At 42.0% G+C, this 144,179-nt stretch overlaps 3 protein-coding genes, 4 long non-coding RNA genes and 1 pseudogene across 9 annotated transcripts; 3 read left to right on the top strand and 5 right to left on the bottom strand.

The window, feature by feature from the left end:
• Positions 1 to 2,777: 2,777 nt before the first annotated feature.
• Positions 2,778 to 9,976, top strand: LOC100698112 (uncharacterized). Its single transcript, XM_013267297.2, has one exon. It carries the CDS (start codon positions 2,807 to 2,809, stop codon positions 6,977 to 6,979), a length of 4,173 nt encoding a protein of 1,390 aa, XP_013122751.2. The 5' UTR covers positions 2,778 to 2,806; the 3' UTR covers positions 6,980 to 9,976.
• A 37,244-nt stretch (positions 9,977 to 47,220) lies between these two features.
• Positions 47,221 to 48,754, bottom strand: LOC100694741 (interferon-inducible GTPase 5-like). Its single transcript, XM_003460229.2, has 3 exons — positions 48,217 to 48,754; positions 47,718 to 48,074; positions 47,221 to 47,231 (listed from the first exon to the last, which is right to left on the bottom strand). The coding sequence occupies exons 1-3, from the start codon at positions 48,752 to 48,754 to the stop codon at positions 47,221 to 47,223; spliced, it is 906 nt and encodes a 301-aa protein (XP_003460277.2).
• A 21,181-nt stretch (positions 48,755 to 69,935) lies between these two features.
• LOC112843184 (uncharacterized) lies at positions 69,936 to 71,381 on the top strand. The gene is made up of 2 exons (XR_003215367.1): positions 69,936 to 70,810; positions 71,182 to 71,381. It is a non-coding gene; the product is annotated as an uncharacterized LOC112843184 (long non-coding RNA).
• A 7,547-nt stretch (positions 71,382 to 78,928) lies between these two features.
• LOC112843178 (uncharacterized) lies at positions 78,929 to 87,178 on the bottom strand. Of its 2 annotated transcripts, none has more exons than XR_003215360.1 (3): positions 87,134 to 87,178; positions 84,044 to 84,107; positions 78,929 to 79,270 (listed from the first exon to the last, which is right to left on the bottom strand). XR_003215360.1 is itself a non-coding variant. In XM_025901210.1 (3 exons), exons 1-3 carry the CDS (start codon positions 87,001 to 87,003, stop codon positions 79,061 to 79,063), a joined length of 714 nt encoding a protein of 237 aa, XP_025756995.1. In that variant the 5' UTR covers positions 87,004 to 87,126; the 3' UTR covers positions 78,933 to 79,060. The 2 variants fall into 2 exon arrangements, 1 of the variants encoding a protein (XP_025756995.1); XM_025901210.1 differs by lacking the exon at positions 87,134 to 87,178 and adding an exon at positions 86,564 to 87,126 and having other exon boundaries at positions 78,933 to 79,270.
• Positions 79,234 to 82,683, top strand: LOC109195831 (uncharacterized). 2 transcript variants are annotated; one of them, XR_003215361.1, is made up of 4 exons: positions 79,234 to 79,272; positions 81,275 to 81,402; positions 81,493 to 81,587; positions 82,149 to 82,683. It is a non-coding gene; the product is annotated as an uncharacterized LOC109195831 (long non-coding RNA). The 2 variants fall into 2 exon arrangements; XR_002057302.2 differs by lacking the exon at positions 79,234 to 79,272 and having other exon boundaries at positions 81,192 to 81,402.
• LOC112843180 (uncharacterized) lies at positions 85,286 to 86,557 on the bottom strand. The gene is made up of 2 exons (XR_003215363.1): positions 85,874 to 86,557; positions 85,286 to 85,765 (listed from the first exon to the last, which is right to left on the bottom strand). It is a non-coding gene; the product is annotated as an uncharacterized LOC112843180 (long non-coding RNA).
• A 5,848-nt stretch (positions 87,179 to 93,026) lies between the features above and the next one.
• LOC112843179 (uncharacterized) lies at positions 93,027 to 95,460 on the bottom strand. The gene is made up of 2 exons (XR_003215362.1): positions 94,392 to 95,460; positions 93,027 to 93,167 (listed from the first exon to the last, which is right to left on the bottom strand). It is a non-coding gene; the product is annotated as an uncharacterized LOC112843179 (long non-coding RNA).
• A 36,951-nt stretch (positions 95,461 to 132,411) lies between these two features.
• On the bottom strand, positions 132,412 to 134,088 carry LOC109195910 (C-C chemokine receptor type 6-like; annotated as a pseudogene).
• Positions 134,089 to 144,179: the final 10,091 nt, after the last annotated feature.

Genomic DNA, 144,179 nt, shown 5'->3' with positions numbered 1-144,179 from the left:
TGCACAGTAATTTTGGGGTTGTCAAGGGGTTGGCTGTGACGACTGCTGACATAAAAACTGAATTGTGAGTCCTGAAGTTCACCGTTGTGTGTGTGTCACCAAGCAGGAAAAGAGGAAGTGACTGTTTGAGCTGTGAGACGGCCTCTGTGACTGAACAGGGAAGCGTCCGGGGGTAACTCGGTGGGAGGAGCCGACAGCAGCCATTTTGAAGAGGTGAGTGCTGTCTTGCAGGGAGAGACACAAAATGGCGGACACCTCGGTCAGCGGGCACAGGCGTTACAAACCACTGAAGGATCAGGTGGAACAGCTGAAAAAGGCCATACGGATGGCCTGCCCAGGTTCATCTAAAGAAGCAGAAAAGGAATGTCAAGCCATGGAAGCTGAGGTATGCAAACTTTTTCAATCCCAACAGAAAGGGCCAGATGATAGGGTGTCCCTGGACCTTGTGCTTAAAACTGAAGGGGAAAGGTGTGAAACAAAATTGAAGAGTTTACAGGAGGAATGTGGAGGCCGTTCAGTAAACAGGAAAACAAAAAAGGAAATGAAGGCCCTGAAGGCAATGCATGGAAATTGCTGTAAGTGGATGATGATGTGCAATGCAGTGCCATCCTGGATGAAGGAGCAAGTGGAGAAGACGGAATCTGGAAAGGAGGTGGATGAGAAGATGAAGGGAACAGAGGACATGGTGAGTATAATGAAAACTTTGCGTCAGTTGCAGGAAGACAACAAAAAGATGGAGGATCAGATGACAAAACTCACCTCAAAGGAGGAAGACGCAAACAGGCACCACACACCAAAAATATACCCGTGGATCCCACAAATGCCCAGTGCCCCGCCTCAGGCTCTTGGAGTTGAAGCCCCGCCACCCTACGCGATGCCTATGATGACCTTTGAGGGAGGACGAGTGCGTGGCCCAGATGGACAAACTGGCATTGTGCTTGGGGGAATCGCAGATGTCAAATACACAGGCACAATCACAACCACCCAACAAGGAGAGACAATGATAGGGGGACAACCAACCCCAGGGGAGGCAGGGACACTGATAGTTTCAGCTGCAGGTGGGGTCTCGACCTCGCCACACGATGACGTGACCGTGCAGGACTCAGGAAAGATTGGGAGCCACGGAGAGCCTCACAGCGAGGCTCCACTCACACCTCCACACGAGGATATGGGATCACCAGACGACGTGGTCAGGAGGCCATCATTTGTTGATTTGCCAACCCCAAAAAGAGAAGGACAGCTCCAGACAGGTAGGTCACTTCCTGTGAGGAAAGACCGTTGGGAAGGAGAAGTACATGGGTTCATGCATGAGGACAGAGACGCCATACTAGCAGTCTTGGACACACTGACCTCGGTGAAGCAGAAAGCCCTGAGAAAGCTCGCGGAGGAAGAAATCACAGCCCGTGGGAGTGCATCAGAAGAAGAGGACTCAGAACAGGAAGACATCATAGAAGGCGCTTCCTCTGACCCAGGCACCAGTATCAAACTGCGTAACAGGAGAGTGAGCAGAGATTCAGGCACAAGAAGGAAATCCAGTGGCAGAGGACAACGCCAATCCGTGTTTGACGTCCCAAGGGGCTTGGAAAAACCCAAGAAGAGCAAGGAAGTGAAGTTCAGGGATGAAGCCACACCCACAAGTTTGATTTTGCCACTGATAATGGGCCCCAAACACGAACCAATCTATCGCGCATACAAGGTAAGAGACCTGGACGCATTGGTCAAACAACTACCACCTATCACAGAGGGAGGAGCAAGATGGCTGAGGAAACTGAACATGTTGACAGAAGGAGAGGAGATTGCCGTGGGAGACTTCCGCGGGATCGCTGGGAGGTGTATGCTTGGGTGTGGCCTGGCTGACGTGGAAGAAATCGCCGGAACGACCCATCACGCCAACGACGTGCCATATCGTGACGTGCAGAGTGACCTAGCGGACGCAGTTCGTGAGAAGTACCCGACCCCAAACACTGGAGCCATTCCTAAAATAATTTGGGATCCACAACACACACCTAGTGAGTTTTTAGCAAGAGCAAAGGAGCAGTGGATGTCAGAAACGGGAATACACCCCGGAAGGGAAGGAGAAAGTCGGGCGTGGTTTCGTGCTGCGGTCCTTGCAGGACTGCCCAAGCAAGTGAGAACTGATCTGGAAAAGAACCCAGACTTTGCTGTTGCAGACTCCACCCAATGGGAGAGGCATGTCACGCACAGATTGATGCTGGAACAGGATGACGTGAATAAACAGAAGAGGGAGTTGGAGGAAGCGCAGGCGCTGCTGTTAAAACTACAACTGATAGAGGCGAGAGATAAAGCAGGCGAGAAAAAGAAAGAAACCAAGGAAGCTGCAAAGAAACTAATGGTGGTAAAGCCCCAGCCTGCTCCCGTGCCTGAATGGCCAGATTTGGATCCCGACGTCTACCCTGATGACCGCTGGCCCGTCAATGCACCAAGGCAGCGACAACCCGTGGGGAATTGGGGAGCTGTTAGACCGTATAGAGGGCGTGGTGGATCCGCACGGGGAGGACAAAGGGCTCGTGCGACGGGGAATCCCAGTAACACGTCTTGGAATGTTTGTTACAGATGTGGAGCGGACGGGCATTGGGCTCGGAATTGTCCTGGACCGGCCCAAAACACCCAACAGTGTGACTACCGAACCCAGGCACGCGGAGCCCCCAGAGGAAGAGGTGCATACAGAGGAGGGCATCAAGCCCCAAACCCAAGTGCAGCGCCAGTCGCTCAGTATCCAGTGGCGGACTGGAACTGGGGGGAGGAGGAATACTGACGGGGCCCTGAAAAACCCGACAGCGTGGGGATGGCAGATCCCATGCTGTCAATGACCGTGGAAGGAACACCATTGACCTTCCTGGTGGACACTGGAGCAACTTACTCAACACTGAGAACCACACCAAACAGTGCAACACTCTCCAGCCACACTGTGACAGTGGTTGGTTTTTCCGGGGTTCCGATGACTCTGCCACTAACTGATCCAGCCCTGACAAAGCTGGGAAAACAAACTTTGAAACACCAATATGTGGTGTCACCACAAGTGCCTGTAAATCTCATGGGCAGGGACCTGCTCGTGAAGCTGGGAGCCACTATCATGTGTTCTGCAGATGGGCTTACTGTCAGTCTTCCAGGAGGAAAAGACTTCCCGTGCCTGGGGACATTTTCAAAGAACCAATATCTGCTCCAAGACTCTGAACAAGCTACAGCCGACATATACTGGGGAAGGCTAGTAGAAGACGGCATTCTCAGACAATATCAGCTGTGGAAACCCTGGATAATGAGCCTGGCCGTCTACACCCCGCCGCGTGATCCATACCACGTCACTCTTTTTTATGATAGGGACGACGATGACACGTACCGAGAAAGCTTTCAATCTGACCTTGATGGTCAAATTTGGAACGTGCGTAGCCACAACATCTATGTTGGCCCGGAAGGAGTAGCAGCGGCTGTGAAATTGACGGAGGAACAACTGCCTTGGTACGAGATGGGATCAGATTCAGCTCCTCATGTCACATTGGCGGTCCACGTAGGTCATCAGGCTAGAGAAATGGGACCGATGGTCAAGCGGGCGCTGGATAACGCTTGGTGGCAAAGTACTCAGATTCCAAATGTATGGTATGCGCCAAAATGCAAAACGTACCGAATCACCTGTCTGTCTAATGATGCAGTGGTTCTGGAACATCAGGAAATCTCAAGAACACACGGCAGGGAAAGAACTGACCATCCTGATGCAGTCGCCGCGCTTTCACAACTGCCTGACACTCTGTGGTCTACGGGGCCCACTGACGTCGGCCTCGCTGCCTGTTCACCTGTCCTGTTTCAGCTGAAGTCTGAGGCGCCAATTAATAGACCACAATACAGACACAAACCAGAGGCTGAGGAAGGAATTGCAGAAACCATTGAAGGGCTGCTGGAAGTAGGTGTGCTTGAGCCTTCACAGTCGTTTTGGAACACACCTATTTTGCCAGTGGAAAAACACGGGACAGGAAAGTACAGGATGGCACATGACCTCAGGGCAATTAATGCCATACTGCGCACTGACACTGTGCCTGTGCCAAACCCATACACGGCGTTAACCGCCATTTCATGGGACCAAAAGTGGTTTACATGTATTGATCTTGCTAATGCTTTCTTTTGTCTCCCTCTACATGAGTCACTTAGGGACATTTTTTCATTCACATACAGAGGCCAGAAATACAGATACACACGCCTGCCACAAGGCTTCGCCTTGTCCCCAGGTATCTTCAATCAGGTGCTGAAAGATGCATTGTCACCATGCCACCTGCCTGAAGGTTGTACACTAATACAGTATGTAGATGATCTTCTCATTGCAGCCCCGTCAGCATCGGCCTGCACAGCAGCATCGCTCGTGGTCCTGAACCGATTGGCAGAATGTGGGTTCAAAGTGAGCAAAGAAAAACTGCAGTTGGTCCGACCGGAAGTAACATTTCTGGGCCGAGTCATCGCACACAGGTCAGTGGGTTTGATGAACACACACAGAGACCAAATTCTGACACACCCACAACCAAGAACTGTGAAAGAGCTCCTTTCCTTCCTGGGTTTGACAGGGTACAGCAGACAGTTCATTCCTAACTATGCAGGCAAAACGGCCCCTTTAAGGGACCTGATAAAGAAGGTTGGCGTTCGAAACCTTAAGGCTGAATTGCCATGGACGCCACCCACAGAAACAGCATTCATTTCACTGAAGCAGGATCTGTCAAGAGCCACAGACCTTGCTACACCTAACTATGACGAACCATTTTACCTTGATGTTTCTGAAACACATGGGATTGTAAATGGGGTGTTGTTTCAGAAAAAAGGAGGAGGCAGAGATGTGCTTATGTATGTCAGCATAAGACTAAATCCAACAGAGGCCAGGCATCCCACATGCACACAACACGCAGCTGGGGTAGCAAAAATCATCCAGAAAACAGCACATGTAGTGAGAGAACATCCACTTAAAGTGCTCACCACACACAGTGTAGTAGCGTACGTGAACTCACAAGCCTTTACCATGACACCACTGACACAGCAGAGGTTGAGCAAAGTCCTAGACGCTCCAAACTTGACATTCACACATGAGGGAATTAACATGGCAGACTTGATGGGGTCAGGGGAACCACACGACTGTGCCAAAAAAGCTGAAGCTGAAGAGAAAGTGAGAGAAGACCTGAAAGCGGAGCCCATTCCCGGAGCCGAGGACTGGTTCACAGACGGCTGCTGTCACCGGGATGAAGAAGGACTGAAAGCAGGCTACGCTGTGGTCTGCAGAAGAGGAAACCAGTATGAGGTGAAAGAAGCTGGAAGAATTGAGGGTCAACAGTCAGCACAGAGAGCTGAAGTAATAGCCCTGACTCGAGCCCTCAGACTGTCTAAGGACATGAAGGTGAACATTTACACTGATTCAGCTTATGCTTTTGGGGCAGCTCACGTGGAACTTGCCCAATGGAAAAGAGCAGGTTTCAGAACGGCAACCAATGCCCCAATAAGCCATAAGAAGGAAATGGAGGAACTGGAAGAAGCTCTGAATGACCCAGACGAGGTGAGTATCATAAAATGCAAAGCACACTCTCAAGAAAAAACAATGGTGGCCAAAGGGAACCAGAAAGCAGATGAAGCTGCAAAAGAAGCTGCCGGCTACAAAGGACGAAGGCAGATGGTGGCAGTTATCGCTGAAGAAGAGACAAACACGGACGTGTGGGAAGAAACCAGAAAAGCCCAGGAAGAGGCCACCCCAGAGGAAAAGGAGGTGTGGCAGGCCCGAGGAGCCCGGAAAGAAGGAGGTCTATGGAGAGGACCCCACGGGCGACCGGTTCTGACAGCTAAACTGGCTGAAAGGAAGGTAAGGGAAGCGCATGGGCTTGGTCATGTAGGAGTGACACAGATGGAGAGAAACTTGTGTCACTGGTGGCACCCTCACTTGAGAGACATGATAAAAGAAAAAGCCAGAACGTGTCTGATTTGTGGGGCACACAATCCAAAACCAGCGGTGAAGCCAGAACCAGGTAAGTTTCTCATGCCAGAGAGACCGGGAGAAGAGATTGTGATTGATTTCACCGACATGGTAGATCCAGGTCCGGGAGGGACCAGGTATTTGTTGGTATGTGTGGATGCTCTGACCGGCTGGCCAGAGGCATGGGCGACAAAGAGAGAGGATGCAAAAAGTGTGATTAAATGTCTGATTAACCACTACATTCCAAGGCATGGGTTCCCTAAGAGAATTAGATCAGATAACGGCACCCATTTTAGAAATCAGGATTTAGCAGAGGTGGAGAGAATGTTGGGGGTTCAGCATAAGTTTGGGACAGTGTATCATCCACAGTCCCAGGGGAAAGTAGAAAGAATGAATCTAAATTTGAAGAACAAATTAGCTAAGATCTGCGCGCAGACAGGGTTGAACTGGGTTGCGGCCCTGCCAATTGCTTTGATGACTATAAGATGCTCTGTTAACCAATCAACAGGTTTCACACCCTACGAGCTGCTGACAGGAAGGCAGTTTCCGGCGCCCTGGACAGTGGTCCCGGAGGAGCAGCCCAGAAAAAGTAACAGGTCCCATGCTGAATATTTTAATGAGTTGAAAGCTCTTGTGTCCAGTTTCACAACACAGGTTACCTCTGGAGGACCCACAGCAGAAAAGGAGGTCCCAGATGCAAAAGCAGTGTGGCTGAAAGTCATCAAGAGGAAGTGGAAGGAACCGCGCTGGACCGGTCCGTACGAGGTGACGGCCAGGACGAGCACAGCGGTTCGGCTTAAAGGGAAAGGCGACACCTGGTTCCATTGGACGCAGTGCGCTGCAGCAGACGAGAGTTTGGTGGAGAAGAACTCAGCTTCACCAGACACGGGTGGTAAAAATCAGAGGCAGAATAAATCCTCTCACCTGTGCAACGGGCCGACCAGTAGTCCACCTGGAAGGCCGAAGCAAGAAGAACAGCCCAGGAGGAGATCGCCACGTCAACACAAAGGAGTGGTAACAAATTAAGGAGAAAGAAAGGCGCACTAGTTTATGCTAAAAGTACAAATTTCACACAATACAATGCACCCACACGAATCAGAGACACGTAATGGGACACGTGAAGAGAAGAAATTGGTAAAAATGCTTCTCACAACCACATGTTTGTTAGGTCAGATAGTGTTAGTTCTGGCCGTGTGTTTTCTTGTGTATTTTTTGCAGACCGCCCTGGGGAACCTGTCCGAGCACGGCGGCCAGTCCAGCCCACCACCAACTGAGAAACTGGATACGGAGATGTGGCCATTGAAAAGACCAAAGCGTGAGGTCTCGGGTAAGAGGGATGGGTGTCTCAGCGCATTTAATGGCATAGAACTGGACTACGTTAAAGGGTCCACAAGCTCATACACGTTTGATTTGTGTGGAGTGATTAATTGTAACGGAGCAAACAGCAGCTGGAGGGGATATGATGTGTGGGTTTGTAGTCATCCTGATATTTGTACCCGGGGAGGGAACCCTCACTCCACCCGGGGAATCCGCCCTGTTCTGGCGTCATACACGGCAGGGCAGTGGTGCATTCCTGGGTGGGGCAATGTGGTAGCTTGGACAGGAGTAGGGTGGCAGCCACATGTCCCTGAAGGATTGAAAGGAATAGCAATTCAGAGGGATTTCTCTGCTTCCCAGAACCCTATCACTCTTTCTCTGGGACCTTGGAACGCTCTGCCCAGGTCAGGTAGTCCGGGAGGCGTGTTCTACCTGGTGATAGGGGCAGATGTGTCAGGGACAGACCCGACAGGGGTGATCAGAGTGAATCTAGTCAACCCAAAGCCCAAACCGGTCATAAAAACTCCTGTCACAAATACTACAGGGAATTGGGGAAACGAGTCGTTAACTGTAGCACGTGAAGAGCAAAAGAGAAGAGTCCTGATGGTGGATTACACTAGGCTGAAGCCACAGGATTTGATTGAACGCGCCACTGGTTTCAGTGACAGTAACCTATGGCTGGACTGGGTGGCTCAAAATGCTAAAGAACAACAGGTATCTAACTGTGTTGCTTGTGCTTCAGCTAGGCCGCGGTTGTTTACAGAACCCGCACCACTGTACCCAGAGGACAAGTGGGGCTATGACTGCATGCTGCGACTGACAAGGGAGGCGGTGAGCACTGGCAACTGTACAATCTTGTCCAGTCTTTTTCCACCTATAGACAAGCAGACACAGGTAGGACCATTCATAAGTAAAAAAGATAACTACACGTGCTTTAATTTTTCTACAAATAGGATGAGATACAATCTGGGAGAGATCGATCCTAGTTGGTGCTCCGTGACACTCACAGGGAGGACCACTAACAATAGGACTGACCCCAGCACCTTAATTGGAAATTGGGCCAGAAGTGGGTTATATTATTATTGTGGGCAGAAAACTCTGTTGGTTCGTGTTCCAATGGGAAGTGTCGGGACATGCGCTATGGTGAGATTGGGAGCTCCACTGATTCTAATAGGAAACAAAGTAAAAGCCATACCACAAAGAAATACACGCACATTGGCAGCTAGACGCAAGAGACACATTCTGAGGAAGAGAGGGACCCAGGGGACTCATGCATACGACCCCAGAATGGACTCACCCACCTGGATTGACTCAATAGGAGTGCCCAGGGGAGTCCCAAATGAGTATAAGTTAGTGGATCAAATAGCCGCTGGTTTTGAAAACTTGCCAATAATCTCTGCTCTTTTCCCAGTGACCCCAAACAAGAATGTGGATAGAATAAACTATGTTCATTATAATGTGCTGAGACTCTCAAACCTAACCAGGGACGCCATGGAGGGATTAGTGGAGCAATTGGGCCCGACCTCACTGATGGGGGTCCAAAATCGTATGGCCCTGGACATGTTGTTGGCAGAAAGAGGAGGGGTCTGTGCCATGTTCGGCGATCAGTGCTGCACCTTCATCCCCAACAACACTGCCCCAGATGGCTCAGTAACCCGAGCACTGGAGGGCCTTAGAACCCTGTCCAGGACCATGCATGAAGACTCAGGGATTGAGAATCCCCTTGAGGGCTGGATGACATCCGTGTTCGGGCAGTGGAAGGGGTTTGTGATTTCTGCAATGCTTTCTATTGCTGTCTTTCTAGGGATTTTGGTCACCTGTGGGTGCTGCCTCATTCCTTGTGTGAGAAGATTGTTGGAAAAGGTAATCGCGAGGGCAGTGGACCCTGGGGAAGTGACCCCGGTGTCCATGATGCCATTGATAGAAGCAGTTGAGGAGACCGAGGAGTGATACAGCACCCGGTATGGTGACCTCTTGTGGTCAAGAGGTCAAAAGGAGGAATTGTGGAATTAAAAGAAACTGCTTTACTGCTACAATATATATCTCATAGCATTAGCATTGCATTAATAACATCACATATAGCTTTAAGATAGTAGGGAGACATTTAACACACTGACACCATATTAACCTTTATTACAGGTGCAGTTATAACCATTTTTATGTTGTTATATCCTTATACACAATGCATATTTGTGCTTGTTTCGAGTTGATGTTCCATCCAAAAGGTTTTAAGCTTCACTGGTGAGAGTGTCCAGGTGATACATGTTGGAGGGAGATGAGAACATAGTAGGTTAATTGCATACATGCTTACAACACACATATATATCACATATAATCTAGACACAGATCTGAGTAGAGGCCTGAATGTATTTAGCAAACCTGTAGCACTAGACTCTGCTTAACAACAGGTGACAAGAAGAAGAAGACCAGCCCATGGCGACCCAGAGGCCAAAGACCATCGCCTTATTTGCCAGGAAGAGGAACTTCTGTGTTTGCATGTATTTCTTAGAATAGATTATTGTCCGTACAAGTTGCAAATAATGTTCTTAGGAAGCAAAATATGTGCTTGTAAACGCATGAGGGGGCGTCATAATACCCTGACAGTATAAAAGCATTTTGAAATGTATTTTGGGTGAAGATCCTTGCTGATGTGTGCAGTAATCATCTTCCCACGCGTGTGCAAATAAATCATTGTTTTTGACCATCCTTCTGGACTGTCTTGGTTTTGTATTCTTCACTCAATTTTGGACCCGTAACAACATCAACACCCTATATCAGGTGTGCATAATTATTAGGCAGCTTCCTTTCCTTTGGCAAAATGGGTCAAAAGAAGGACTTGACAGGCTCAGAAAAGTCAAAAATAGTGAGATATCTTGCAGAGGGATGCGGCAGTCTTAAAATTGCAAAGCTTCTGAAGCGTGATCATCAAACAATCAAGCGTTTCATTCAAAATAGTCAACAGGGTCGCAAGAAGCGTGTGGAAAAACCAAGGCGCAAAATAACTGCCCACGAACTGAGAAAAGTCAAGCGTGCAGCTGCCAAGATGCCACTTGCCACCAGTTTGGCCATATTTCAGAGCTGCAACATCACTGGAGTGCCCAAAAGCACAAGGTGTGCAATACTCAGAGACATGGCCAAGGTAAGAAAGGCTGAAAGACGACCACCACTGAACAAGACACACAAGCTGAAACGTCAAGACTGGGCCAAGAAATATCTCAAGACTGATTTTTCTAAGGTTTTATGGACTGATGAAATGAGAGTGAGTCTTGATGGGCCAGATGGATGGGCCCGTGGCTGGATTGGTAAAGGGCAGAGAGCTCCAGTCCCACTCAGACGCCAGCAAGGTGGAGGTGGAGTACTGGTTTGGGCTGGTATCATCAAAGATGAGCTTGTGGGGCCTTTTCGGGTTGAGGATGGAGTCAAGCTCAACTCCCAGTCCTGCTGCCAGTTTCTGGAAGACACCTTCTTCAAGCAGTGGTACAGGAAGAAGTCTGCATCCTTCAAGAAAAACATGATTTTCATGCAGGACAATGCTCCATCACACGCGTCCAAGTACTCCACAGCGTGGCTGGCAAGAAAGGGTATAAAAGAAGAAAAACTAATGACATGGCCTCCTTGTTCACCTGATCTGAACCCCATTGAGAACCTGTGGTCCATCATCAAATGTGAGATTTACAAGGAGGGAAAACAGTACACCTCTCTGAACAGTGTCTGGGAGGCTGTGGTTGCTGCTGCACGCAATGTTGATGGTGAACAGATCAAAACACTGACAGAATCCATGGATGGCAGGCTTTTGAGTGTCCTTGCAAAGAAAGGTGGCTATATTGGTGGCTGATTTGTTTTTGTTTTGTTTTTGAATGTCAGAAATGTATATTTGTGAATGTGGAGCTGTTATATTGGTTTCACTGGTAAAAATAAATAATTGAAATGGGTATATATTTGTTTTTTGTTAAGTTGCCTAATAATTATGCACAGTAATAGTCACCTGCACACACAGATATCCCCCTAAAATAGCTAAAACTAAACACAAACTAAAAACTACTTCCGAAAACATTCAGCTTTGATATTAATGTGTTTTTTGGGTTCATTGAGAACATGGTTGTTGTTCAATAATAAAATTATTCCTCAAAAATACAACTTGCCTAATAATTCTGCACTCCCTGTATGAGAGTAAGAAAGAAAAGTATATCTTTGTGTCCACCTTTCTCTGTTAATGCCCTACCTGGCCCCCCTGGCAAAAGCTTTGCTAGATCCGCCCCTGCACAGTTACCAGCTGTCAGCTAAATAAAAAAAGGAGCTTGGTGTTTATTTCTCTCAGAAACAGTTCATAACTTCCCTTCAACTCATTCATGTCACCTAAAAAAAAGGTAAACCTGTTTCTCCATCACCAGTTCAGCTCTGATGATTCAGTAAGGTCATCTCCTGGTTTCGACCAGCCGCTTCTACAGCTGTGGCTCCAGCAAACATCAGCTGATACTAGAAATTAAAATCAAATGAATTCTAACAACAGCTGATCAAGCTTAAACGTGCTGCTGTTGTTTAGCGCGATAAACAAACAAGAGAGAAAAGCCGATCATTGATCAGTTTCATGACTGAAGTTTCAACAGGCGAGAGAATGACAGGGGAGGCTGTCATAAAGTTCAACATCAGTAACTTAGCGCGCACACAGCTGTATAGAAACTCCATCGTGCTAGCTACCACGCAGTACGAGTTATTATAACTGATTGTAAAAAGTCAGCACAACGAAAATAAACTACACCTAAACTCGGTTTATATCTGACCCAAATAGAGTTCAGGTCATAACTTCTTACCTGAAATTCAGTTCACCTCACGCTCCGACCGGCAGCCGCCTGCTTCTCCTGCCTTCGGTTTCCCTGATCCACGATCTACCACCGGTCGATCGGCGGTCACCTCGCCGCCTCGTTCCCCGCATGTTCTTTCTGACACACACCGGTGGATAGCTGCCCTCGGTTGTAGCTCCGCGTCAGCGACTACCAAACAATTCAGTTATTTTTTCCACATCGACCAGCGTCTGGACAATCCACCGCCTTTCACTGTTTGTACCGTTACTAAAAAAAAACCCCTCATCGGCTCATAAAAACGAAAAATAAGTCCAGCTATGACCCTGAGTCAAAAAGACAGCCAGCTCGGGTTAGCTAGCTACCTGTCTAGCTCTTTGCAGGCACCGAAAACATCAGAGCTAATATGGGATGTCTTGGTAACACGAGCAGATATTTGAAGTTTACATCTGGCCAATCCACCACCTTTCACTGTTTATACCGTTACTAAAATGAATAAATAAATAAATCATCGGTCCATATAAACGAAAAATAAGTCCAGCTAAAACACATACTGTCGGCGAGCGACCGGGTGCTGACACGAGTTTCACCCGCCTCAATATAAGCCAAGCCTGGGTGCTTTTTCACGAAGGGTCGCTAGCGGTGCTAGCTAACTATGCTAGCGGCGCTAGCTAGCTAGCTAGCCGGCTATCAGCAACACATAAGAGAACTGCTGCTAAATAAACTACACCTAAACTCGGTTTATATCTGACCCAAATAGAGTGCAGGTCATAACTTCTTACCTGAAATTCAGTTCACCTCACGCTCCTGCCTTCGCTTTCCCTGATCCACGATTGACCTCCGCGTTAGCAAACACCTGTCGATCGGCGGTCGCGGCATGTCCTTTCTGTCATACACCGGTGGATAGCTGCCCACTGTTGTAGCTCCGCATTATAGCACCACCAAACAACTCAGTTATTTTTTCCACATCCAGCTGTAACTCCGATTCTGTGCGAGCATTTGCGAGAGACCGGGGAGGTGAAACGACAGAGAGAGTCCCCTCGCTATCCATTTGCAGCCAAGTGCGGCAGCTAGCTAGGTAGCCGGCTAGCTGTCAGGCAGGACCAACGTCGTCAGAGCACTGTCGCTAAATATGGGATGTCTTGATAAAACAAGCAGATATTTGAAGTTTACACACCTACATTCTCGCCTGAAAATATCTTAAAAGTTTATTTTGTGACCTAGAAACACGAATAAAAGACATATAAAACGAAGTGGTGGCCGCCATTGTTCACTCTGTAGAGGCGTGCTATGAATTGTGGGATATGGAGTTTTCAACACAAGGATAAATCTTTTCGGCTGTACTACTCCCGGTATACCACTAGAGAGAGCCAAGACACCACAAATGAAGTCTGTTTATTTGGCGCCAAAAGATGAATTGGCCTAAATTTGTACTAAAATATTAATATTTAAAAACTATAAAAGTCATAAACACCAAAAGTCACAACATAATAGTCCAGCTCCAGCCGCACAAAATGATCTAACATATGTAATCCTAATGTCAAAACTGTTTGGCAGAGGAGCGCGGGAAAATTTTCACTAAAATATTAATATTTTAAAAACTATAAAATTCATAAACACCAAAAGTCATAGCACACCATTCCAGATCCAGCCGCACAAAATGAGGTAACATATATGAAGCTTTTCTCAAAACTGCGGGGCGTGATACGTGCCGAAATTTAGGCGGAAGATGGAGAATAATAATAACTAGAAAAATTTGCATTTCCTGCGAAAATGCAGTGTGGATGCTGGAACGCTGAAGCTGTCTGCTGAAACTAGCTGAAAAAGCTGAAAAGTTGCAGAAATTGTAAAAACTTTGCAGAAGCAAAGGAACGTTGCTAAAATGTAGTAACTTAGCAGAACTGCAATATCTTAGAGGAAACATAATACTTGGCAGAAATACAATAGCATAGCAGAACTTAGCAGAAATATTGTAACTTACCAGAAACACGATAACTTCCCAAAAATACAAGAATTTCGGAGAAATAGTATAAGATAACAGAAAGAATATATTTAGCCAAACATTCTTAAACATTACAGAAATACTACTCTATAGCAGAAATGATATATTTAGAAAGAAAAATATAATATAGTAGAAATACTATGATTTAGCAGAAATCCTACAATATAGCTCAGTAACAATGATTTAGAACAGATACTATGATTGAGCAGAATAGTAATAACTTAAGTGAAAATATTGGAAAGGTAAAATGACAAGCTGAATAAAAAGGAACATGGTTAAGTTTGCTCAAAACTAACTTTTGTTCACCTGTGAAAAAATAAAGTAAAAATACATTTAGAAATACAAATAAGAACAGCCAACAGATACACACAAAATTAAATATGGATACACAAATCAACAAATACACACAAAATCAAATATGGATACACAAATGTACAGAGAGAGACACACACACAGGGTCTATGCCAGTCAACCAGTCTGAATATATTATATTTTTATCCAACAATGAGATGCTGCCCCAAAAAGGGCTTTGTGTGTGTCTTTCTCTCTCTCTCTCTCTCTCTCTCTCTCTCTCTCTCTCTCTCACACACACACACACACACACACACACACACACACTCAGGCTCACACACACACACATACACTCTCAAACACTCACACCCACACTCAGGCTCACACACACACGCGCGCACATCAGCAAGTGAACAGGGGCTGTTAACAGCATGTTTCTAGGTCAGTCAAACAGCTGTGAGATTCTCAATTTGAATCCACCAATCATAGGGGCTGTGTGCTTTTTCCTGCCAAAACTGGTGCACCAAGTGCAGGCTTTTACAGCACAGAGAGAGACAGGATTTTTGCAGTCTATTTCTCATAGTGAGGACTCCCCTCAAACAAACAGCCATAAATTCCTAACCGTAGGGGCTACAACGGTCAATCTTAGACCGTTGTGTTCAGAAGACATGGGAGAATCTTGAAATGTTGACCATTTAAAATAAAAATATGAAACATCATAGATATAGGACATAGATGATTGGTTGTCTTAGAAGCCATGATTGCCCCAATATGCAAATTTGAATGTGCAAGGCCTAAGATATGATTGGCTGGCTGGGAAGCCATGAAGGCAACAATATGCAAATTTGAATGTGCAAGCCCTCGGATATGATTGGTTGTCTTAGAAGCCATATAAAAAGCAGTAAAACTGTACTATGATTTGGTAGAAAAACTATAATTAATCAAAAATACTATATTTGGCAGAAATACTATGTTGTAGCAGAAACACTATATTTAGCACAAATCTGATGAAATAGAAGAAATAGTATGATTTAGCAGAAATGCTGTATTTAGCACAAATACTGGAAAGCAGCAGAAATGCTATGACTTAGCACAATAGTAATAATCTAAATAGAAAAATTGGAAAAGCAAAATGGACAGCTGAAAAAATCCTGAACATGCTAAGGGTCCCTCAAATGTAATTGTTAAATGAAAAAAAAACCAGCAAAAAAAAGTATAACAGTCATACAACCACAAATATGTACACATATGGTAACACACATGCACAGACAGACACACACAGGATCAAATTCAGTCAACCAGTCTAACTATATTGAATTTAAATCACACACACACACACACACACACACACACACACACACACACAAGATCCAATTCAGTCAACCAGTCTAAATATATTGAATTTGAATCTTACAATGAGATCATCCCATAAAAAGGCTTTCTCTCTCTCTCTCTCTCTCTCCCTCTCTCTCTCTGTCACACACACACACACGCACACACAAGATCCAATTCAGTCAACCAGTCTAAATATATTGAATTTGAATCTTACAATGAGATCATCCCATAAAGAGGCTTTCTCTCTCTCTCTCTCTTTCTCTCTCCCTCTCTCTCTCTGTCACACACACACACACACACACACACAAGATCCAATTCAGTCAACCAGTCTAAATATATTGAATTTGAATCTTACAATGAGATCATCCCATAAAAAGGCTTTCTCTCTCTCTCTCTCTGTCACACACACACACACACACACACACACACACACAAGATCCAATTCAGTCAACCAGTCTAAATATATTGAATTTTAATCTTACAATGAGATCATCCCATAAAGAGGCTTTCTCTCTCTCTCTCTCTCTCTCTCTCTCTCTCTCTCTGTCACACACACACACACACACACACACACACACACACACACACACACACACACACACACACAAACACACACACAGGGAGAGAGAAGTAAGTTTCTAGCTCAGTCAAGCAGCCTGGGAGCTGCTGAATTTGAATCCACCAATCAGAGAGCCTGTGCACTTTTTCCCGCCAAAACAGGTGCACGCAGCACAGAGAGACACAGGACTTTTGCAGTCTATTTCTCATAATGACGACTCCCCTCAAACAAATGACCATAATTTCCTAACCGTAGGGGCTAGAACGGTCATTCTTACACTGTTTTGTTCAGAAGAGATGGGGGAATCTTAAAGTGTTGACACTTTATCATTAAAATATGAATTATTGAAGATATTTGACTTCTAATGCACCATAACTGAGTATAGGTAAGCGAAAACTGCCTTGGCTTGCCCTCAAACAACGCTTTCTAACTCTAAATCTATTTGGAGTATTGATATAATTCTTTCACCGTAAGAGACAGCAGGCTTTGGTGAACAATCATGGAAATTTTCAGGTCTCTGTGGAAATCCATCAAAAAGATATGACGAGAGAAAAAGGTGCCTCATTTCCAGAGTTTGAAATCTGAAGAAATCTGAGCGAGGGACAAATTTCCTACCCTCAAACAAACCCAATTCATGGCCAAATGGTAATAGATGAGAAAAAAATTCTTGAATTGTGAGCGTCAGGAGTGTCTGAAGATATATTGGCACAAGCCTCATGTCTTAACTTCGCTTCGTTAAGAAGATATGACGATTCGAAAATGCCTCTCATTAGAGAAATCCAGCGGTGATTTTGAACAAACTCTCCATTGACTTTCTATGGAGAGTTTTCAGACTTTGTGTTGGTCTGAGGAGATTTGCCAAAATTCTATAAATCCCACAACAATGATAGTGACATTTTCTGAAAGCCAGCAAAAATACCTACGTTTTGATGTATAATTTGTGGAAGTTAAGTGAAAATTCAGCAAGTAGCAAGAAGTTGTTCGGACATGAAGAGAAAACTGCGAAACTTACAGTGGCACACTGGAAGCCAAGTGCATAGCAACCATAACAACGCATGTATTTTGTGAAAAATCAAAAAAAAGAAACTCAAAACTTAAAGAGGGATAAGATGAAAACGGTAACAGATATGAAAAAGCTGAATCATTCATGAATAGCCCAATAATTTGTGAACATTTTAAAATTTGAATGGTTGTTCTAGGTGAAAGTATGACAAAGTAGATAAGTTTCAAAAACAAGCAAGATTTAGCAGAATTGTGGAAGTTTCCCATTCATTTCAAGGGGACAAATTAAAGGAAAAAAACGTAATATTTTAAAAAGTATAATACCAAAAAATACCAAAAGTCATAGCGCACATTAGCAGAAATAGCAGAATAGTTTAAAATTTGAACGGTAAAAATCGGTTGAAAATTGTGGAAGTAGATAAGTGCCAAAAAAGTACAAAAAGTTGCAACTAGAATAATAATAATAAAGTATAATAATAAAGAATAAAGAGAAACAGGAACTCAATAGTGTGGATGCATAAAGCATCCACACAACTAGAAAAATTTGCATTTCCTGCGAAAATGCTGTGTGGATGCCTTAACGCTGAAGCTGTCTGCTGAAAAACTGAAAAAGCTGAAAAGTTGCAAAAAGTTGTATGGTGGTGAAAAAAGAATGTCACCCTGAGCAGGATTCGTACCTGGCCCTACCAGGTGCAAAGCAGCTACTCATCTCACTGTGCCAAATTCACTCTCACAAGATAAGAGATGGAGAGACTGACAATTATGGTGAAATGAGCAGAAACTGCTGAGAATTGCGCTGATAAGAGGTGAAATGGTTGAAAATTTTGCAGAAAAGAGGTGAATCAGCAGAATTTCTGCAGAAAAGAGGCAAAGAAGCAGAACGTTGCGCTGAATAGAGGTGAATCAGCAGAATTTCTGCTGAAAAGATGTTTTTGCTGAAAATAGCTGAAAAAGCTGGGAAACTGAAAATTTTGCTGGAAAGGGGTGAAAAAGCTGAAATTGAGTTAAAAAGGTTTCTCTGCGTAAAACAGGTTTCTGCTTAAAAGTTAAGATTTGTGCTGGAAACAGGTGTTCAAATCCCATGACCAGGATTTGAACCTGACCCTTCTGTTCTCAAGGCAGCTACTCATCTCACTGAACTAAACTTGTTCCGACAAACACAAGAGATGGAGAAACTGACAATTTTGCTAAATGAGCAGAGGCCGCTGAGTTTTGTGCTGAGAAGAAGTGAAAAGCTGAAAAATTTGCAGAAAAGAGGTGAATCAGCAGAATTTCTGCAGAAAAGATGGAAAGAAGAATATTGCGCTGAAAAGAGGTAAATCAGCAGAATTTCTGCTGAAAAGACGGAAAGAAGCAATCACAGTACCTGCTCATCTCACTGAGCCAAAGCAGTTGTTGTCCCACCAAGAGATATGATGAGAGAAATTCTTCTGAAAGAGCAGAACAGGCTGAAAATTTTCAGCTACTCATTGAGTAAAACTGGTTCTCACATAACTGAAAAAAGGTGAAAAAGCTGAAAATTCTGATAAAAACAGCAGAAGTGGCTGACATTTGTGCTGATAAGAGGTGAAAACGCAAACTTTCTGCTGAAAAGAGGCAAAACAACCTGTTTCTGCTCAAATTCACCAATCAGAGGTACTGCCTCTGTCTGCTTCATCAGGTGGGTACTTGTATGTATTTCTGCCATGGAGCGTTAACAAGAATCTGAGGTCCATATTAGAAAAGCTGCAAAAATCATAAAACTTGCGCTGAAAAGAGATGAATCAGCAGAATTTCTGCAGAAAAGAGGCAAAGAAGCAGAAACTTGCGCTGAAAAGAGATGAATCAGCAGAGTTTCTGCTCAAAAGAGTTGTCTTTTTTCTGAATACAGCCAAAAAAGCTGGAATTTGTGCTGAAAAGGGGTGAAAAAAATGAAAAATTTGCTGAAAAGGGGTGAAGAAGCTGAAGAAGCTAAAGTATACTAAATCAAAGTATTTGTGCCAAAACATAGTGTTTCTGCCATATTGTGGTACTACTACATTACAACATGAATACGGATTAAAGATGAAAGAAACTGGCAACAAATTCCTCCACTACAAACCAGTCTGATACCACTTCTTTGCAGTGTTCACTAAGGCACTACCCAAAAGGCGCCACAAGAGGGCACTCCAACACAAGAGATGAGGTGAATGAGCAGAATTTCTGCTGAAAAGAGGCAGAAGGTTCTGTATGTAGAAAAAGAAACACTGTTGAACCATGTGTGAAATAAATAAAGAAATGAAATGAAAGAACAACCTGGTTCTGCTCAAATTCACCAATCAGAGGTACTGCCTCTGTCTGCTTCATCAGGCTGTGTACTTGTTTCTGCCATGGAGCGTTAACAAGAATCTGAGGTCCATATTAGAAAAGCTGCTAAAATCATAAAACTTTGCAGAATTGTAATAGATTAGCAATATAAATTACAGGTCTGTGATAGTGTATAAATTTGTAGTGAAAAAAAAACGTGGACCAAGGTGGGATTGAACCCACGACCTTTGAGCTGCAGAGCCGTGTCATTACTGATTGCGCCACCTGGAACGGGGGCGGCGGTCTGAAAGACAGATACTTGGGCAGTCAGAAAATAGATCGCGGTGAGAGGCGAAAAACGCCGTTTTTTGGAGTTACAAAACGTCGTGTAACTCAAAAACTAGGTGGGATAGAAGCATAATTCTTGTACTGGGTGAATCAGCGGACTTTGGTGTACTTCCACTGCGATTTTCATAGCTCGTTCTACCTCCGTCGCGGAGATATGACGAGAGAAGAAACGGCTTCATTTCCAGAGTTTGAAGACTGAGAGAAGGACAGATTTCCACCCCTCAAACAAACGTAATTCATTGCTCAACGGTAAGATAATTGTAAAAACTGCTTCCACTGTGAGTGTCAACAGTGTCTGAAGATATATTGGCACAAGCCTCATGTCCTAACTTTGCTTTATTAAAGAGATATGGCGATTTGAAAATGCCTCCCGTTTCAGAATTTCAGCTCTGAATTTCAAAACCTCCCCATAGACTTTGAATGGGGAGTATTGAGACCTTGTGTCACTCCGAGGCAAATTGCGAAAAAACGGTAAATCTCACAATAAACATGGTGACATTGTCTGAAAGCCAGCAAAAATACCTACGTTTTGATGTATAATTTGTGGGGGTTGAGTGGAAATTGAGTGAGTAGCAAGAAGTTGTTTAGACATGAAGAGAAAATTCAGAACGGACCAGCACTCACTCTGACTTAATTGCATAGCAACCATAGCAACGCATGTATTTTCTGAAAAATCACAATTTTGCAACTGAAAACTTAAAGAGAGATAAGATTAAAACGGTAGAAGATCTGAAAAAGCTGAATCAGACAGGAATAGCCCAATAATCTGAGAACATTTTAAAGTTTGAATGGAGTTTCTAGGTGAAAGTATGACAAAGTAGTTAAGTTTCAAAGACAAGCAAGTTTTAGCAGAATTGTGGAAGTTTCCCATTCATTTCAATGGGACAAATTAAAGGAAAAAAGTGTAATATTTTAAAAAGTATAACAGTAATAAACACCAAAAGTCATAGCCATCATTAGCAGAAAGAGCAGAACAGTATAGAGTTTGAACTGAGAAAATCGGCTGAAAACTGAGAAAGTAGTTAAGTGCCAAAAAGTGTACGGAAGCAACTAGGGGAATAATAAAGAACTAGAAAAATTTGCATTTCCTGCGAAAATGCTGTGTGGATGCCTTAACGCTGAAGCTGTCTGCTGAAAAAGATGAAAAGTTGCAAAAAGTTGTATGGTGGTGAAAAGAATATGTCGCCCTGAGCAGGATTCGAACCTGGCCCTTCTGGTCTCAAGGCAGCTATTCATCTCACTGAGCTAAACTCATTCTCTCAAAAAGGAGGAGGAGAGACCGACAATTCTGCTAAAATGAGCAGAAGCTGCTGAGAATTGTGCTGAGAAGAGGTGAAAAGGCTGAAAATTTTGCAGAAAAGAGGTAAATCAGCAGAATTTCTGCAGAAAAGAGGCAGAACAAAAGAACAAAAGAGAAAACTGAAAACAGGTTTTGCCATGACCGGGATTTGAACCTGGCCCTTCTCGTCTCAAAGCAGCTGCTCATCTCACTGAACCAAACTCTTTCTCTCAAAAACAAGAAATGGAGAAACTGACAATTTTGTTAAATGAGCAGAAGCTGCTGAGAATTGTGCTGAGAAGAAGTGAAAAGGGTGAAAATTTTGCAGAAAAGAGGTGCATCAGCAGAATTTCTGCAGAAAAGAGGTAAAGAAGCAATAAGTTGCGCTGAAAAGAGATGAATCAGCAGAATTTCTGCTCAAAGGCGGCTATTCATTTCCCTGAGCCAAAGTCATTCTTACAAAGAAGAGGTGGAGAGATGGACAATTCTGCTGAAATGAGCAGAAGCTGCTGAGAATTGTGCTGATAAGAGGTGAAAAGGCTGAAAATTTTGCAGAAAAGAGGTGCATCAGCAGAATTTCTGCAGAAAAGAGGCAAAGGAGCAGAAACTTGCGCCGAAAAGAGATGAATCAGCAGAGTTTCTGCTCAAAAGAGTTGTCTTTTTTCTGAATACAGCCAAAAAAGCTGGAATTTGTGCTGAAAAGGGGTGAAAAAAATGAAAATTTTGCTGAAAAGGGGTGAAGAAGCTAAAGTATACCAAATCAAAGTATTTGTGCCAAAACATAGTGTTTCTGCCATATGGTGTTATTTGTGCCACAAAAGTTACTACATTACAACATGAATACGGATTAAAGATGAAAGAAACTGGCAACAAATTCCTCCACTACAAACCAGTCTGATACCACTTCTTTGCAGTGTTCACTAAGGCACTACCCAAAAGGCGCCACAAGAGGGCACTCCAACACAAGAGATGAGGTGAATGAGCAGAATTTCTGCTGAAAAGAGGCAGAAGGTTCTGTATGTAGAAAAAGAAACACTGTTGAACCATGTGTGAAATAAATAAAGAAATGAAATGAAAGAACAACCTGGTTCTGCTCAAATTCACCAATCAGAGGTACTGCCTCTGTCTGCTTCATCAGGCTGTGTACTTGTTTCTGCCATGGAGCGTTAACAAGAATCTGAGGTCCATATTAGAAAAGCTGCTAAAATCATAAAACTTTGCAGAATTGTAATAGATTAGCAATATAAATTACAGGTCTGTGATAGTGTATAAATTTGTAGTGAAAAAAAAAAGTGGACCAAGGTGGGATTGAACCCACGACCTTTGAGCTGCAGAGCTGTGTCATTACTGATTGCGCCACCTGGAAAGGGGGCGGTGGTCTGAAAGACAGATACTTGGGCAGTCAGAAAATAGATCGCGGTGAGAGGCGAAAAACGCCGTTTTTTGGAGTTACAAAACGTTGTGTAACTCAAAAACTAGGAGGGCTAGCAGCATAATTCTTGTACTGGGTGAATCAGCGGACTTTGGTGTATTTTGACTGCGATTTCCATAGCTCGTTCTACCTTCGTCGCGGAGATATGACGAGAGAAGAAACGGCTTCATTTCCAGAGTTTGAAGACTGAGAGAAGGACAGATTTCCACCCCTCAAACAAACGTAATTCATTGCTCAACGGTAAGATAATTGTAAAAACTGCTTCCACTGTGAGTGTCAGCAGTGTCTGAAGATATATGGGCACAAGCCTCATGTCCTAACTTTGCTTTGTTAAAGAGAAATGGCGATTTTAAAATGCCTCCCGTTTCAGAATTTCAGCTCTGAATTTCAAAACCTCCCCATAGACTTTGAATGGGGAGTATTGAGACCTTGTGTCACTTCGAGGCAAATTGCGAAAAAACGGTAAATCTCACAATAAAGATAGTGACATTGCCTGAAAGCCAGCAAAAATACCTACGTTTTGATGTATAGTTTATAGGGGTTGAGTGAAAATTGAGTGAGCAGCAAGAAGTTGTTCGGACATGAAGAGAAGTTTCAGAAAGGACCAGTGCTCACTCTGAGTTAATTGCACAGAATTGTGGAAGTTTCCCATTCATTTCAATGGGACAAATTAAAGGAAAAAAGTGTAATATTTTAAAAAGTATAACATTAATAAACACCAAAAGTCATAGCAGTCATTAGCAGAAAGAGCAGAACAGTTTAGAGTTTGAACGGAGAAAATCGGCTGAAAACTGGAGGAGTAGTTAAGTGCCAAAAAACGGAGCAACTAGAAGAATAAAGATAAAGAATAAAGAGAAACAGGAACACAATAGTGTGGAAGCCCTTTAGGGCATCCACACAATAAAGAGAAACAGGAACTCAATAGTGTGGAAGCCCTTTTAGGGCATCCACACAATAATAATAATAATAAGAATAATAAATCCGACGAATAGTAATATGTGTGCCTCTTGGCATAGGCACACATAACTAGAAAGCGAAAATTTCAGAAGAAATTTTATGTGTGCCTATGCCGCTGCTAATCAGTGTAGTTTGCCATTCATACGGCTACAGAGAGCAAAACTCAGCAGAGCAGCCATTCTCCACCATGAATTATGATAAAAACAAACACCGCTCGCGCCTCACAGATGACAGCTTACAGTTTTGGGTAAAGATGAGGTGACTTCGTACAGCCCCGATTTGCAGACGCTGTGCACAGAGGTTCATGAGCAGAAGTCCCATTGTATCACGGCAGACCCCGACAATGTTTGCATGAACATGCTTTGAAGCATTACGTTATGGACCACTTTTCACACATGGTTGGTGTACCCACACAGGCAGCCGTAGCTTTTCAACTCATAGCCCAACACACACCCAAAAAACAGCCAAGAGAGCACAGACTTTACACCCGTGGGTCCACCTCCCCTGCAGCGGCACTGCAGACCACGCCCCGACACACATCAAACACATAAAATAAATATGTATGCACTTTCGCATTCACTTTTTGTTTTTTGTTATTTTTACATAGTGTTCTGAATGATGAACAATGGTCTACAGCCAATCTTGTGTATTATTATACAAACTTTGGTTGTAAGATTCAGATAACTATTTAATAAAAGCTAAATATTTTATACAGGGAGTGCAGAATTATTAGGCAAATGAGTATTTTGTCCACATCATCCTCTTCATGCATGTTGTCTTACTCCAAGCTGTATAGGCTCGAAAGCCTACTACCAATTAAGCATATTAGGTGATGTGCATCTCTGTAATGAGAAGGGGTATGGTCTAATGACATCAACACCCTATATCAGGTGTGCATAATTATTAGGCAACTTCCTTTCCTTTGGCAAAATGGGTCAAAAGAAGGACTTGACAGGCTCAGAAAAGTCAAAATAGTGAGATATCTTGCAGAGGGATGCAGCAGTCTTAAAATTGCAAAGCTTCTGAAGCGTGATCATCGAACAATCAAGCGTTTCATTCAAAATAGTCAACAGGGTCGCAAGAAGCGTGTGGAAAAACCAAGGCGCAAAATAACTGCCCATGAACTGAGAAAAGTCAAGCGTGCAGCTGCCAAGATGCCACTTGCCACCAGTTTGGCCATATTTCAGAGCTGCAACATCACTGGAGTGCCCAAAAGCACAAGGTGTGCAATACTCAGAGACATGGCCAAGGTAAGAAAGGCTGAAAGACGACCACCACTGAACAAGACACACAAGCTGAAACGTCAAGACTGGGCCAAGAAATATCTCAAGACTGATTTTTCTAAGGTTTTATGGACTGATGAAATGAGAGTGAGTCTTGATGGGCCAGATGGATGGGCCCGTGGCTGGATTGGTAAAGGGCAGAGAGCTCCAGTCCCACTCAGACGCCAGCAAGGTGGAGGTGGAGTACTGGTTTGGGCTGGTATCATCAAAGGTGAGCTTGTGGGGCCTTTTCGGGTTGAGGATGGCGTCAAGCTCAACTCCCAGTCCTACTGCAAGTTTCTGGAAGACACCTTCTTCAAGCAGTGGTACAGGAAAAAGTCTGCATCCTTCAAGAAAAACATGATTTTCATGCAGGACAATGCTCCATCACACGCGTCCAAGTACTCCACAGCGTGGCTGGCAAGAAAGGGTTTAAAAGAAGAAAAACTAATGACATGGCCTCCTTGTTCACCTGATCTGAACCCCATTGAGAACCTGTGGTCCATCATCAAATGTGAGATTTACAAGGAGGGAAAACAGTACACCTCTCTGAACAGTGTCTGGGAGGCTGTGGTTGCTGCTGCACGCAATGTTGATGGTGAACAGATCAAAACACTGACAGAATCCATGGATGGCAGGCTTTTGAGTGTCCTTGCAAAGAAAGGTGGCTATATTGGTCGCTGATTTGTTTTTGTTTTGTTTTTGAATGTCAGAAATGTATATTTGTGAATGTGGAGATGTTATATTGGTTTCACTGGTAAAAATAAATAATTGAAATGGGTATATATTTGTTTTTGGTTAAGTTGCCTAATAATTATGCACAGTAATAGTCACCTGCACACACAGATATCCCCCTAAAATAGCTAAAACTAAACACAAACTAAAAACTACTTCCGAAAACATTCAGCTTTGATATTAATGTGTTTTTTGGGTTCATTGAGAACATGGTTGTTGTTCAATAATAAAATTATTCCTCAAAAATACAACTTGCCTAATAATTCTGCACTCCCTGTATGAGAGTAAGAAAGAAAAGTATATCTTTGTGTCCACCTTTCTCTGTTAATGCCCTACCTGGCCCCCTGGCAAAAGCTTTGCTAGATCCGCCCCTGCACAGTTACCAGCTGTCAGCTAAATAAAAAAAGGAGCTTGGTGTTTATTTCTCTCAGAAACAGTTCATAACTTCCCTTCAACTCATTCATGTCACCTAAAAAAAAGGTAAACCTGTTTCTCCATCACCAGTTCAGCTCTGATGATTCAGTAAGGTCATCTCCTGGTTTCGACCAGCCGCTTCTACAGCTGTGGCTCCAGCAAACATCAGCTGATACTAGAAATTAAAATCAAATGAATTCTAACAACAGCTGATCAAGCTTAAACGTGCTGCTGTTGTTTAGCGCGATAAACAAACAAGAGAGAAAAGCCGATCATTGATCAGTTTCATGACTGAAGTTTGAACAGGCGAGAGAATGACAGGGGAGGCTGTCATAAACTCCATCGTGCTAGCTACCACGCAGTACGAGTTATTATAACTGATTGTAAAAAGTCAGCACAACAAAAATAAACTACACCTAAACTCGGTTTATATCTGACCCAAATAGAGTGCAGGTCATAACTTCTTACCTGAAATTCAGTTCACCTCACGCTCCGACCGGCAGCCGCCTGCTTCTCCTGCCTTCGGTTTCCCTGATCCACGATCTACCACCGGTCGATCGGCGGTCGCCTCGCCGCCTCGTTCCCCGCATGTTCTTTCTGACACACACCGGTGGATAGCTTCCCTCGGTTGTAGCTCCGCGTCAGCGACTACCAAACAACTCAGTTATTTTTTCCACATCGACCAGCATCTGGACAATCCACCGCCTTTCACTGTTTGTACCGTTACTAAAAAAAAACCCTCATCGGCTCATAAAAACGAAAAATAAGTCCAGCTATGACCCTGAGTCAAAAAGACAGCCAGCTCGGGTTAGCTAGCTACCTGTCTAGCTCTTTGCAGGCACCGAAAACATCAGAGCTAATATGGGATGTCTTGGTAACACGAGCAGATATTTGAAGTTTACATCTGGCCAATCCACCACCTTTCACTGTTTATACCGTTACTAAAATGAATAAATAAATAAATCATCGGTCCATATAAACGAAAAATAAGTCCAGCTAAAACACATACTGTCGGCGAGCGACCGGGTGCTGACACGAGTTTCACCCGCCTCAATATAAGCCAAGCCTGGGTGCTTTTTCACGAAGGGTCGCTAGCGGTGCTAGCTAACTATGCTAGCGGCACTAGCTAGCTAGCCGGCTATCAGCAACACATAAGAGAACTGCTGCTAAATAAACTACACCTAAACTCGGTTTATATCTGACCCAAATAGAGTGCAGGTCATAACTTCTTACCTGAAATTCAGTTCACCTCACGCTCCTGCCTTCGCTTTCCCTGATCCACGATTGACATCCGCGTTAGCAATCGCCTGCCCGGCCTCATATGTCTCGTTGGCGGCATGTCCTTTCTGTCACACACCGGTGGGTAGCTGCCCTCTGTTGTAGCTCCACCACCAAACAACTCAGTTATTTTTTCCACATCCAGCTGTAACTCCGATTCTGTGCGAGCATTTGCGAGAGACCGGGGAGGTGAAACGACAGAGAGAGTCCCTCGCTATCCATTTGCAGCCAAGTGCAGCAGCTAGCTAGGTAGCCGGCTAGCTGTCAGGCAGGACCGACGTCGTCAGAGCACTGTCGCTAAATATGGGATGTCTTGATAAAACAAGCAGATATTTGAAGTTTACACACCTACATTCTCGCCTGAAAATATCTTAAAAGTTTATTTTGTGACCTAGAAACACGAATAAAAGACATATAAAACGAAGTGGTGGCCGCCATTGTTCACTCTGTAGAGGCGTGCTATGAACTGTGGGATATGGAGTTTTCAACACAAGGATAAATCTTTTCGGCTGTACTACTCCCGGTATACCACTAGAGAGAGCCAAGACACCACAAATGAAGTCTGTTTATTTGGCGCCAAAAGATGAATTGGCCTAAATTTGTACTAAATATTAATATTTAAAAAACTATAAAAGTCATAAACACCAAAAGTCACAACATAATAGTCCAGCTCCAGCCGCACAAAATGATCTAACATATGTAATCCTAATGTCAAAACTGTTTGGCAGAGGAGCGCGGGAAAATTTTCACTAAAATATTAATATTTTAAAAACTATAAAATTCATAAACACCAAAAGTCATAGCACACCATTCCAGATCCGGCCGCACAAAATGAGGTAACATATATGAAGCTTGTCTCAAAACTGCGGGGCGTGATACGTGCCGAAATTTAGGCGGAAGATGGAGAATAATAATAACTAGAAAGCGAAAATTTCAGAAGAAATTTTATGTGTGCCTATGCCGCTGCTAATCTGTGTAGTTTTCCATTCATACGGCTACAGACAGCAAAACTCAGAAGAGCAGCCATTCTCCACCATGAATTATGGTAAAAACAAACACCACTCGCGCCTCACAGATGACAGCTTACAGTTTTGGGTAAAGATGAGGTCACTTTGTACAGCCCGGATTTGCAGACGCTGTGCACACAGGTTCATAAGCAGAAGTCCCTCTGTACCACGGCAGACCCCGACAATGTTTGCACAAACACACTTTGAACCAGTACGTTATGGACCACTTTTCACACATGGTTGGTGTACCCTCCCAGCCAGCTGTAGCTTTTCAACTCACAGCCCGACACACACCCAAAAAACAGCCGAGAGAGCACAGACTACGCCCGAGAGGTGTGATTGCAGATGCCCCTCAGGTGGGTCCACCTCCCCTGCAGCGGCACTGCAGACCACGCCCCGCCACACATATCAACACGTAAAATAAATATTTATGCACTTTTGCATTCACTTTTTGTTTTTTGTTATTTTTACACAGTGTTCTGAATGATGAACAATGGTCTACAGCCAATCTTGTGTATTATTATACAAACTTTGGTTGTAAGATTCAGATAACTATTTAATAAAAGCTAAATATTTTATACAGGGAGTGCAAAATTATTAGGCAAATGAGTATTTTGTCCACATCATCCTCTTCATGCATGTTGTCTTACTCCAAGCTGTATAGGCTCGAAAGCCTACTACCAATTAAGCATATTAGGTGATGTGCATCTCTGTAATGAGAAGGGGTGTGGTCTAATGACATCAACACCCTATATCAGGTGTGCATAATTATTAGGCAACTTCCTTTCCTTTGGCAAAATGGGTCAAAAGAAGGACTTGACAGGCTCAGAAAAGTCAAAAATAGTGAGATATCTTGCAGAGGGATGCAGCAGTCTTAAAATTGCAAAGCTTCTGAAGCGTGATCATCGAACAATCAAGCGTTTCATTCAAAATAGTCAACAGGGTCGCAAGAAGCGTGTGGAAAAACCAAGGCGCAAAATAACTGCCCATGAACTGAGAAAAGTCAAGCGTGCAGCTGCCAAGATGCCACTTGCCACCAGTTTGGCCATATTTCAGAGCTGCAACATCACTGGAGTGCCCAAAAGCACAAGGTGTGCAATACTCAGAGACACGGCCAAGGTAAGAAAGGCTGAAAGATGACCACCACTGAACAAGACACACAAGCTGAAACGTCAAGACTGGGCCAAGAAATATCTCAAGACTGATTTTTCTAAGGTTTTATGGACTGATGAAATGAGAGTGAGTCTTGATGGGCCAGATGGATGGGCCCGTGGCTGGATTGGTAAAGGGCAGAGAGCTCCAGTCCGACTCAGACGCCAGCAAGGTGGAGGTGGAGTACTGGTTTGGGCCGGTATCATCAAAGATGAGCTTGTGGGCCTTTTCGGGTTGAGGATGGAGTCAAGCTCAACTCCCAGTCCTACTGCCAGTTTCTGGAAGACACCTTCTTCAAGCAGTGGTACAGGAAGAAGTCTGCATCCTTCAAGAAAAACATGATTTTCATGCAGGACAATGCTCCATCACACGCGTCCAAGTACTCCACAGCGTGGCTGGCAAGAAAGGGTATAAAAGAAGAAAAACTAATGACATGGCCTCCTTGTTCACCTGATCTGAACCCCATTGAGAACCTGTGGTCCATCATCAAATGTGAGATTTACAAGGAGGGAAAACAGTACACCTCTCTGAACAGTGTCTGGGAGGCTGTGGTTGCTGCTGCACGCAATGTTGATGGTGAACAGATCAAAACACTGACAGAATCCATGGATGGCAGGCTTTTGAGTGTCCTTGCAAAGAAAGGTGGCTATATTGGTCGCTGATTTGTTTTTGTTTTGTTTTTGAATGTCAGAAATGTATATTTGTGAATGTGGAGATGTTATATTGGTTTCACTGGTAAAAATAAATAATTGAAATGGGTATATATTTGTTTTTTGTTAAGTTGCCTAATAATTATGCACAGTAATAGTCACCTGCACACACAGATATCCCCCTAAAATAGCTAAAACTAAACACAAACTAAAAACTACTTCTGAAAACATTCAGCTTTGATATTAATGTGTTTTTTGGGTTCATTGAGAACATGGTTGTTGTTCAATAATAAAATTATTCCTCAAAAATACAACTTGCCTAAACAGGTAAACCCGTTTCTCCATCACCAGTTCAGCTCTGATGATTCAGTAAGGTCATCTCCTGGTTTCGACCAGCCGCTTCTACAGCTGTGGCTCCAGCAAACATCAGCTGATACTAGAAATTAAAATCAAATGAATTCTAACAACAGCTGATCAAGCTTAAACGTGCTGCTGTTGTTTAGCGCGATAAACAAACAAGAGAGAAAAGCCGATCATTGATCAGTTTCATGACTGAAGTTTGAACAGGCGAGAGAATGACAGGGGAGGCTGTCATAAAGTTCAACATCAGTAACTTAGCGCGCACACAGCTGTATAGAAACTCCATCGTGCTAGCTACCACGCAGTACGAGTTATTATAACTGATTGTAAAAAGTCAGCACAACGAAAATAAACTACACCTAAACTCGGTTTATATCTGACCCAAATAGAGTGCAGGTCATAACTTCTTACCTGAAATTCAGTTCACCTCACGCTCCGACCGGCAGCCGCCTGCTTCTCCTGCCTTCGGTTTCCCTGATCCACGATCTACCACCGGTCGATCGGCGGTCGCCTCGCCGCCTCGTTCCCCGCATGTTCTTTCTGACACACACCGGTGGATAGCTGCCCTCGGTTGTAGCTCCGCGTCAGCGACTACCAAACAACTCAGTTATTTTTTCCACATCGACCAGCATCTGGACAATCCACCGCCTTTCACTGTTTGTACCGTTACTAAAAAAACCCCTCATCGGCTCATAAAAACGAAAAATAAGTCCAGCTATGACCCTGAGTCAAAAAGACAGCCAGCTCGGGTTAGCTAGCTACCTGTCTAGCTCTTTGCAGGCACCGAAAACATCAGAGCTAATATGGGATGTCTTGGTAACACGAGCAGATATTTGAAGTTTACATCTGGCCAATCCACCACCTTTCACTGTTTATACCGTTACTAAAATGAATAAATAAATAAATCATCGGTCCATATAAACGAAAAATAAGTCCAGCTAAAACACATACTGTCGGCGAGCGACCGGGTGCTGACACGAGTTTCACCCGCCTCAATATAAGCCAAGCCTGGGTGCTTTTTCACGAAGGGTCGCTAGCGGTGCTAGCTAACTATGCTAGCGGCGCTAGCTAGCTAGCCGGCTATCAGCAACACATAAGAGAACTGCTGCTAAATAAACTACACCTAAACTCGGTTTATATCTGACCCAAATAGAGTGCAGGTCATAACTTCTTACCTGAAATTCAGTTCACCTCACGCTCCTGCCTTCGCTTTCCCTGATCCACGATTGACCTCCGCGTTAGCAAACACCGGTCGATCGGCGGTCGCGGCATGTCCTTTCTGTCATACACCGGTGGATAGCTGCCCACTGTTGTAGCTCCGCGTTATAGCACCACCAAACAACTCAGTTATTTTTTCCACATCCAGCTGTAACTCCGATTCTATGCGAGCATTTGTGAGAGACCGGGGAGGTGAAACGACAGAGAGAGTCCCCTCGCTATCCATTTGCAGCCAAGTGCGGCAGCTAGCTAGGTAGCCGGCTAGCTGTCAGGCAGGACCGACGTCGTCAGAGCACTGTCGCTAAATATGGGATGTCTTGATAAAACAAGCAGATATTTGAAGTTTACACACCTACATTCTCGCCTGAAAATATCTTAAAAGTTTATTTTGTGACCTAGAAACACGAATAAAAGACATATAAAACGAAGTGGTGGCCGCCATTGTTCACTCTGTAGAGGCGTGCTATGAATTGTGGGATATGGAGTTTTCAACACAAGGATAAAATCTTTTCGGCTGTACTACTCCCGTTATACCACTAGAGAGAGCCAAGACACCACAAATGAAGTCTGTTTCTATGGTGCCAAAAGCAGAATCTTTCTCAGGAGCCTAGAAATTGGCCTAAATTTGCACTAAAATCTAAATATTTCAAAAACTATAAAAGTTATAAACACCAAAAGTCACACCATACTAGCCCAGCTCCAGCCGCACAAAATGATGTAACATATGTACCCCTATTGTCAAAACTGTTTGGCAGAGGAGCGCGGGAAAATTTTCACTAAAATATTAATATTTAAAAAACTATAATATTCATAAACACCAAAAGTCATAGCACACCATTCCAGATCCAGCCGCACAAAATGAGGTAACATATATGAAGCTTGTCCAAAAACTGCGGGTCGAGATACACTGCAAAATTTCAGGCGGAAAAAGGAAAATAATAATAATAATAATAATAAGAATAATAAATCCGACGAATAGTAATATGTGTGCCTCTTGGCATAGGCACACATAATAATAACTAGAAAGCGAAAATTTCAGAAGAAATTTTATGTGTGCCTATGCCGCTGCTAATCACTGTAGTTTGCCATTCATACAGCTACAGAGAGCAAAACTCAGAAGAGCAGCCATTCTCCACCATGAACTATGGTAAAAACAAACACCGCTCACGCTTCACAGATGACAGCTTACAGTTTTGTGTAAAGATGAAGTTACTTCGTACAGCGCCGATTTGCAGACGCTGTGCACACAGGTTCATGAGCAGAAGTCCCATTGTACCACGGCAGACCCGACAATTTTTGCATGAACACGCTTTGAAGCATTACATTATGGACCACTTTTCACACATGGTTGGTTTACCCACACAGCCGGCTGTGCATTCACTTTTTGTTTTTTGTTATTTTTACACAGTGTTCTGAATGATTAACAATGGTCTACAGCCAATCTTGTGTATTATTATACAAACTGTGGTTGTAAGATGCAGATAACTATTTAATAAAAAGCTAAATATTTTATATGAGAGTAAGAAAGAAAAGTATATCTTTGTGTCCCCCTTTCCCTGTTAATGCCCTACCTGGCCCCCTGGCAAAAGCTTTGCTAGATCCGCCCCTGCACAGTTACCAGCTGTCAGCTACACAAAAACAGGAGCTTGGTGTATATTTGTCTGTCAGAAACAGTTCATAACTTCCCTTCAACTCATTCATGTCACCTAAAGGGTAAACCTGTTTCTCCATCACCAGTTCAGCTCTGATGATTCAGTAAGGACATCTCCTGGTTTGGACCAGCCGCTTCTACAGCTGTGCCCCAGCAAACATCAGCTGATACTAAGATAAGATAAGATAACCTTTATTAGTCCCACATGTGGGAAATTTGTTTTGTCACAGCAGGAAGTGGACAGTGCAAAAGTTATGAAGCAAAAATTAGAATAAAATAAAATAAGAATAAATACAGTACACAACTGTACAGAATAGAATAAAATAAAATACTATATACAGTAGAATAAAATAGAATAAAATATACAATAAGATAAAAATAGAATACAAATGCTATATACAACTGAGTAAAAAATACAACGATGCCAGGAAGATTATTGCACTTAGTGTTATTGCACATGTGTGTGTTTGATCAGTTAAAGTCTTTGTTGTGGAGTCTGACAGCAGTGGGGAGGAAAGACCTGCGAAATCTCTCCATCCCACACCGTGGGTGCCGCAGTCTCCCACTGAAGGAGCTGCTAGAAATTAAAATCAAATGAATTCTAACAACAGCTGATCAAGCTTAAACGTGCTGCTGTTCTTTAGCGCGATAAACAAGAGCGAAAAGCCGATCGTTGATCAGTTTCATGAGTGAAGTTGCAACTGGCGAGAGAATGACAGGGGAGGCTTCGTAACGACAGAATAAATCGTAATGTTTTCTCTGAATGTGGGACGATTCCGTTTGTACGGCAACTCTGACGAACCAACCCTTATGAATATAATAAAGTTCAACATCAGTAACTTACCGCGCACACAGCTGTCGTGCTAGCTAGCATGCAGTACGATTGTAAAAGGTCAGCACAACGAAAATAAACTACACCTAAACTCTGTTTATATCTGACCCAAATAGAGTGCAGTTCATAACTTCTTACCTGAAATTCAGTTCACCCCTCAGCTCCTGCCTTCGCTTTCCCTGATCCACGATTGACCTCCAGGTTAGCAACCACCTTCGCTTTCCCTGATCCACGATTGACCTCCAGGTTAGCAACCACCGGTCGATCGGCGGTGGCCTGCCCCACCTCCTATGTGTGGTTCGCGGCATGTCCTTTCTGTCACACACCGGTGGATAGCTGCCCTCTGTTGTAGCTCCGGCTAGCTCCACCACCAAACAACTCAGTTATTTTTTCCACATCGACCACCATCATCGGCCCATATAAGCGAAAAATGAGTCCAGCTAAAACACAGACTTGGCGAGCGATCGGGTGTTGCAACAAATTTTAGCCGCGTCACTATAAGCCCAGCCTGGGTGCTTTGAGGGTCGCTAGCAGCGCTAGCTAGCTATGCTAGCGGCGCTATGCTAGCGGCGCTATGCTAGCCGGCTGGCTATCAGCAACACATAAGACAACTCTTGCTAATATGGGATGTCTTGATAAAACGAGCAGATATTTGAAGTTTACACACCTATATTCTCGCCTGAAAATGTCTTAAAAGTTTAGTTTGTGACCTAGAAACACGAATAAAAGACATAGAAAACGAAGTGGTGGCCGCCATTGTTTGACTCGGTAGAGGCCTCTGTAGAGGCGTGCTATGAATTGTGGGATATGGAGTTTTGGGCCAAGGATAGATCTTTTCGCCTGTACTACTCCGGGTATACCACTAGAGAGAGCCAAGACACCACAAATGAAGTCTGTTTCTATGGCGCCAAAAGTAGAATCTTTCTAAATTTGCACTAAAATATTAATATTTAAAAAACTATAAAAGTCATGAACACCAAAAGTCGTACCATAGTAGTCCAGCTCCAGCCGCACAAAATGATCTAACATATGTAACCCTATTGTCAAAACTGTTTGGCAGAGGAGCGCGGGAAAATTTTCACTAAAATATTAATATTTCAAAAACTATAATAGTCATAAACACCAAAAGTCATAGCACACCATTCCAGATCCAGCCGCACAAAATGAGGTAACATATATGAAGCTTGTCTGAAAACTGCGGGGCGAGATTCGCTGCAAAATTTCAGGCGGAAACTGAAGAATAATAATAATAAATCCGAGGAATAGTAATATGTGTGCCTCTTCGCATAGGCACACATAATAATAAGAATAATAAATCCGACGAATAGTAATATGTGTGCCTCTTGTCATAGGCACACATAATAATAATAATAAATCCGACGAATAGTAATATGTGTGCCTCTTTCCATAGGCACACATAATAATAAATCCGACGAATAGTAATATGTGTGCCTCTTGTCATAGGCACACATAATAATAAATCCGACGAATAGTAATATGTGTGCCTCTTGGCATAGGCACACATAATAATAATAATAATAATAATAATAAATCCGAGGAATAGTAATATGTGTGCCTCTTGTCATAGGCACACATAACTAATACAGAGGCAAAATTTACCTTACCATCTCACTGGGAGCCAACATGGGAGCAGGTTAGTGGTGAGGTGAGGGAACTCATACAGTCAGACATTCATATTTTTCATCGATTTCTTCCAGTAGTAAACGGGGGGATGGGAGGAAGTAATTAGGGAGCTGCAAGAAAACAGCCCCCAAGGGTAGCAAAATTGTTATTATGGATAAACAACAGTATGTATGGGAGGCACACAGACAGCTTGCAAATACTAAATACTATAGGCCAACACGGGAGAGTCTACAAAAAACGTCACAAAACCTAATTTATAATATCATCAATCGGTTATATTATAAAAAAAACTACATCACCGCGAAACAGCGGGATTTTTTGTTTGGACCCAACTCCCCTCGTGAAAGACAATTATATTTGCTACCGAAAATCCATAAAGAACCAGGGAGCTGGCCAATACCACATTGGGTGCCATTAGGCAGACCTATAGTGTCGGACTGTACTTACAATGTCTCTCTGTATATAGACCACTTCTTGGGCCCCCTCTCCACCAAACATCCGAGCTACCTGAAAGACACTTATCACTTTTTGGAGGTTGTCAGACAAATAGTGCTACCCAGCAATGCTCTGTTGTTTACGATCGACATCGAGAGCCTGTACACGAACATTAGTACAGACTTAGGTTTGAACACAGTACAAAATGTCTTCAGTTGAAACCCAAATGCCCAGAGACCAGATGAGGAGATATTACAGCTTTTAGAGCTTTGCTTGAGATGCAATTTAATGGGAATCGGTACCTGCAGGTGGAGGGAACAGATATGCCCCCTCCTATGCCAATCTACTAAAAAACTAAAAAATACTAATGAACCAGTGACAACCTGAACATCATCAAAAACACAAAGAATCAGAGTGTAGTTTGAGTGCATTGATCTTTAAATATGGGAGGCAGGTGCTTTGAAGAAATGCCGACACAAACCTCTTTTTTACCTTCAGTTCCTGGATGACATCATAGGGGCCTTTAGATCTCACCTTGGGTCAACACACCTGAATCACATGATTAGTTCATTACCAGGCCTCTGGAGAACTTCAGGACATGTTGAGGAGCTAATTTAGCCATTTAAATCAGCTGTGTTGGTTCGAGGACACATCTAAAACCAGCAGGGACACCGGCCCTCGTGGACTGAGATTGCCCACCCCTGGTCTAACCCCAGCAAAGTCCTTTGTCTTGTCCTAACCCTAACCCCAGCCCTGTATGTTAGCCCTAACCTTAACCACTTCATCCCCACCCAAACTCATTTTTAAACTTAATCCTAAACCCAACCCTTTTGATTTTTCATATTTATATTGCGTATAAATTAGTAATGGGGAATTTAATTAGTCAAAATTCTTGAAAAATTGGATTAAAATTCTAAAAAACAGGGTTCACAATTTTATCAGTACAATTCATAGGGTTTGCAGGACTATTTACAGTTAAAAATGCATTAAAAACAAATTGGGAATAAAAACAGTGATTAAATTAATTTGGTTTTAAAATTCATTAAAAGTAATTTCATAGAGTTCAAATATGTTAATTTTGGCTTAAAAATAGCTAAAACATAATGCAGATTAAAAAAATAAAGAGAAAATTCATTTTTACCGAACATAAGTTCAAAAAGACGAATGGGAATTTAGACAGCCGAGGGGAGAATATAAAAGGCGGAGCTCGCACAGGAGCTCATTTTCCACTCGGCACTCGATGAGAGCACATTTCTGCCTGTCCAACTATTGCCAGCTAACCTAGCAAGTAGTTTTCTGTGTGCCACACCTGAAGAAGACCGTGTACGGTCGAAACGTCGTGTTTTTTTGTGTTTATTTTTTAAATAAACAGTTATGCACACCTTCCTTTGTTCTTTATTGTTTTTTTGTGACTTTTCCTTTCCACATTTTGGTTAAGCATTTTTTGTTTACATTAAATATAAAAACATTTTTTTCTTTTTGGAGGAGGATGGAGAGGATCTGGACAGACAGATTAAATACTTATGTGCCACTGGGTTTGAATGTACATGAGATGTGGGTTGTAAAAATGTGTTTCTCTTGTGTCTTTTACCTCCAGATATACGGTTTGGGTGGGTTGGTTTTAACAATTTCTTGTATTCCGAAGGTGTTGTTAAGTTGGAGTATACCGTTTAATGAATCTGTCAGGACCCCAATGGGTGAGGGAGGGTGGGCAAAGGGTTCGGATGTCCTGTTGTGAACTTCCAGGAGCCAAGGTCGGAGGACTTGCCCGCGCACCGTTATCTCCACTTTTCTTATGCTTTAGATCATTTTTATTTTTAACAGCTGATGAAAAAGTGCATTGTTTCAAAGCTGCATCTAAAGGCTGCAGCACAGTTGGCCTTAAGGCCAAAAGGATAACTGTTCGTTAAAGAGTGTTGTTGATGGGTTTGTAGCTCAAAGTTCTTTATGTTTCTTATGCACGGGAGAGAACTGGACAAATGCCGTTCCTTCGCTTGACCCCAGTTGCTCTCGTCCGCTCCCCCGTAACACTGCTCTTTTATTGAGGTCACATTAACATATCACGTCTACATACAAACAAAGAGTACCGTGTGTGTGTGTGTGTGTGTGTACTTGCAAAAAATAGCGTGCAGTGGAGACTGAAGACCAACTGCTGTTGACTTGGCCTGATATATTTTTGTACCTTGTCTGCGGAGTCAGTTTCTGCTGGAGGCGCACATCCAATTCACCAAGGATTGGGTACAAGATTTGGCTATTTTCAAGCCTCCACGTCGCGAATACGTCATCATCCAAACAAAGGTAGCTTGAAGTACTGCGAGTAAAATGCGTTTGATTTCCCTCCGAACATTCAGATTAGTGCAAGCATAAATTCATTCATGAGGGGGAAATTACAGTGAGAACATGTGGACGCTCTGTTAGTGTTACGGTTTGGAGGAGGACTCAAGCGCAGGACTGTGGTTCTGATGCTCACAAGAAGGATTTATTTACAATTCACCAGGTGAATAATACAAGAAGGTGCGGGGGGTGCTATATACAGCTGAGTGAGGGAATCAGCATGCAGCTGATCCGACAGTTAGATGGATAACATAGTGAGTTCAGTGCACCGATTGTCCTGAAGGATTAAAGAAATTGCACTAATTATGTCATATTCATTATAAATAATCCTAATTACACATCTTGCTTCATTGTTTGTGTGTAAAATATTTTAGTTTTATACTGTGAGATATGCCACGTTATACCCCTAATTGAAGATTGTGAAATTATTATGTAGTTTTAGTTTGCCTCCTGACTTGGAAGAATGTGGATGAATGATATTGTTTTATGATGCATGATACTGCTGTGTTATAAGAAATACAGTTTTCAGAGGATCATGGCCTTATTTGTCTGATTAGAGAAGAACAGAACATACTGCACAGGAAGCCAAGGTCATAACTTAGAGAGAAAGAATGTGGATGTTTAGGTTTTATGACTATGACTCCTGAAGCTATAAGAATGTGAGAAATGGTCAGACACATTGAGATCTTCTGTGACCCTCTCTTCCGGATGTATTGCGCAAAAGTGTTGTATGGAATAATGAGAATAGTATGGAATAAAATGATTGTTGATTGAGCATTTATATACCGAGTGTTGTTAACTGAGGATTTAACAATACATTGATCAATGGCCTGCAGAATCTCCTTATCATATTAAGTGATTCGTAATTGTCACTTCAAGTCAAACTTTATGCTTTCTCCATCTTGAAGTGATTGCATCCTCGCATTACATACTTTAGGTTCATTTTCTGCTGGCAGATTAACAAACAAACAAAAAGAACAGGCAGATTTAGAATATAACATGCAGCGTTCTACAGATGGACACATAAAAACACTTTATTTGTTACATTTATGATGAATGGATTTGAAAGTAGATTAAACACATTAAAGTTCTTGTCTTTAAATGAACTTTGTCTGTGTGTGTTTCAGGTACTACACTCTCAAAGACTGAATGAACCAGCATTGCCTCACAGGCAAGGTTGAAGCCGCCCACTGCAGCTGTATGGCCGGAGTCGCGGAGACCTGCACCCATGTCGCTGCTCTTTTGTTTAAAGTAGCAGCAACAGTGTTGATCTTTGGCACAAGGAATGTTACAGATGAACCTGCATACTGGGTTTGCAGGCATATGGCCTTTTTATCCATGCAAGTCCTCCAACAATGTAGTTTATATTTTAAAAAAAGTGTGCAGAAATCTGAAATGGCACAAACACTGATAGATCAAAAGTACAGTATTTACTTATTTATTATTTATTTATTATTATAGTATTTGTCCATCTAAAGAAAAATAACATTAATATGGTCTGTTGTCATCATTCATGTATCACCCTAAGGGTACACCCCAAAGGGATCAATAAAGTTAAGTCTAACTGCCCTGATAGCTTTGGAGTTTCTCCGTACATTGTACAATTTTGTCTTTGTTTTTCTTTTAGCCAGCGTCAGCCCTGTTCTGCTCTTTGAAGGGTCCCGCTGTCTTATTGCAGTTGGAAACACTCCCATCACGACATTTGCCACAGATGACCTTGGAGAAGGTTTGCTGGGGTTAGGGTACAGATAAATATATATTCTTAGTGCTTATTTTCTGATTATATTTTGTTTTTTGTACTTTGTAATAAAGTCTACAAGAAAGAACTAGATCAGAGGGTGACAGGTCACCTTGGCAACAGATCAGGAAGGGGAAGTAAAGAAACAGGAAGTTTAGTGCAGAGCTGCAGAGGCATATTAATAAAATACAGGAAACCAAGAAAAAGTGGAACTGTGTGTGTGACGTATAGCAGAACTATATATTAGGAATTTGAGTTGTTCCACAGTTGTGATTCTGGTGCACTGGCATACAGAGGTCCTTAATTCATACCCATTCATACTCCTGTATCCCCTGTACCTTAAGACTTTATTCTCCATGAATCCTCTTAGCGGGTCTTTTTATTCGCTTTTCATTGTGTGTATTCTTAAAGAAATAGACATTCTTATAAATTTTCATTCCCTCTTAACTAAAGAGGAAAAAGGATCTATATTTTTCTAAATTAGCATTCACACGCACTCCCCTTCATAAAGTAGTTAGTAGTAGTTAGTAGTTCAGTGCTCCTATATACAGTGAAATTAATAAGCATACAAAACAGATCCCACAGAATATGTACACTCTATTCCAAATATATTTCAATAGTGATCAAAAGGTTATTAACAGTGGTCTAATCTTCTTTGTTTATGAATTCCATTTTCCCACACGCAAAAAAGAAAATCCAACTCCACTTGGCACTCTCAACCTCCAGACCAAGATCCCTGTCATTAAAGGGAATATTATGGTCAAGGTAAGTATACAAAGGTAGTTTTATTTTTTTTATTTTTTTGGGAGAAAAAAGACCAATTGAAGAAGATCACTACCAAATTATTTAACTAAGACGATCCACAGAGGCTTCCATTCAGCAAAACTAAATAAATACTAAGTAACTTAAACACTCCTTTCACAAATCCTGCAGTATAAACAACTTTATTCTCACACAACAGACAAGAGATGGTACCAGTGTGATATGCTATCTACAATTTAGCCCATAAGGAGTTCTGGTGTTCAATCTCTCAATCCACAGGTCCTCATGTCTCCTCCTCTGTCCCTCCGTCCACGCTGCACAGGATTTTGCAATCCCAGGATTGTTGAAAATGTTGGACCAAGGGAGTTATTAATCTGTCTTCCCCAATGCTATATAGATGTTGTTTTAACCTGTCTACAAGAGACAAGAGCCTCCCACATACATCGGAGAGCACCTTTTACAGATGATAGAACCCACTACATGGCTACTAGTAAGTGCAGTCTGAAATTGGAGTTCTGGCTCCCTCGTGTGGATCAAACAAGGTACTATCCTTGTTTTAAAAAGTAATGATATAAACCTGCCTTTCTTCCATGCTGTTGTTCACAATCCACTCCGCTTTGATTAACATAAATTAGAATTTTTATTCTTTCTGTTGACCGCTGTAGCTTTACGGTTTTAAGGGATTTTTGTTTTAGAATTTTAGCCGTAACTGGTCACACCAAACACACATTGCGCTGTGTCTGGTGTCCAGTGAATATTGTTCTAAAATGGTTCCCGGAAAGCGGGTTCAGGACCAAAAACCGTTTTGCAGCGAATCTGAGAGTCAGATTTTGTTGTTGTTCTTTTGGGAGGGAAGATGAAAAATTAATTAACGGGAAAACCACATCAGCATTGGGGAAGACATTTTGCTTTTTTGTATAGCATTCTTAACTGTTTGATGGAGGTCTTTTCTGCGTCCTGATCCCACTGACAAAATTACCAATTTGATGTGTGGATGAACAGGAGTCTTCTCCAATATCTGGAGAAAATGATAGAAAGAAGTCCCCGGATAGCTGTCGATTTGAATATTGTCATTATTGTAGGCCGGTATGCGGTTTAAATTAGAGTCACCCAAAAACCAAATTGGCTTATTCCACAGAATGCCCAATCTGCGATTTTTCTGCCCATTTACCGTCTGTTGTTTTTCTATACCTTTTTTTCCTCCTCTCTCGTTCTCTACAGTATCAGGAGCGAGCCCCTGAGGGGGGGTGGATCTAACTGGAGGTGCGGTAAGGTGGCTATTTTTGGGGTCAGATGAGCCACACTGTGGTCAACAGACCTTCTCATCATCATGTTGTTAGTTTTATTCCCCACCAGCTTTGCCTGGCCGCTTATACTCCTTTCACCTTTCCAGCCTGATTCCCAACCTTGACTTCCCCCAGGGGGTGCCCCTGTACCGTCAGCTAGAGCTCTGGCAGCAGAAGAATGACTGATCTGATTGGTGTTCGGGGACCCGTTGTCACAGGTTCGTATCTCCGGGCTAACATGGAATACTGACACATTAGAGTAACCGTTTTTAGGCTGATGAAATGAATGACTCTTAGTCTGCGGTCCTCTCTGTGCGTCAGGTCTAATTTGTATCTCGCTCCTATTTGCGCTATCTGTAGGTTTCCTCCAGTTTGTTCTAGAGGGAACAAAATCAGAGGCCTAACTTTCCAGGTCTCTCCCCCTCCCCCGGGAGGTCGAGGGGGGACAAAGAGGAGCGCGAAGGGGGCACGACGGTGAGGGAGACACCTGTTGGCCGTGGATCCCGAGCAGACCCGGTCACCTGTTCGCTGTTTCCAGGGGATGATAGGAGAAATAACCCGGCTTGGTAAGTCATCTCTGACCTCATTAAACTGTGGTATTGGCACGGGGTCGTCTATCAAAGGGATAGATTGTGAGTCCCGAGTGGTGGGATTTTTTGTAATCTGAACTTCAGGTGTCTGATTTAGTCAGTTATGAGTGAGTCTGAGTGTTGTCTCAGAGGTGGAAATTCCTCCTCGCTCTCTAGATTTAATTCTTCTGCCGTCTCTTCTCTAAGGGATTCTACAGACGGCGAGGGAGCAGAGATGTCTGAGCCCTCCAAGTTTTCAGTGAGTGTGGAGAAAGCTCCATCCCACAGCCAGGCAGTATACATATGTAAAAGTTTCTGAGATATATCAACCAGATTTATAATAAAGCAGAGATTTCACCTGTTGGTTTTTCTGATCATCATTTAGTGACTGCAGATATTTCTTTATTGATTCATTCTAACATCTGTTTGTAGCAGAGTTGCAGTCTTACACGCCTCTCTGCAGCTTCTCTCCTCCTGCTACCCCCCCAAAAACCCATCTCCATAGAGACTGTGTCAGCTCCCAAAAAGACAAAAAACAAACCAAAAACCAGCAATAAACAACTTAAACATAAAAAATCACAAAGAAAGAACAATACAGTATCCACATCTGAACCAAAGAGTAAAACAGTGAAATGTGGATTATTAAATATTAGGTCTCTCTCCTCCAAGTCTCTGTTAGTACATGACTTAATAATTGATCAACAAATCGATTTACTCTGCCTTACAGAAACCTGGTTGCAGCAGGATGAGTATGTTAGTTTAAATGAATCAACACCCCCGAGTCATTCTAACTACCAGAAATCCCGAAGCACAGGCCGAGGGGGCGGTGTGGCAGCAATTTTTCACACCAGCCTATTAATCAACCAAAGACCAAGACAGACTTTTAATTCATTTGAAAGCCTGATGCTTAGCCTCGTCCACCCCAGCTGTAAAACTCAGAAACCAGTCTTACTTGTTATCATCTATCGTCCACCTGGGCCTTACACAGAGTTTCTCTCTGATTTCTCAGACTTTTTATCTGATTTAGTGCTCAGCTCAGATAAAATAATTATTGTGGGTGATTTTAACATCCATGTAGATGCTAAAAATGACAGCCTCAACATGGCATTTAATCTGTTATTAGACTCAATTGGCTTCTCTCAAAATGTAAAAGAACCCACCCACCACTTTAATCACACTCTAGATCTTGTTTTAACATATGGCATAGAAACTGAATATTTAACAGTGTTTCCTGAAAACCCTCTGCTGTCTGATCATTTCCTGATAACATTTACATTTACAATAATTGATTACACAGCAGTGGAGAGTAGACTTTATCAAAGTAGATGTCTTTCTGAAAGTGCTGTAACTAAGTTTAAGAATATAATCCACCCACTGTTATCATCTTCAATGCCCTGTACCAACATAGAGCAGAGCAGCTATCTGAACGCTACTCCAACAGAGGTCGATTATCTTGTTAATAATTTTACCTCCTCACTACGTACGACTCTGGATACTGTAGCTCCTGTGAAAACTAAGGCCTCAAATCCAAAGTACCTGACTCCGTGGTATAATTCTCAAAAACGTAGCCTAAAGCAGATAACTCGTAAGCTGGAGAGGAAATGGCGTGTCACAAATTTCAGAAGTGGACTGAAACTGACTTTACTCCTACACAGCACCCCGTGCTATCTTGCATAGATAGAGCGCTTTAGGTTGAAGTTGTAAAATGTTGCTTTTTTTGTTTCTTTCAGTGGACTTCACTGATTGAAGAAAATAAGAACAACCCCAGGTTTCTCTTCAGCACTGTAGCCAGGCTGACAAAAAGTCAGAGCTCTACTGAGCCAACAATCCCTTTAACGTTAACTAGTAATGACTTCATGAACTTCTTCACAAATAAAATTTTTATCATTAGAGAAAAAATTACCAATAATCATCCCACAGATGTAATATTATCTACAGCTACTTTTAGTACCATCAATGTTAAGTTAGACTCTTTTTCTCCAATTGATCTTTCTGAGTTAACTTCAATAATTAATTCCTCCAAACCATCAACGTGTCTTTTAGACCCCATTCCTACAAAACTGCTCAAAGAAGTCCTGCCATTAATTAATGCTTCAATCTTAAATATGATCAACCTATCTCTAATAATCGGCTATGTACCACAGGCCTTCAAGCTGGCTGTAGTTAAACCTTTACTTAAAAAGCCATCTCTAGACCCAGCAGTCTTAGCTAATTACAGGCCAATCTCCAACCTTCCTTTCATATCAAAAATCCTTGAAAGAGTAGTTGTCAAACAGCTAACTGATCATCTGCAGAGGAATGGCTTATTTGAAGAGTTTCAGTCAGGTTTCAGAGCTCAGCACAGCACAGAAACAGCTTTAGTGAAGGTTACAAATGATCTTCTTATGGCCTCTGACAGTGGACTCATCTCTGTGCTTGTCCTGCTAGACCTCAGTGCTGCATTCGATACTGTTGACCATAATATCCTATTAGAGCAATTAGAACATGCTGTAGGTATTACAGGTACTGCGCTGCAGTGGTTTGTATCATATCTATCTAATAGACTCCAATTTGTACATGTAAATGGAGAGTCCTCTTCAGACACTAAGGTCAATTATGGTGTTCCACAGGGTTCAGTGCTAGGACCAATTCTATTTACATTATACATGCTTCCCTTAGGCAGCATCATTAGAAGACATAGCATAAATTTTCTCTGCTATGCAGATGACACGCAGCTCTATCTATCCATGAAGCCAGGTATCACAGACCAATTAGTTAAACTGCAGGAATGTCTTAAAGACATAAAGACCTGGATGGCCGCTAACTTTCTGCTTCTTAATTCAGATCAAACTGAGGTTATTGTACTCGGCCCTGAAAATCTTAGAAATATGGTATCTAAGCAGATTCTTACTCTGGATGGCATTACCTTGGCCTCCAGTAACACTGTGAGAAACCTTGGAGTCATTTTTGACCAGGACATGTCCTTCAATGCACATATTAAACAAATATGTAAGACTGCTTTCTTCCATTTGTGCAACATCTCTAAAATTAGAAATATCCTGTCTCAGAGTGATGCTGAAAAACTAGTTCATGCATTTATTACTTCCAGGCTGGACTACTGTAATTCTTTATTATCAAAAGAATTACACTTACCAAAGCAGGCCATCCTACCTGAGAGTATAACTCACAGTGGTGAGTCTGAAATTTACGGTTAGTGATGAACCTCAGAGAAGCATGATACACAGAATCAACCATTCGAAGACACTGAGCAGAAGCATTCATATATAGAATATCACCATAATCCAGCACAGGCAAGAATGTTGCAGCAACAAGCCGCTTCTTTGTATTAAAAGAGAAACACAACTTATTTTGAAAATAAAATCTCAGTTTTAACTTCAGGTTTTTCACAAGATTCTCTACATGTGGTTTGAAGGTGAGCGAGTCATCAATTAAGATTCCCAGATATTTATAGGTGTGAACCAACTCTATTTTATTACCTTCAAGAGTGGTTACCGATGGGATTATTTGGGCCAAATTCCTTGATTTAGAAAACAGCATGAGCTTTGTTTTGTCTGCGTTGAGAACAAGTTTCAGCTGAAGTAATGAGTGCTGGACAGCAAAAAAGGCTTTCTGCAAAGAGTCAATGGCTTGGACAAGAGTTGAACCACAGCTGTAAATAACTGTATCATCAGCATAGAAGTGCAAATTTGCATCTGGCACATTTAGACCAAGATTGTTTATGTAAATGATAAATAGAAGTGGACCTAATACAGAACCCTGTGGCACTCCATTGTGCACTGTAAGAAAGTTAGAACATAAACCGTCAGATTTTATGCACTGAGACCTGTTACTGAGGTAGTTTGAGAACCATGCCACTGCTCTCTCAGAGAGTCCTGACTGGAAGAGTCTAAGTTTTAAAATACAATGATCAACAGTGTCAAATGCTTTTGACAAATCAATAAAAAGGGATGCACAGTGTTGTTTTTTATCAAGTGCAATAGTAATATCATTTACCACTCTAATTGCAGCTGTGATAGTACTATGATTCTTCCTAAAGCCTGATTGATATTCAGATAAAATGGCATTGGTATGTAAAAACTCCTTTAACTGCTCACACACAAGAGCTTCAAGAACTTTGGCCAGCACAGATAGATTAGATATTGGTCTGTAATTAGTTAACACTGCTGGGTCGCCCCCTTTTAATAGCGGAATAACAAAAGCTGATTTCCATACTGAGGGAATTTCATTTGTATCCAGTGTGAGGTTGAAAAGTGTTGTGAGAGGCTCTGCCACAAAATCAGCTGCCAGTTTCAAGAAGTAAGGATCTAGCAAGTCGGGCCCTGGAGATTTTCTAGGATCTAACAGTTTAAGAGCTTTACAGACCTCCTGCACAGAGAAAGGAACAAAGTTAAATGGCTGACCAGTGTACACCGGAGGGTTTGTGCCAGATTCTACAGAGACTGGGTTCAGAGAGTCAATCTTTGTATATCTTTAAAAAAGATATACAAATACAGACCATTTACCATATCAAAGCTTGTTTGCATACTGCAGCTTAAAATGTGTCATCAAGTGACTATTTTACTTTATAGTATCACACTGATGTTTCCAAAACCAGAGCTCTTTTAAACACCCTCTGAGCATCATCAGCAAGTTGGCTGAGGAAATCACTCAGAGTTAAGTAGGTTGTTGTAAAAGAGATGCCCATTGATGCTGCAGTTACAATTATGGGAATCCATCTGGATACTTTCTCTGCTGCCATTAATGCAGCTTTGCTCGCAAGTGAGATAAACATTATCATGAAGAACTCTTTGGTTATTTTTTCTTTAGCCAGTTCTGACTTAATGTCAGCACACAGATCATCGTATGACACACCTGAGCTGGCAGCAAGTTTCTCCAGAGACTGCTTATCAAGACCAAACCCAGTTACATAATCTGTGACAACTGAAACCATCATGCTGAGATTAAAAGTGGCAGCAGAAAGGCCAGGAACTGGAACAGCTGCTACAGCTGCAGACAGAGTAGCCCAGTATTTTATTCTGGACTGAAAAACTGTAATCTTGTTGATGATCTTCAGGCTGAAGCTGGGCATGGCACGCAGCAGAGCATCTCTCTTGTGTGCAGGAAGTTCTCTCTCTAAGGTCTCATGTAATTCAGAGAATTCATAAATGTGAGGTTTAAAGCTGGACACCAGGAAGACCTGTGGAGACTCAAAGCCTAAATCTCTGAGTCCTGTGTTATAGAAAATACATGTTAACGTGAATAGATATCAAAATATTTTTTATTTTAAAAAAATCAAACTAAACTCAGAATATTTTTAGTAAATCCATAAAGTTATATTACTTGGGTAAAAGTGATTAGATATGAAAATCACCTTGAACAGAGTCATCTCTGATTTTTCTAAGAGTCTCCTCTTTACTGAAGTCTTTCTTTCTTTCCTCATCACGTATGTTGTTGTCGATCTTTGAGCGAACAAAGTAGAACTTTTTCTTCATCTTCTGAATCTCCTGAGCGAGTTTCACATCATTTTCTCTGAAGCGAGTGTCTGAGATGATGATGAAGAAGTCAAACCTCTCAAATCCAGCAAGCTCCAGGTACTCATCAGCTGGAAACTTGGTGGTGCCGATTCCAGGAAGATCCCATAAAGTAACATTGGGATAGTTTGGATGGGGGTACGGTGTGACCTCCATGGGGGTTTGTGTCATACTAGTAGGGGCAGCTCCCTCATCTTTGCTCTTTATGCCTCTTAAGGCGTTAAGAAAGGTGGATTTACCAGATTTAGATTCTCCTGTGATGGCGATATTTAGTGGAATATCATTTGGTTCTTCTAAATATCTTTGAATCCTTTCTACTGCTGCAGCAGTGTTATTGTTCATCAGATCAGTTTTAACTGAAGCAAATGAAGCCTCCATGCAGACCCTTAAATAAAAGGAAAGGCTGTTAGAATGACTGCACTCTCATCTCTGAATACAGACAATACCATAAATCCAGTATCATCATAAAATCTCGAAGGTTTCTTCTTCTTTGTTTCCAGCTGCTCTGTCACATTTTCAGACTCACAGACAAAGAAAGTATCAAACAAATCAAACATGAAACTCTGACTTTAAACAGCTGATCTTTGATTTCTTTCAGAAACTGATCAGTGGAGCAGAAATTCAGTCCTAACTCAGACTCTGGATTCATATTTAAATTTAAATGGAGACCATGAATCTGTTTGACCTCATACATGTGGCTAGCCTAGTGAGTATGGAGGGCCAGGAGTGACAAAACGAATTAATTAAATAATGATATTAAATAATTAGTTAGTTAGTCCTTTTATTTATCCAGGTAAAAATCTCATTTCCAAGAGAGACCTGGCATCGTGGCAACAAAAGTCACATACCACATTAATTAAATGTTTCATTAATTTATTAAAATTGAAATTAATTAAGAAAATATTTCAATAATTAAACACTCATTAATTTCATGTAAAACATTTAATTATTTATTTTAATTAATTACTGACACACTTAAATAATTATTTAATGATATATTTATTTAATTCATTTTGTCACTCCTGGCCCTCCATAATTGTGAGCCTCCTGACGTGATGGAAAGATACTGTACCCATACTGTGATTCCCTCTGAGAGAGCTGACCAGAAATCTGCAGTTTTTTACCTGATAAACAAATATTTTTAAGTTATTTCAAAGGAAATGTTTGATATGACACTAGGGTTTTTTTCAACTGTCCCGGTTTAGCCAGGACATCCTGTAAAATGACCAAAATTGGTTCGTCTCTTATTCCACCACATGTCACGTATATTGACCGTTACCTGCAATGTCACAGTGCATATTTACACTATGCCCAGTGGGTTGTGCATTGTGCTTCTGGTATGCCAGCTTGTCCCTTATTTAATAATTTAAAAGTTGGAAATCCTAAGTGTGCAGAGTCAGTCCAAGGAGAATCAGTTAGTGCCTCGACTTGTGTTTGTCTACACATTTACAAACATTACTACACACGTCTTGATGCATGCTTAATCATCCAGGTAAGTAAATCTCCAAAAGTTGAATGAACAGTGACTTATTCAGAGTGACGAAACGTTTCTCCCACAAAACGCTAGATGAACAGAATCAACTTTTGGAAATTACTACACACGCGCACGATTTTACTGCAGTAGTAGTTCGCGTCACTCTCATTTTTGTGTGAAAAGCTTTATATTCATCCTTCAGGTACATCTAGAACCCAAAAGAAAATCCGTAACAGGTGTGTGGGTGTTTTCTTTGAGCGATCGCGGAAGTCATACATGTAGAGTCAAGTAGATCTGCAGCTCACAAACTAACAAAAACAAAAACAAACAAAAAACACTGTAGAACCCACGTGTTCAGATTAAGAAGAGGTGAAAAAACATCAAAGGCTGAAATTTGAGTGAATTTAATTTTGCAGACAGAACTCAGAAGGTTTGATATAGGTTTACCTGCGCGTGACGATGTTCAATTGATGAGTAGTACTGTAAGCTGCAGTAGTTCAGCCTTGTATTCCTGGTGGGCAGAGTCATCCAAACATCGATCGTATCAGTGCCAACGTTCATATTGGTATCGGATCGATAGTAGCACGATAGGACTGTTTATCTCCTGTAAGTCAGTACTTTGCTCCTGGAAGCATGCCTGTGGAAGCGCCTCCTCTCATGCAGGTAGACTTTACACCCCACCCTCAACCTCAGTGATTCACCACATACGTGTTACTTATGTATACGTGTTGCATACGCCGTTGTTATACTTTGTGTTGGAAATACCACCGCAAATACAGGAGACTAATATATAACAATTGTTTTAAATGTTTCCACCAGTCCCTCAACTACAGAGACTTGCTGTCTACTCTCCCACAGCAAAAATGCCAGTGTTGATTTTTCAGTGTTAGTCGAATTGAGTTCCGAGTGAAACGTTTAATCCAGTTAAAATAACACATCGGGAGTCGATTCCTGAAAAGTGTTGGTGTGGATTTTAGTCGTTACTGCATTTTAACATTGTAAGTGTTAAATTAGATGTCATCCAGGGAAGGACGGATGTTGTTTTGCTTTGCTGTGTTCTAATGTGAAGTGTGTTTATTTATTTTTGATATTGCATGTTTTGGTTATATCTTGTGGAGTGTTTTATTTATACTGCATGTTTTGGTTGCATCTGCCAATTTGTCCTGGAGAGACTCCGCCCTTTTCCCGTTTTACTAATTTAACACACCTGAGAGGAAAGGAGCGAATGGTAATTTACAGAGACACATAAGGCTGGTGGAGCTTGGCGTCAAGGAGGGGAGGAAGATACAGCGCTAGCGACCAGGGACGCGGAGCGAGCGGTCCGACTCCTGCAGCAACAGGAGGCCAGATTATCCGTCTGCGAGGAATTAGAGGCGGCGAGGCGGGCCGGTGCCGATTGGCGGTTACAAAGAAGCGACGGGCAGAGTTAAGAGTAGTGATGGGCAGATGAAGCTTCATGAAGCACTGAAGCTTTTCATCCAATTGGTTCACCCCAGCGCAAAGCTTCGTGAAGCTTCATTTGCTCTAGTAGGACATCTAGTGGACGTGAAAATATTAGTTGCCATGAATTTGAAGAGTGTGACATTTTGCACACAGCCTGTAAATGTCAACAACAAAAGGAGTGTGTAAAACATGTATATTGTAGTGATGGCAGTATAATGTGTATATTTATACTGGCAGTATGGAAAATGATCATTTGGAAATGCTTAAAATGGAAATGATCATTTACTGTGAGGTGAGGTGTGGTTGGGGTGTGGAAAGTGGTTGTGCTTTTGTAACGTTGAGGTATGGACAGCTACACACTGCCTCTTCACATTTTATTCTGTAAAAACTAAAGTTTCACTGCTTTTATGACCTTTTTAGTGGGGAGAACATAGCTAGGATTTATTGATTTAACAAATCTTTTAAATCTTTTGTCCTCCACAATGCTAAATGGCTGGGAGTCCTCAATCACCATGCTAACCAGGTCTCCATCTATTTGAGATTGTTCTCCTGAGGAAAGACAATAAAAACAAAGCACAAATATAAATATCACACATGTAACTTATTACAGTTGTATAATATTGTTCTATCATTTAGTAAGATTACTGCATGCTATATTATCATGGCATTTGATGGCTCACCTGGTCTTGCTCCACAATCGGTGTTCCCCTTATTCTCATGCAAAGCTCTGTAGTGCCGAAGCATGGATGATGTGTTGTTGTTATATCCCAGCTCCCTGGGATATATCCCCGCACGTGCACGCACACACATATTAGGTAGACTCATTTATATAGGTAAGAGTTTAATTGTGTTTGGCTATAACTGCAAAGTTTGGGTGCGTACGTGTTAGTCTGTTCCAGGAAGTACACCAGATGTCCCAGAGATAAGCGACAGCGAAGACGAGCTGAGGGGAAGCACCGAGCCGAAGACGATGTTCTCTGGACTGTGTCAAGGGTTGACAGAACATTTGTGGTTTTGCATTGACGTATGCTGTATTGAATCTGCTTGGCAACAGAAGGGGGGGGGAGCAGTATCACCCCAACCCTATAAAGCCTTTGTTTTGACTATTGTACGACAGTTCAATACTGAATCTACACAGTATTGGCTCACACATGTGTATTCATTAAAATGCCGTCTAATTGCACACGGCCGGATCAGTGGTGGTTATTTTGAATTCCTCCTCAATATATCAGAACCTTAACAATTTTTAACTGTTTAAATATAATAAATTATATTTTAGCCTTACAGTTTTTATTCGTGTGCTTTCCCTTGGCTGCTCCACTGCTCTGTCCGTTTTGAGGAGGGTTTCCCTCTCTTAAATAACATTTGTGCTAAAAAAACACCTTCCCTCCGTTACATAGACCACACAAATTATGGGAATTTCTTTATATTTCGGGTTTCTGTGGCCAGTAGGTATATTTCCGCGGTAAAATGGCATTTTCTCGCCTAGAAATTAATAACAGGGTTACGTTAGGGTTTGTAGGGAGCGTGGGGACAGTGTTTATAACTTGTATAAAAATACTAAAACAGAAATATGGTTTCTACTTTGCAGATTTTCACATATTATATGGGGGGGTCCCCCCCCCGGAATGATCGGCTGGAGCTTTCTTTAGGTGCCTTCCAGCTTTGACAAAAGTCCAGCTGGGATAACCACATTTACTCAGGGCCTTCTTGATGTGCTGTTCTTCTGCCTCCCTGGCCGCTGTGTCAGTGGGGATGGTGTTCGCTGTGTTGTAGCGTCCTGATGACACCCGGTTTCTGCTCCAGTGGATGATGAGAGTCAAACCTTAGATACTGATCCGTATGCGTATAGGTTTACGGTACACGTCAGCTTTTAGATGTCCCCCATTACTGATGGAAATCTCACAGTCTAAGAAGGCTAACCTGCCACTTTTCATATCCTCCCTGGTGAATTTGAGGTGTCGGTCCACCGAGTTAATGTGATCCGTGAATTCTGGTACGTCCAGAGATTTGATTTTCACCCAGGTGTCATCCACATACAAGCAAAGCCCTCTTTTCCATCTTATCATGAGTCATTACAATAACTCAAAACTCATTCAACACAGTGTCACAACTTACAGAGAGTAAGTCAACTCGCTGCTGTTCTGATTTGACAGCTCATGACTTTTTTACGTTTTTCAGAGATAGGGCTGAAACACTTAGGAATCAGATTACTCCCTCCTTGAGCTGTTCGTTAGACTACTCGGCTGCTTTGCCTGTTGGTGCTGATAAACTGTTCTCTGACTTCAAGGTTATTTCCCTGTCTGGATTAACTAAGGTTGTAAAAGCAGCTCGATGTACAGCCTGTTCTTTGGATCCTCTACCAGCTAATTTGACTCAACACGGGAAACCTCACCCGGCCCGGACACGGAAAGGATTGACAGATTGATAGCTGTGGTAGTACCGATCTTTAAAAAAAAAAAAAGAAAAAAAAAAGCCTGGTCTGGATGTTGACATGGTCGCAAACTACAGACCCATCTCACATCTGTCTTTTTTGTCTAAAGTCTTTGAAAAAGTGGTTTTAAAGCAGCTCACTGAGCATCTGTCAACAAACAATCTGTTTGAACCATTTCAGTCTGCTTTTAGACCAAATCACTCCACAGAAACAGGTTTAGTCAAAGTGGTAAATGATCTGCTGGTAAATGCAGACAACGATCGCACTTCCGTTTTATTACTGCTGGATCTAAGTGCTGCGTTTGACACTGTGTATCGCTGCATTTTATTGGATAGGCTTGAACATTTTATTGGAATTACAGGAAATGTTTTATCATGGCTGAGATCTTACCTGTCTGGGAGGTCTCCGACTGTTAGTTTTAAAAATGATCTCTCCGAGACTTGTGCAGTGGGGCATGGGGTCCCTCAGGGCTCCGTACTTGGACCATTGCTGTTTTCTCTATATCTGCTGCCTCTTGGTGTCCTTTTACGTTCTTTTAATGTAACCTTCATTGTTACGCTGATGACCTGCAGCTTTATGTTCCTTTAACCATTGGAAATTGTGCTGAAGTCTCTAAACTAGAATCTTGTCTATCTGCAATTAAGGGCTGGTTATCGGATAATTTCTTGCTCCTAAATACTGATAAGACAGAGTTGATGGTCATTGGGCCACAAAAATTTCAGCACTTGTCCCAAAATTTCATCTTGAAAATTGATGACAGTGTCAGTGATGACAGTGTTTGACATGGTGCTCTCTTTTGAGTCTCATGTAAAAGAGATAACAAAGACCGCCTTTTATCATTTGAGGAACATCGCCAGAATCAGACAAGTTTTGTCAAGCAACACTGCAGAGGTTCTTGTCCATGCATTTGTGTCTTCCCATATTGATTATTGAAATGCTCTTCTTTTTGGCCTACCAAAGAAAAGTTTCAGAGGTTTACAGATGGTGCAAAATGCAGCTGCTCACATTTTAACAAGAACTGGGAAATTTGAGTACATTACCCCTGTTCTGAGATCTCTTCATTGGCTACCTTGTCAGGTTCGAGCAGATTTTAAGGTCCTGCTGCTCACCTACAAGGCTTTAAATGGATTGGCACCTTCATACCTCTCCGACCTTTTACACCTTTATGTTCCACTGTGGTTGCAAATTTTGAAGCCATTCTGATAACCTTCTCCCACCAACGATGTGGAGATCCAACCTCTTTAGATCCAAATAAAATCAAGACACTCAAAAAGATGCTCTGTAAAAGAGCAGAATTCTTGGAACAGAGTTTAATACACTGAATCACATGAACAGCAGGAAAAATACATACAGACATTTAGCAAGAAAATTACAAAGCAGAAAGCAAGCAAAGCAAAACTCCGGGGTGTACAGCCTTAAGCACAGACAGCAGAGCAACACAGAGACGGACAGGTAGCAGCAGCAGGAGGAAAAAAGCTCTGGGGTGTCCTCTGGTCCCCTAATATAGGGACCAGTATCCCCGCCCCCTGCTGCTGGCTAACTTTCCCACGCATCCAACACAGCTGCAGGGGTCAGGTAGCGGCCAAGGTCTTGGCCAAAGGCCAGTCAGGACTCTGACTACCCCTTGCTCTGGCTTATCACAATAGGTCATGACACGGTCAAAGGTCACACATTAATCCTAATTATTAAATCTCATACAACAAGTGGCTTATAACTACATAGGTTACATGCTTTCTCATATATAAAAACACTTCAGTGTGGGTTCAAAGTGTGTGTGTGTGTGTGTGTGTGTGTGTGTGTGTGTGTGTGTGTGTGTGTGTGTGTGTGTGAGTGAGTGATTATATAGTATGATATTTGATTGTGATGTGTTCAGGATCTCTGTTACAATGTTACTGTTATGGTTGTGCCGCATGAAAGACGTTGTGTGTATTAGGGAAGGTTAGTTACCGAAGCTGGAAAGTGAGTTATTCAGGCGAACTCTCAACAGCATTAACTGCCCTGTTACAGTAAAACCTTAATAAACCTCAGTGAAGCAAAATGTCTTGTGCTTAAGACTCTACATGAAAGTTACAGTGAAAATTTGAGTATATATGTTCAGTGCAGATAGATATATAGTTACATAGTTATACATATCACACAAAAATCCACCACACCACCCCATGCTCTACAATCTCAGGACTCTGGCCTTCTAAAGGTTCTAAAGGGACAGAAAAAAGACAATTGGAGAGCGTGCTTTTTCTTTTTGTGCCCCGTTTCTATGGAAAAACCTCCCTCCAGATATTAGGCAGGCATGCTCTGCGGAGGTTTTTAAAACTAAGTTGAAGACACATTTGTTCACCCCATCCTACATGTCTTAATTCTATGGTTTTTAGTTTTTAAATTCTTACTGTTTTTCACTTGTCCTTCAAGATCCTGCAGGCTTTTGTGGCAACGGGACCTGTATAGCTCCTCCGGTTTATAGCAACTCCCTCTCCCAACTCCCTTTCCCCAGTTCTTCTTGGTTTGTGATTTTGTAGTTCTTAAGTTTTGGTTTCACTCTCTCTCTTCTGTGTCCAGTCGGTGTCTGTGTCTGCCCTGGTCCCACGTCTCTGTCACCTCTGTTGCAGTGTCTGCTTGTGAGTCTGTGTCTGTAAGTTCAGTCGGTGTGTCCTGTTTTATTTTGAAGGTCCATGTCTTATGTTATAGTGTCCGGTTTTGCTTCCTTTGTCTCGTTAGGCCTGATTTGCCCCAGCTGTGGTTCCCTCCTGTCTCTCATTCACTGATTGCTCCCTCTATGTATTTAAGCCCTGTGTTTTCCTTTGTCTGTGTTACGATCTAACCTCATCTTATACTGTGTGTCCTGATGAATGTAAAACTAAAGAATTATGTCATTTTTATTTTTTTACCTGATTTTTGTTTTTGACAAAAATGAGATCCACATACGAGGACATTCGTTTTAAATTTCAGTAGAACCGTGGCAGTATAACGAAGTATAATCCAAATTCGGTCTTACCAGACAATGCTGACCAACTGGTGGAATACCAAAGCCAACATGACAGGCTGAGATTGCAGCTAATTTGCACTTTTTCTAACATCTACTTAAGCAGGAAATCACTTAACCCAGAAAATATTACACACTTAGAAAACTTATTTGACTAATCCAGACCTGATCAGAAGAACCAAGCAATGAAGCTATTCAAAGTCCTCCTGTTTTCTTTACTAGTATTGTTTTTAATTTGGGGAGTAAGCAGCAATGAATTCAAAAAGAGACTAGAGATTCTTTGTTCTTGAAAGCAATAGAGAACTTGGTATCACATTCAAACCTTTTCTGGGTTTTTGTCCATGTCAAGATTTGTTGAAGATGCAAGAAATAGAGAAGCAGGAATTATGGGGAGAGATAAATCGAGTGGTGTATTACAGCCCAACCTTTTTTGCGCCACGGACCAGTTTACGTACGACAATATTTTCACGGACCGGCCCTTAAGATGTTGCGGATAAATACAACAAAATAAAACCAGTACCGATACCAAAAAAAGGAAGATTTATTCAAAACACATGGGAAAAGACCGAGGGAAACTGAGTTAATGATAAAAACGATAAAAACAATAACGATAATAACCCTGAAAACCATAAATTACACACCTGAGCCTCAACTCTCGCGGCCCGGTACCAAACGACTCGGTACCGGTACCACTCCGTGGCCTGGGGGTTGGGGACCGCTGCTGTATTATATTTATTTAATGAGCTCCTTTAAAAGAAAAAAAACAAAAAAAAACAAAACAAACAAACTTCATTATATGGATTTAGTACAAATGTAAAGAGCTGCCAGTGAATTTCAGAACCAGTGGAAAAACTTTCAACACATGGGAAAACAAGCCTTTTCATGGATGTCTGGATATTAAACTCTAACAGCCACACTGATCGTTTTATTAGAGCTGAAAGAATCTGGATGATTTTTAACTCAAACTTTGGCCTTTGGGAGCTGAATGTACTTGGACCCGGATATAATAATGAAGTAATTCCCCTGCCTTTAAATGAAGCCTGCACACCTGTCTCACAGGTAGATTCTGAAGAAGAGGACAGACTTTGGTATTTTTCCTCTCGACACTAAAGCTTTCCGAGTTCCTCGTGTTTCTCTGACTCTGAACAGGCTGTGACTTCCTGCTTCCTCCTGCCTACATGAAAGTTTCAAAGTGCTGCTCTGGTTACAGATTCCAGCAGGAATTCATCAGCACTCAGATGCAGTTCTCATCTGTCATCATAAACATACCAGGGTCTGCACGGTGATCTCACTGCAAGGCAATCTGTTCACTGACAGCTTCACATTATTTCTGTAACAGGTGAAGAGTGCAGGTCACATTTAGACGAAGGCTTCAGGTGTGGATGTCACAGCAATCCTTCACCCGGCTTTCCTCTCTGACTGAATCAGGGATTATATTTTATCCTCACATGCAGACATGATTCACTCTTTTCTTCACTCCTCACGAGTGACCTGCATGTTTCCTCCTCATACATTCGTTCATTAGCTGCTCGACAGATCAGACATGTTTCTGAGCTTTTTTAAAGATCTCATGTGTGTTAGGATGAGTTTTAGGCTCCATAAGGAGAGATTATTCAGGAAAACAGCCACAGCACATCTAAGTTATTCCTCTGCTGCTGTCATGTTTACAATTAGAGGATAAAAATGCATCTATCCTAAAACCTGCAGCTGTGTACCTGCCGCAGTCATCACCATGTCTGCAGAGAGATTACACAGTCCTTAAACATCTAAGGATATCGCTTCCTTTCATCATAGCGGCGTGTTTTTGTGACAGCAGCAGAGCAGTGACACGATGACATGAAGCACCAGAGTCACACCGCGGCCTCTTTTCGGCTCTGTTTCATTGATGCTGAAAACCTCTATAGGACAGAGATGCATCACTGCAGTTATCCTGCTGATTCAGTCAGAAAGCTCCACCAGGTGTCTGTGGGAACTGATCTGTTCAATTCAGTTCTATGTTGGTTTACTGTGTCATACAATAGATGAACTTACTGTGAAGATCACCGATGTTGGTGTCTTGTCACACTGGATGTGACAAATCGGCGTATCTGGCTGTGAAACTGGACACGCCTCCTTTTTGAAACAGAGCATAACCAAAACTTACTAAATGGATTCGACGTGCGGAGGCGTTTCAAACCTGCCAGATAGAAAATGTTTCTTTTTATGTTCTCAGTCGTTTCTACAAACCAGAGAGAGAGAAAACCAGGGAGAAAAGTAAAGACTCTCCAAACACACTGAAAGCAGATGAGTTCTGATGGAGTCAGAAAAGCAAAGTTTAAGTTGAGTTTGATGTTTCCTTAAATATAAAAGAACAGTTTTGAAGGAATAAACCTTCTTTTATCGCTGCAGATATAGAAAGACAAGATCTAGATCCTGGAAAAGCATCAGGAATCAGAAAGAACTGAGCCTATAAATAGAATCAGCAGTCACTGAGTTATCTCTAAAGTCTTATCTGTAAATTTGTCTGTGTGGAGTTTCATGCTCGCAGCGTCCTGAGGCGATCTGATCGTGCAGACTGGGTGAAGTTGTCACGCCCTTCAGCAGGAGCTGCTCGCACTGAGTGCACAGCCCCGATGGTGGAGGTTTGACGCCAGAGTGAGCGAGCCCTGTGGTCTCAGTGCAGGATTTAACAAGTAAACCAGGCCGATGCCCACACTCGTAGCTGCTTGTTGATCCAGGTGAATTTTTGTGACTCATCAGTTTGTGTAGTTTTGTAAAGACGACTGATCTTTCTGGGAAATGAGTTTGTTTTTCTGTGTTTAATTCATCGTCACTGAGATGATTCTGATGCTTGTTGTTGTTTCTGAGGATAAAGATGCTTCTCATAAATCTGATCGATTTACTGGGACTAAAGATCTTTATCAAACATGACTGAGTCACCACCTCATGACCCGTGCACAGCAGGGATGAGCTCGGAGAGCTGACGGCATCTTTAAATATATTCACTCATAAATAAATATGCAGTCCTGTACCCAAATATCCAGAATATTCCTGTTATTCCTATTGATTGTCTGTCAACACTGATATTTCTGCTCTGTATTAAACCACATTCACACTAACAGTAAACTACAGTAACTTACAGGTTCTTGTCTCGTGTATTCGGCTACAGCTGAATCGTTTCAGGCTTCTAACTTCTGTGAACCTTGTGTAGGTTTTTTGTTTTTTTCATACAAACTTAATTTTTGGTTCATTTTTAATTGAAACATGTTGAATAAATAAAATCTGATTAAATCTCACATTTTTTAAAGCTTCTATTTGATCATTATTCTGTGCAAAAAGTAGAAAATCACAAAAGAAAACAGGATTTGGAGGCTCAGACCTGAGCTTCAGCTCGCAGCTGAATGCATGCAGCTCACCTGTCCACACCTGTTCATTCATATAACACTGACGAGACTTATGGAAAAACAAAAACAAAAGAGAAGTGATTAAAGTAGTTTAAAAGGGTGACTTAGGAGTGCTCTTGCACTGATTGATCAAAGTAAGTGATTAGTATAGAAAGAAAATGAAAATAATTGAATAATGTGATAAGGTTTAAACATGTATTTCTCTTGCCAAGTTTACTTGTGGAGATATGATTCAGTATGTAAATTAGCTGGAGTGAGTGACGACAGAGGAGCTTCCTGTGTGTGTGTGTGATTGAGGCCTTAAGGAAGGGAAGCAAAGTAGACAGTTCAGAGGTGCAGATTTGGACAAGAAATTTATAATTTAGTGTTGACACATTGTTATAACGTGTTTATATTTTAGGCTGAATCTAAGTATGGTGAAGTGTCAAAGGGGACATGGTTGTGTGTAAAACGGTGCAGCTTTGACAAGGTTTTCAGTGTGTTGAATGGGTGAAATTTAAGATTGTTTAAGATTTTTTGGGGCTGTTGTTTTTCATTTTAATAGAGGGAGTTTTGATAAACATGGACATGTCTAAAAGGGCCCATAGTTTTTGTAACAGTGGACTTAGAAAAAACCTGTCAGGTGATTTTGTTTTGTACTTTGATGAGCTAATAATCAGCTCTCTTTCTTTCCCATTTTTGTTCTTAAGCAGGCCTGGAAGAAAGTGAACTGACAGCGCTGACAAAATTTCCGGACAAACAAATATGAGGTGACTTTTCCAGATTTCAATGGGTGGAGGAAAGGCTACCTGTGGGGACCTGATCAGATTGAAAGTCCCTGTCTAAAAGATTGCCGCGAGCCAATCCAGACAAAACCATAAAGAACTATTTTCTAAAAAAGAGAAAACAAAATAAAACAAATGAATGAGCTCATGTTGCTGAGAGTGAAGACTCTGATTATTTGCGAGGGAGTCCACACTATCAGCAAGACCTGATGTTAATGCATGTGAGTGAGTGTGTGACTGGACCAAGGTGGGGATGAATAAAATGTTGACAAACAGGAGGAGTGGAAGATTTAATTCTGGGGATGCTGATGTTTGCTTGGAGGGAATTTTGTTTTATTTACTGGGGTTGGATTATGTTATTACATTATAAAATGCTAAATGCTAAAAGGGAAACATTTTTTGATATAACTCATGTTACCATTAACTGAAGAAACACATGATTGATGACTGTTCTGTTTTAAGTTTAGTCTTTGTTGTAACACAGGTTGGATCATAAGTGGGGAAAAACTGAGTATGAAATGTAAAGTACAGGTTTTGTTTCCAGGAAATTCCAAGGATCCAGACTTTTGCATGGAGCAAGGAGTTTGAGAAGATTTGACATGATGATTAAATTGATTTTATTCCTTAAACACAGGTTTACAGGGCTGGAGCAGATCTACCGGAGAGGAGGATTGCTGAGGTGTTTGGAGAGATAATATGACTAACCTTTTTCCTTTAATTTACTAAGCCCAGGTGATGCATTTTGAGTTTTTTGAGTTTTTATGTATTTGGACACATTTGGTGTGTCCAAATATAAAGGGGGTATTTAAGGGGTAATTTGAAATGAGTTCTAGGATCATTTTATGACTTTTGGGGTTGTTGATAATTTAGATATGGTAAAACTGAGGCAGAAATTGTTATTTTTAAATAAAGTTATTTTTAAAGTAAAATGAAACTCCCCTGCTTGATTTAAAATAGGCGAGGCCAAAGGCCTGTAGCTTTTAACTGTATAGCTCTTAACTTGCAGGGATGGCGTGGAGTGTAATGAATGAATGCAAAACATGCTTACAGACACAAACATGACATAGATTTAGTTTATAGGGCAAAGGTGGAACACATGGTGCTTTGTTTCTGCTTAGCAACTAGTGAGGCAGACGGTGTTAAAGATAAGTATGCAATAAGTGAACAGGAAACATGTGAGGGTGAGACGGGTGAAACAAAATGTTGTAGATAATGGAAACTTGTCTAACTGGCATTAACAGTAATTTTTGCATGTTATGTATATGCCTGAAGCAAAAAGAGGCATAAATCCTGATAGAAATTTTGAAGCGTGCTTTCCAGCGCAGATTTAGGCTGACATGGGGATGGTGTATATTTTACCTGGGGTGTGTTTAATGAAACTAAAAGCGTTGCTCACACACATAAAGAGCATTGAGATTAAGTAAAGTTAATAAAAAGGATAAAGCCCAGAACATGATATTGTGAACCAAGTTTGAATAATTAAAGGAACATTGGATGAACACAGTAGATTAGTGAGGTGTAGCAGAGAGAGGCTTTTTGTTTTCTATCTTTTACAGGAGAAGAGTTCAGGACCACAGCGACCACAGGGGGGCGAGAATCCTGGAAGCCCCAGACCGAACGGAACCAACCAGAGAAAGGAGAAAAACAGAGCACAAATACACCTAGTTGTTTATATTACAAAGAAGATCAAAAGCTTGTTAGACATAGGTTATAATGGAAGCATAAAAGGGATGAGAGGAACTTTACATAACATAGAAATCCTGCAACAATTCGTAAATTGCCCAAACACAGTGTTCAGATCGGATATGCGCTACCCGTTAAAGGGGGCGAAGAAATCAGGCCGAAGTTTGAAAAATGAAACGGGTTAACTCGATAGAGGATATTTCCAAAGGTTGAGAAAATAATGTAGGACTTTTTACCAGGAGAAAGCTAATTGTATCTTTTACACTTTACAGTGTGCACTGAGGGAAGTCAGGAATAGTTTAAACTAGGATTGAAAAAATTAAACTAGGTGAAAAAAGGGGGTGTAGCAAGTAGATTTAGGGCAGCTCACAGCCTGGCGTAAAGGCGAGGTGCCGTCACACAGCTTAAGTTATTTGTTTGATTTATTTTTATGACAAAATAATAAGGAAACATTGAAAACATACAACCCGTTGAGGAGACAGATAGGGTTGGGGAATTGAAAGGTTTTGTTTGTTTAGCATAATGCACTACAAAGTATACAAAGTTTATATAACATGATGCAAACACACGAATCAGAGACACGTAATGAGAAAACTGATTAGAATGTTCCTTACAACTACATGTTTATTGTATGCAATGATATTAACGATGGCTGTGTTGTTTATTGTCTATATTTTGCAGGGCACTCCGGACCACTTGTCTGAACACGGAGGCCAGTCCAGCCCAGCGCTTCCTGAGACTGTAGTTGCTAAAACAGGATCGGTAAAAAGACAAAAGCGCGAGGTGTCAGGTAAAGGTGATGAGTGTCTCAGCATGAATAAGGGCATAGAGTTGAATTATGGTAAAGGGTCTACCAGCTCATTCACATTTGATTTGTGTGACGTCATTAAGTGTACAGGAGCTAGTAGTAGCTGGAGAGCGTATGATGTACGGGTCTGCAATCACTCCATGATATGCTTAGGGTAAATTTAGTTGATGCAAAGTCTAAGCCGCTCGCAGAAAGCTTAATTACCACTCTGACTGATCAGATGGTAACTTGGGGAACAGTAGCTGAAAAGGAACAGGAACCAAAAGGGAGAGTACTTCTGACAACAGATTACTTTAGACTGAAGCCTAAGGAGTTGATAAAGCGCGCCACGGGTTTCAAGGACAGTAACCTCTGGCTTGATTGGGTGGCTCAAAATGCTAGAGAACAACATGTATCTGACTGTGTTGCCTGTGCTTCAGCTAGGTCACGGTTGTTTACAGAGCCCGCACCATTGCATTAGAGGATGAGTGGGGCTATGATTGTATGTTACAGTTAACTAGAAGTGCAGGGACTACTGGCAACTGTATTTTGTTGTCCAGACTTTTCCCTCCCATTTCAAAGCAGACAGCAGTGGGACCATTTATGCTAAAATAAGATAATTACATGTTTCAAGTTTTCTACAGATAATGAAAAGTACAAGGTGGGAGAGATCGACCCAACTAGGTGTGCTGTCACACTCACGGGACGAACCACCAACAATGTAAGCGACCCTAGCACGGTAATTGGAACATGGGCAAGAAGTGGGCTCTATTATTACTGTGGGGAAAATACTCGTGTTCCTATGGGAAGCGTAGGGACATGTGCGATGGTGCGATTGGGAGCTCCGCTCATGCTTATTGGAAACCAGGTAAAGGCTATTTCACAACATAACACGCGAACTTTAGCTGCCATACGTAAGAGATACATTTTGGCCCAAAGAGGGACCCAGGGTACCCATGCATATGATCCTCGTTTGAACTCGCCGACCTGGATAGACTCCATAGGAGTGCCCAGGGGAGTTCCTAATGAGTACAAGCTGGTAAGTCAGGTAGTTGCAGGATTGGAGAGTATATTTCTTTGGGTAACGCCTAATAAAAATGTTGGCCGCATTATGTTCATTACAACCTGCTGAGACTCTCTAACCAAACCAGGGACGCCATGATGGGGTTCGCAGAACAATTGGGTCCGAGTTCACTGACGGGAGAGCAAAATCGAATTGTCTAAAACCATGCATGAGCACTCAGGTATCGAAAATCTGCTGGCGTCCTGGATGACATCTGTGTTTGGACAATGGAAAGGTGTGGCTATGTCAGTGATGTTTTCTTTGACTGTATTTTTGGGAATACTGGTCATCGCTAGTTGTTGTATCATTCCTTGTGTCAGAGGATTGTTGGTAAAGATAATGGCAAGGGTTGCGAACCCTGGCTGGGTTGAGGGCATCTATTAGATGAACTTAGAACCCATAGAGTGGGGCAGGGAGTGATACAACATAAGGTGTGGTGATATTCCTTGTCGGAATGTCAGAAGAGGGAATGTGGGGATTCAGAAATTCTTTTATTCCTACTATATAATCTGCATTATTATGATTGCATTAAGAACATGTTTTACAGCATTGTTTATCAGTAATATTGTTTACAGGGTTCATATTGCATTGAATATGTTTGTCATCACATTCATTCTATTCACAGGTTTAGTTCATTTTATACACATTGCATATCTGTGCTTGTTTAGAGTTGATGTTCTATCCAAGAGGGTTTTAAGCTTCACTGGTGAGAGTGTCCAGGTGATACATGTTGAGGGAAGATGAGAACATAGCAGGTTAATTGCATGCATGCTTACAATACACATAAATCTAGTAGCAGGCCTGAGCGAAGGCCCAAGTGTCTTCTGCTTCTTATTTGAGACCTGCGCCAATTCAGTTTACTTAGTGATTGATGACGAGGGTCCATTCCACTAGATTTCCACTAGAGAGGGACCCAGGAAAGGAGCAGAGACCACTTAAGCATGAAGTGTTTTCAAGTGGGAGCTGGCGTTTTATTACTGGACCACCTAGATGACATGAGGTTATTGTCTGATTTGCTGAGTCAGGGGACGGCTAGAGAGGGTCAGAGCGAAGGCAGTGGACCTGGGAATGGCGGTTTCGGGGCCCATGATGCTATTAAGGGATCTAGAGGTGACAGAGCGAGTCGAAGAGTGACACAAGGAAATGATGTAGTGACGTCTCTGGAAGAGACGTCAAGAGAGGGAATTGTGGAATTACAGGGATTATTTTACATAACCATCATCTTTATCATTGCATTAATTATCATTTCATCCAAGCATTTAGTGAGGTTGCTGGCATTATGTTATAATTTGTATTACAGAGGTTATCATAATCAAATATTAACATGTTTATTACAGGTGCAGTTACAACCACTTAAATCGTTGAGTTAAATCTATAATCTTAAAAGCTTATATGCTGAGTATATTGTTACAGTAAAATAGTAGCTGAGCAAAGGCCTGAATGTATTCAGCTTCTTGTTGCATTTGAGTTTGCCTAGCAACAGGTGACACAAGGAGGACAAGTCCATGGGGACCTCAAAGGCCTGAGATCATCACCATATTTGGATGGATGCCAGAAAGGGGAACTTCTGTGTCTGCATTTATCTCTTAAAATTGATCATTGTCTGTAAAGAGGCAAATAATGTTCTTAAGATGCAAATTATGTGCTTGTAAACGCAAGAGGGGGCGTTACAATACCCTGATGTTATAAAAGCAATCTGAAGTGTATTTTTGGACGGGGATTTACAACTGATGTGTTGCAGTTTACATCTCCCCACGCTGCGTGTATTCATTAAAAATCAATTGTTTGACCGACCTCTTCTGGACCATCATTGTTTTACTCTCATCCACAATTTCGGACCCGTAACAAGACACAGCAGGAAACACTCTGTCACTGCGACTCGTGCACAACAACCTGCTCACATTATAAAATAATGTTTATATTGACTTAGATTGCATGGTTAAATGCTGCTTGTATTCTAAAGCATCAGTGGTAGAACTGACTTATATGTGATGTTTGACAGTATTGATGGGAGCCATCAGTAAATGATGTAATTTTTTAAGATTTTTAGATCGGGCGTCTGCAGTCATGTCTACAGTTGTTGTCTTTTCGTAATGAATGTATTGATTTCTGCTTCTGCTGACTGAGCTAATCTTTGACCCAGTTCTGATAGTGCAGATTGATTGGGAGGAAGAGGGTGATGAGGCGATGAGTCAGGTTAGCTGAAGACAAAAGAATCAGCTCGTAAGTCGAGGACGTTGCTGCAGGGAGCAGGCAGTGAAATGTGGGGCCTGAAACAGGTTTTGAACGTTGAGTAACACGTCCTGTTTCTGCTTGTAAAAAGTCACCTCTGTCATGTTGTTGGGGCTTCTGAGGAGCTCCGTAAAACATGATTTGTCTTGACATAAAACCACCTTCTTAACCACTTTTTGACGAGCCAATTAGGCGGATATTGTAACCTTTGTTCTGGCCTAATAATCCAGAAGGTTCTGAGAAACGTCTCTTGTCCTGCTGCCAAACTCTATTGTTCATGAGGGATATAGGATCTTTATTTTAACTGACACAGCTGAGAGGGAGGAACAGCCGTTTGATCCACATCACATGTTTTTACATGATAGAAGAAGAGCTCAGAAATACATTTATTGACTCTTTAATTCCTTTGCTGGAGCATTTTTTGGCCACTGGTCTGCCCAACAGGTGGAAACGTTTTATTACCAACCTCGATGTTAAAGAGCTGCCGTAGCGAATCTGCTCTACAAAGACTGAATTGGTTCACCAGCAGGTTGAGAACCATTAAATTTCCGGGGCTGAACTGAAATATTATCACACATTTGAGGTGCGGTCAGGAAATGAAGGCTCATCTTCTTGTCCAGCAGTGGCGGAGCGGGGGGGTGGCTTACTGGGCTTAAGCCCGGGTTGTTTTTTCAGAAGCCCGGGGTCTTTTGGAGTGTAATTTTTTCATAGTTAGATGCCTGGCTGACAACTGTATAAAACAAAAAACTACAGACAATATTCGAAGCACGTAGTGCACACTGTGGGAATTTACGACTGTGCGTAAATCCCCCCTAATATTGGTATGATCCGAGCTCAGGCATTAAGCGGGGCGGGGCAGCTGCTGCCTGCGAGCGCCCTGTTGGAGAAACGCAGCCAGGCAGACAGAGGAGAACTGAAGTTCGACCAGGTACCAAAGCAAATCATTCGTACTGTACAAATAATGTAAATATGACGGTGTATCACGAAAGATTGATATCAAACTGATCACTTGACCCATATTACGTTACTTGCTCTTCAAGTGAAGCAACAAATGGCGAAATGAAAAGCCGAACAACAACAATGCTGTTTCTTTAGAGAGTCTTAGCTTACATGTGTGTTTATTTCATATTTTCAGTTGTTTCCCTCCACGGCTAAATAAATCGGTTTCAGTAATGTACTGATATGCAAGAATGGACATAAGGAGCTTCTTTCAAAGAAAAAACTCTGGTAGATGTTATTTTATATATTATGCTTTGTATGTTGTTCAGTATATTTCTATGCAAAACAAGAGGAATTTCAATACACAGCAGCATATTCACATTTGAAACCAGATATTTACATACACTTTATGGAAAACACAAGAACATTTTTTTTACTGTACAACATCAATTTAGAGTAAACTTGTTTTGTTTTAGATAAATAAATATTGAAATATCTTTTGAATTAGTTCAATGTCAGAATAAAAAGAGGGAGCTGTCTATTTTTATCACTTTCATCAAATTTAGGAGTACATATACACTAAGTTTATTGTTAATTAATAAGAAAACTCCAGACGATTCCATTCTGAGCTGAAGAAGCTTCTGATAGGTTAGTAGAGTCCATGTGAGTAAATTGGTGGCACACCTGTGGATGCATATAAGGCAAAACACAGAGCCTGTTTCTTTGACATGGGAAAATCAAGAGATGTCAACCAAAACACCAGGAAAAGAACTGTGGAGCTCCATAAGTGTGGCTCAATTTTGAATACAATTTGGTGCCATTTGCAATTAAGAAATACAGAGTTTCTCTCTTTACTCTTAAAGTTAACAAATATGTTTTTTATATTTATCAATCTAAAAAATAAACATTTAGTCTGATGTCACAATCAAAAAAGTGTTTGTTTTGATCTGAAGAGTATGTAAATATCTGGTTTCAACTGTATATTTGATGATTGTCAGCACAAAGAGGGAGAGAGAGGAGCAGAGAGGGAGAGAGAGGAGCAGAGAGGGAGAGAGAGGTGCAGAGAGGGGGAGAGAGGAGCAGAGAGGGAGAGAGAGGAACAGAGAGGGAGAGAGATGGAGAATGAGGACAGAACAGAGAGGGAACAATAGCAGGTGAGACAGACATGTTAGTCAAATGGTTGTTTACCAAAAGTATCACTGTATCATAGGTACTCATATATCTCGTACCTAGTGTTTCCTTTTTAAGTTTGTTATTTTTCAAATTCTACATTTATTAAGTTATGCAGGCTTGTTTGCACAACAAGGCTAAATAATTATATAAACTTTTCAGAATCTAAATAGTGTACTTTGGTAGAATTAAAAAGCATTTTTAGTGCTACTATCATCTAGTTCTGATTCTGGTTCTGTCTTGGTTAAGTCCTAAGTAGTCCTGATTTTGAACTGTTGTAGTCCTGTTTTAATTCCGGATCAGTTGTGGGTCTGGCTGAATTGGGGTTTAGTCCTTGTGTCTTGATACAGCCCCGTCTTTGTTGGTTTAAAGAGCGTGGCTGCAAACACATGTTCACAGACGTCTGTGGTAAAATGACCCTCAGCTCTGACCTCTGTGAACAGTTTCCTGATCAGTTTTGGGATCAGTCACTCATTTCTGGTCATATTGAAGAAAACATGAAGCCCGTTCTCTGAAGTTTGGTGATTCTGGCTTTCACAAAAGACGATTATCCAGGATTTACTCAGAGACCGGTGGGCAACCTTAACGGTAGAGCTCGAGTGTTTGAGTGAACGTAATTGGATTGGCTGACAGCTGTGGTGGCAGTTCCTACTCAGTTGTATATAGTATTTGTATTTCTATTTTATTCTATTGTATATATTATTCTATTTTATTTTATTTTATTGCATTCCAGTGTTTTCTAATTTCTGCTACATAACTTTGCACTTTTGCTGTAACAAAACAAATTTCCCACCTGTGGGACTAATAAAGGTCATCTTATCTTATTTGAAAAGTCTGTCTTTTCTCAACTTTTCGAGAAAGCAAAGAAACAAATCCACAACCACAGGAGTCACAGGCTGTTTAAGCTTTTTCAGCTCTTCTGGTTGTTTCCACTGTGACTGCTCGTCTTAAACATGTTAAACCTGCAGCTGAATGCAGAGCTACAGATCGCTGCCTTTTCCCTTGGAGGAGCATCTGTGGTTAAAAAGTAAGAGCTCAAGTTTGTTTAGTCAAAGTTTATTTTGTTTAAGCACTGACACAAAACCAGTTTTGTAAAGGATACTGGACGGGTCCTCCATGTCTCGGTTCAATCACTGTTTTGATTAGACTACATCACCACGCCTGTGTGCAACAAAACAACATTTTCATTTTCTGGTATGCTGCAGATGATAATGGTTTAATGCAAACTGTGAAGAGGTGGAGATGTGATCAACGGAAGAAGTCAGAATGAATTGTTCTCACCAAAGGGAGATTGTTCTCTGACCATAAATATTTTCCTGTTGCAGTCAGCATGTTGGTGTTTTCACAGCTTTAGAGCTGGATGGCCAGAAACTGTGAAACGATAACTCAGTTAAAAGTCAGTCAGTGAAAGTTATGCCATGTGTGATATCCTTGGAAGCAGGAAATGCACCTGAGCAGTTTCTTTGTGATTGTGCATGATGATGCTGTCGAGGCCATTGAAGGAAAAGACTGTATTAATATCATTTTCCATGTTTCACAGCTCGCTGAGCTCAGCAGCCTGTTTAAGAGTTTATGCTACAATCCCTCACCTCGATACAGCATCTCTGGATCATCCCTATGAAGCTTATGAGACTATTAGGATTACTAAATATATTTATATACTGCAGTACTCCTCAGCTCAATCACAAAGTAATCTAGTATCCACAAGTTCAGTCCCAGTAGGAATTGCTAACAGCTAATTCAGCATGCATTTATTGTTGATGGAACATGAACAGATTCAAGCTAAAAACATGCGACTGAACTTTCAGCCTCTACAGCAACACTTCTTGTTTACATCCTCCAAAATCTCCAGATTCTAGGAATCACCACATTCCAGGTGGAAGTGTGACTGTGACTATTTACTGACTGTAAATAAATCCAAATAACTGGATTTTGTGTGCATATTGTTGCAAAGTGCGCTGCTACATGAGAAAACCAGCTCTGATTGTTACAAAAGGAAGTCATCTGATAAGCTGCAAACACGCCTGCTGCCAAAGCTCCAGCTTCAATAATAACTGGATTCCAGAAGAACAACAACAGCTGGTAAATCTGGAAATGCATCTTCACCATCAACACAACCTGCATCTGTATGTGAACCAGCATCAGCTTCACACTCCTTTGTTGAATGTGTTGATAATGTTATAATGGCTCCATAAAGCAGGAGGATTATTGGTGTAAATGTAATATTGTGTGGAGGATGTTTAGGTTTGTAATGTGGAAGCTTTGCTTTTATTTTCAGCGTGTGAGTGTGTTTGTGTACCTGCAGCCATTATTGTTGTTAACATGAGAGATTAGCCTCTGAGATTGGGTCAGTTAAATAATGAAAACATTGATTGTTTGTGTGATTCTGGAGGATGGATTATTTTAAGGAGGCTGAATGATGCTGTGTGTGTTTTTGTCTCTTTCTGTCACAGTGTGTGTGTGCTGTGCATTGAAAGGCTCTCAGGTTGGCTCCAGCACAAACACAACGTTGTTGCCCTGGTTTGCGTTCTTAGGAAGATGAAACTTGAGTAAGATGGACAAAAAGTGAAAGAATACAGGCCACAGTGGAGACGAGAGCTGGACTGAAGCCTTTCTCCAGGGTGAAGTTGCCCAATAGAAACTTGGAGCTGAATACTCAGCTAAAGTGTGGCAGAAGAGTCGCCCTCTGCAGTGCTTCTGTTTGCACAGAATAATTCATGTTAGAAGCTGATAGACGAACCCAAAGTGCCGTATAGAAATGCAAACAGGCGCTTTGCTCTGAGAACCCAAACCAGCTGTTGTTTGTGAAATTGGCTGAGCGTTTAGGGAGTGCCTGAGAGCATGAGGATGGGAATAGATGTTTGTATCTGTGTGTGCCTGTTTGTCTGTGTCTATATGTCAGGTTGGGTATCAGACGCCACCTCTCTGGGGACATCTCAGGCCCTCCAAGGTTTGGAGGCCCATCTCCCCCCACCACTTCCCCTGCCGGTGGCAGACGCCCTCAGACATCGGTGCGTTGGTGGTTCTTTGTGTCCGGGGGTGGGCGCTGAAGCGAGATCGATCAACTGGAGACCAGACAACAAACGACGGAGGCACCAGACGAATGCAATCAAACGATGAGTTTATTAACACAGGAGAGGCAACATCTGCATATGTCTTCCTCTGACAAAAATTCATCAAAAACTGGTTTTATACCATAGAACATTAACGCCCACACATATACGTCAATACAAGTCAAAAATACATAGTTGACAGACATGAGCGCATCTTATACATTTTCAGTCATATAACTTCTCTTTTCTATAACACCTGCCTTTTAAGGTAATAAACTTCAAGCTTCGGGATCGTTAAAAGCTAATAATTGACCCTCGTCACCAATCACTAAGTAAACTGAATTGGCGCAGGTCTCAAAACGAGAGCAGAAGACACTTGGGCCTTCGCTCAGGCCTGCTACTAGATTTATGTGTATTGTAAGCATGCATGCAATTAACCTGCTATGTTCTCATCTTCCCTCAACATGTATCACCTGGACACTCTCACCAGTGAAGCTTAAAACCCTCTTGGATGGAACATCAACTCTAAACAAGCACAGTTATGCAATGTGTATAAAATAAACTCAACCTGTGAATAAAAAGGTCACTGTAATAACAAACATCTTCAATGCATTATGAACCCCATAAGAAATATTACTGATAAAATAATACTGTAGAACATGTTATTAATGCATTTATCATAAGGCAGATTATACGGTTACAATAAAAGAATCTCTGAATCCCAACAGCGCCCAGGTACCCACCGGCTCACTCCTTGGCGGCTGCTTATCGGGGCCTGGAGCCTGGGGCTCGCTCGGGCCACTTCGGGGATGGGGTGCCCTCGGCCTCTTGGCCCGGGGCTCGGTCACTCAGGCACAGCTGGCTGCCGGCGGAGCTCACGGGCACGTCACTACCCCCCCTGGCTTCTGCTCCGCGGCTGCTGAGTGACCCCTCATCTGGGACTCTCCTCAGCTCTTTCTGGGATAGTGGCGCGGCTGCCCCTCTGTTGGTCTTCCTTGGTCTCGTGTGTTCTGGGGGCCTCTGGATGTCTGGAGTTTTGATCTCCTGGAGGACGGGGCAGTGGCCCCCCACACCCTCTAGCAGATCATTACATGAAGGAACCTTTTAAAAACAAGCGCATTCATGCTCACAGGTGTACACACGGGTGATCACACACAAACTACACCCTTTTTGGCTCCTACCTCAAAGCACACTGTGCGCTGTCGATCTCACGTGCTGCACAATAATGTCTAACATTTAGTATTTACTGTCATATTCCCATATATCATTGTGATCTTGTTTATTACTCTCGTTTTCTTCTGCTTGCTTTCTTTTTTCTTTCTCAACAGGTGATCCAGGTGATCGATATATGTATTTTTTGTCTGCTTATTCTGTTGGTTTTTGTTTTTTTTGCCCTTTTTCCCCGTCCCTCTTCTCAGGTTTTTTTTTTTTCTTCTTTCCCTCTTTCTTTCTCCGCTTTCTTTCCACCAGTCAAGTCTGTCCCGTATTCAGCAAGTGAAAATAAAATAAACAATAAAAGGTGAATCAAATGGACCATTACGGCAAGGCTGGGATGGTCCATTTGGTAAAGTAAATCCGTTGGGCATCTTTCTTCGCCTTTAGACAATAATTCTGATGGCAAAAGAACCAAACGGGACAGGTTAAAAAAAGAAAAAAAAAAAAAAAAAAAAAAGGGAATGCCCGGAACGACCGCTGCAGGCTGAATGTTTGCCAGACACGGGGCGGGTCTGCAGCAGCCAGTAAGCTGCAGCCGCTCTGCTTCCACTGCACCAATAACTGCTGCTGCCGTGGCGTGCAGGCAAAACCAGCCCAAGTGTTTGTGAACGCTTTCGAGCGTTTTAAAGTGCAGACATGTTCCATGTTTGGAAAACGAATCCTGTTTTCACGCGTGCATCTCCGTCCTGCACAGGAATAAAATACACAGAACATTTCCTCTTTGGAAGAAAACTGTCAGTACGACGAGTACACGCTGCTAATAATGCTGACATGTTGACTTTGGAAAGGAAGGAGGAAACACATATTTATAAAAGCGTATACGGACGTCTTTCTGTTTCTCCCCTTTCTATAGAAGGAACTCAGAAAAAGATGAAACCTTATCACACACAAGAGTTGAGAAAACCACAACTTCTGACCTGCTTTGTCATAAAATTAGCCTAAAAATGCAGTGCAGCATTTATTCATGTGGTAAATGCAGCTTATTGTCAGTGTGACGAAAAGCATAACCTAAAAATCATGAGGACGAAAATCATAAAATATTTTATAATGATATACTAATTTTTAATGAGTAAACACAGAAAATGTAACTATTTTTAGATAAATATCATGGTTTGTGTTAAAATACAGCTGTTTTAAAGAGCTGCAGACATGAAACATCAGTATCAAAGTTTTGGTGAATAATTACAACATGACTAAATTAAGCCAATTAAACAAAATAGAATAGAATAGAATATTCCTTTAATTTTCCCACAGGGGGAAATTTGGTTGTAATAGCAGCAAAAAAAACACAAACAGAACAGGACACAGGACAGAACAGAAACACATAAAAGTTTTACATATTTACATCATGGACCAAAAAGTTACCAAAACGGTAATGTACAGTTATTAAAATTAAAGTACAGATAAGTGACAAACCCAGGTCGTAGTGTGATATATGATATATATGATTAACAAAGTCTATCAAAACATGCTTTAAAAAATCATATCCAAAGCATCCGTGTGTTGAGGAGACGTCAACTAAAGCTGAACTAGATCCATGCAGTACTTCCATGTACTACCAGATTGTACCAGGAGATGGTGCTGTGAGCCAAGCTAACTTTTATTTAACAAGCAAAAAGAAGAGATTTTATTTAAAATGATGAAAAGCAGAGCCTCTCAAGAAAAAGATGGAGTTAAAAATAAATATCAGGACGGTGGCACGGTAGGACTGTTGCCTCACAACAAGTAGGTCCTGAGTTCAATTCCACCATCAGTTCGGGGTCTTTCTGTGTGGAGTTTGCATGTTCTCCCCATGTTTGCGTGGGTTCCCTAATCCAATTGCCCATAGGTGTGAATGTGAGTGCAAATGGTTGTCTGTCTCTGTGTGTTATCTTTAAAGTTGATTTTGAGGTGGGATCTCAGTTTTTGGAATATGTCTATTTGAAATTCTGGGAGCTTTATAAAGCACATGTTACTGAGACGTCTGTAGATTATTCAGTATTTATTTCAGTGTGCTGTGCAATTTTTTTAATCACATTTTAAGATTGCTTCAACGTAAATGAATGAACAAATCAGTTGTTTCTTATTTCCAAATTATCTCCCATGATGCTCCTTTTATGGCTGATCATTTAACAAAGTGCTTAAAATTATTGTTTTGACACTTTTTAATTTCATTAACCGATTATTTAAACGAACCTGCAGGTGTGACTTCAATCATTTTAGAATTTTAGAAAGTTTATGGTAACCTGCAATCATCTGAAATAAAATCTAAAAGTATTTATTCTCTTAGTTGGAGAGACCGAGACTTTTAAAATCAGATTGTGTGTGTGTGTGCGTGCGTGTGTGTAAAGCTTCCGTATTCATAGCGTAATTACAACCATAAACCCACAGATGTCCTGAAAGCGGTGTGTACGTGCTTTCTCTGTGACAGCAGAATGAAATCTGCTGCATTAATGACACAGAAACACAAGAACGACCCTCTAAACCAATCAAGAGCAGGGACACGTGACAGCAGCAAGAAGTTTGCAGAAAGTGTGATCACATGATGGAGGTTTACCTGCGTGCTGTTGGAGTGATGATAAGAGCTGTACGCAGCAGTGAGTCTGATGATGGATGGAGCTGGTGGAAGTCAGTGTGTGTACTGGTCTCTGACCAGTGGAGAAACCTGCGTGACTTGGCAGGACGTCTGCCGTCCAATCTAAGTGCTGGAAATCAGGGCCTCGACTCAGGCAACACCCTCAGGCTCAGACTCTGACAGCTGGAGCTTTGCAGGACCCTCTGGAGGCTTAATTCCTCCAGAAACACAATTCTTTGATCCTTAATATGCTTTTAAAAAAGTGACTCTTAAAATCCAGACTGTTTTTCTTTTTTTCTTGTTTTTTTATTTTTTTATTTAAATGATCCAGACTGGCTCCATAACTACTTTGTGTTAAATAACCACTGAGTAGTTAGTCTAACTGGGACTCCTCAGTAAATCTATCTTTCTACCATCATCCACTGTGAAATATCCACTCTGATAAGTACTTTGGAGATGCTCCTCACCCTGTGGGATCTACTATCTAACCAACTTGTAACAGGACTGCTGCTGACTGATGTCTTGTGTTGTTCATGTCTTTAATTCAGTATCTGTGATGAAGCTGACTTCCATCTCTCAGTGAAGAAAGTGTGCTGTATTGATGGTTTCAGCAGTGGCTTCGACTGATTATGTCCTATAATGTTGAAAAAGAAAGTTAATCATTGAAAAAAGTCGGTTAATGATGAACAGTAAGAGTAATTTGAGTTTTAGTATCAGCTACTGTAAACACTGAATGCTTAAAGCCTGGTTTTACAGCCAGCTGTATAAGTACAATGTAGAGTCTTATCATAGTTTCGATGACGGGGCAGTAACCATTCAGTCTGGGTCACAGTGATATCTTCACTGACAAACTGCACCATCTACAGCAGATGAACCCAGACTCACTGAGTGTCAGTGAGTCTGGGTTCATCTCCTATAGATGGTGCAGGAGTTGAACCCAGACCCAGACTCACTGCACTCAGTGAGTCTGGATGAAGAGAATTAAGAAGAATAATGTGTCATAAATGACTCATGTGGTCAGTCTTCATTCTGGTTTTGTTTTCACTTTGAGGCTGACGTTTACATTTACTCCAATTTTATTTATACAGCACCAACTCACGAAAAGCTCAGTGAGATTTATATTAAAAGGTAAAGACCCTACAATGTTACAGAGAACACCTCAACAATCAGATGATGAGGAGCACTTTGGTACAATGGGGAGGAAGAACTCCCTTTTAACAGGAAGAGACTTCCAAAACTGATTAGGAGTTGGGAGGGTGACCTCCAGTGTCATTGTGACGATCATGCGTGGAGTGCATACAATCTGCGCATTCTTTATTTCTCAGTAACCGATTTAAAGGAATAAAATATAAAATTTTACATAGACAGCATAGAATGCCAATTTTTCTGAATAAAATTGATCCAAGCAGGTCAGCACAATGTACTAAATGTAAATCTGCGGCGGGGTCCTACTCTCACTGTCTTTGGACTTGCTCAAAAATTTCAAAATTCTGGCTCTGTGTAACAAAAGAATTAAAAGGTATATTTATAAGCAGATTACAAAAAGATCCAGCTCAGTGTTTATTGGGGCTGCCAATTCTGAACAAATTTCCAGATAAAAACATATATAAACTACTATGTAAATTGTTGTTTTTGGCAAGAAAATGTATTCTTTTCAATCGGATTAATGAAAAACCACCTACAATAACCCAGTGATATAAACAAATCTTTAGAGTTTTACCAATTTAAAGACTGAGTGCAAAATTAAGTGGCAATGATGATATTTTCTTGGATATATGGCGCCCACTATTGGATTACTTACCTGATGATCTGAAGAAAACCATAGAGAGAGGGGCAGCCCCACTCCAATGCCGGGTTAAGTCTGTCAGGACAAATGTGTAAATGCGTGGTAGACCGAATTATCTATACTGTATTAGTTTTCCGCTTACATGTCTCAGAGTGCCTACTGTGTTAAAAAAAATATATATATATATAATTTTTTTCCTTCTTTTTTTTCCTCTCTTGATGTTGTTGTGGTAGTTGTTTTTGTTATTTTTTTTGTTTTTGTTTTTTGGTGTTTATTTTGTATAAAGGAAAAATAAACAAAAATATGATTAACGGAAGAGACCTCCAGCAGAACTAGAATCAGGGAGGATGAACTCTCTCCTGTGATTGGCTGTGGAAGGAGGCAAAGGAGAGAAAAAAGAACGCAGCACAAAACTGAAAATGAGAGAATGGAGAAGAGAAAATCTAACAACAATTCAATTAAGGTTTTATTTATACAGAAGAAGAAACACTGAGTACATCATGGGAATCCCCCAAGCAGCCTACAGCTATTGCAGCGCGTGAAAGACTCGGAACCACACAGCGTTCTGTAACTGGATGGATGGATGATGGATGCAGGATGGATGGATGATGGATGCAGGATGGATGGATGATGGGTGGATGGATGGATGCAGGGTGGATGATGGATGGATGCCGGATGGATGGATGATGGATGCAGGATGGATGATGGATGATGGATGGATGCCGGATGGATGGATGGATGATGGATGCCGGATGGATGGATGATGGATGCCGGATGGATGGATGATGGATGCCGGATGGATGGATGGATGGATGCCGGATGGATGGATGGATGGATGGATGGATGGATGGATGGGATGGATGGATGGATGGATGGATGGATGCAGGATGGATGGATGGATGCAGGATGGATGGATGGATGCAGGATGGATGGATGCAGGATGGATGGATGCAGGATGGATGGATGCAGGATGGATGGATGCAGGATGGATGGTTTTATTTTAATTAATTATGTCCACCAGTTCATTTAAGTTGTTGGCTATTTTTTTAAAACAGCCACAATTTCTTCTTTCTTCTTCTCTTCGCTGCTTCCTATAAAAGTGAGCAAACACAAGACAAGAGAAGAGGAAAGAAAAAGAATACAAACATTGCATGAGTGGAAGTAAGCATCAGTGGCTTCCAAACAAAACCCAATTTAAAAAAAATAAAATAAAATAAAATAAAATAAAATATAATATAATATAACGCCTTCCTCTTTCAAAGTAGTCTCCAAAATTACTGCAAGACATTCCCATTGGCCCAAATTCCCTGTAAAAACCACCTCCAATCCCATGGTCCATCTCTGTGAATGCAACAGATGAAACCAACCAGACATCCAGCAAACATCTTATAAAATAACCTCCATTGAACAGGGTTTCTCTTTGAATACTCTTTGTGATGGAGCACAAAACAGCAGCTACAGTGTCACATTGTTGTTGAAAAGTCTGGAAACACCAAATCTAGGTCGACTGAAAGTTTTACTGCCTCTTTCTCCAATCTGGCCTCCCATGTTGCCAATGAGCCTTTCATTCCACTGCTGTGTTTTACTCATTGGATTATTTAAAAAAAAAGATAATAATTAAAAAATGCATCAATTATTTTGTTTAGTTTTAAGAATGTGCAGTTGGTACCTCCAGGACAATAACAGACATTATTTTAAACTCTGCAAACCTTCAATGTATGCTTTTATTCTAGAACAGTATACTTACGGGGCCCGGCGGCTCCGGCTCCAGGGGGCGCGGCGGCGGCTCCAGGGGGCGCGGCGGCGGTGACGGCGGCGGCTCCAGAGGGCCCGGCGGCGGTGACGGCTCCGGCTCCAGAGGGCCCGGCGGCGGTGACGGCTCCGGCTCCAGAGGGCCCGGCGGCGGCTCCAGAGGGCCCGGCGGCGGTGGCAGCCTGTAAAAACAAAGAAGTCATTCTAAGCATACTCATCATCATCATATCATACAGCTCTAATGTAGAGTAAAGGCTAAGCAACATAGCGTTCTTCTGCATAGCATTGTCCTGTTGAACAGCAGCTGTCCATTGAACATTGCTCTGAAATCATTAAGGAAATAACGTATACAGACATCTTGAAATAAGTCATTATAACAGCACACTTGACTGTGACCTACCTCTTACTTTCAGGGGTCCACCATTGCCTCCCCGCCCCCCCATCCTAAAGGCAGATAATCTAGTGACAACCATCTACCAGCCTCATTACAACCTCTTGCAGACTAATAATAATAATAATAATAATAATAATAATAATAATAATAAGCAGCAAATTTCTTGTAGCTTAACAAGATTCATTGCCTTAAATTTAGCCAGATTATCTTGTCCATCTTGTTTTGAACATTACAAGCTAGTTTCCAGTCTCATGTGTGAGATGATTAGACTTGTTTCAAGTATATATTACTTTTCTTATTTAGTCTGTAAATCTAAAATGAACCATTTTACATTTATTTCAAGCAAAAATAGCTTTTAGATAGAGTGTAAAACAAAAAAATATCTTAAAATAAGATCCATTATCTCACTGTTTGAATCAGAGCGAAGGACATGAGGGAGCACGTTCGGACTGGATTCTGTTAAATGTTTGCAAGCAAAAGTTAATTACCTTAAGGTTCTTTTAGCTTTGACTTACTGTAGTAACATCAGTCGTGGTCAAATATTAAGTTTTACCAAGGCAGTATTATCAGTTTACTACCAATGGGTAGTTAGCCAAAACTGCCAGCCAGCTAGCTAGCTTAGTTCATTCAGAATGCTGAATTGTTAGCATGCAGTGAGAGTTTAAAATTATTAATGGTGCTAGTTGGGTAAATTTAGTTTCATATACTTAACATAGCTATACAACAAAAGAACTACAGTTGATATCCGCCTTTGCAAAAGTCAGTTTTGCATGTCCCACCCACGGACAATAAAAAGCTGCAGTGGGGTTTCCCCCCCCTTTCTTAAGCCGCGCGCTCTCTGTCTGCACTGTGCTTGGTGTGTTTGTGTGTGCAACTTGGGAGGACCAATACTGGTTTGAGACAAATCTCACAATCGGGCTCGTAACTTTACAACGCCGTTTTCGAATTCACTTATGGATAACTTAAGCCTACAGCTCCAGCATCAGTCAAACTGTCGGCTTACATCCAGCGTTCTCTGCTGCTTAATTTTTTTTTTTGTTATGGAAAAAGACAGGGGTGTTGGACAGATCTATATTTAACTTAAATGAGGATTTACTTAAGTCATCAAGAGTTAACTCTCAAAATTACATTTAACCAACATGAGTTTATTCAAATTTTATTTGCAAGTCCAGTTTGGGTAATGAAATAATGCACATTTATGAATGACATCTTTACCTATAGATTTACTTTAAGCTTCATTTCCGACAGATCATGATTAATCATATAAACTATTGTAAGTTGGAGATGTGAACTTACTTCCAATTATTTATGTTGTAAACTATTAATATAAATCAGGTCACTTTAACCTTGCTGAACCGAGGTAATATTTTTTCTTATGGATGAAGTGGCCTAATCTGAGCTTTGATCATTTGTTGAATGACTTGACAAGCAGTTGGGCACTATTAGTTTTAGTTTGAAAACTAGTTTGGAATAGCCTTGTCATAAATTTTATGTGAGCAATTTTATAAGACTTAACCATGGAAGAACAGTGAAATGTATACATTTAAAAGAGATGTACAACTTTTACTGACTTATTTACAGCTGCCAACATAGATGAGGTCTTGCTCCACACCCTCAGTAGGGACGATTTAAGGGACCTACTTCCAGGGTCTGAAAATTTTATGAGGAGGAAACAGTTGTGGGCTCAAGTTCACAAAGAGGCAAGTTTTGCCGCTTTTGATTGAAAAACTCCTAGCACAACACATTTTGTTTAGGACTCCTGTAATATAACTATTTTTGTTTTCTTATTTAGGATGAAACTAAAGAAAAGGTGTCTCATGGATATCTCACCATGTGACCAGGGAGAAGATTATGATGCAGATTCAAGTGGTGGATCAAACATGCTTTTGCCACCCAGGAGCAGTTCTGGTGACAACAGTTGTAAGTGAAAGATTACAATTATGGCAATAATATTGAATATTGAACTGAAAGTTGATTTAGTTCTTTCTTTCCTGTTCTGTTTAAACATAGCCCTGTTCAGGGCACTACCAACTCTCTTCCTATCACAAGCTGCACCACCCAAGAAGATGGGACATGTCAGTGAAGCACTGATTCATGTCCTTCAGGTCTGGTTTCTTCATATTTGTTATCAAATAATGTCCCTAAAGCATTCACTTTAACAGTTTATTTGGCATATGGCCTTTTTATCCATGCAAGTCCTGCAACAATGTAGTTTATATTTGGAAAAGTGTGCAGAAATCTGAAATGGCACAAACACTGATAGATCAAAAATTTCATTAAAAAAAATAAGAAAATCATAAAGAAATTAAAAACAAAATGGAAATAATTACATATTTAACTATCACAGGTGCAGTACCTTTGTCATTTCCTGAAGTGTGTAAAGACATAATCCTAACAGTGATGAGGCAGAATTTATTACATTTTTCAAACATGAATATTTGGGATTTTCTATACAGTATTTGTCAATCTAAAGAAAAATAACATTAATATGGTCTGTAGCGCATCTGATCTATGGTTGTCATCATTCATATATCACCCCAGGGGTGCACCCCAAAGGGATCAATAAAGTAAAGTCTACTTGTGGTTAAGTATTTGAACTACCCTGATAGCTTTGGAGTTTCTCCGTACATTGTACAATTTTGTCTTTGTTTTTCTTTTGCCAACAGAAGATCCAGCGTCAGCCCTGTTCAGCTCTTTGAAGGGTCCCGCTGTCTTATTGCAGTTGGAACCACTCCCATCACCACATTTGCCACAGATGACCTTGGAGAAGGTTTGCTGTATCTTATGGCATACTACTACACCCTGCATCTTACCTATCCTAAATGTGTGGCAACGCTTCTGTCTGTCATTCAGACTGAAGCGTTAAAAGACAAAATCCATGAGCAAGACACCACAGGCTCATACAAAAAAGTCATGGCAGGCTGTAGGAATTTTTATTGAAACATAGAGCTGTTCTTCAACATTTTGCTTAGAACAAGTGGTTAAAGCTTATTTTAGGTTTCAATTGCCGTGATTGGTTGCCTGGAATAAGTGTGTAAGGATTATTTTAAGATTTAACTATCTTATTTGTTCCCTAGAATAAGTGGTTAAATTTTATTTTAAATTTCAATTGTTCTGATTTGTTGCCTGGAATAAGTGTAAAAGACTTAAGAAGATTTAAATAAAGCTAAAATTATTTCAAGAAATCTTAGTAAGAAAAAAAAAAAAAACACTTACCCCACTGGCAGATAATTTCACTTGTTTTAAGCAAATCATCACCAAAAATAAGTGTATTTATCTAGTATTAAGGAGGTGGGTTTTTGCAGTTTATTATTAATAATAATAATAATAATAATAATAATAATAATAATAGATTGCATTTATATAGCGCTTTTCGAGACCCTCAAAGCACTTTAGAATTCCACTATTCATATACACACACACACACACACACACACACACACACACACACACAGTTGTAGCCACATCTGCCCTGGGGCAGACTGACAGATGCGAGGCTGCCATATCGCGCCATCACCAGTAGGTGCCCAAGGACACAACGACTGAGACTGTCGGAGCTGGGGCTCGAACCCGCAACTTTCCGGTTACAAGACGAACTGCCAACTCTTTGAGCCACGATCGCCCCATACATCATACGGAGCATGTCACACTCTCCACCACGTTTCTGTATCTGAACAATGCCCAGCATAGTAAATAAGGAAACCAAAGCTGGTGTATCTCAGCTTATTCCAATGTTTAATTTCTGTGCATTTGCATGTACCCTCGATTTGCTGCACGCATCCATCAAGAGGTCACCTCACCTCACCAACTACAAATCCGATTCCAAAGGCACACCAAGGGGACAGAAGCTGAGAGAACAACAACGGGGGATTAGAGCAGAAACAAGTGGGCAGCCAGTGACACTCATTCTGCACAATCTGGTACAGTTTAAAACAAAAAAGCTAGTTTTGGCCTTTTCTCCCTCTCATCTGGGGAGACACAGCTGACGCACATCAACATGACGCCACAGGGGAAGTCAAACAAAACACATTGAACATGGAAACTACACTTTCAAAATAAAACAAGAAACATGGAGAGATGTAGGCATAACAAGCTTGACAACATGAACACAACACAGACAGGAAACACATGACACATAACCAAGGAGACCTGGATGAAACAAAAACCAGAATAAAACTAATCGAAAAGCAACATATCAGGAGGTCGATCCAGAGGTCGACACATCATAAACATAAGTCCATAAACAAACAGTTCTGGCCTTCTGCCAGCTGCGAATAAATGCACCCTGAGGAGGGTGCATTTATGAAATTTTTGCCCAACTTTACCTTGTCCACAACCTTTGTTCCAAGTGACTCCAGCATGGTCTCAAACAACACTGTACAACCCCCCCAAAGCTGCAGTGGTCAAACAAAATGACCCTGCATCCTGTTTTATCAGCTCAAAAATGACATGACATGAGTCAGTCCCCAAGCCTGATACCTGAGCTTTCCCTTTCGGGTCTGGGAATCAGGCTTTGAGGGCCTGCCATTTATTATTTCATATCATACGGGATGTTACTTACTGAAACGGCAGCTCTTCTCAGCTTCGCCCTCCGACCCCGGCGCGTTTTGCGCTTCTTCTTTATCCTGCGGGCAAAGTTAAAAAAAAAAAACTGTCTAAGCATACTTTAACAAGCTGTTAGAAGACTTAAGAAACTTTTTTTGCACTGCCCTGTCCATTGCATCTTACATTTTTACTTTGTTGTGATTTTGTATTTTATTTTAGAGCAGGAAGCTCAAAAGCCCCTGGGGCCTTAACAAGTTTTCACTGGCAGCCATATGGCACTGTATCCTTGGATAAAGTAGGCCCGTGCTTTCAGTAATGTCAAGAAGCCAAAAAGTGACCGAACAGAAAGTGAAATATGTCCACTTTCTGTTGCAACAAAGCAATACTACATGTACTTCTAATCTTAACATACACACAGTAATGTATAACAAAGGGGTGCATTCAGTAAATAGACAGGCCCCAAATGCATACCATACCATCTTATTTATAAAGCACTTTAAAATAAAACCAGAGTTCACAAAGTGCTGTACATGCTAATAGCATAAGTAAAGAAAGTTAAAAATAAGATAAAATAAAATAACTACAATAAATTAAAACGTGTTAAAACAAATTGAGTCAACCCCTTTAATCAGTGCCAAAGGCTTCAGCAAATAAATACGTTTTAAGACTTTTAAACTCAGTAAGAGAACAGGCCTGCCTAACGTGCATTCCACAACTTGGAGCAGCTACAGCAAAAGCACGATCACCTTTAAATTTATACTTAGTTTTCGGTATCTCCTACCCCTTGGGTCTATTTTCAGGAAGCATGGGATTTCTTTCCACTTTTATGCCGATGACTCCCAGATTTATTTCCCACTTAAAAAGATGATCCACTGTATCAAAAGCAGCAGTTAAATCTAACAGCACAATAAAAACGCAGTCACCTGAGTCAGTTGCTAAAAACACATCATTAAAAACTCTTAAAAGGGCAGATTCGGTACTATGTAAAGCTTTAAAACCAGATTGGAAAACTTCTAAAATACCGTGTTCTTCTAAAAAGGACATTAATTGCTTGTAAACTACCTTTTCAAGAATCTTTGAGATAACAGGCAGTTTGGAAATAGGTCTGTAATTTGCAATAATATCAGGATCAAGAGCAGGTTTCTTGAGTAGAGGCTGAATCACTGCATGTTTATGATTGACAGGTACAACACCAGAGGACAGACTACTACTTACAATGGATTGTACAACTGATGCTATAGTGAGAAAAACCTCTTTGGGAAAAAAAATCAAGGAGGGAGAGCATCATAAGGGGAACCTGAGGGCTTCAGATGAGCAACCAACTGCTGCAGGCACAGCAAAGAAACTGGCTCAAACCTGTCAAAGACAGCAGAGCTAGGGACAGGGGTAGAAGGGTCGAGAACGGACTGGGAAATCTGCGCTTTCACAGAGAGCACTTTATCAATAAAGAAGTGTAGGAAGTTTTCACAAGTTTCCTGAGAGGACTCAACACCAACAGTCTGTGGAACATGAAGGATAATATGAATAATAGCAGCAAAATGTTTCCTCTTAGCATCTTTTACAGTCTTCTGGTAGGAATTCCAGTAATTTTGTAATATTTGGTATGCCACCTGCAGTTGATCCTTCTTCCATTTACGTTCAGCTCTCCTACACTTTCTTCTGGCAGCACTGGGGTCTCCATTCAGCCAGGGTTCAGATTTGGCTTTAACTTGCCTAAGCTTAAAGGGGGCCAGCGAATCTAAAACAGTTTGGCAGACTGAGTAAAACCATGTACTCAGCTCTTCTGTATCATTACATATGGAATCAGGAAGGCAGCAATTCTGATTAAAAACAATAGAGAACTGACCTGCAGAGGAAGGATTAAAAATACGACAGCACCGAGCAACAACAGGAGGAAGATTAACTTTGGTACAAGGAAGGGAAACCTCAAACAAGACAGGCTTATGATCCGACCATAGCTCTAAGTTAGAGACAGGTAAACTGAGTTAAAACAAGATCCAACGTGTGCCCATATTTTTGTGTAGGCACAGACACAGGTTGCACAAGATCAAAAGAGTCAATAAGATTTAAAAAGTCCTTTGCCATTGGCTGGTCAGGGCAGCACACGTGAATATTGAAGTCCCCAATAATAAGGACATGATCGTATTTTGGCATAATTTCAGCCAACAGATCAGAAAAGTCATTTAAGAAGTCCTTATTGTATTTGCGGAGTCTGTAAACCACAGCACAGAGCACTGTGTGAGAGCGACCCAGCTCAAACACACTCAGTTCAAAGCTACTACGTAATGTTGATAAGGGCAGTGGTTTACATTTATACTGCTTCTTAAAAACAACCGCTAGTCCTCCTCCTCTGCCTGATATTCGAGGAGAGTTTAAAAAGCAGCTGTCATCAGGTAAGAGATCTGTGAAAACGCTGGACTCACCGGCCCTCAACCATGTCTCAGTTATACAGAGGAAATCCAGTCCTTGGGTCATAAATAAATCCCTTGAAATAGAAGTTTTATTACTCAGCGATCTAGTGTTCACCAAACCAAACCTGGTGGAGGTCAGCGTGTTCGTGGCTGACTGCGAGACCCGACACAGCGGCCGCAGGTTCTGTAGGTTCGCACCGCGCCGACGAAGATGAGGGAAAATCTTTCGCGGCTGGGACATCTGATCCGAGGCAACAACGGGCACCAGCCAGGCATCGATGGGCTCCAGAGAGCGCGGAGAAAAGACATGATGAGGCACAGATCCACGTTTGTTCCAAGGAGCTGGGGAAGAGCGCACCAAGTACGCCTCAAGTTTCACGAGCAGACCGCTACGTTTGCCCCGGCGTCTGAAACGCTTTCGCCGTGAGGCTGGGGCCAGGGTCCGACAAAGGTTAGCTGGTATCCCAGCTAGGAATGGAGGTAACGTCTTATGTCCAGTATAAGTTGTATTGGTAAGATCACTGGCAACTAGTCGGAGGTCCAACAGAGTTTGGCGATTGTACATTAAAAGAGGGTTGACTCTAGCAATAAAAAAACAACACAAACAAACACAGCAGGGGAAGAGACAGACGGCGAGCCACACACACTGGCGCCATCTTGTCTATTCATCACGGAACCTTCATGAATGGACTTACCCCGCCTGCGGCTCCTGCGGCGGCTCCTGCGGCTGCGGCTGCGGCGGCTGCGGCGGCTGCTGCGGCGGCGGCGGCGGCGGCTGCTGCTGCGGCGGCGGCTGCGGCGGCGGCGGCGGCGGCGGCTGCTGCTGCTGCTGCTGCTCCTCCTCCTGCTCCTGTGGCTCCATGATCTATCCTCCATCCTTTGGAAGCCGAATTTAAAGGCCGCGCTGGCCCTTGTTCTTCTTCATCTATCTTTTTATGGCGGTTGGCAAATAACTTCAGGTGCATTACTGCCACCTTCTGGACTGGAGTGTGGATCAGAACAGCTTTTACGTCTATACTCTCATGTTGCTCTTAAAAACCCAAATATTGCCCTCAGCCATACTGTTTGTGGCTTTTCATTTCCTTCCCTGCTCCAATAACAGCAAAAGGAGTGAGGCACTGAATGAACTGTATCAGCACGTCAGTGAGCAGCAGATGGCCCACCTAGATGCTTCTCTCGTGCTAGCGGGGGATTTCAATCATGCAGACCCAAAGACTGTGCTTCCCAAACTGCACAAACACATACATTTCCCACACGGGGAAACAACATTTTGGACTATGTTTTCACCACCCAGAGAGGAGATTACAAACATCTTGCCAAGTGGTGCAGCAACAACAACCTGTCCCTGAATGTTGAGAAGAGTAAGGAGGTCATCATAGACTTCAGGAGAACTCACACCCTGCACACCCGACTAAGCATCAGTAGTGCTGCTATGGAGAGGGTAAAGCAGCACTAAGTTCCTGAGTGTGCACATCTCAGAACATCTGAGTGTGTTTGTAATTTTCTGATTCAAACAGGCTGCCGATGTCCAGATTGGACGATTGAATGGACAGCCACCTACCTCTCCTTGTCTCCTCTACATCCAACAAAGAGCAACCTGTTTGTACTTCTGAGCATTTGTGTGAAAATCCTGAGGTGTGGTCTTTTTTGTAACGTGTGTACCATTTGTAATTAAGATATGTTGATTGAGATAAAAGCACTTATGTAAATAGTTGTTGTAAGCGTTCCTTGTAATTTCTCATTCACTGTACATATTGAGCACTGCAGCAGGCTCCGGGCTTTTACATAAAGATATTCTGTTCAGTCCTGTAGACAGTTATATATTTAAATATATGATCCTCTGTGGTTACTCTGGTATGAATGACTCGGAATTATTTTATTTACTTTTTAACACACTATTGGCAAAAACAGTGAAAGAATTCCAGATCACAAGTTTGTAGTTCAAACCTGACCTTTGACCTTCATCAGGTGTCAGAGAAAATCTCATGTGCTCTTCATGCAGCTGAGTAAATTCAGTGTTTAAAACAGAAGCTGTGCAGGTCTGAGATCAGCAGCTCTCTGAAACACCAAACTGAGGTCCTGTTAATGCTGATATACACAGTAACAGCAGTGATGAATCCTTTTGAGTCTTTGTCTTTATCAATAAAACAGCTGCAGCTTTCACTGACAGCACATGTGGTACTTTAACCTTTGTACTGTTTTCATCCGTTAATTTTGCAGTGAACACGATGGATGATTTGTCTGCTTTCACTGGGTGGTGCTGAGGTCTGAATCTGAGGGCAGCTCCTGTAATCACAAAAAGAACACAATCATCACAAATCTGAATTCACTAGCTGGGCCCACGTCCTCATTTTAGGTTTGACAGCGATTTAGTAGGTAGAAGTGAATGCTTTGACATGAATTGAGGTGCGGTTTGGGGAAGGCCTTAAAGGGGACTGGCGATGGCTCCCGGGCCTGGCAGATCCTCGTGTACTAAATAGAAGTGAAGAAGTTAAAGTATAGAGACCAAGGAGGGAGGGTGGGTGAGGCACATAAACGAGAATGATCAGCTTGCAGAACTGGGGGAACCTATATAGATGACAGCCGGAAGGAGCGTGTTTGGAGGCGTGGTCCTGCTCCTGAAATTCCGATACATAATCTCCAAATAAAGCTGATCCTTCTCCGTCCTCCCACACTCGGGATTTGAAGTTCTTCTCTTACATTTTTTCATTTCTACAGTTATGAGCTGTTTATTAAAAAGGACAAAGCTAACAGATTTTCCAGTATAACGTTTACCTTTGAGTTGTTGCTGCTTCTCAAATGGAGATCTCAAAGCTCTCACTGCAAAAACCCACCTCCTTAATACACATGTCACATGACTTGCCTTAAGGCGGCCTTAACCCCTAGTGCAGTGGTCTCCTCTGAGCAGCCTGTGTCCGCCGACTTGTCTAACGTCCCTCCTGTTTACCACGACCTTGCAGAGGTTTTTCGGAAGGACCGGGCTCAGTCATTGCCTCCACACAGACCTTATGATTGCGCTATTGATCTGCTCCCTGGCGCCCCGTTACCAACTAGCCGTCTCTATAGCCTCTTGCTTCCCGAACGAGAAGCTATGGAGAGATATATTACGGAGTCTCTTGCTGCCGGCTTCATCCGCGCCTCCTCCTCTCCTGTTGCAGCAGGGTTTTTCTTTGTAGAAAAGAAAGACAAGACTCTTCGACCGTGTATAGACTATCGCGGACTGAATAACATAACAGTTAAGAAAAAGTACCCGCTGCCGCTCCTCACCTCTGCCTTCAAGCTCCTCCAGGGGGCCACAATCTTTAGTAAACTGGATTTAAGAAACGCCTGCCACTTGGTCCGTATTCGCGAGGGCGATGAATGGAAAACCGCATTCAATACACACCTGGGACACTTTGAGTATTTGGTCATGCCATTTGGTCTTACTAATGCCCCGGCAGTTTTCCAGGCCCTGGTAAATGACGTTCTGAGGGACTTCATCAATCGGTTTGTGTTTGTGTATCTTGATGATATTCTGATCTTCTCCAAAACCCAGGCCGAGCACAAAACCCAGGTCCGACAGGTTTTGCAGCGTCTCCTGGAGAACCGCTTATTCGTCAAGAGTGAAAAATGCGAGTTTCATGTCTCCACAGTCGCTTTCCTGGGTTATATAATAGAAAGGGGACCTCCGCCCGGATCCAGCAAAGGTCAAAGTCGTGGTGGAATGGCCCAAACCACCCAATCGGCGCCAGCTGTAACGGTTCCTCAGGTTTGCGAACTTCTTTAGAAGATTTATTCCGGATTTCAGTAAGGTAGCGTTACCACTAACCCAATTAACATCACCCAAGGTTCCCTTTCAGTGGAATGATGCCGCCCGGACAGCCTTTCAGGAACTCAAGAGGAGGTTTGCCTCAGCACCCATCCTGATTCAGCCCGACCTCACACAGCAGTTCGTGGTGGAGGTGGACACCTCCGACTCCGGGGTGGGTGCAGTTCTATCTCAACAGAGGAAAGGTAAGCTGCACCCCTGTGCTTTCTTCTCTCGCCGTCTCTCCCAGCAGGTAAGATGGGTATCTTACCTGCAACCTGCACCGTGGGAGCCATCTCCTGGGAGATTGAGGCGGCTGTTTGGGAGGCTCAGAAGACAGAACCCGACCCGGGAGGGGGGCCAGCCTGACGGCTATTTGTTCCCCAGACGGTCAGGTCTCAAGTCCTTCATTGGGCCCATACGGCTCATTTCTCCTGCCACCCAGGAACACACCGGACCATTCGGTTTCTGCAACGCTATTTCTGGTGGCCCTCTTTGACCCGAGACACTCGAGAATATGTCTCTGCCTGTCCCGTCTGCGCCAGGAACAAGTCTACAAACCAGTCACCTGCAGGACAACTCCACCCTCTTCCTACACCCTCCAGGCCGTGGTCCCACATCGCACTCGATTTCGTGACAGGGCTGCCTCCCTCAGCAGGTAACACTGTAATCCTAACCATAATTGACCGTTTCTCCAAAGCTGCCCACTTCGTGGCCCTGCCCAAGCTTCCCACGGCCCTGGAGACTGCGCAGTTGCTCACCCAACACGTTTTTCGTCTGCATGGGATCCCAGAGGACATTGTGTCAGATCAGGGGCCTCAATTCACTTCCCGCGTCTGGAAGGAGTTCTGCACCTCCTTGGGGGCCAAGGTCAGTCTCACCTCAGGCTATCATCCACAGAGCAATGGCCAGTCAGAGCGGGCAAACCAGGAGCTGGAGGCCGCCCTGCGCTGTGTCGCCTCCTCCAATCAAACCATCTGGAGTGAGGAACTGCCGTGGATAGAATATGCTCACAACAGCCTGACGGCCTCTGCCACCGGCCGATCCCCCTTTGAGGCCTCCCTGGGATTTCAACCTCCCTTGTTTCCCTCGGTGGAAGGTGAGCATTCCGTGCCCTCGGTCCAAACTCATCTGCGCAGGTGTCGGCCGGTGTGGCGGGCCACCCAGGCAGCCCTGCTGCGCACCAAGGACCGCAACAAGCGCATTGCAGATCGCAAACGGACTCCTGCACCCGAATATGCCGTAGGACAGAAGGTATGGCTCTCAACACGTTTTGTTCCTCTCAGAACAGAGTCCAAGAAACTCGCTCCTACCTACATCGGTCCGTTTGAGATTTCAGCCCTGGTCAACCCTGTTTCTGTGAGGCTCAAGTTGCCCCGTAATATGAAGATCCACAATGTTTTTCATGTTTCTCAACTCAAACCTGTCCGGTCCAGTCCTCTGTGCCCTCCTTCCAGGCCCCCTCCTCCCGCCCGGCTCGTGGATGGCCTACCTGCTTACTCCATCACTCGCATTATGGATTCGCGCCACCGGGGGCGCGGCTGTCAGTACCTGGTCGATTGGGAGGGCTACGGCATGGAGGAACGCTCTTGGGTCCCGCGTGCGGCCATCCTGGGCGGGCGCATGCTGCGTGAGTTCCACCGCCTGTACCCTGGTAAGCCTGGTGGGTCGCCGGGAGGCTCCCGTTGAGGGGGGGTACTGTCACGGTCCCCGTGCCTCACCGGCTGATTCCGCGTTAGGCAACATGTCTTTGTTTTGTTCTCTCTCTCTCTCTCCCTCTCCCTCTTTCCCCTGCCGCGGTGGTGCTCACTGCGGGCTCCGCCCCTGGCCCACGCACCTGTGCTCTTCATCACACCTGTCGCTGGAACGTTGAGCCACCCGTGTTAGTGCTTCAGCAATCTGCCTAAGTCTGTGAGTTTCCCTGCGAGCTAGAGCTAATCGGATTTTTCTGTGTGTGTGTGTGCGCATAGATCCCCCCCGTCCCTGTACCCCGAGTGAGCGAGGGGAGCGACTGGAGGAAAAGGAGTGGGATTGTTGGCTGAGAGAGCGGAGTGTGGTTTTGGACCCTTTCCCTTCCCCTCGCACCCTGGAGCCCCGGACCCCTTCCCCGAGCACCTTGTATATATATTCACCCGGTGACACCACTGTAAATAAACGCACTATCAGTTTCTGCAAAGGTCTCCTGGTCTGCGCCTGAGTCCGTTTACAAAACCGTGTCAAGATTGAGTAGATGACATGCACACTTTTGGTGCCTTGGAAGCTGGTACTCCAGACCTGTGTTGTCATCCAAAATGGCAAACACATCTTGATACTCCACCTCTAACTCACTGCCAATTGGTTGTTTCTTCCTCTTTGTCCTCACCATCTTCAAGAAGTTTGAACCACTGTCTGTTGTCGTCCGGGTCACTTTTTCTCTGATGTGATACTCTGAATGGATTTCCTCTAATGCAGCAGCAAGAACATCAAATGTGTGTGAACCTTTAAGAGGTCTACAAGCCAGTGCAGCAGAATACCTTTCTAAAGAGATGTCATCTATCCAGTGAGAAGTCACTCCTAAGTAGCTATGCTGTCTGGCAGACCAGCAGTCTGTTGTGGTAGCAACATAGTTCACAGTGCTCAGTTTTTTGATGATTATGCTTTTCATGTTCTTCACAGCGTCTTGTATTTTTGAGCACAATGTTTTCCTTGTTACACTGAGGTTGCAAGGTTTCCAACATAGTCTTGAAGGACGATGTCTCAACTATAGAAAATGGTTGGTTGGCCTCACATACAAACGTAAGCAGAAGCTTGTCAAATGTTGCTTGTGTTATTCACCTAGAGCCTGTGAAAGAGTCTGTAAGTTTTGCGTTCTTCATAGGTGGCTCGGTAGAAGAGGATGACTTTCGTTTTCTGTGGCTGTCCATTAATTCCGTATACATCCTCAATTTGTTGGAGTGAACCCTCTGTTGGCAGAAAAAAATAGACCATGAAATGACATGTGACTAAGCAATTTCTATACAGTTCTTAGAAAAAAAGAGAAAAAAAACAAGATGATCCCATATTTTTAACCCTCCTGTCATGTTCAGGCCCCCTGAACGACCCACTGAATGACCAAATGAAAGGCCCTCTGAACGACCCATTGACGCACCCACACAACTGAATTTGGTGGTGAAAACTGTTTGTTATGGTAATTTAAGAGCTGTTAAAACAGACCAGTCAATTTTGACTGGGAACACAAAAGTAAGGGGTGGGGGATGAACGCGAGGGATAAACTAGCACAAAAAACATTTTTCACCACTAAATTCAGTTAAGTGGGCCGTTCAGTGAGTGGATTCCAGTTCATTTCCTATGGCAGTTACTTTTGTCCGGGAACACCACACACCACAAAATTCAATGAAAGAGGTGATCATTACTTTTGTTCAAGTGCATAGTGCAGAGGATATCATTATGCAATCCATCTGATTGCATAATAAACACAATATTTATGAGTGCTTTAAGTTGTGAATCGGATAGATTTGACCGGAAGACTACAGGAAGGAAAGAGAAACAAAGTCGTGCCTACATTCCACTTAAAAAAGAAATTCCAGATTAAGTTCAAAACAAGAACGTATGCAAGGCTTAGCAGTGCTAGTCAATAGATTCTCCTTCAAAAAAAACGAAAAAAAAAACAAAAACAAAAAAACTTTAGCTTTTCCTCATAAAGTTCTACACCTTATAACTGTACTTCTCTGAAGCAAGAGTCAGGACAAAAAGTCACTTGTGGAGAAAAGAAAAATATTAAAACGGCTTAATTACTAATGTAGTTTCTAGGAGAAAGGGAGTGATTCTGGATATGTGCATTTTCTTTTTAAATCATCTCATTTTTAATATGGGCAAGACCTAAGACTGTGATTCTGTAACCCACGGGTGTCAAGCTCCAGTCTTCGAGGGCCAGTGTCCTGAAACTATTAAACGTGTCCTCACTGCGACACGCTGAATTATTGCTTATTAGGACATTAGCAAGACTCTATGGTACTTGACTGCATGCTGAGGTGGCAATATTCAGCCATTTAATTCATGTGTGTTGGACTATGGACACATCAAAAAGTTGCAGTACACCGACTCTCAAGGAATCAAGCTCGACACAGCGGCTGTAAGACTGACATCCACTTAACCACAGCTAAAAAAGAAATTTAAAGCAAACTTACCGCAACATGTTTCCTCAGGTTAGATGTTGAGTTTTTGTACGCTGAGACGTCGGTTTGCTTTGGCTCACACAGAAGACATCGCATTATATAGCTGTCCTTTTGTACTCCTTTAAAGCGAAACATGCTTTGCATATGCAGCCAAGGGTGTTTGTCCTGTTCAGTGTTAGCGGAGACGGTTGCCATTTTTTGATGTATTTCTTCTGTCCGTCTTTGGAAGTTGAAAAGGCTTGGGCTACTCGGCCTGCCATTTTATATCTGGTCATGTGACCGCATGGCTACGTCTGATTGGTGAAAGAGTTACCGGTAGCTCCAGTGGCGGCATGATCCATAATTTATATTAGTAGTATTATCCAATGTGTGAAATTAATTATTAAAAAAGTAACGAGTCGAATTTTGCAAATGTAGCGGAGTAAAAGTACCGTTTCTTCTTCACAAATGTACTCAAGTAAAAGTAAAAAGTATCGTGCAAAAAAGGTACTTAAAAAGTACATTTTTTTCAAAAACTTACTCAAGTAAATGTAACGGAGTAAATGTAGCTCGTTACTACCCACCTCTGGTGCTGTCCCGCGTTGGTCCAAGCATCGCCCGCCTAGACACCAACTTCAGGCACTCAATCCCACCTGCAGAGCGCCTGTCCATCTGCATGCGGTTAGTAAAAGTGTTTAATACAGTAGTCCTTTATTGATACCTGTGCTAATATATGCTAAACTATCGTTTATACACTGCTAACCAATGATCCCTCTAAGCTGCACGCATGCGCAATTGCGCAATGCTGGCACAGTCTCTGCGCAGAAAAAAATCTGCGTTGTGCACAAAAAAAATTCTAACCTGAATTGAAATTAAAATAAATACGTTAACATTTCTGTTTTGCAGTGTTAGTCAGTAAGTGACTGGCTGCTCCAGTATGGGATTAGAACGATGCCACCTTATCCCACAGTCCAGCCAATCACGCGATTCACATTCCTACATACGCAGCTAATCAACGTTGTTGACAGGCTATGACAGCGTCCTTATGTGCCGACACCGGTGTTTTAGCTAGCAAAGCGGCGTGGCTGATGTGAAGTGAAGCCACGTTAATGACAACGTGTACAACCATTGGAGATGTGAGCAGGACAGACGGAACAATTGAGGGAAAAAGTGTGGACTTTATACCAGTTTTTAAATTGTGTTGATAGGCCACGTAAAACCAGAGTTATGATAAAAATATCTGCAATGTTTGGTTTTCTTCCTGAATACTATCGTTGTTTATATTTACTGCGGGAAGAAACGGTAAAAATGGCGTTTATAAGGAAAACGCTCAAAGCGCTCTCCGCCTGTGAGCAAAGAAAACACCAAAAAAACCTCCACCCTTTCCTATTGGTGGAAAAATGTACCATGTCGACCAATCAAAAAATGATATGGCAACATGGCATTTAGTTGTTTAGGAAGGGAGAAGTTTTAGGAGTGACGGCGGTGTTTTGGGATGTGAGAGATTTGCGACGTTTAGCGCAAATCTTGTGTAGTTAGTGTGTAGTTAGTGTGTAGTTAGTGTGTAGTGTAGTCAATAGTTTTGTTGTGTGTGTCAGAACAATGAGGCGACTGCTGAATGTTACAGGTGTTACAGGAGTGATACATCTCCTGTTGTCAGGCCTGCAGGTATCAGGCTGTTGTTCTCCTTTATCTCATAGTGGACAGAAATTATTTTTTGGAGTGGCACAAATAATTTGTGTGGCATCAGATTTGATGCAGAACAGCTGATTGTTCTGTAAATAGTTTGAAATGTTTATTTAAAAAAACGCCTTGGCTGCATTTTTAGGTAAACAGCTGCAAAAAACTTTATTGTTTGCATAACTCAGTTACTTTTTTGAAGAAGTAACTATATAATTAATTGCCCAACATTGGTCATTATATACTGTATTTTGCAGACAGAGCGTTACAGGACTCTCTCCCAGACCACAGACTCATACTCATAATACAAGTCAGAGCTTTATTTAAAAAAAAAAGAAAAAAAAAGAAAGAAAGTTGTGTTTTCAAAATTGGAGTCATTGTAGAGTTAAATCTCCACAGCCTCCACAGCCCACTTACTTCATTGTAAGTGGGCTAAAGCAGTTAATTAAAAGTAGTCTAACATAAATGCTGTAATTTGATTATTTTAATAAACCATGTAACTTGGATGGATTCGATGCTGGCGTGACCACACTGCACACGTCTGATGTCGCTCACAGTGGTCCAAGGGACCGCTCAGGGAGTTTGTGTGTTCACTCAGACACATGAAAAATTAGAGGGAACATTGCTGCTAACATGGATGTGGTATGCTGTCGGTGTTTACTGATAGCAAACTGTGGTATGAGGACCACTGTGGGTTAATCTTTGTAGTGATACTCCTTTTTTTTAAAAAATTTAGACCTGGTTTAATTCTGGTATAGTTGAATATTTGTATATAATCCCTGCAGCTGTCAGACTCTACAACAGGGGTCACCAGCCTTTCTTAAAAGTGAGAGCTAGATAAAATTGTGAACAGTTTGGTTCATCTTTAGTTATATGTGTCATGGCCTGGGTCTAGGGACCCAGGGCTCATGCATTTTCAGTGTATGTTTATGTTTATATTTTCCGTGTGGTATTTTGGTTTGCTCTCCTTTCTCCGTGTTTCTCCGTGTGAGCTTCCGGAGGTTTTGGTTCGCTGAGGAGACTGCGAACCCGGAAGTGTTTCTGCTCCAGAGACAGCCACACCTGCCGCTCGTCGTCCTCTGCCAGCTGCAGCAGATTATGCTCGTCAAGGGAGCAGCATTTAAGACTGTAGCTGAGCTGAGGCCGACGCTGGATCCTTGAGTCAGAACTCGTCAGTACAGCCGTGGGCTTTTTGTATAACCTCCGAGTTAATAGATTTTCTCCTAACCTCAATGTTTTTGTGTTACCAGGAATCTGGAGCGGAGTGTGCTTTAAAGTCACGGTGTGGGAATAGGAGTTTTTTGGAGTCGCCACTTTTTCACTTCTCACGGACATCTGCACTGTGTGGGATTCAGGGAGAATCGCCACGGGACCACAGTGCCTGGATTTTTGTATATAGTTGTGTGTTTTTCACCTCCTGTAAATAAATCCACTGTCCTTCACTAAGAGTCTCGCGTTTGGGCCCTACCTTCACTGCCACTCCACGGTCTGCCACCGCAGCCCGTGACAATATGGTTCTATCTAGCATATTCTATCTTGATAAGCTATGTCTTATCACAGGTTAATTTTTCAAAAATATTAACAATGATTTAAGCAAGGAAAGGGCTACATGTCAACATACAACTCTTTATTTCTATTAATGTCTTACTTCATTCCTACCTGATTGACATGTCTAGGAATTATGAGTGATTGGCACACTGTAGTGGTAAAAGTTGCTACCAATCAAATTATGATATGTTAAAGTTAAAACAAAACACAACTGACTGTTTTATATTATATATAAATATAATATATAATTTTTATTTATGTAATTATCCTTATAATTACAAAATGTTTTATGTAAGATTTATGTTTTGTTATTTAAATCTGACATCACAAAAGTATTTTGGAATTTGAATAATGTATTTTGTAACTGCAGTACACATAATACTAATTTTGAACAATTTTGTCCAGGTCCCTTGCCACCCTGGACTCCTTCATGACCATCACGTTCAGTTTCAGAGTCGGTGTGTCCACGGTGTGCCAGATCACCCCCCAGGTAGCGACGGCCATCTGGGACTGTCTAGTGGAACGACTTCATGGCTGTGCCTTCACCTGGAGACTGGCGGTCCATCACAGAGGGATTCCAGGAGCGCTGGAACTTCCCTCTCTGCTGTGGAGCTCTGGATGGGAAGCACATCCAGACAAAGGCACCCCATATATCATATAGGAGACACACACATTGATATACACTAAATGTTATTCCATTTCTTTTTTTGTGGTGCCCAAATTTATGCACCTGCTTGATTTTGTTTAAACAATTATTGCACACTTTCTGAAAATCCAGTAAACTTCTTTTCACGTCTCAAATATCACTGTATGATATATTTAACTGACATTTTTTATTGTAACAACCAACGATTTATACAGGAAAATAATGGCTATTAACAAGGTTGCCCAAACTTTTGCAACCCACTGTATTAGTATATTTTGTCATTAGTATAATATGAAATAAATTCTACATGTGTCAAGTCGTGTGCCAACATTTGCTGTGTAGTAGATCTGAGACATTACTCATTATAAAAATTTATTTGAAATAATATTAAAATTCTCAAACAGAAAAACATTAAACATAAATATATAAAATATAAGTATTTACAGAGAGACAGGAATAAAAAGGACCCAGCTGCTCTCCAGAGCAGGAACAAGGCTGAGGAGGAAATGCTCCATTGGAGACTGGCGTGGCCTCTTCAGGGACTCCAGGATGGCCAGCTCCACCGCCGATGGACCGTCCTGGGACCCGTCCCTCATCTGCCTCGGAGCTGTCCTCCTCTGTGGGCCTGTAAAACACAGCACAAAACACAAAGAAATGAGAAGGCTGCTACTAGATTTTCATTTTCAACATTGAAAAAAAAAACAGGATATAATCAGATTGGTTGTAGATATTTAGTAAAGGTGATCACAAGGGAATCCAACCGAGTAAAAAGCTATCAGTGCTTGCTGTACATACCTGTGGGTGCAGCAGCAGGAGAAGCAACAGGGGATGCTCTGCTGCAGAATCAGTTGGTTCTATCAAGACAATATTAAATGTTAACAGGTTGAATACAATAATCATAGAGAAAGTATAATAATAATAATAATAATACATTTTATTTGAGGGCGCCTTTCAGAAAGGTCCCTCATTTATTGCAGCAGGGGTTCTCAGAATAACTAGCCCCTCGCCACGCACTTTATACACTTTTTTCCCCACACACATGAACATTAGTCACAGTTCTCACAAGTTGATTCTCAAAGTGCAAACCTTTGTAGATTGCAAAACGTAAAAGTATTATTATGCCGCGTTTTGTCTTCATCTGCCTGCCACTTTCGTGCGCCTTTTTCCCTCCCGGTGCAGGTGTCTATTTCCGAATGAGGGTCATAGTTATGGGTGTTTTTGTGCTGTTTTTTCTATTGGACGTGATGGTTATCAAAACCAAACATGATAAATTTGGCAAGCACAGGAGACACGACACGGAGGAGATTTGTCAATCAGGCTGCAGAATGCAATGCTGTACTGTGCAATAAAAAATCAGCGAAAAAGCGAAGCAGTGACGGATGTTTATTAATAAACAATAACATATATTCCTATATGACAACATGCATAAAACCACGGTATTTGTACATCAGTGGGAAAATAGCGGTGGCTTGCTAGTTTTTGTGCGGCTTCCCCGGGTCAGTCAAAAATTTCAAAAGAGAAATGAATGAACTTACCAGGTTGCCCTATCACCACTGCTACACGCGTGGAGTTGTATTGCAGCTTTATTACACGCGTGGATGTGTATTACAGGTTTACTACACGCATGGAGTTGTATTACAGCTGTATTACACGCGTGGATGTGCATTACAGGTGTATTACACGCGTGGATGTGTATTACAAGTTTACTACACGCGTGGAGGTGTATTACAGGTGTATTACACGCGTGGATGTGTATTACAGGTGTGGATGTGTATTACAGGTTTACTAGATGCATGGAGTTGTATTACAGCTGTATTACACGCGTTGATGTGTATTACAGGTGTATTAAACGCGTGGATGTGTATTAAAGGTTTACCACACGCGTGGACTTGTATTACAGGTGTATTAGACGCGTGGAGGTGTATTACAGGTGTATTACACTCGTGGATGAGTATTACAGGTTTACAACAAGCGTGGATGTGTATTACAGGTGTATTACATGCGTGGAGGTGATTACAGCTGTATACAGTGGATGTGTATTACAGGTTTACTACAAGCATGGAGTCATATTACAGGTGTATTACACACGTCGATGTTTATTACAGGTGTATTACACGCGTGGAGTTGTATTACACCTTTACTACACGCGTGGATGTGTATTACAGGTTTACTACACACATGGAGTTGTATTACAGGTGTATTACACGCGTGGAGTTGTATTACAGCTGTAACACACGCGTGGATGTGTATTACAGGTTTACTACACGCGCGGATGTGCATTACAGGTGTATTACACGTGTGGATGTGTATTAAAGGTTTGCTACACTCGTGGATGAGTATTACAGGTTTACAACAAGCGTGGATGTGTATTACAGGTGTATTACATGCGTGGAGATGAGGTGTATTACAGCTGGATTACACGCGTGGATGTGTATTACAGGTTTACTACAAGCATGGAGTCATATTACAGGTGTATTACACGCGTGGAGGTGTATTACAGCTGTATTACCGCGCGGATGTGCATTACAGGTTTACTAAACGCATGGAGTTGTATTACAGCTGTATTACACGCGTGGATGTGTATTAAAGGTTTGCTACACGCGTGGAGTTGTATTGCAGCTTTATTACACGCGTGGATGTGTATTACAGGTTTACTAAACGCATGGAGTTGTATTACAGCTGTATTACACGCGTGGATGTGCATTACAGGTGTATTACACGCGTGGATGTGTATTACAAGTTTACTACACGCGTGGAGGTGTATTACAGGTGTACTACACGCGTGGATGTGTATTACAGGTGTGGATGTGTATTACAGGTTTACTAGATGCATGGAGTTGTATTACAGGTGTATTACACGCGTCGATGTTTATTACAAGTATATTACACGCGCGGATGTGCATTACATGTGTATTACATGTGTGGATGTGTATTAAAGGTTTATCACATGCGTGGAGTTGTATTACAGGTCTATTACACACGTGCAGGTGTATTAGAGGTGTATTACACGCGTAGATGTATATTACAGCTGTGTTACACGCGTGGAGTTGTATTACACCTTTATTACACGCGTGGATGTGTATTACAAGTTTACTACACGCGTGGAGGTGAATTACAGGTGTATTACACGTGTGGATGTGTATTACAGGTTTACTACACGCATGGAGTCATATTACAGGTGTATTACACGCGTCGATGTTTATTACAGGTGTATTACACACGTGGACCTGTATTACAGGTTTACTACAAGCATGGAGTCGTATTACAGGTGTATTACACGCGTGGATGTGTATTACAGGTGTGGATGTGTATTACAGGTTTACTACACGCATGGACTTGTATTACAGATGTATTACACGCGCGGATGTGCATTACAGGTGCATTACACGCGTGGATGTATATTACAGCTGTATTACACGCGTGGAGTTGTATTACAGGGTTATTACACGCGTGGATGTGCATTACAGGTGTATTACACGCGTGGAGGTGTATTACAGCTGTATTACCGGTGTATTACACTCGTGGATGAGTATTACAGGTGTATTACACGCGTGGAGGTGTATTACAGCTGTATTACAGGTGTATTCCACTCGTGGATGAGTATTACAGGTTTACTACACGCGTGGATGTGTATTACAGGTTTACTACACGGATGGAGTTGTATTACAGCTGTATTACACACGTGGAGGTGTATTACGGCTGTATTACACGCGTGGATGTGTATTACAGGTTTACTACAAGCATGGAGACATATTACAGGTGTATTACACGCGTGGATGTTTATTACAGGTGTATTACACGCGTGGAGCTGTATTACAGCTGTAATACACGCGTGGATGTGTATTACAAGTTTACTACACGTGTGGAGGTGTATTACAGGTGTATTACACGTGTGGATGTGTATTAAAGGTTTGCTACACGCGTGGATGAGTATTACAGCTGTATTACACGCGTGGAGTTGTATTACAGCTTTATTACACGCGTGGATGTGTATTACAGGTTTACTACATGCATGGAGTTGTATTACAGGTGTATTACACGCGTGCAGGTGTGTTAGAGGTGTATTACACGCGTAGATGTATATTACAGCTGTGTTACACGCGTGGAGTCGTATTACACCTTTATTACACGCGTGGATGTGTATTACAGGTTTACTACACGCGTGGAGGTGAATTACAGGTGTATTACACGTGTGGATGTGTATTACACGTTTACTACACGCATGGAGTTGTATTACAGGTGTATTAAACGCGTGGAGGTGTATTACAGGTGTATTACACGCGTGGATTTGAGGTGTATTACTGCTGTATTACACGCATGGATGAGTATTACAGGTTTACTACACACGTGGAGGTGTATTACAGGTGTTTTAAACGCGTGGATGTGTATTAAAGGTTTACCACACGCGTGGAGTTGTATTACAGGTGTATTACACTCGTGGATGAGTATTACAGGTGTATTACACGCGTGGATGTATATTACAGCTGTATTACACGCGTGGAGTTGTATTACAGCGTTATTACACGCGTGGATGTGCATTACAGGTGTATTACACGCGTGGAGGTGTATTACAGCTGTATTACAGGTGTATTACACTCGTGGATGAGTATTACAGGTGTATTACACGCGTGGATGTGATTACAGGTGTATTACAGGTGTATTACACTCGTGGATGAGTATTACAGGTGTATTACACGCGTGGATGTGAATTACAGGTTTACTACAAGCATGGAGTCGTATTACAGGTGTATTACACGCGTGGATGTGTATTACAGGTGTATTAAACGCGTGGATGTGTATTAAAGGTTTACCACACGCGTGGAGTTGTATTACAGGTGTATTACACGCGTGGATGTATATTACAGCCGTATTACACGTGTGGAGTTGTATTACACCTTTATTACACGCGTGGATGTGTATTACAGCTGTATTACAGGTGTATTACACTCGTGGATGAGTATTACAGGTGTATTACACGCGTGGAGTTGTATTACAGCTGTAACACACGCGTGGATGTGTATTACAGGTTTACTACACGCATGGAGTTGTATTACAGGTGTATTACACGCGCGGATGTGCATTACAGGTGTATTACATGTGTGGATGTGTATTAAAGGTTTGCTACACGCGTGGATGAGTATTACAGGTGTATTACACTCGTGGATGAGTATTACAGGTTTACAACACGCGTGGATGTGTATTACAGCTGTATTACATGCGTGGAGGTGAGGTGTATTACAGCTGTATTACACGCGTGGATGTGTATTACAGGTTTACTACAAGCATGGAGTCATATTACAGGTGTATTACACACGTCGATGTTTATTACAGGTGTATTACACGCGTGGAGGTGTATTACAGCTGTATTACACGCGTGGAGCTATATTACAGGTGTATTACACGCGTGGATGTTTATTACAAGTATATTACACGCGCGGATGTGCATTACATGTGTATTACATGTGTGGATGTGTATTAAAGGTTTACCACACGCGTGGAGTGGTATTACAGGTGTATTACACACGTGCAGGTGTATTAGAGGTGTATTACACGCGTAGATGTATATTACAGCTGTGTTACACGCGTGGAGTTGTATTACACCTTTATTACACGCGTGGATGTGTATTACAAGTTTACTACACGCGTGGAGGTGAATTACAGGTGTATTACACGTGTGGATGTGTATTACAGGTTTACTACACGCATGGAGTTGTATTACAGGTGTATTAAATGCGTGGATGTGTATTAAAGGTGTATTACACGCGTGGAGTTGTATTACAGCGTTATTACACGCGTGGATGTGCATTACAGGTGTATTACACGCGTGGAGGTGTATTACAGCTGTATTACAGGTGTATTACACTCGTGGATGAGTATTACAGGTTTACTACAGCGTGGATGTGTATTACAGGTTTACTACACGCATGGAGTTGTATTACAGCTGTATTATACACGTCGATGTTTATTACAAGTATATTACACGCGCGGATGTGAATTACAGATGTATTACACGTGTGGAGTTGTATTACAGGTGTATTACATGCGTGACCCGACACAGCGGCCGCAGGTTCCGTAGGTTCGCACCGCGCCGACGAAGATGAGGGAAAATCTTTCGCGGCTGGGACATCTGATCCGAGGCAACAACGGGCACCAGCCAGGCATCGATGGGCTCCAGAGAGCGCGGAGAAAAGACATGATGAGGCACAGATCCACGTTTGTTCCAAGGAGCCGGGGAAGAGCGCACCAAGTACGCCTTGAGTTTCACGAGCAGACCGCTACGTTTGCCCCGGCGTCTGAAACGCTTTCGCCGTGAGGCTGGGCCAGGGTCCGACAAAGGTTAGCTGGTATCCCAGCTAGGAATGGAGGTAACGTCTTATGTCCAGTATAAGTTGTATTGGTAAGATCACTGGCAACTAGTCGGAGGTCCAACAGAGTTTGGCGATTGTACATTAAAAGAGGGTTGACTCTAGCAATAAAAAAACCAACACAAACAAACACAGCAGGGGAAGAGACAGACGGCGAGCCACACACACTGGCGCCATCTTGTCTATTCATCACGGAACCTTCATGAATGGACTTACCCCGGCTGGGGCGGCGGCGACGACGACGACGACGGCTGCTGCTGCTGCTGCTGCTGCTGCTCCTCCTCCTGCTCCTGCTGCTCCATGCTCTATCCTCCATCCTTTGGAAGCCGAATTTAAAGGCCGCGCTGGCCCTTGTTCTTCTTCATCTATCTTTTTATGGCGGTTGGCAAACAACTTCAGGTGCATTACTGCCACCTTCTAGACTGGAGTGTGGATCAGAACAGCTTTTACGTCTATACTCTCATGTTGCTCTTAAAAACCCAAATATTGCCCTCAGCCATACTGTTTGTGGCTTTTCATTTCCTTCCCTGCTCCAATAACAGCAAAAGGAGTGAGGCACTGAATGAACTGTATCAGCACGTCAGTGAGCAGCAGATGGCCCACCTAGATGCTTCTCTCGTGCTAGCGGGGGTTTTCAATCGTGCAGACCCAAAGACTGTGCTTCCCAAACTGCACAAACACATACATTTCCCACACGGGGAAACAACATTTTGGACTATGTTTTCACCACCCAGAGAGGAGATTACAAAACATCTTGCCAAGTGGTGCAGCAACAACAACCTGTCCCTGAATGTTGAGAAGAGTAAGGAGGTCATCATAGACTTCAGGAGAACTCACACCCTGCACACACGACTAACCATCAGTAGTGCTGCTGTGGAGAGGGTAAAGCAGCACTAAGTTCCTGAGTGTGCACATCTCAGAACATCTGAGTGTGTTTGTAATTGTCTGATTCAAACAGGCTGCCGATGTCCAGATTGGACGATTGAATGGACAGCCACCTACCTCTCCTTGTCTCCTCTACATCCAACAAAGAGCAACCTGTTTGTACTTCTGAGCATTTGTGTGAAAATCCTGAGCTGTGGTCTTTTTTGTAACGTGTGAGCCATTTGTAATTAAGATATGTTGATTGAGATAAAAGCACTTATGTAAATAGTTGTTGTAAGCGTTCCTTGTAATTTCTTATTCGCTGTACATATTGAGCACTGCAGCAGGCTCCGGGCTTTTACATAAAGATATTCTATTCAGTCCTGTAGACAGTTATATATTTAAATATATGATCCTCTGTGGTTACTCTGGTGACTCGGAATTACTTTATGGTAAATAACACACTATTGGCAAAAACAGTGAAAGAATTCCAGATCACAAGTTTGTAGTTCAAACCTGACCTTTGACCTTCATCAGGTTTTATTTAATTGTGTCAGAGAAAATCTCATGTGCTCTTCATGCAGCTGAGTAAATTCAGTGTCTAAAACAGAAGCTGTGCAGGTCTGAGATCAGCAGCTCTCTGAAACACCAAACTGAGGTCCTGTTAATGCTGATATACACAGTAACAGCAGTGATGAATCCTTTTGAGTCTTTGCCTTTGTTTGTTTGTTCTTTTGTTCTCCCCTCCCCAGATTCTCGAGGTTCTGAGTGGGGGGCTGTAGTGTTTTATCACAGGCAACATCCTTGTGAAGGTCTGTTTGATGTTGGTAAAACTTCCTGCCCTTTGTATGGCTTCACTGTGTTATCTAGGGTGAACCATAGATTGGGTGTGGGGAGATTACCCTCTTTATGACCTAGGATGTTGTTCCTGCTTTATGACCCTTTTGGTCAGCAGCTGACACACACACACACACACACACACACACACACACACACACTTACAAAACCACAGGCAGGGTATTCTTTGTTCACATGTATACCCATGTAAGCCGTTATATGTTAATGACCCTATGCATATTCAAGTAACCACAATAAAAGGAGTGCTATGGGGAACCTGGCTGAGAGTCTGATGGAGGTCAAGTAGGTGGAATGACGGCTCCAGGCAGGCCTCCCTCATGCATGAGTAACACAAAGAACGTTGCCTACTTGTGTCTTGTTCTTGCTGTGTAGCAAATTGTCCTGAACGTTCCAGCGAATAGGTTTATGCTACAAACCTATCATTAATTGGTCCTTCTTGAGCCGGATCCTTGGAATCGACATTCACCGAGGGGAAAAGAGACGCCGAAAGACTGACGTCAGCCAGGATTTATAGAGGTCCTGCAGCAAAGCTCCGAGGCGTGAGAATTCGTCATCGGGCCCGTGGATTAGCCGTCTGTTTTTCTCCTCGATGGATGGTGATTGACGGGATTCGGGACTGATGCTACTCGCAATGAACAACTCCAAGTAAGTTTAGAGTCCATCTCTATAACTGTACATCTTCGCCGCTCAGTGGGGCGTTGTCCGTGGCCGCTTAGTGGGGCTAAAATTCGCCGTCTTAGTGGGGCGATGTACAAAGCCGCTCAGTGGGGTTTTTTGTACAGAAGCATTAAGTCGCAGAGTTGCGCAGTTCGAACTTTTTTGGTTCGCCGTCTTAGTGGGGCGAAACACGGACCGCTTTGTGGGGTCCTGTAATACTTTCTCTGCCGCTCAGTCGGGTGTTGAGAAGTTCCGCGGAGTCCATTTGTAGTGGACAATAGGCCTATTCTTTGTTATTGTTGTTGTTGTTGTTGTTGTGAGTGTGTTTGTGTGAGTGGATGCAGAGCAGAACACGTGGTCTGTGACAGCTGTTGTTGTTGTTGTTATGGGTTTCCAAGCAACTAAGAGTGCGTCAGAGGGTGACGAGAAGTTTATGATGAAATTTGCTCCTGGAAGCACAAAGTATTTAGGACATTGGCGCAAGAAATATGATTTTGAAGGTAAATTGGTTGTAGGACAATGTCAAATGTTAGTAGAGCAGTTGACAGTAAAGGCAGCTTGTGCAAAAGGGAAATTGAAACAAGAGCGAGAGTTACAACTGGCGTCCGCTAAACTGTGGTTAGAGCAGGCGCAGAAAAGACAGGAGGCAGTGAACGCGAAGAGAGCAGCTTTGCAAGCATTAGCTGTGAAACCTGAAGATGAGACGGTGCAGTCTACTTCAGTGGTGCTGACGTTAAGGGACCAACAGCGTAGAGCAGCATTAGAGAGGGAGAAAGAGGAGGAGGATAGAGTACGACAGGAGTTTGGGGATGCCGCAGCACAATATTTAAGCCCTTATAACACTAGATCCAAAACTAAAAGGGATGAGGCGAGTGCAGCTGGTATGCCTGTCTACCCTGTCCATGCAGTAGATACCTTTCCCATGGTGGAGGTCGCGAATCCCCATTTTGGTGTTGAAGGTGACCGAAGCCGTGTTATTTGTGTTTACAGGCCATGGAGTGAATCTGAATGTGCAGAGGCATGTAAAGGTTTAGGAGACCCGTTGACTAATGTTGATGAATTTATCGCCCGACACAAGCAACTCTGCTCCTCGTACCGCTTAAACGGCCAGGAAACAGAAGCCACCTTTAGGTGTCTCACATATAACTGGGCTCGGGTGCGAGGCACCTACACAGGGAGGGATGGTAATACTGTCCTACCCTATGGCCATGACAATCTAAGAGGCCAAGTTGATGGGGTTTATGAGCGTCTTAGAACTACCTTTAAAGCTTCTGTAGATTACAACAAAATCGCCCAATGTGTGCAGAAAGAAGGAGAGGATGTTCATGAGTTCAGGGCGAGATTAGAGGAAGTTTTTAAAGAGCATAGCGGCCTTGAAGAGAGTGCAGAGAAGGCCAGCCCATATCAGCAGCAGTTAAAGCATGCTCTGATGAATGGCTTCCATCCACGCATTGCTGCTTTCATCAGAAAACAAAATGTTAATCAGAACACTGACAGGTCCGTTGAATGCATGAATTGGGCCCGCCATGCGCAGGAAGTTATTAAAAATTTAAAAAGAAGTTACAAAGCTCTGAGGCCGCTGCCTTTTTAGCAGATGAAATTTTGTTTCAGGGACAGGCTGGAAGAGAGCAAAACAGAGGCAGGAGTAGAAGAAATAGAGGCTCATGGCAATTTACCGTGGCAACCGTGGCAAAAGAGATGATAAGTGCTATGCATGTGGGGACTAGCACTTGTTGACACTGCTAACACACATACATGTACAAATGATCCTTTAGTTTGCCAGAATTTACAACAGCCTGTGTTTCAGACTCTAGACTTAACTGAAGTATTGTTAAACCTGTCAGGGAAAGAAGTAAAACCAGTTCGCACGTTAACTGTGCAGGGTAAAACCATTCAATTTCTGTGTGATTCAGGGGCAGATAAAACTGTTTTAAAAGATCATGTGTCAGGAGTTGATCCTTCAAGTGGCACAATTTATGTGAAGTCTGCAAATGGTCAGTTAAATCAGCATAGAATCTCTAAACCTGTGTGGATTAGAGATCCTACCACAGGAGAGGCAGCCCAGGGTTCAGTTGTAATGTGCCCAACTTGTCTGGTGAATCTCTTGGGAAGAGATATGATGATGAAACTTGGAATTTCAATAATTCCAACATCCATTGGGATGATAGCTGCAGGGAAAGGAGAAACTGCTGAGACAATGGTTCATCAGGACAGTGGGGATTTGCATTATTGCTGGACACTTGACCTGTCGGCCTCCAGACCGGATCAAATAAACTGTAAACTGTTAGCTGCAGCTGAGGAAATGTTGACAACCAGCCACAACACACAGGCGCCAGAAGACTTGCATGTCACACTGAGATTTAAGACCACGCTTGGGCCTGATGAGGCCTACACAGATAAAGTGCTGAAATTAGGGCCACAGAGAATCACCATAAAAGCAATATACACTGATGGTGAAACCATGGCTGGATGTAGTGTGATCCTTTCTGAAGCTGCACAACAACTCTTTACAGGGCAGACACCACATATTTCACTGACAAAGAGTGGCACAGCTGAGTGGACAGACTTAGCATCTTTGGTGAGGCAGGGGGAGAGTGTTGGAATGTGGCAGCAAGCTGGAGGGGGTTGGGAGACAGACATGCAGCACAGCATCTTTCGTAAAAAGCCGGGATGGGTGACACATACTACACCACAAACACACTTAAAGGGGGGTGAGAATGACACAACAGAATGATATATTGTAGATGTCAGAGATCACCCGGAGCTTAAACAGGTCCCAGAGAAGCTCTGGTCTACTGGGAAGACTGATGTGAGGTTAATGACAACAGTGAGTCCAGTAGTAATAAAGCCCAAAACATCTTTTAGGCCAAGAGTGAAGCAATATCCCTTGAAGCCTGATGCAGTGGAAGGCATTAAACCAGTAATAGAGGATATGATTAAAGCAGGGATACTAGTTGAAGCTCCACAGGCAATGTGTAACACACCCATCTTCCCAGTTAGAAAGGCTGATTCACAGTCGTGGCGCATGATTCAAGACTTGAGAGCTGTAAACCAGGCAGTGGAGAGTATAGCTCCATGCGTCCCCGATCCCCACACCTTGTTAAATCAGCTTAAGCCAGACAAAACACACTTCACTGTGGTAGATTTAAGTAATGCTTTCTTTTCCATACCAGTGCATGAGAATTCACAGGGTTGGTTTGGTTTTACGTATCAAGGCAAAAAATACACGTACACCAGATTGCTGCAAGGTTTTTGTGACAGTCCTACAATTTTCACACAGAATATTACAAATTGTCTGTCTGATTTTGTAATTCCATCACATTCACAGATGTTGGTATATGTCGATGACATTTTAATTGCATCCACTTCAGAGCAGAACTGTAGAGACATATCATTGGCATTGCTAACTCACTTAGCTGAAACGGGTAACAAGGCCTCACTTTCAAAGCTACAGTGGGTAAAGACAGAAGTGAAATTTTTAGGACATCTGCTTAGTGCTGCAGGGAAGAGCATACATCCAGAGAGGAAAACAGCTATTTTGGCAGCACCTAGGCCAGTGACAAAGAAACACATGATGCAATTCCTAGGTTTGTTAAATTTCTGTCGATCATGGATGCCCCATTACGCTGAAATTGCGCAGCCATTGTTAGATATGATGTACAGTAAACCTTTAGCTATGTCAGAAAGTTTGAGTTGGACCCCTGAGGGGGAGCAAGCTCTGTGCATGCTGAAACAGATGCTGACAGGAGCATCAGTTCTAGGGCTTCCAGATTATAACAAGCCTTTTGTTCAAACTGTTGACTGTAAAGGACATTTCATGACGTCCATGTTAGCACAAAAGTGTGGAGGTAGAATGAAGCCAGTAGCCTATTATTCTAAGAGGCTGGATCCAGTGGCTTGTGCCTTACCTCACTGTGTGCGATCTGTGTGTGCAGCTGCTGAAGCCGTAAAGTGTTCTGGTGAAATTGTCTTGTTTCACCCTTTGACCCTGCTAGTTCCACATGAGGTGGATGTTTTATTGCTGCAGACTAAAATGACATTTTTGTCACCTGCAAGACACTTATCTTTAATGTCACTGTTGCTCTCCCAGCCACACATAACTATTAAGCGGTGTACAACTTTGAATCCCTCTACACTGTTGCCCACAGAGGAAGAGGGCACACCACATGTGTGTCGTGAGGATGTGGAAACACAGTGTAAACCTAGAGGTGATTTAACGGACATACCACTCACTGAGGGCAAGGTTTGGTTTGTTGATGGTTCAAGTTTTAAAACGGCAGAGGGAAAGACTAAAACAGGCTTTGCTGTTGTGGATGATGTGCGGCTCATCCGTGCTGGCCAGTTATCGCATTCCATGTCTCCCCAAGCAGCTGAGATAGTGGCTCTGACAGAAGCCTGCAAAGCAGCTGAGGGGCAGGTAGTGACTATGGCTGTGTCCCAATTCAGGGTATACACGCTTGAAGTACGCATTTCAAGTGCGAGTACGTCACCGCCACGCGACGACGGCTGTCCCAATTTGAAGTGTACTCCAAATGCGCCGTCGATTTCCTCAAATATCAAGCGTGGTCCGGTGCACGCTTCGTGGTCCCATATATCCCACAATCCATAGCGCGGCGGTGGGTGTGGATAATTGTGCCACAAAATACGGCAGAAGGGAGCGGCCAAAGAGTGAACTGTCAGAAGTAAGTACTGAATATTATGTCACTTATTTATGTGCGAATGTTTAAGAACATTAAAACATTACTGTTAGCCACATGTCGGCAAAGTTATGTGACATTAGTGATGTTTGTACTTTCAGCGGTAACTTGGTTTTAAAGCCTCTACTTCTAAATATGTATATAGTTGACCTTAATCTTACAGAGAATGTGATGATTTTATGGATAATTAAAGTCAGTCATATATCCACAAACACAACAAGCTGAAAGTCAGTGATGCTGCTCGGTTTGCAGTCCTGAATATGACGGCACAAGCAGGATTCACTGCACTGTTAATGTTAGCTATGTTATATTGCTGCCTCTGTTCGGTGGTGTCGAGCCAAACGGACTTTAACGTGTGTTTGAACGAGCTGACGGTTCAGTCGTTAAGCTGAAAGAAAGATGCTTTAATCACAGGAGTCACACATGTGTCCACTGGACCATCTGGAACTCTTCTTGTTTAGCACTCGTAATAACACAAACACTAAATCCTCCTTCTCTTGTGCTGTTTTGTAGCAGTGTATACACCTGAGACTGTCACCTGTCTGTCTGTCCTGCACTCTCTCTCTGTTTCTTTCTCTCTGATTGTGGAATAAAAGTATGAACATGTATTTATAAGTTACACTTGTGTTTGAATCCTGCAGCTTATCACACATTTGATTTCCATGTGTGACGACTGCAAGTGTCCAGAGTGAGGACAGACTGAGGGACCCACTGCTGCACATCATCTGTGAGGCTTTGCACCCCTGATGATCCACCAGGACAAACTCAGCAGTGTGTGAGGAAGAGGAGGAGGAAGAGCCAGCAGCAGCTGACAGATGGAGAGAATAGACAGACTGTTCCTGTTTGTGAAGGACTGCTAGGAAAGCTTAACATAACTAATTGTCTGTCCTGAATCAGTCTTATTAGGTAATGTTCAAATAATGTGATCATCCCAGTGTTTTCAGTGTGGGAGAAAGTACTCAGGGCCTTCAAGTTACACACTATGAAAGGCAGCAACAAGTTTAATATTCAGAAACCTAAAGTATGTATCAGCAGCAGAATGGAGCTAAAAATAAATGTTTGTTTCAGTTCTATGAAGCTTTGAGTATTTTGGATTAGTAGCACTGCTGTGTTTGTTGCATCATATTGCTGTAATTGTTTATATGCTTTATATATTCTGAGCTAAGTTGATCTATAGTGTTACATATTCTATAAGGATGTTATGTGTTTGTAGACTTTCTGCCCAGTTTGACCCATTTAGCAGAAGTCAGCCTGTTTAAGGCTCTGATATCTATTCTGTATGACTTAAAGCAGTTATGACATGGTCTGATTTTCTCACCCAATAAAGGAATATTTCATATATCAGTCTACTCTTCATTCTATCAGAAACAGTTATCACAGCTCGTACATTTTCTTTTTACACATGTATGTAAGGATTGAGCCAAATTTAGTAATGCCAACAAATTAAACGAACAATGTTTGTCTCTTATATATAATACATCTGTATATACACTGTCAGAGATACTTGTCTTTGAGTGAAGATTTAAGGTGATAGGAAATATAATTAACTGCTACTTGAATCTTTGACCCAGAGTTCAAGCTCATATATATATCTATATATATATATATAGATATATCTATCGATCTATCGATCTAGATCTAGATCTATAGATATAGATATATAGATATATAGATAGATATAGATATATAGATATATAGATAGATATAGATATATAATATTGTCCATATTATATTAACATTACCACAGTGAGATGACTTTAGTCTCATCAATAACATTAGCTAATTATTATTTACTAACTAATCTTAAAATGACTGTTCAGTACAGAAATGAAGCCCAACTATCATGTTTTACAGTCCTGTGGTCTCAACTAATCAAAGTGATGTCATGACAAAAATGAATGACCAACAAAACATTTTTTCTCCTTCATTTCTGTCACACTAAGCTGTATGAAACATTTCTCGCGGTTAGTATCATGGTTGCTAGGCAACCTGAACAGCGCGACGAAGGCTAGACCGTCCCATTTCACAAGCCTCTCACTTCCGCACTTCTCGTACTTATAGTACGCACCGTCCGTAGTACGCGTAGTGTGCGTACTTCAAGCGTGCAGACCCTGAATTGGGACACAGGCATATTGACTGTCTGTATATATAGGCTATGCTACACTTCATTTCTTTGCCGCTCAGTGGTCAAGACAAGGCATGACAACATCAACAGGGAAACCTGTGGAGCATGCAACACTTTTACAGGACCTGTTGAAAGCAGTCTTACTGCCCAGTAAAGTTGCAATTTGTAAATGTGCAGCACACACACGTGGCACTGACCCCATTGTACTAGGCAATGCCTTTGCAGATAAAATCGCAAAGGGAGCGGCCCTTGGAACACATGGGGTTCATATTCTGGCGTCTCAGGAGCAAACTATGCCCATTACACATGATGTGTTAGCAGACATGCAGTCACACTCACCTCCAGCTGAGAAGCAGCTATGGCTCACTAAAGGAGCGAGCCTGAGAGGTGATGTCTATTATCTTTGTGATAAGCCTATATTGCCTAAGAACTTATATAGGACTACTGCAATTTTGAGCCATGGGCTCTGCCATGTCTCCACAGCCGGGATGGTGGCAGCAGTCGAACGGCAGTTTTTCACACTGGGATTCAATGCTTATTCAAAACATTTCTGTAAAGCATGTTTAATATGTTGTAAACATAATGCTCAGGGGAACCTCAGACCTAGAAGAGGAAGGTTTCCCAGACCCAGCTACCCGTTTGAAGTAATCCATATGGATTTCATTGAGTTGTCTAACTGTAACACCTACAGGTACTGCCTGGTAATTGTGTGCCCGTTCTCAAAGTGGGTTGAAATTGTCCCCACTAAGAAAGCAGATGCTATTTCAGTGGCTAAGGCGATATGCAAAAATGTGATCCCAGAGCATGGGATCCCCCAGACTATTTACAGTGACAATGGTCCTCATTTTGTGAATGAAGTAATTGAGAAAATATCACAACATCTGGGGATAACACTGAAAAACCACTGCTCATACCACCCACAAAGTGCAGGGCTGGTTGAAAGGACTAATGGCACAGTAAAGCTGAGGCTCAGGAAAACAATGGAGGAAACAGGCAGAACATGGGTAGACTGCATTGAGCTAGTGAAAATGTATATGAGAATCACGCCAACTGATAATGGCCTAACTCCCTTTGAAATAATATATGGCAGGCCATTTAGAGTTCCAGTGTTTTGTACTGATAATGATAAAGCAGAAGAAGAAAACACACTAGCAGACTGGATGATTAAAATGCTGAAAAGCAAAGAAGTCACGAGTGCAAATAATCTGCCAGATGATTCTGTTTCTGTACAGGAAGAACGTCTGAAGCCAGGAGACTGGGTGCTGATAAAGCTATCAATCTGTCAATCCTTTCCGTGTCCGGGCCGGGTGAGGTTTCCTGTGTTGAGTCAAATTAAGCCGCAGGCACCACTCCTGGTGGCGCCCTTCCGTCAATTCCTTTAAGTTTCAGCTTCAGCCACGGTGGCACGGACCGTACCAGGCTCTGCTGACAACACCAACAGCTGTGAAAATCACAGAACGACCCACCTGGATACACCAAAGCCACTGCAAAAAGGTGACACACATCCAGGCCAGCTCGGAGTAAGTGGCAGGAAGACTGGGTACAAAGGGGGGGGAAAGCCTCCAGGGCCCCTCGTCTCAATCCGGTGAAGAAACCAACTGAGCCACAGGTACTCATCAGAATGGCTGGGAATGTGCTGTTCGCCTTCTTGTGCCTGTGGACCCAGAGTGGGATGACAGGAGCGCACTGGGACAGAGCAAATCACACCCAGTACCCGCATGGGTTTTCAACCAACTACTGGTAGCAGTTTATGAATACGACCGCTCACATAAACAACAAGACCAATTGTCATGCTTGTGCACACATGCCACTGTCTACACATTCTTCTGGACTGTGGCCATATAGCATCACTGAGAGCGAGACAGTACGACAGACCTGCTAGTCTGACTCCAAGAATCTGACTCGCTGCAGGACATTGAACAGCTAAATGAACTGGAAACAGGCCAGTTGCTTATGTGTATGAAGGGCAATGGGTCAGTCCAAGTTGGGGATTTACCATGAAATTTGTGCAACATCACCTATTCTTTGTGTCCTCTGCAAGAAGGATGCAAACAGAGAAGCCTTTTGTCTACATTTACATCATGAACACTTCGCTAAGCTGGTTGAGGCTTTCAGCCAAGAAGATCAAAACAGCTTGATCCAATTTCCTTTACAAATCTTTTCCTGTGGTGACAACAGGACAGGAGAAGAGTTGTAAATGCGGATAATTTACCAGTTGACTCTAACCCCCACAGGATGCCTGTAGTGAAAAGATCCGGGGGGGTTGATAGGAGTCATAAAGAAGGGTGTTGACCAGGCTACTGATTTGCTTATGTATAGGATGCATTTTACCGTGTATAAGATCAATGCTAACTAAAATGATTTCTGATACATTTGTTAATTATGTACTTTTACAACAATATGAAATGACTGAAATGAATGACATGACAGAGGCCTGTGTATGAATGACGCCTGCACTGAAAATGTTAAGCAAGAGGTGGTCAAAGGAGTTTGCAAAGAAAAGTGTCTGGACTTCTTTAAGTTGCTTGAAGACGTTTCACCTCTCATCCGAGAAGCTTCTTCAGTTCTAAGGTCAAATGGCCGAGAGTCCCAGATTTAAACCCAGTGGGAGTATCCTCCCAAGGAGGGACAAAGGACCCCCTGGTGATCCTCTAATCACATGCACCCGTTTTCACACCTTGGCGCAAGTTTCTGGTTGAATTGTTCACAGAATGATGTGTCCATGAACCTGAAAAGCAAGCCCTAACTCCTGGCTGAAGACCAGGAGTGCTTTTATTTAAGGTGGGAAATTAAAACAGAGGGTTAGTAATTCGGGGAAGGAGAAAACTGACTGTTTAACTGGAGGGTTGGAAAGGTGTCTGACAGACTGCGAAGCCATAGATGCAAACTACCACACACAAACAGAAAATGCATTGACCTTACAAAGACAAGCTCATGAAGCTTGTCTAATCAAAGCTTACTGCATAGAGATATTGATTGAAAACCTGGCTAAGAACACAAGCATATGCAATGAAGATCAGCTTGCTACTTGTATGAGTGAGAGAATGGTGTGAATGTTTAATAAAATAGACTTAAAGCTTGAAGTTGAAGTTGACTCAAAGGAGCTATGGGAATTAACAGAAGAAAAGGGACTAAAGTAGTCTAAAAGAGTGACTTAGGAGTGCTCTCGTACTGAGTGATTAAAACCAGTGATTATTATAGAAAGAAAATGAAAATAATTCAATAGTGTGTTAAGGTTTAAACATGTATTTCTCTTGTCAAGTTGGCGGTTGAGCTATGACTCAGTATGCAAATTAGCTGGAGCAAAGACACTTCCTGTGTGTGTGTCTCGGAGGCTTTCAGTTCAAGAGAGAGCGGTGGCTGTTGAAGATTATTTGGCGAAATATATAATGGTAAAGTATCAGGATATTTGATTACGGTGGTCAGGTCTGTTCAGAGGGGCAGATTTGGACAGGAAATTTATAATGTAGTGATGACACGTTGTCAAAATCGGTTTAGATCATATGCTGAATGAAAACATGGCAAAGTGAGGAAGGGAGACATTGTGCAAACGGTCTTTGATCTTTTGACGAGGTTTTCGGTGTGTTGAAAGGGTGAACTTTGAGATCGTTTTTGATTTTGGAGGCTGTTGTTTTATCTCCAGAGAGGGTGTTTGATCAGACGTGGATATGTCTGAGAGGGGCCCGGGAAATTTTTTTTAGTAGTGCACTCAGAATAAACCTGTCAGGTGATTTTGTTTGGTACTTTGATGAGCTAATAATCAGCTCTCTTTTTTTTTCTTTTTTTTTTCATTTTTGTTCTAAGCAGGCCTGGAAGAGAGTGAACTAACAGCGCTGACAAAATTTCCGGACAAACAGATATGAGGTGACTTTTCCAGATTTCAATGGGTGGAGGAAAAGGCTACCTGTGGGGACCTGATCAGATTGGAAGTCCCTGTTTAACGGATTGCAGCGAGTCAATCCAGTCAAAAGTATAGAGAACTATTTTCCTAAAAAGGAAAACAAAATAAAACAAATGATTGAGCTCATTTTGCTGATGTGGAGCATTTCATTATTTGCGCAGAAGGCTGCAGTATCAGCAAAAATATCATGTGTGAATGCATGTGAGTGAATGTGAGTGACTGGACTAAGGTGGGAATGAATAAATGTGGACAAATTTACCATGTGAGGAAAAGAAAGGGGATGCTTTGTTTTGCTTTTGCCATAAGCAGGACAAGTGGGAGACTTAAATCTGGGGATGCTGATGTTCGCTTTGAGTAAATTTCTGTTTTGTTGATTTGGGTTAGACCATATTATTACATTATAAAATGCTAAAAGGGAAAACATTTTTTGATATAACTCAAGTTACCATTAACTGAGGTAACTCATGATTAATAACTGTTCTGTTTAAGTTTATTTTTTGTCATGACACAGACTGGATCATAAAGGGGAGAGTTAAGTACAGGTTTTGTTTCCAGGAAGTTCCAAGGATCCAGACTTTGCATGGAGCAACGACTTGGAGAAGATTTGACATAATAATTAAATTGATCTTATTCCTTAAACACAGGTTTTCAGGGCTGGAGCAAAATACCGGAGAGGAGGATGGCTGAAGTGTTCTGAGAAATGATATGATATGACTAACCTTTTTCCCTTTTAATTTCCTAAGCTTGGGTGAAGTATTTTGAGTTTTTTGCCACATGAGATGTGTCAAAAAAGAGAGGGATTTAAGATTTAATTTGTTTAATTTGAAATGGGTTTTAGTATGATTTTATAACGATTGGGGTTTTTTGATAATTTAGATATGGTAAAATTCTTTAAATTCTTTAAAGAGAGGATTAAAATGAACTGAATTAGGTTTAGAAGATAAATTGCTGGTGTTAATAAGAAGTTGTATACAAAACTTAGAGGGAAACTGTGGGAATAAAGGATATGCTTTGGGGAAAAATAGTGAAGATTTTATGAGTAGAAAATGTTTGGTTTCTTTTTGACTTTTAGAATAAGTTGTTATACTATAGGCTTTAGAAACAGATATTAAACAGATTTATTTCTAGGGTAGAGGAGAGCTTTTTATGAGGATGATTTCATACACATTGCATTTTGTGCCTTTGAAAGAGTTGTGGCTCAATTTGTCTCTTGAGGGTCAAAAACTTTTGGTTAGCGTTAGGATTAGCCAATCTACTGTGAGGATGATATGAGTTATGGAAGGATTGCGCACGCTTACAGACATATAGAGTTCATCAACACACCTGACAGTATTGATTCCAGGCAAAAGGCCTGAAATCCATTTAGCATTTAACTGAATAGGAGTGGGCTTGTAACTAAATTGGGTGACATGTAAAATATTGAGATAACACATGCAGCTCCAAATGAGTCTTATTATATAAAATGCAGCTACAGAATAACGAACGCTTGTCGAAGTGACCAAGGTTTCTTTTTGCTTTAAACCAGGACCAAAGGGGGGAAAGCTTATGTATTTTGGTTAAGACTGATAGAATATAATGACTGATAAAATATAATTAGAATGTACCATTACATTAAGAGCAGCAAAAATGAAATAAAATGCTGTACCAAAACAGGTTATAACACAGGAAATGTGAGTTCTAAAATACAGTTAGATTTCAGCTTTTAGCTATGATGAAATTTATTTAGGAGCTAATGATCATATGTTTACACTTAGTTGATTAAAATGGTTGTTTTTTCTTTGACCCTTGTGTAGAATAAGTGGTTATGATGATTTTTCTTGTGAAAGGTGATTTTAGGCCAGAGCTGTGACAGCACAGGATGTTGAATAGAGTGAACAACAGGAAACATATGACAACAGTGCTGTAAGACTGTTAAAATGCTGTAGATTGAGATGAGTGATGTTTAAGATTATATAGGAACAAAAGTCAGAAAATCAGAAGATAATTAGGTTTATGCTTTTGATTAAAGACTCCCCAACATAATAGGTTGAACCAAGTTTGAATAAAGAGAACAATTGATGGACATAAGTGAGGGGAAGAGCATAGTAGGGAGAAGGTTCTTTTTATCCATTACAGTTAAGGTGAATCTAGTCTTAGACTAGGAACTACTCTGTGAATTATTAGTTTCGGTCATGCTTTTATTTGTTTTGGTGACCTCTGGATAACATCCAGAGGTCAAGAGAGGAATTGTTGGGAACGAAATATTATTTTTTGTCATTTTTGTTATTTCCATTTATTAATTCTATTTTTATTATTTTGTTATTACTGTTATTACTGTCATTACTGTTGCATCAGTATTGAAGTATTGATACAAGAGGTATTGATATTGCATTCAGATGTTCAAACATATTGGTATCATATTAACCTTTATTACAGGTCCAGAAAGAACCACTTTAAACTGTTGAGTTGAATCTATAACCCGAAATGCTTTTGAATTTATAATCTTAAATGTTTATGCAGACTGCATTGTGAAAGAAAAGGCCTAACCCTGAGTATCCTCAAAATAAGACGGGAAACTGCATGCTTTGCAGGAAGTGAAACCAAAACCAGAGTTGCAGTGCAAATAATTCTGAGAGCAGTTTGGATGATGCTATTATCATCTTTTATGCATTTATATTTCTGATTAAGCTTTGATTAAGCTTTAAGTAGTTGGATTAGATTGAAACAGTTGTTTTATACATTTTACATAGAAGTTAAGATCATTACACACAGGATGGTCTTAGCCTGGTTGCCTAAGTTGAGGTCAACTAAGGTTCAGAAAGCAGATGCAAACTCTGCACGCACAGACAGACGTGACATACACATACAGACACAAATAGTGAGAGGTCACGACACGTACGCAGTACACAGCATGCACGCGCCCCCGCACGTCCACACACACACAGACTCATTTAGTAGGTAAGAGTTTATGACTGCAAAGTTGTGCATGAGTGACATTTTGTGCAGAACGTGGACCAGATGTCCCAGAAGATAAGCGACAGCGAAGACAGCTGACAGGAAGCACCTGGCGTCGACCCGAAGAAGATGTTCTGTTTTAGACTATGTTAAGAGTCATTGTGGTTTTGGAGTGACGTATGCTTTGTTTAAATCTGCCTAGCAACAGAAAAGGGGGCTGTATTATCTTAACCCTATAAAACCGTTGTCTGAATATGGTAAAGCAGTTCAATACTGATTGGGTTGTTGAACTCACACATGTGTTCATTAAAATGCCGTCTAAATTGCACCCGCCCGGATCTGTGGTTATTTATGGATTCCTCTCTCAACATTGAACCCTGACAATATACAATAAAGCGGTGCATGCTCAATCTCTGACTGAAAGCGCTAATTCGTCATTCGGCTTTTGTCAGACTAAAGTCACTGTTAAAACTGTTTGAAAAGCTAAGCTATACAACAAGGAGAGATTGATGCTACGTCCACACGTACCCGGGTATTTTTGAAAACGCAGATTTTTCTATGCGTTTGCACCTTTCGTCCACACGTAAACGGCGTTTTCAGTCACTGAAAACGGAGATTTCTAAAAACGCCTGCCAGGGTGGATATTTTCGAAAACTCCATTTTTGCATTTACGTGTGGACGAGAAAAACGGAGAAAACGCAGCGTCAAAGGTGTGCGCCTTTTTTGACGTCACACTGTGCGCCACGTTATTGTTTCGGTGAAATGAATTTCTACAATACTGTTACTGTTAATTGTACTCTCTGCAGTGTTTAAATGCTTACATATACACACATAGTTACTGTCCCGTCACACATACGACTCGGTTCTTTTTCTATGCCCCATCTTTGTTTACTATTTCCTACCGAGGCTTCTAGACTTCTGATTGGCCAACATTTCTACACGGTTAGGAATATATCGCCACCTGTTGCTTTGGCATGTTCCTTGCAGCGTTTTCCTTCATTTCTGCGTTTACGTGTGGACGGGATTATTTTTTAAAACGAAAACGGAAAATCTCCGTTTTCAAAAATACCCGTGTACGTGTGGACGTAGCCTGAGAATTTCCTTTTAGTTCTCAGTTTATTTGATATTGACAAAAGTTAGTCAATTTTGTCTGTTCTTCTGTAAAACGACCTAAGATTTATTTTTAGAATTAAAATTTTGTTTCTAAGTGGAATTGACAATTTAGTCTGTTTTGTTTGTTCTATTTTGAAACTTAAACGCTTTAGCGGCTGCCTTTTGTGTAGTTTACAATATTTGCCTTTATCTGAAACTGAAGTCTCATGTTCCTTAAGTACATCTACCCTGTTGAACTTATTATGGGAAATAAATATTTTAATTAAAACAAGCTGCTAATTATTTCACATTTTACTTGTGAGCAACGGCACATTTAAATCTTACAAATATAGTTATTTGGCTTATATCGTGATATATATCGTTATCGCCTGAAATGAAAAAAACATATCGTGATATGAAAAAATCTTATATCGCCCAGCTCTACTTGAGGGCCAATTAAAAATGGACCGCAGGCCGCACTTTGGACACCCCTGCTGTATTCTCTCCGCTGGCTCACCACCATAGGGCATGTGAGTGAAGTTGGCCCCCCCACCTTCTTCAAATCCAACAAAAGTGGTATCAAACGTTTGTGCTACGTTTGTGCTGGTTTGTGCTGCAAAAATTTTCGTTTGCGCTGCTATCATTTTAAAGATATTAATAAAAATTTCTAGAGGTCATCAGAGGTCAACCAGCCCCCCCATATTAATGGAATCAAACAAAATTGGTGTCAATCAGTTGTGCTAAGTTTGTGCTGGTTTGTGCTGCTAAAATTGTCATTTGTGCTACTTCTGTTTCAAAGATATTAATGAAAAGGTAAAGGTCAAAAGGTCAACCAGCCCCCCCACATTACCCAAATCAAACAAAATGGATTGTTTGGACAAAACAATCAACCCAAATCAAAATGGTCACATTTGCGACCAAACTGGTCGCACTCTAGAGCCCTGTAGATATATATATATATATATATTTATATCTTTTGTTTTAATTATTTATCGCTTTTATAGCCGTGGTCTCTCATCTTGATTACACAAAGTAATTTACTATTACTACTCTAAAATATGAATTACATCTGACATAATCAAATACATGTAATAGAATGATTAATAATACATTTCCCTTTTTTTAGGAAATGACCTGTATGTATCTGTATGAAATCAATAAAAGAATCACATACTGCATTATCTTTAGTTACATTGATAATATTTATTTATGGAAAAACAGTGGAGAAATATCGCTGTTGCTGTCGTATAAATGAAGCGGACATACCTGAGTGGCCGCGATCTAATCCTGTTTACATAAAGTAAGCCTGCTCCCAAGCAGGTTTACGCTTATGGATCTGTTGCTATGACAGCAAGTCCCGGATGGGCTTCGGAGAACCGAACGATCCAAGATCACGTGAAATCGTCAACAATCAAATCCAATCCAGCTAACTTACTTAGCGAGGTACGAAGAACGGACCCCAGGTGTGGAGGACCGTCCCAAACATCACCAACTACAAACCCAGAACCAACGGCGTGGATGGCGATGCTACACTTGTAGAGAAGTTGAACTGCTTCTATGCCTGCTTCGAACAGAAAACACCAGAAGTGGCTACATCACATCCACCAGCCACATCTTAACTGATGGGGAGGACGGTTTAAGGCATGTACTAAGTAGAGTTGGATGTCTCAAGACCGGTCTTGGTCTCGAGACCACTTTTATGTGGTCTTGGTCTCGTCTTGGTCTCGACGGACTTTTGTCTTGGTCTTGTCTTGGTCTCGACTGACTTTGGTCTCGGTCTTGCGTTCTCAAATCGACATAGTGTTCAGGAGATTTGGAGTCAACCATCTACGGAGCGGGGGGGGGGGGGGGCTTACTGGGCTTAAGCCCGGGTCATTTTTTCAGAAGCATGGGGTCTTTTGGAGTGTAATTTGTTAGTTAGATGCCTGGCTGACAACTGTATAAAACAAAAACAACACACGAAGCGCAGAGCGCACCGTTGTAAATTCCCCCTAATTTTGGTATGATCCGAGCTCAGGCACTGGGCGACTGAGCGCAGCACCCATGTAAGCGAGGGGGGAGAAGCTGCTGCCTGCAAGTTTGCTGCAGACAAAGGAGAGGTTAAGTTTGACCAGGTACCAAAGCAAATCATTCGTACTGTACAAATAATGTAAATATGACGGTGTATCACAAAAGATGGATATCAAACTGATCAGTTGGTTGCGTTACTTGCTCTTCGAGTGAATCAACAAATGGATCAATAAAAAGCCGAACAACGACAATGCTGATTTTTTAGAGAGTCTTAGGTTACATTTCATATTTTCAGTTGTTACCCTCCACGGCTAAACAAACTCTCTAAATCGGTTTCAATTGTGTACTGATGAACACAACAATGGACATAAGGAGCTTCTTTCAAAGAAAAAACTCAGGTAGATGTTATTTTATATATTGTTAAAATCAGAGGTGTGGACTCGAGTCACATGACTTGGACTCGAGTCAGACTCGAGTCATTAATTTTATGACTTTAGACTTGACTTGAAAAAAGGTTGTAAGACTTGTGACTTGACTTGGACTTTTACACCAGTGACTTGGGACTTGAATTTGACTTGAACCTGTTTACTTGAAAAGACTTGATATTTTACCCAAATCTAAAATTTAACATACATATTATATAAAAAGTGCGGACCATTAATTCACTTTATTCATTCATTCATACCACACTCCGTATGTATGTGAGCGTGGGCTGTAGCACAGCCAATCAAATTAACCAGATTTGAAAAAAACAAGAACAAAAATGCTCGAGCCAAAAATGCTCCCAAGAGTAATTTCTTTCGGGTACATAAACTACGAAGTAGTCAACAAAAAACGAAATGCAATATGCAAAACATGCAAGAAGAGAATCACAGACGGAGATGGAACAACTTCCAACTTTGTCTGACATTTGAAGTTGCATAAAGAACGGTAGGTGGTGCTTTTTTTTTTTTTGCTACGATGAGACAGCTGACTTAGCTAACTTCATCTTATTAGCAAATGTTCTTCGGGCTACGTTGATGATACTGTTTGGCTTTAACAGGTATGATATGTTTGTCATGCTATTTTAAATCCGGTCCTGCAAGCGCATCCAAGAATAACATGCAACTTGTTAGCTCAGAATTGTTGGTGAATGGTGAGCAGGGTCCGTTTCAGAAAGTGGGTTCTGTAGCTGTACTCAGTCTCTCTCCGTCTCCTCCCCATCATTAACCCCGTAGATTTAACCCAGTTTAGACTGACAAATATTTATTTTACCATCACATCACAATTCAAAATCAGTGTTTAATTTGCAATTAGTGTATGGTCGTGTTTAACTTTTGCATGTCTGAGCCTGGGAAAAATTTTTTTTTGGTTAGAAAATCTGGCCCACCTTAGTGTGTAATTGAGTAGTCCTGCTATACATGGCCTTTTTCTTCTGTCATTTATGTCAATACATCAAATAAAATACTTTGATCTTATATTATTAGCTGTTGTTTATTTGCAAAGGTTATTCTCAACAGGGATGCTAGACAAAAACGGCGTTTTCTACAGACAGCCTAGCATACGCTCTCCACTTGCGAGTGAAAAAAGAAAAAGAAAAAACACCCCTTCCCTATTGGTGTTAGAGTTTACCATGTCAGCCAATCAAAAAAATGATAAGGCAACATGTGACATTTGGTTGTTTAGGGAGAAGGGGAAGTTTTTAGGAGTGACACCCGCGACGGAAAGCGGGCGAGCGAAAGAAAGAGAGAGAGCGAGTTTTCATATGTGAGACATTAGTGACGTTTAGCGTGTTTGGAGGCTATAGTTAGTTTGTTGTGTAGTTATTGTTTTGTATTGTGTGTCGGTTAGACTGCTGAATTTCATATTTGATCTAAAAAAGCCGTCAAAGGCAGATTCCAGTGTAAACGCTGTCTCCACATAGAAAACTGGACTGTTGCACCTCCAGTTGTCAGACCTGCAGGGTTTAGGCCTGTGGGGTTCTCCTCTGTCTTATACTGAACACAAACTACATTTTTTGGACTGGCACAAATAATTTGTGTGTCTTCTTATTTGATGCAGCACACCTGATTGTTCTGTAAATAGATTTAAATGGTTATATAAAAAACGCCTGAGGCCTTGGCTGCATTTTTAGGTAAATAGTACCATATAACTTTGTTGTTTGCAAAACTTGTGCATAATTTTGAGAAATGTACAATTTCTATTTGCATTTCAAGTTATGAAAATGATTCGTTAAACATGTAAAAAAATATAGCTTTTTTCTACTCGGATTCTGAATTTTTTGTCTGAATTTAGATGAACTGTGCTAATATAGTATACCAAAATGAAAAAAATAACTCAAATTTCAGATATTTGAGGTTGTGCTGTAAATAATGATACCAAACAAGGCAAGAAAAACATATTTTAAAAGTGAAATATAGAAGTAAAATCAAAAGTAGTCAAGAACGGCCAATTATACCCGGGACCCCAGAGGGTTAAAAAAAAGACTTGAAAGGACTTGAAATGCAAAGTTTCGGACTTGGGACTTGACTTGAAAGTTGTCTGTCTTGACTTGCGACTTGACTCTGACTTGCTTGACTTTACTTGAGACTTGACTTGTGACTTGAGGATAAAGACTTGGGACTTACTTGAGACTTGCAAAACAATGACTTGGTCCCACCTCTGGTTAAAATCTCCCAGTTCTTTTAATCTTTGGGCTGAAGGAAGGACAATACTCGGTGTATAAATGCTCAATCAACAATATTTTATTTCCATATAATTCAACACTTAAGAGCATAAGAACCATCATGATGGGGAGACCTGCCTGCAGAGGGTCACAGCAAGTCTCAAAATGGTGACGGGTTACTCAGCCTTTTATAGCCCCTAGTGGCCCCCACCTAGTCATAAAAAGCCTAAACATTCACATGTTTTCTCTCTTTCGGCGCCTAAGTTATGACCTCGGCTTTCTGCTCTCTGTAAAGGTGGGGGTATGGAATGTGGTTGTCTCTTCTATTCTAGACACAAGGTCTCCTGCACACAACATTCTCTTCATGATTCAGCAGTATGAAATGTCAAGAAACAGTGTAACACATTCAACAGTGTCGAATAATACAGGTCAATCCAATAGATCTAATGATTTTCACACTCTTTTAAGTCAGAAGTATAATGCAAACTAAAACTACATACTGATCACACACTCTATATTAAGGGGTATAATATGATCTACAGCAGTATCATAATTCAACTACTTTGATTACAGATATAAGGTAACATATGATAACAGAATAATCTCACAATATTATGCTTTGTATGTTGTTCAGTATATTTCTATGCAAAACAAGAGGAATTCCAATACACAGCAGTATATTCACAGATGAAACCAGATATTTACACTTTAGGGAGAAAACAAACTTTTTTTTTTTACTGTTAAACATCAATTTAGAGTAAACTTGTTTTGTTTTAGATAAATAAATGTTGAAATATCTTTTGAATTAGTTAAATGTCAGAATAAAAAGAGGGAGCTGTCTATTTTAATCACTTTCATCAAATTTAGGAGTACATATACACTAAGTTTATTGTTAATTAATAAGAAAACTCCAGACAATTCCATTCTGAGCTTAAGAAGCTTCTGATAGGTTAGTAGAGTCCATGTGAGTAAATTGGTGGCACACCTGTGGATGCATATAAGGCAAAACACAGAGCCTGTTTCTTTGACATGGGAAAATCAAGAGATGTCAACCAAAACACCAGGAAAAGAATCGTGGAGCTCTATAAGTGTCACGTCCGGTGTGGCAGACGCGTGGAATTGAAGATAGGACCCAAAATGCAGCAGCTCTGGTGCAGGTGAGTATTTATTGAACTGGAGTAGATACAAACAATAGAGGCGGGTGAACATGAAACTGGAAAACCTAAACTGGGCAAACTAACAAAACAAACCAGAACGTATGAAAATTCCAAACTGCTTTCCCAGGTCTGTAAAGTGTGATTGCCTAAGCAGAGTGTATCCTGTGGCTGAAACACAGACAAACACAGATAAGAGGAGGTTTAATCGTCAATGTTCTCCAGGTTAGATTATTTCAGACATGTGTGAGTGCTGGGCAGAGTAATGGTTGCTGATAGAGAGCCAAGCATGTGAGGACTGGCCGAGCGCCTCGCTGGCAGATGACCGACTGGCAGACGGGATGACTCGGTGCGTGACCGACTGATCGGCCCGCCGGTTGATTTGCCCGCATTCCTCGGTGGACGCCAGCGGGGTACAGTCTGACCCAGCGTGATAATCCTCCCCTCGCCTCCAGGACCCCCTAATCGGCCCTCCTTCAGGCATAAAATGGGCCAAACGCACACTGGAGGAATGTATGTTCACAGGCACACAAACACCGACCGTGACGCCAAAAAGAACCATCTGTCTGCATCTCTTAAAAAAGAAAGATAAATTACCTGTCTGCAGCTTTCTTCACAGAGTCTGGGAGAAAATAAAACTCTAAATCAGCAAAACCACCGAGAGACACTTGGATGCACGACGAATCAAAACAAATGCATGTTGGTTTTCATCGAGTGAGTTCATCTGCGACCGTCTCTCTGAGGCCTGTCGGCGCTGACAGGCTGATGTCAGGCGCACAGTGAGGGGGGGCGTCTGCAGCTCAGGGTTTTGCCCCACGGTTGCCTACATGGCAGCGTGTTAGCATACAAAGACTTGGACGTATCTCCTGGCACTCCTGATTGATGGGATTGAGTTTCTGTTTGGATTTCTTGGCTGTTTCAGTGCTCGAGGCTGTTCGTTCACTTGGTTTTTCTCGTCTTGTTTGAGGTTTTTCTTCATGCTTTGTGTTTCTGTGCCCAGCTGTGCTGTTCTTGGCCCTCACCTGTGTCTCGTCTTCAGTCAGTTCTCTGCATGTTCTCCATGTTCACCTTGTTGGTGCAAAAATGCCCCTTCATGCTGTCTCAATGTGTTATCTTTGTAATTTTTCAAAGATCCGACTAAAGAACGGTGAACAAATGTGTTTGTGTGACAGGCTGCTGATGACAAAGAGGCCAAAGATGCAGCTCTTTGCTAAGCTGTGACGACACAACACTGGAATGAGTCATAGGTCAAAAACACTCCTCTGAAAACGGTCAGATACAAGTGAACAACATCTGGAAATGAGTGAAAAACAGCCAATGTCCAAAAAAACCTTTGAAAGGTTCTTCAAAAATCATATTTTTGTTTACAGCACAGTCGCCCCCTGCTGGACATGGGAGAAAAATACAGGTTTAAGGCACTTTGGCTACACTTTTGTAATCTGTGTAAGAAATGTTGCACGTCTCCAAATTTAACTTCTAATCAACTTGCAAAGAAGCTCAAAGTGTGATTAGCTGTGATTTGTCTCATTAAACCAGGCGTAGATTTGCTAACTGCGACCAGTTAAAGACTGGATAACAAACATGTTGTTCTACCAGGACGATGCGTCAGTGACGACTCCTGGGAGAATGAATCAGCTGTAAGAGTGAAACCAGTGCTTTCGTTATCAGGTACCAGATGTTCTGACGTCCCTCATGAAAAGGCCCCACAGGAGAGACCTCTCTGAGCCACTGAGGCACCAAACATGGACTCAGTGCTACCTCAGCTCATCCATAATAACTGAAAAACATAAAGCGAGTCATCTGGAATGAGCCCGGGGCTGACGAGAGGTGGATGCTCATAAATCAGCTGATGCTGTGACTCCTGACCGCAGAGACCGCTGCCGTTCCCCGCGGAGACGCTCCTCAGATCCATGAAACTACCAACGAAGCTATGCATGCAGTAATGCTCCTATCCTGCCCCCTGGTGGTTGTATGTATGCATGCATGTAAGTGGTCAGCCCGCCGTGGCTGCAGCTGCATTTTTATACAGTGCATGCGTTTGTTAGAAGCAAAGCAGTGGAAAAGAAAAAGGAGCCGTCATTTCTACATGTGCTCCATCTTTCTGATAATGGCATGACCAAAATGAATGGAGTATTTCTCTGCAATTACAAACTCTGTGTAAACAATGTTGGTATCAAATTAAAGCTAACGCTTTCTTTAGAGGTGTAAACATTACAGCAGATGTTACTGTGTCAAAGGTACCGACGCTGGAGCATAGAGAAGCAAGAATATTTTTTATCACCTAATTTGTTTGTATTTTATTGCTTACATACTCTGAAAATATGCTGCAGTGGACAATAAACTCCAGGAAACCAGGAATCCACATATGAGCATCATCTGTGCAAACACAGAAATGTCACAGTTTAATGAGGACACAGCCGGTGTGATTTAAAAAGAAATGATTTAGAAATGATTTAACTTTATTTACAGGCCTAAAAAATGTTTGTGGTTTGAATATTTTCTGAAGAATTACCCTCACACTCAGTATGATGGATGGTTGACGTTGTGCCCCACAGATGACTAAATAGACTGGACCTGAGGGCCATAACTTCGGCTTCTATTGGCTGATTTGCATGGCTCACAGTAGAATTACGGTAACATCACTGAGTTTACGTCAATCCCACAAGTCAAAAGTTGGAAGGTGAGAAATACATGTGATGCAAAATTTACGACACACAAGTCTCTAACCAGGCTGGAAACGGCTGTGCGTCATTGTCCAAGGTGGAGGTGTTCAGAGAAGAGACGTAGCCTTTTCGTGGAATCACAGCGCGGGAAAGTCTCACTTCATGTTGTAGTTTATCGAACGTGAAGCATGTTTGTGGTCCACTTTTGAGGCGGTTCAGTGACCTTTGGTCGGAGCGTGATGAAACCTGCAGTTTTGGGATCTGCGAGATCTGTTTGATGGTCGTAGAAATGTTTTTTATGAGCTTTTATTTGAGATTCAGGGTTTTTGTGGATCCCACACATGGCTGTATTTCTATAACAGACAACACAGACCCAGTCACCGTTGTCTGGATCTAACAAACAAAGCCTCGATGTACTTATTAGTGTGACCATGTAAGGATGTAAAAACTATGGGTAAAACCGTAACAGTAATAATACAACAGTGTTACTAGTGCACATTTGCCTGTACTGTAGTAATGTGTTCATAGTTCATGCTGATGCGGCAGCTTCCAGCAGAGTGCTGCCATTGTTAAAGTGTTGACTGATCTGTTATCGAGGTTTCTGGAGCAGTGACTGACACAGTCTGGAGTTTCAGTTTTAGGGCAGCCAGCGTTTGATAGAGTGGTTTATGTCTGAGGTACAGCTGTTCAAACACACACAGTCTAACACTTTGTGATACTTTTGAAAGGTTTTGGACATTTTTCTGGTCAGTACAGCAGCTTTGTCCTCACTTTTTTTATCACTATGGAAACTTTGCAGAGGAACTACAAACCCCAGCTCAGAGTTTGATTGAAACTAATTTAGTGTATTAGAGACACAGTTTCCTGCTCCAGTGATCATAATGTCTCCATTAATGACAGTTTCATATGTTATTTCCTGTCCCGAGGCCTTTACGTCACACAGACAATGACATCTGAGGTACAACATGAACTCACACATCAGTGCTCAATAAAATGTTTTGTGCTTCCAAAAGTCTGACCTGCGCAGAGGTCACTGACCTCCACAGTAAAGCTGCAGGAGCATGAAACAGGTAACTTGAATTTGAGCTGCCTGAAGTAATCAGCAGTGTGTGTGTGTGTGTGTGTGTGTGTGTGCGTGTGTGTGTGTGTGTGTGTGTGTGTGTGTGTGTGTGTGCGTGTGTGTGTGTGTAACCCATTTCATACATAGATCTAAAATACTATTAACCAACATTTCTGTGTTCCTGAAGATCCCTCCATCCAAACCTGGAGCCGTGGCTCATCGTCCTGCTGCCTGATAAGACTCAGCCATCGAGTCTATCTGTGCTCATGTCTGTACCCTGTGACACCTCTGCTTATCAGCACATCTGAGAAAGTCATTGTTGGCAACCGCACACGGTGTCACAATCTGCTGCCACACTTCTCCTTTCACTGTTAATCTGATCAAGATCTAGTTTTCCCAGCTTCCTGTTCCTCCGTAGCCCAGTTTAACTGTGGCGTTCCCCAGGGCCCTGTGCTCGGCCCGCTGCTCTGCTCGGGTTACCCACTTCCTCTCAGACATGATACTCAGAACTGATGATCTCTATCCACAGAGAACCCACGCAGACAATATCTTAAAATACATTTTAGTCAGCAAACTTTTGGCACATCCAGTTAAATTAATAATTAATATTGATTAAAACCTCTGATATTTTCTTACAGTTTTATTCAAATAATGCACAAAAACACAGATCTACAAAATGCCAAATATTAAAAGCAGCAGGGCACGTGTACAGCAGGGTCAAGAAAAGAAGATGAGGTTCAAGTGACAGTTACGGCAAGATCCAGAAAATGAGGAAGTTTAGCTTCTTATCTTTAAAAACAGCAGATTTAATCATCATACACAAAAAAAGAAGCTCCTGCTGGCGACACGAGAACAGGAATAAACGCCTCGACTGCAATACCAAATTATTCCAACAGGGCGCTTCGTTCTCAGACTGCAGGATTATGTGTTTACATGTTCATGTCACAAAAGCTTTGGAAATCAGAAAACCGACCTCGATGCCCCAAACATCCAAACCTGCCCGTTATAAAAAGTTAGAGATGCAATCTATAGCATCAAACTTCATTAGCAAAGAGTACAGTTAGCAACCTGCATGACACAGTTACTTCTAAATTACAAGAACAATACGTGAAGTCAAAGTGTGAGATTCTGCTGCTGTGCTTACAGTTTTAATAAGCTGCTGTGGTCACCTGTGTTTCTGTGGACAAGTGTTGGACTTTATACACCTGTGAATGAAAAATGTCCAGTTTTGTGTCATATAAACTGGATGCAGTTAGATGAGAACATCTCACAGTCTCTATTATTAAAGCACAGTTTCACAGCAAAGCTTGAGATGAGCGCCGGACGGATTTCCCTTCATAGCTGAAGTGTTACGCGCTGAATGACGACATGTTGTTGGAGCCTTCCGATGACTTCAGCTCTGACATGCAGATCTCGGACGTGCCACGTGACGAGCGAGCGGTGTAGATGTACCTTTTGCTGAAGCACCAGAGGTCCAGCATGATCTGGCGGAAGTGGTTCCTGAACTTGACCCCGACGAAGGCGTAGAGGAAGGGATTGAGACAGCAGTGCAGGTATGCGACGGTCCTGCAGATGTTGAGAAATTTGAGTTTAAGGTTCTCTGCGTCGCAGCTCCTCTGCTTGAACAGAGACAGCGTGTGGATCAGCAGGGTCACGTTGTACGGAAGATGGCAGACAATGAAGACCACAACGACCGCCAACACCACCCGGACGGCCTTGTGCCGCTGGTTGCTCTGCGCCCTCAGCAGCGTGTAGATGATGCAGGAGTAGCAGAATGCCATCACGCACAGCGGCAGCAGGAAGCCAACGGCCATCTGGAGGCTGGGTACCAGCAGCTTCATGAGCACCGCAGTTTCAGTCTGGTTGAGCTGATGAGCGTGGGCAGAGTTAACGCCACTGCAAACACCCAAACAGCCGAGCAGATCAGCCGGCTGTAGACGAGGGCGCGGGAGTGCGCCCCAAAGGAGCGCGTCGCCCGAACAATCGCGATGTACCGATCGCAGCTGATGCAGGCGAGCAGCAGCATGCCGCTGTAGAGGTTAATGCTGTAGGACGACCGGAGCACCTTACAGGCCGCCCTGCCCATCGACCAATCGTGCTGCTCGTTGTATATGACGAACGGAAGCGTAGCCACGAAGATCAGGTCGGCCACGGCCACGTTGAAGAGGTAGACGTCCATCATGGTCTTGGTTCTCTTGTAGAAGATGTAAGTCACCATCACCAGGACGTTGCCAATCAGGCCTAATCCACAGATGATGGAGTGGATCAAAGTCTGGGCGATGACCTCACTGGGGTCCGGATCCATGATGCAGAAGCCGTCATCGATATATGTCTCAGTACCGTTGTCATAGTCACCGAATGTCACGTTTGCAGGACTCTCCGTCATGTTTGGGACCTGGAGAAGAAAAGAAACATGATGAGTGAAGCACCGACTGGAGACATTTTCAGAAGGACCTGAAACGTGCTGTGTGTGAAGGTTTGATCGTTTGATGTTGTTCAGGTTCAGCGAGGATCTCCGGCCTCCATTGTTCTCTGTAGATCTGATGTGTTATTTAATGCTCCATCGCTCAGAGAAACCAGAAGTTGTACACTGTAAAAAACGCTTGTTTATAAAGAATTAAAACACAGAAATCGTGAATTTTTCCTAAAGCTGTCCTGCTGCTGCGCTGCCTGGGTTCCCATCCAGGCGCCGTCCTGGAGCTGACCTTTCTCGTATCTTCGGGTCAGTCATGTTTACATCGAGGATCTCTCCAGCGTGAAGTGTCTGACGCGCTACATGAGCTGAAGCCGCGGCGTCTGCTTCCACCAGTCAGTGAAGGTCTCGCAGTCACATGTGGGATTTTGGTCTGTGCCTCTAACAGCTTCCTGTTTCTGCCATGTTTCCACTGAACGCCACCACAGCAGCTCCGACCTTAAACTTCAGCACAGTGTCTTTGGTGGTTTTTGTGTTCCTGTCTCTGTGCCACATAACGATCTGTTGGCTCAACTCTTCTCTGGATGAGTCGGTCTCATCCATTTAACAGCAAACTCAGCAGAACGAGTCTGACACTCAGATGCAAAAGTTTCAGGACACTGAAGTTGTAAAAGTTTACACACCGTCTGATTTCTAAATGTGTGATCGTGTGTGAATCATTTTGCAATAATAGTTATTAATATTGAACCAAATTTAATTTGAATCAAAGTTTTCCTTTGATTTGAAGGAAAACTTTGAAACATCAGTTGTGTGAATAGTTTGATCTGATTCTCACAAACAGCTGAATTACTGTGATTTCTGTCCTGATCTAAAGCTGCAGTTTTACTTCCAGATGTAAAATCTGTGGTGAAAAAGCCAAAATTGAACAACAGAAGGTTCTGTGTGTCCTGCAGTCAGTGTGATGACACCAAAGGAAAATCCTCGTGCCATCATTAATGCTTAGAAAGCAGGTTTGACCTCTGACAGACCACCGCGCTGTCTGATGAAAGAAGATATGAAGAGTTCAGCACCAACACTACAGATAAATCCGGCACAGCGTGCACCCTGCACACACCGGGGGTAGAAACTCCTCACACCTTTTCTAGTGGTTTCAGAAAATAAACCATCGTTCTGTTTCAGCTGTTCCTCTGGTTGTGAATGACCCACTTTCAGCCCGAGGCGACGCCTGCACAGGTACGCTGTGCTTCGTGCTTCTCTCAGAAAATGATCCGATTGTTATCAGAGGGCATCTCAGATGTAATGAGGTCAAAAAACAAACACTAAGAGCCAAACTGAAGCGAGAAAATCACCAAAAAGAGAGTGCAGAGGCTTTGTGTCTGCACAACTGCACTTTAAGCTGCTCTCATGATATTTCAGAGTTTTTTCATTGTTCAAACACAAACGAAGATTCTTTCTATCAGATTCTGATTTCTGAAGAAACCAGCGAGCTCTAACCTCCAGTCCGGCCCACTGGATAACATTTCATTCACTCGCTAATTTATTTATTTTTCAATAAAACTATGCTGTCGGATGAGAAGTTAAAATCGGTCTAAATGCAGACAAACCAGATATAATGATGTCAAATCCAAATAGAATCTTCACAGACTGGCTTTTACTGCTGAGTTTAAGTGTTGGGCCTCTGTTTGTGGCTGTGAGACTGTTTCAGAGCCTGTTTGACTCATTACTAACATAAAAAACAAGATTGATTATTGTTATTATTGAGAATTGGAGAAAAAAATCCACATTTTTTCAGAACTAAGATGATGAACTAAACATGTGGATAAAATGTAACAGTTTCAGATTTACTGAACTAGATTTTATCAGCTCGCTGTTAAATTTTGGGCTTTTTCCAGGAGAAATCTTTAAACTATTTTTAGTAAAAAAGAAAAATTTTGAAGTTTTTTGTTTCTTTGTTTGTCTTTTAAATAAAGCATTATAAACTTGAGATCAAACCGGGTCGCACGTGGGCCGTGACCTACAGACACTGTGACACCTTAATGAGATTAAAGTACCTCATTTGACCTTTTTTGAAATCCTTCCACTGAATTAAATCATCTGAGACTTCAAACGTCACTTCTTAAACACGACGACTCAGAACTGTTCAGTTTTTCTGATCTGAGCCGATATAAACCAGCGAGGGTGGGAGCAGTGTGAGAGGCAGAGGAGGATGAAGGGAGGAAGATGGAGGGCAGCACGTACAGACAGTCCTAACCCATATAAAAAGCAGAGGACACGCAAAGTGTGAGATTTAAATGTCTCATATTTGATGTATTGATGAACGTGGGTCTGTGCAAGGATCCGTCTGCAGGCTTTGAAGCTGTTTCCCACACGAGCTCGTTCAACGTGTCTTTGAACAACGTGTGATTGCAAAGCTGCTAAAATACAGATAATTAAACAGGAAATTTGAATTATTCGTTTTTGTCCACCAACAGTTAAATATGCCTGTAACAAAAATAAGCCCACATACTACCACTACTACTAATAATTATTATTATTAATACAAAAATCCCAGAAATTACATGAAATGAAAACTAAAAATTTAAACTTATAAATGAGCAACTAAATCAAAAAACCTCTCAGTTTAAATTTAACTAAAAAAATTCAACATGATAATAATTCTGTTTGTTCTGATGTTTATAATGAAAACAGCAGGAAACAGCGAGACCTTCAAAGTAAAAACTTCAACCAGATAAACAAACTGTTAGAGCTTCAGACTTCAGTTCATTTATTTAAGATGTATTAAGCAGCATTAATAATTAATATTATGTGTTGTTTCTCTGTTAAATCACATTGAATTCATTGATCTGAGGAGACCCACAGCCTGGCGTCTCTCCACGGCCCAGCAGTCACTGGGACGCCGGCTCACATATTTCACACCTTTTCTCGCTTCCCATCAAGTTAAAATGCTCTTATTAACACATGAAGCTTTACATGGACATGATAATAATAATATTTGAGTGTGGGGTGCTCTGGTTTCCTCCTGCAGGCCACAGGCTTGCATGTTGGGTTAATTAGTGATTGGAAATTAGCTGCAGGTGTGACTCGTCTGTAGTCTGAGGTCCAGCTCTGCTTTTACTTCATGTGTTTGTAGAATTGGACTTTAACACGTTTCTGTAGCTGTGTTAATAATGAAGCCTCTGCAGCGCCGTCATTAGTCTGACTGACTGTGTGCGATCTCCTTCTAATGTGTGGTTTGCCGATAAGACAGTTTTGGTGCATTGGTGAGGTTTGAAAGTTGAGTTTGGGGTTTAGAGATTTGAGTCACAGCAGTTGTGGAAAAACCATCAAAGCAGATAGAAACGAGGGATGGAAAGAGTTTGGGCGAGCGAGAAGGCGTCAGTTATTTCACATGAAATCAGAGCGCGTCTGATGGACCCGTACGAGAGGAGGAAACATCAGGACAACTTCATGTTCCAGTCATTTGTCCTCGTTTCCTTTTTTCTCACACAGCATTCGTGCTTCTTATAATTATGACAGATGACACAAAAAAACAAGGTCATGGCTCCTCCCACCCGAACCCCTCAGAATCTTTTTTTTAGGTACATTAACTCTAGTATTTTTAATGAAGTATTATTATTATTATTATTATTGTTATTATTATTATTATTATTTTGATGAAACATTGCTACATGTCACTTTCATGCTGTGGATATTTTCTGAGTTCCAGGTCCTGAAAGTCCACAGCAGGTGGGTTCAGATTTAAGCATTAAAAAAAATGTCAGCATTTTTTTTAACAATTTCACGAATCCATCAGATGTTCACATGAAATGTTCAAAGCTGAAAAACACATTGAAGCTCTGTTTAAAAACTAAAGTGTTGGAGCCACAAGAGTCCAGAGCTAAAGACAGTTTCCCCCGACAGGCCGCGAGCGTCAGCATAAATAAACTGCAGCAGTTTGTGACACCGAGGAGCAGAAACCAACATTAGTGTCCTGATGTTTGACCTGTTTCTGATAAATCACAGTGCATTCTGGGTAAACCTTTGAGGCTCGTATTAGCATGTGGAGCAGGTAGCAGTCAGATTAATCTGTATTTGACCCCACGATCGTCTTAATTACGTGATTACCTGGACCAACCTGATATGTATTTATTATTGTGCTATCTACTCTAAGCCGTCACCAGCCGTGTGGGGACGTCCTTTCTTTACCTGCCCCCACAAAGGTCACGTCTGACACAAAGAATTTCTCTTTTTTGTGGGAAACTAACATTTGATTAGCTGGCTGTATTTAAAAATGATAATTTGTTGCCTTAAAACAAACAAACAACAACTTTAGAGTTATGAGATACATTAGCTAAATAAACGCGACCTAGATGTGATTTGGAAGGAGAACCCACAATATTTGCATTTAGTGTCACTCTCACATCTGTGTGCCCCATACACCGCACTGTTACAGTAACACCAGTGACAGTGGTTTGTTACAGTAATAGTAAGAATAAAGTACACCTTTCCTCTATTCTGAGGTTTTTACATATCAGGGAATCATGAAATGAATCCTTTATCAAACACAGCAAGAACGAAATTCAGCGTGGAGATGTTTGCAGCACCAGGCCTGGTGATTTGGGCCCCTTGCAGTCGCCGAGTGAGTCAGTCACGCACGCGGTCCGGCTGGTGCATCTCCATCTGAACACCCCCGGTGCCGTGGCGCAGGCATCTCAGATGGTCAGCAGTCCCCGGTGGCATCTCCTCTCTCCACGCTGGTCCTCGGAGATTCCATCGTCAGGAACGTGCGGATGAGGGGGCGCTCACGCTGTCGTTCCCGGGAGCCACCGTTGTCGACATAGTGGACAGAATTCCCAACATCCTGGCGTCCCACCCGCAGGCCAACCGGCTCATCATCCACATCGGCACCAATGACATCCCCAAACAGCAATCTGAGCTGCTGAAGCTGGACTTCCTCCAACTCTTCAGCCTCCTTGGTCAGTTGCAGGTGAGTGCTTTTATCTCCGGGCCCACCCCCACCTGCGGCAGAGGGATAGGCCGTTTCAGCCGGCTGCTCAGCCTTAACACTTGGCTTTCCTCCGCCTGTGTCTCCCACGGCGTGGGTTTTATTAACAATTTTGATGCCTTCTGGGAGAGGAGACATCTTTTTGGGGCAGACGGACTCCACCTCAACGCCTGGGGACGCCGTTTGCTGTCCGCCAATTTGGTATTTGGCGTACAGCACTCCCGCACACGGCCCTGTCATTACCCCAAACCGACACTACCCGCTGATCTGTCCTCCACTGACTGATGTCCCCGTGGTCCCAGCTCCTACATTTGTTCCACTTTCAACAGTAATACACAAAACTCTGGACTCGGACCTCTCTCTCCCACAGTCAACACAATACCCGTCATAATCACAAACAGAGAGCAACACAATTATCATAAATCCAGTAACTCCAAAAACATTAATAACCTCCGGCCTCTTCAAAAATCTCAGACTTCATTGAACTCTACTGTCAAAAATCCACCAGTCTCAATTAGTATGGCACTTTTAAATGTCCGCTCTCTGTTGAATAAGTCTTTTATTATTAATGATTTAATTTTAGATAATAAACTTGATTGTTTATTTTTAACTGAAACATGGCTGGGTTCGGATGCACCAGTTGTTCTCACTGAGGCCTCCCCACCAAATTTTAATTTCTCTTTTTCTATTAGAAGTGGTAAGAGAGGTGGTGGGACTGCATCTTTAACCAATAACACACTCACCACCAAACACATTTTATTTGACCATTTTACCACTTTCAGATTCCACGCTATTGTTTTTAGCAGCCCTCCAGTTTTATCTGTCACAATTTATAGACCACCTAAAGACAGTGCTGCTTTTATCAAGGAATTCTCAGAATTTTTAACAAACATACATTCAAAATATAACATGATAATTCTAACCGGTGATTTTAATCTGCACATAGATAATCCTTCTGTGGAGAAGGAAGTAGTATGTTTTGTTATTTTGATTTATTATTTTGTTATTATTGGTATTACTGTCATTACTGTTGCATCATAAACATATAGCAAGCATATGTATACAAGAGGTATTGATATTGCATTCAAATGTTCAAATATATTGGTATCATATTAGTCTTTATTACAGGTCCAGTAAGAACCACTTTGAACTGTTGAGTTGAATCTATAAACCGAAATGAGACAGGAAGTTATAGGCTTTTGAAGTTGCAGGTTTTGCAGAAGTGAAACCGAAAGCAGAGTGAGCGCAAGCCAAAGAGTAGGGTGTTTATTATGCATTTATCTTTGATTTAAGCTTTTAGTAGAGGCTTTTGATTAAAACATTTATTCAGTAGATTACATATATATTTCCAGTTAGGTTATTATATGTAAGGATGAGCCTCTGTTCTGGTGAAAGGTCAGAAGTGTAACGGGTGAGATGTGAGAGCATTTAAGGGCGAGACACACATACAGACACAAATAGTGAGAGGTCATGACACGTACGCAGTACACAGCATGCACGCGCCCTCGCACGTGTACGCACACACACATACACACCATAGTAGATCTATTTTGGTAGGGCAGAAGTGAAGATGTATTTTTGCTGCAAGTGCAGAATTGTGCCGACGTACTTAGAGGAAGTGCACCAGATGTCCCATAAGATAAGCGACAGCGAAGGCGGGCGGACAGGAAGCACCTGGCGTTGACCCGAAGAAGATGTTCTGTTTTAGACTATGTTAAGAGTCATTGTGGTTTTGGAGTGACGTATGCTTTGTTTAAGTCTGCCTGGTAACAGGAAGACTGCAAACCCTATAAAGCCTTTGTCTAATGATTGTAAGTTCAGTTCGACGCTGAAATCTGCACAGCGGTCGGACTCACACATGTGTTTATTAAAATGCTGTCTAATTGCACACCGGACCGGATCTGTGGTTATTTTTGGATTCCTCTCTCAACATTGAACCTTAACATTTGGGGGCTCGTTCCGGTGAGAGAGAGGGAATGTTGGGGTAGACGGAGAGATCCGGGGTCCGTGGTAATTGGACGGGCAGACGGTAATCAGTGGTGAAAGTGAGCAGGCATTCCCCGGGGCATTTAAAGGTAAGACACTGCCTGCTGAAATATATTTCCAAAAGGTGTCACATTGGGCATGTCAAATTAAAAGCCTGGTCACTGTAATTACTGGTGGGTGTCTGTTTTTTAATTTTGGTGAAGTTTTCATGAAGTTTACCGGTTGAAGTAATGATAATGAAGTATAAGTGACAGTACTGAGTAATGAGAATAAAGGAATGAAAAGAGAAAGCAGTTGGACTGCTAAGTGAACTCTTAGAATGATAGGGAATTTGGTCATTGTGTGGGTTCAAGTCCCGTTGGTCATTTGGTCTACGTGTGATGGTCATTTTTGTGGGTTAGAGTCCCCTATGTCCACAACGGGAGATCTGCCTCAATCTTAATCCTGCTTCGGGTGTAGATTGTTGTTTCAAATTATTATAAATTTTTCTAGGACGACAGCGGCGTCTGTTAAGAAGCGCATTTTCTCGGAGGTAACGCTCCCTCCTGGACAAAGACGTTTGTCCTTGACCTAGCGGCGACTAAGGGTTAGTACGGCACGACAAGCCGGGGAAAACTGGGGAATTTCCAAAATTGCTAGAGGTTCAAGTCCTCTATTTTTGCGCTTATTGGGTATGCTGGCAAATTAAGTTAGGTTTAGAAATCTGGACAGGACAGTCTGGGACCGCCCTGGTGAATTGAGCACAAAAAGTCTGGGACTGATCGGTTGGAGCCGTTATGTTATATTTATCGAAATTACATAGGAGTTGAAGAGGCCTAGAATCTGTGCAGTTGTAATTAAAGACGTCTGTAATATAAAATATGAGATCTATGAGTAAGATCAGTCTCTGTGTCAGCAATGCACAGCCGGATGTGCACTGATGGTGTGTGTAAATGCAAATGAGGAGCGGTGACGCGCAGAGAGGGTGGTTTCAGTTTCGAGAGTATTGAGCTTTATCTGATATTGCTAAATGCCTGTAAGTAAGATGCTGGTTTTGCTCATTAGAATTGTATAAATACAGTTCGAATATACTAGTGTGGATGTATAGTAAGTGACTGAATTTTGATAGATGTATATATCTTGAGTAATAAATGGTGGTGTGTTTTATTTTTAGCTATGTGTGTGTGGGGAGAAGCGGTGTGTGAGACGATGAGAGGTTTCAGTTTTCTTTTTCTTTTTTCTTTTGACTTGCTCTTTCTGATCATGGAAGGCATGTCCAAAATACTCGTATGAAAGCGTATTTCGAGTGATTTTAACCGTGTGAATGCTGTCAGTATTTGATTTGAGTGACTCTGCATGATTTGTCTGAGTGAGTGGAAAATGGAAGTTTGAGAGAGAAAAGGCAGTGCGTGTGAGACGATTTATGGCGTCTGAAAGAGGTTAGAGCATTTAAAAGGGGTGTATGAAATAAAGGAGTGTGAAATATATTTCTTTTGTGATGTAAAATAGGATGTTTAAAGTTTGCAAGTGCTTTTAATTCAAGAAACGCATGAGTGAGGTTATGAGAAATTGAGTTTATTTTTTTCTGATGGAAAACATATAAGTGTATACGCTACAAACTGATCTAAAGAAGGGTGAAGGGTGATGTGTGTGGAGAAGTGTTAGTTGTTCTGATGTGTGAAAGAGCTCTATTTAAATGTGTGTGAGTGACATGAAGGTGTATTGTTTTTTAGATCAAGATTTAGTAGAATTAAAGAGGGTTTTTAGACTATAAATACAAAGAGAGAGACAGACTCTGCAGAGAACAGGAAATAGTGAACAGGAACTCTGCATGCCCATAAAAGGAACTGAGTGTGTACAGAAAGAACACAGAGAGATAGATGAGGCACATGAAGCAAATGAAGCCTTTAAGAAAAAATGAATATGATACTAATTGTATGCTTTAGTGTGCCAATACAGGTGGACGTCTCTCAACTTTGGAACCTTGAGTGCAGCAGCAGAACAATAGATTAATAGAATTGGGAGAAAATAAGCCAGGCTTTGGCTCGAAGTTGTGCAGCTTGATCTCTCACTTTGTCTTTGACCCTGAGAAGAAGCTTAAAGGCCAGTCAATCGCCTGATGAAGACCGACAGAACATCGTGGACTTGAATACAGCAGGCAAACGGCAGTGCCACTGATCCAGTAACACTGATGACGACTGAGGACCAGCAGCAGCATGTAAGATTAATGCAACATGTACTGTGAAAATACAGGCTGGGCAGTTGAACAGTGGGATAAAGAATTGTGGAAGAGCACTGGACATTGAGTGATATTTTGCCATGCTGGGACTTAACTTAAAAGAAAGACTGTAAAGAAACAGAGAAGAAGACAACAGCTGAGTTGAGACTGTGTTTGCTGGAGCTTTGAAGCACGAACAGGACACTGTGAAGGAGAAAGGGACCGGTGAGAGATGAAGCTGGACGAGTTTGACTGCGAGAATATAGGATATAATTGGATTGAAAATTGAAGCCTGAACTCATGAATTGTTTAGGGATGTCCACCACAGCATAACAAAGAGGTAAACATTAGAAAAGGTAAGAATAATGAAAGAAAATAATTGTCATTACCTTAATGAATAGAAAACACATACAAATTGTTACATGTGAGATTATTTTTGAAATGAATCAGAAGTGAGATAGTTTGAATCTAAACCTCAGTGAAAATGCATGAAGTAAAACTGATTATAATTTAAGATGCAATGAAGAAACAGCTTACACGTAGTGTACATTAACATGAATACATAGAAATGCAACGAAGAACTCAATGAATTGATTCAATGAAGAAGCAGTTTACACTCAATTAACATAAAATGCAAGGAAGAACACGCTTACATGCATGGCATAATTGGTGTTTCTGATCAGAGATAGAGAAATAGGTTATTTAACCACTTGTGATAATAATGAAAATGTCTTAGTTTTGTTGTTTTCAGGAGTAAAGCAGAGCCGGACAAATTCTCCACAGCAGCAGTCGGAAGAAAGTAGAGGGTAACATCAATGGATAAGTTAAGGCAAGTTTCTGGTTGAATTGTTCACAGAATGATGTGTCCAGGAACCTGAAAAGCAAGCCCTAACACCTGGCTGAAGACCAGGAGTGCTTTTATTCAAGGTGGGAAATCAAAAATGTGGGTTAGTAATTCGGGGAAAAGAAAACTGACTGCTTAACTGGAGAATTGGGAAGTGTCTGGGAGACTGTGAAGCCATATATGCAAAAATAACACACACACATATACATACAAACAGAGAATGCATTAACCTTACCAAGACAAGCTCCTGAAGCTTAATGCATAGAGACATTGATTAAAAACCTGGCTAAGAACACAAGCATATGCAATGAAGATCAGCTTGCTACTTGTATGAGTGAGAGAATGGTGTGAATGTTTAATAAAATAGACTTAAAGCTTGAAGTTGAAATTGACTCAAAGGAGCTATGGGAATTAACAGAAGAAAAGGGACTAAAGCAGTTTTAAAAAAGTGACTTAGGAGTGCTCTCGTACTGAGTGATTAAAGCAAGTGATTATTATA

The sequence above is a fragment of the Oreochromis niloticus genome, linkage group LG19, assembly GCF_001858045.2.
Source record: "Oreochromis niloticus isolate F11D_XX linkage group LG19, O_niloticus_UMD_NMBU, whole genome shotgun sequence".
Lineage (NCBI taxonomy): Eukaryota > Metazoa > Chordata > Actinopteri > Cichliformes > Cichlidae > Oreochromis > Oreochromis niloticus.
This window is presented reverse-complemented; position numbering and strand designations above follow the sequence as displayed.

Bases quoted from the DNA above. Each gene is read 5' to 3' on its own strand.
- LOC100698112 (XM_013267297.2), top strand. From the start codon at position 2,807: ATGGCAGATCCCATGCTGTCAATGACCGTGGAAGGAACACCATTGACC.
- LOC100694741 (XM_003460229.2), bottom strand. From the start codon at position 48,754: ATGGAGGCTTCATTTGCTTCAGTTAAAACTGATCTGATGAACAATAAC. The intron at 48,075-48,216 runs GTGATTTTCATA...TCTATAACACAG, and splicing joins CAGAGATGACTCTGTTCAAG to GACTCAGAGATTTAGGCTTT.
- LOC112843178 (XM_025901210.1), bottom strand. From the start codon at position 87,003: ATGTACAATCGCCAAACTCTGTTGGACCTCCGACTAGTTGCCAGTGAT. The intron at 84,108-86,563 runs GTTTGGTTTGGT...CTTTGCCCGCAG, and splicing joins AACACGCTGACCTCCACCAG to GATAAAGAAGAAGCGCAAAA. The intron at 79,271-84,043 runs GTAAGTAACATC...TTGTTTTTACAG, and splicing joins TGAGAAGAGCTGCCGTTTCA to GCTGCCACCGCCGCCGGGCC.